The sequence below is a fragment of the Phasianus colchicus genome, chromosome 2 (genome assembly GCF_987193195.1).
Source record: "Phasianus colchicus chromosome 2, bPhaCol1.hap1.1, whole genome shotgun sequence".
Lineage (NCBI taxonomy): Eukaryota > Metazoa > Chordata > Aves > Galliformes > Phasianidae > Phasianus > Phasianus colchicus.
Window position 1 is genome coordinate 3,609,012 of NC_143437.1, and position 137,816 is coordinate 3,746,827.

A 137,816-nucleotide genomic window follows, 5' to 3' on the forward strand; every position below is an offset into this window, starting at 1 on the left:
GTGCAAACATATTTGGTAGGAAGCAACATTGTTATTGGTTGCCAAAATATTGTTCAAATAAATGTGATGTGCCTTAAAAGTTGTCCTAAAATCTAGAAGAGAGCTCCTCCAGGAGAGGTAAAAAGGGGTTTTGTACCTGGGGAATATTGGCAGATTGATTTTTCTGAATGACAGTGGTGTAATGGATTTAAATGTTTATTGATATTGGTTGACACCTTTTCTGGGTGGCCTGAGGCATCACCATGCCAAACCAACAGAGCAAGGGAAGTAGTCAGGTTTTTTTTTACTGTAAGAAATAATTCCAAGGTTTGATATTCAGAAGGACTGTCATCAGAGGAGCTCATTTTATTGCAAAAATAATGCAAGGAGTATCTGTTTTCCTGCAAATGATACTTACATGCTCTGTGGAGACCACAGTCAAGTGGTCAGGTAGAAAGAAAGAATCAAATATTAAAAAGACAATTTCAGTGGTTATGTCAAGAAAAACATGCCTGTTTATATGATGTATTACAGTGTATATCCAAGTGTTGCTGGAAGTCAGTGAACAAAACCTCAGTGAAAATGAGACTAAAGTGCACTGTTAGATATGTCTCAAAGGGGGGAGCTGTTGTGAGTCAAGAGGAAATTAATCTTTGTACAACTCTTGGTATGGGTACCCCTCAGATTCAGCAAAGACATCATGGAGTAATACACAGATTGGGTAACCAGTCATAGAGCTGGAGGCTGTATTGGAATAGTGGTCAAGTGATAAGAATATGTATTAAAAGCATCACGGAAAATCCCTGTGGGTGCTAGCTTTGTGGGAGACCTCCTAGCACCCAAATTAGTGCAGGTTTGTGATAAATCAATGTCTTGTGCCTGTGTGTGAGGTTGGCTCGCTGCATGCTGGGTAACAAACCCATCTTTCATCTTATGTGGAGCCAAGATTTTGACTTGATCCTTGTGGGTTCCTTCCAACTCAGGATGCTCCATGATTTTATCCAGTTCCTAGGCTGGGAAGGATGGTGTCATGGTCTGTGAGCACCTAGCATTTACACATGGCTGAAGTCCATTTTGTGTCCCAGCCCCAAGGATGAATATCCCTGTAGCCTACATGCCTGTGGCTGCCCAAGTTAGCTTTTTCTTTTCACAATATACACTATTTTAAGTGCTTTTCTGTTTTCCTCTCTGCCTTCAATAGGGCTTTTAGTTCTTTCCCTAGTAAGTGTGCATTTCACAGCTCTTCCATTTCCCTTGGCCTGGGAGAACAGCCAAGGGACTGCCCTCCAAGTTGTTGAGGCATGTGATAAAATCCACCCTTATAGCCAGACCCCTCTGGTTTTATTTTACTATGTTAACTAATGCACTGACAGTTGAGCATCTTTTTGCTTGCTCAGGTGGAACTCACAAGTTTCCAACCCACTGAGGTTTGTCCATCTAAGGAGCATCAGAGGCTTGCAACACTCACAGCTGCATTTCAGACTACCAGCACTAGGTGTCAGGCGATCAGAATGGCTATTCTGAGAAGACCGGACAGATTCTGACAAAGAAGTGATGCATTGATGTACTTCATTCTAGAATTGAGTGTCATCCATGTGTAACCATCTGCTTGGCTCCTAAGTGTCTGCTGTCCTCCCTTGGTTGTGTGGTGTCACAGCAGAACGTGCAGACATACTGCTTTGGGATGTGTTCAGCTGCCAAAATCTGGCAGGACAATGAGATTATTTTTATTCCTGTAAAGACGAGCTTCACTGATGAGGTCAGCACCGTGCTGTTCATCTGCCCATCTCGTGGGTGCTGTAGCACACACACAGCTGTCTGCACCGTGTGGATGTGTCTGCAGGGAGCCAGCTCCTCCCGTGGTATTTTCAGCCATTTGGACATTGCACTGTGGTTCCTCTCTTCACCTCTCACCCTAATAATTGCTCACCTAAACAACAGGGTGTTGCTGGCTGCAAATCATACTAGCTCTCCCCATATCACCATTACTGCAAAGGCATACTTTCTCCATTCCTGTCAAGGTAGCGTGTCAGAAAGCACTTTTTCTTTTCTTTCTTTTTCTTCAAAAGAGGGAGAAGCAGTGGAAGCCTTGAAAACACGTTTGAAATTGTGTCTCTAGCATGTGGTCTGGGGAATCCTTGCTTCAAGTCATGATTAGAGGCATTATCGTTTTCTCAGAAATAAGAAGCAGCCTGCTGGGGAAAGCCAGAATTAGGAGAAGTAAGAATTCACCAAGCTGCAGAGTGCTCGCAAAATGTATTGCAGTTTCTGGTAGAAAGGCAGTTAGGAGAAATATTGCCCTGGATCTGCAGAGCCAGGGGCCAAATATCTGTATGAAGACAAATGGGAGTACGAGATGGTGCAATGCAGGCAGCAATTTTGAGAACAAGAAAAAATGCCCAGAGCTCAGAAGTAAGGAAGTTTTAGCCACTGTCCAACCTTGGGAAATGGCTCTCTGCTTTTGTGAAATAATCTGCAGAACAGGAGAAATTGGCCTAGGAGAAATCAGCTGAGCCAAGGGACAGAACGGGCCAAGTGAGAGATGTAGCATGTACAGTGTGTCCAAAGAATGCAGCACAAGAAGAAAGATATTTTGGTAGCACCACAAAGGGCTCACTTTTCTCTGCAAATCATTTAAGAGCTGTATCCTGTGGCCAGGATGTAACGTTTAACACAGGAAAGCCATCTATCTGCCTGGGGCTAACAGCATGTTCCTGGAGGAGTCTGCTATTTAAAAGAATAGGAGACTCTACAACGGGAAGAAAAACACACACAAACAGAAAGCAGAAATAAAGAGATTTAACAAAATGGAAATGAAAATGGGAATACAGAAATTGTGAAGGGGAAAAAAATCGGAGCGGATAAGATCCCACAGCCTGATTGCACTGCCAGTTCTGCTAAATGCAGTCTTTCCTGCTTATTGCACTGACTCCGAAATCTCCAGAAAGTCTTGTGAAGAAACAATGCCACTGCTCTGAAGCAAAACTGAAAATAACGTGAGGGGTCAAGTTTGGGCTCCAGTCTGGCACTGCATCTCCGACAGCACCAAGAACGCTCGCTGAGATGCTGCTAAGACAAAGCTGAGAATACTGCAGAACTACTGATGCTATCAGAAGGGGATTAGAACTTCTTGTGAAGGCAGGAGAAATCTGTGATGGTAGAGATCTTAGATGTGATGATAGAAATCTGTGATGATAGAGTCAAACAGGACTCAGCACGCATGTGTGTGCATACGCAGGACTCCAAGGGCACCGGCCGTTCCTCAGCGTCAAGGTCTGAAGGGTGGGTGGGTAGAACAACCTTTGTGCTGGAAAGCCATTAAAGTGTGAGTCAGGAAGTGCTGCTACCTGTGCTGTGCTACCAGCACTCACTCTGCATCCTTCAGTCTGGGAGAGGTGGGTGCTCCCTGCAGTGTGGTCTGTGCTGAGCCATGAAGAGCTGAAAGCACAACTGGTTGGGCTGGTTTGGGATTCTGGTGCTTGGGCAGACAAGACAGACAGCCTTTGTTTCCCTCTCTTAAGGCCTGTCCCCCACAGGTTATCGTCTCATTTCAGTCCTCTTGATATCATTTTTTTGGGAGGAGGTTGGAAGATATTTTCTGCCAAATCCTGGATGATGCCTGGCCACTGGGCAGTGGGAACAGGCAATATCTTATGGCTCTGGCCAATCATGTACTTTGGGACTGTAATATACAGCCAGTTTGCAACTCAGTGTTGAGTTTCCCATTGAAAAGACAAGGGAGGAAATGAAACCATTGCTGACACCAAGCTCTCAGGAACAAGTAGATGTATGAACTTCTCCATGTATGGAGTCGGACAGGGATGTCAGGACCTGATAGCCAGGCTTCCCTTGGGAAGGAGAGAACTTGCTACATTTGCTGTACTGAACGCTGAAGAGTGGTGCTGTGGACTGAGAATGGTGGTAGACTGGGCGATGTGGAAGCTGTGTGTCACCAACCCGAGGGCAGACAAAGTGATCAGGCTCTGTGCCAAGCATAAAATCATAGAATCACAGAATGGCTGGGGTTGCATCACCTTCAAGAATACCTAACTCCAACTCCCTGCCCAGGGCAGGCTGCCACCCATGACATTAGGCACTGGAAGTGTATCTGGCTACTTCCAGAGCTTTCCTGTTACCACCTGGGGGTGAGCATTCCTCTGGTTTCTCCTCTCCCTATGTCTTCCTCCCCCTCTATGCTCCTGCCTCTTCTTCACGTTGTGCTGTGCCCAAAAGAACTGTGACAAACCCTGTTGAATTGGAGACTGATGTATACCAGTTCTGAGCAGAAACTCAGCCACCATAGCAAAATGACCCAAATTAAGGGATTATAAATAGCTACTCAAATCCTCTTTATCCACATTGTGGTTTTTTTTTTTTCTTCCTCTATCTTAAATAATAGAATTACAGAGCGGCCTGGGTTGAAAAGGACAACAAGGCTCATCCAGTTCCAACCCCCTGCTGTGTGCAGGGTCACCAACCAGCAGCCTAGGCTGCCCAGAGCCACATCCAGCCTGGCCTTGAATGCCTGCAGGGATGGGGCATCCACAGCCTCCTTGGGCAACCTGTTTCCTTGCCCCATGCTAGCAGGGTCAACTACATGCTGCCATCCTGATGGAAAAGGCTTTTTCCACTCCGCAGCCCATAAAGTCCAGAGCTCCTTCAAGCACTTTGTTCTCAAAACATTGCAAAGCCAGCAGCAATGGGGAATGGAGCCAGATGAAAATGCACCCGTGTGACAAAGGCTGACCCCGAATGATCGGCTTGTGCTGTGATTCCAGAGAGCAAAGAGAAGGCAAAATGCCTGCTCCTGAGCCCGTGGGTGATGGTGGGTGACAGTGGGTGCCGGAGCTGCACAGAAAGCAGGCACACTTAGGCACTGCATGAGATGCCAAGCCTTCCTGCAGCAGCTTCAGTGCGTTTTGCTTCTCCCCTTTAACCTGGGCCTCCAGCAACATGCGCCCTTCCGTAGCTGCTGATCACTTCAAGATGTCAGGAGCTGCTCTGGAGCACAAGAGGCGGCGAAGGGGGAATTCAATCCCTGTCACCAGGGCCTGGGAACGCACAGGGAATAAACAGCTTTGCAAGTCAAAGCGGTCTGGAAGTGATTTATTCTTTTTTGTTTTGTTTTGTTTTGTTTTCCACACTAAATTTCAGAGGTTTCAGACTGGATTTCATATGGTTCCTTTCCTTCTCACACTCCGAGAAAGGCACAGCCCATCCCAGCTCCTATCAGGACATGGAGAAATAAGTTGTTTTGCTGTTTCTCCTTGCTGCACATCCCGTAGGGTGCTGAGGTGTACCCAGAGCTCTGCACGGCTTTGGGAAGACCGCAGGCTACTGTGAGAAAGCTACACTTGTGTGAACGTTAGGCACGGGGAGCAGAAAGCAGAGAAACACAGACGGAGGTCAGGGAGGTGGCCCGTTCCCAAAGCCCAGCCTCTTGCGTTGGGCTGGTCTCAAAGCCCTGTTTGTGTTGGTGCACGCGTGTGTCCCCTCGTAACCCCGCCGACCACCCCCTACATCTCTTCGTTACACATCAACACCTCGTCCCTCGGGGTACCGCAGCCCGGTGTTGTCCCCGCCCCGTGCCGAGGCGGGAGGCGTGCCGTGCCGTGCCGTGCCGTGCCGCACAGCCACGAGCCGTGCGGTGCAGCGGAGCGGATCCGGTGCTCGGTGCGGGGCCGGGATGGGCGGCGTGCGCTGCGCGCTGCTCTGCGCTCCGCTCTGCGCTTTGCTCTGCGCGTTTCCCCCGCCGCGCTGCGGGGCCGCTGAATTCGGTGAGTCCGGGCCGGGGCTGTGGGCAGGGGTGGGCGACGGGACCCCGCTCTTTTTTTGGAGGAAGGAAGTGATTTGCCGTCCTGGATTTGCTGATGGGATGTGCCCCCGAGTTGTGCGGCCACGCCGCCCGAAATTGCTGGGTTCGTGGCACAGGCATGCTGTTTGTGGAGCTTTGTTACCTGGAAAAAGTAATGCAAAGAGCCAGATGTGGTCTAAAGGCTCAAAAGTAAAGCTGCCTCACGCGAGCTGTTGGGGGTCCGTGTCCATCTGGGAGGGTTGGATGGTTGTGAGGTCCGTGGGAAGATGTGCTGGGATGGTAGTCAGATCGGTTTGTTTTGGGCAGGGGAGAGTTCACAGCGTGGGCTGTAGCTGGGGGAGCCTGCAGTACCGCAAACCCACCGCTGTTTTCGGATTGAAACTGCAGTCCTGGAATGTCACACAAAAGGTGTGTGAAGCCCAGGGTGTCTTCAAAAGCCAGGTGTGGCCCCAGGGCACATCCATCTCGGACAGCTCTGGTGGGCAGAATGGAGGCAGCAGTCCCAAGAGGTGCTCCCCATCCTTCCTCAGGTCAGGCTCTGTGTTGCATAACTGCGAGGATTCACTTCAACAGGTGCCCAAGCAGAAAGCAGTTGTCAGCAGGTGTGTTATTTCTGCTAATACAGGAGTACTGACGTAAGGCATCTGGGGGCAGACCTGTGCATTTTCTAATACTTTCTTTTACCGGGATCACAGTAGGACAACTTACTGACTCCCTCATGGGGTGTGCAACTCCTCATTTATTGTTTTCATCTATAATAAAGCATCGTGCCTCTTTCAGCAGGCAGACTTGCTGCTTAGGCTCCCTTCTCCACGCTGGCAGCAGAGAAGGCACGCTGAGCATCATCACTGCTCTGCCACCTGCTTGCTTGCTTATCCTGGCCCTGGGGTCTGAGCTTTGCTAGTGCTGGTGTTTTGCTGCCAGTCCAGGTATGTTGAATGAGCAGCATCATGCTAGCACGTGGAATTTCTTCCATGCCAGCTTATGCTGCTACAGGGCAGTGGGCACCCTATGGGTACCTGGTGGTCACCCTTGCACACCCACTCCCAACTCTGGGGCTCTGGCTTTTGGGGCCAGCCTGAGTAAGCAGCCCTGACCACGCATGAGTCCTCGGGGACAGCCACACCCCAAACAGCTGGGGATGGAGGGGTGCTCGAAAGGGAACTCTTCATTCAACAAATTCCTGTTGTCAGCATGAGTCAAAGAGGAAAATATTTCATTCCTAGGCCAGCAAATACCTCTTTCCACTTCATCAGTGCAGAAATTGAGGCTGAGATCCCCTTTGCTTTCCGAAGTTTGCCTTGAAGGGGAACGCAGAGGGAGAGCTGGTGATGGCCAGAAACTGAGCCAGCCCTATGGGGACCCTGTGAGCAGTCCCAGTGCCACCAGGCTGGCTGTGCCCAGCCCCACAGTGAGGCAGGATCATGGCTGCTCCCATCAGCCGCCTGCCTTTCCTTCATTCAGCCATCCTGCTGGGGTCAGTCCTGCTGGGAAGGGAATGCCTCCAACCCGGCTAATCTCTGCCAGGAGAAGGGGAGGGGTTCTCTGTGTTGCTCGCTTGTTTGTTTTTGCTTTCCCCCGGGTCTTTTGGGGGTTATCTGGCCACTGCAAAGCCTCTCACCTGGCTGCTGTGAGTAAATCTCACTGCGTTTAGCTGCAGTCACATGGACTTTGTTTGTGTTGCGATGGTGGAGATTAGGAAGCCTGTTTAAAAAGCTTAGGGTCTTTTTTTTTTTTTTTTTTCTTTTTTCCCCTGAAAGGGAAACCCATTGTTTTGTGTGTCAGTCAGGGAGAGCCTTTCTCTTCTCCATGTCCAGCTTCAAAACTCCTCTCAAGTTCCTGTCTAGAAGCACCATTTCTCAGGGGTTAAAAATAGCAAGCAACTTAGCAAAGGAGTACATCCAGCCTCAAAATTAGGCTGTGTTTCTTGGCTCTGTGCACAGAACGCCAGGCTTGTGCTCCATTTCTTACGATAGTAATGACGTATCTTTAAAAACCTGGAGTTGTTTGATGTTTCAGGACTCAGACCTGCCCCAAAACAAACGCAGCTGAACTCGGGTTGACAAAAAGATCGTGTTTTTCTGCCCACGGCATTGCTTTTGCTTTTTTGTTTTTACACTGCAAATAGCTTTTTTGGAAGAGGGAAATTAATGGAGGTTGAACTCCTGTCTGGCGCAGTGCCCTCACTTGCAGCAAGGGAGATTTACTGATGTGCTCGAGATTTCTGTATGCCTCCAGAAGCTGAGAAATTAAAGCACCCATTTGCAGGGTATTCTCCAAATCTTCTCTCTTCAGAATATATGCTTTTCTTTTGGGGGAATGGCTGCCCACGGAGCTGCTCCTCGTCTTGTTTGTGGCTGTGTGGAATGCAGGAGGAAGGAGGCGGAGGGCACAGCTCAATGGCTCTGTGTGTTAAGTGGCATGTAGGTGGGGGAAAGAAACCCACAGAGAGAGCTGGCAAAGTGTCTTCTGTTGGAAAAAATGTCTGCAGAAGGGTAGTGTGGTGGGAGAATGAGGCTGCATAGCGGGCAGCTCCTACACGCTGTCTGAAGGCAAGTCTCCATCAGTGCAGTTATTTCCCCCCAGCAGCTGGGTGAGGGCAGCTCCCAGCAGCAGCAGCAGCCTGGCTGGCTCAGCCTGCCTTTTCCAGAGGGGCAGCCACAAAGCTGGGTGGTTTTGTACCCCAGAGCACTGTGCTTGCCCTGCGCTGCCCATCCCCTGCTGCCCAGTTCACCCCACGCTGGGGACAGAGCTGCTTCAGGAGCGGAAAGCCTAAAACCAGCCCATGCAAATCCTCTGCAGGGACTCCTTCCCAGCTGGGAACGCCTGAGATGAGGCCCCTGAAAGGGGTTTTCTGAGTCCCAAATTCCTCCTGCCCGACTCCAGTCCCCAGGGCGTGATCCAGCACAAACAGCTCCCGCCTCTCCTCTGCCATGAGAAAAGCACAGTCTGGGACTTTCTGCATTGCTTAAAGGTGCTTTTAGAGGTGCTGCTTGTACACGTTCAGTCCTGAGGCAGCCCCCAGCTCCCCGTTTCCTCCCTGAAGCTCCTACAAGAGGTGTCTCGGAGGCTTTGAATCTTTTGGGAAAGTTTCTGGGTGACAAGTGACAAACCCGAGGTCTCCTCTTGCAGGTGATGCTGGCGGACATGGAGGCCTGAGGTCCCTCTCTGCAGGAGCCCCGCTGGCAAGGCCTCTGTGGGCAAGGCATCACCGCCCCAAACGAGGCCTCCCCAGTGGCCACTGGCCTCCCCAGGGCTCAAAGCCTTCTGCCACCTCCCTGGGACAGCTGAAATTTAACCCCACGGTGGGACACGTTGTGATAAATGAGCTCAAGGATGTCACATTTAACTGCTCCATCAAAGTACCTCAGCTGCTGCTCCGGCCGGACTCCCCTGGCATTTCCCTATGGAAGGATGGCAGGGAGCTGCACACTCTGGACCGCATCGCCACCAGCCACTTTGAGATCCCTGATGAGGAGGAGGTAGCCATGACCTCCACATTCAGGTAACTGGTGCTGTCCTTCTGCAGGAGGGATGCCCCCACCATGGCTCTGGGGAGGGATGGCTGCCCTGCAGCCAGCAGGGGTCAGCTCCCTAGCCCTCAAAGGCAGGCTTTGCACACACAGCATCTGTTAGCCATGGGCTCTGGGCTTAATGATGCTGATTTCAACCCACCTCCCACCTGTCTATGTTCTGTGTGCAGGGCAGCTATCCCCAGCACAGCCCTCACAACCTCACCCTTCTCTCTTGTAGCATCCGGGCTGCTCAGCGCTCCGATAACGGCTCCTACGTCTGCAAACTCAACATCTCTGGCATTGAGATTGCATCCGATCCCATCTTGGTACAGCTGGAAGGTGAGCTGGAGACGTGCAAGGCCAGAGGTGCCTGACAAGCTGCCATGTTTGCCACAAACATCCAGGAAGGCCTGGATGGAAGGGTTCTGATTGGCAAAGCCAAGTCCGAGTGAGACCATGTGGGGTTGTTGTTGGAGCAGTGCTGCTGAGCTCTCTGAATCTTTTGTTTCTCTCCTTTGCGTATGTGCAGGGCTCCCACACTTCATTCAACAGCCTGAGAAGCTGAATGTCACCAAGAACAGCCCCTTCAACCTCACGTGCCAAGCTGTGGGCCCACCAGAGCCTGTGGAAATCTACTGGTTTCGTAACAATGTCCAACTCAACGTGAAGCCCTACATCTCCCCATCAGTTCTGACTGTGCCAGGTGAGCCCAGAGGGAACCTATTCCAGGGGAAGCAGACACGAGCATTTCTATGAGTGCTGGGTATCTTGGCTGCCCACAAGGCTTAGCTCTTAAGGACTTACAACCCTGAATTTAGATTTGAGCCCTGCAATACCTGCGGGGTGTGCTGCTAAGAGTAGCCCTACTACTGCTGTAGGTAACCTTGTTGGTGTTGGCCTCCAGCATGCTGCTGCTCTTGTGGGCTGATCCCCTCTTAATGTCTCTGGAGGACCTGGAAATTGCCCCTGCTAAACATCTCCCTGCCAACCTGGTGAAGCATAGGGAGAAAAGTCCTCTGTGATACAAAACCCAATGTGGTTATGCTGTAGAGGCAAAAGAGAGGAAGGATTTCTTGATTTGCTCACGCAAAGGAGGCCACTAGCTAATTAACAGCCAAGCTATAACTGACTTGACTTGGCATCCAAAGGCAGACTTTAAAAGGCAGTGAAAGCCGGAAGAAGTGACTCATTCCTCTTGGAATGAATCCGGTTGGCCCAAGTTAGGTTGGGATTTTTTTGGACAGTTCCCTCTGGGTCCAGAAGCCCTGTCACACTGCCCCAGGTGTCACTTGGTAAGGCCAGGACACTGCAGCGAGTCCTTTGTGTTGCAATAGCTGACAGGCATTTCACTAAAATCAGAGAGGCATTTCATTAAAATCATTCCCAGTAAGGACAGTTTTAAGCTTCCAAGTAACAGGTTTTAGGTACAGCACTGTGTGCTGGTGCTGCTAGATTTGGCATCCAAACGTCCACTATTCATCTGTAGGCTTGGGTTAGTTAGGTTCATTCTACTTGTACAACTACAGGAGGCTGTTTTCCTTCCCCTGAAGAGGAAAAGGCTGTAAAAGCAAGGCTTGGACAGTGCCCAAGAAGCAATGGGACGTGTTGATACAATAGAACAGGCTGGTACATCGTTCCCTGTCCTCATTTCCATCCAGGGATGGCCGCACCCTCCTCTCTTTGCAGCCAACCTCCCAACCAACTGCTGCACATCCAGGTGGATGAGCTGCAAAGGCAGATGACTTTCAGTGCAGTCTGCAGTCTGCTGAATTAAAAATGCTGGGAACACTGCAAACAGCTTGAACTGCTCTGGGAAGGCAGCAAGAAATGTGCTCCCAGGCACCTGTGTCACCACGTGCACAGCAGGGACAGCTCAGCACCTGTCTCAGGCAGACATCCTTTGCAAATGTCCTTTGCATGAGACAAAAGTTCTGAGTGCTTTTGCTTGCTGGCCAGCTTGCACAGGCCATGCTAACACCCAGGGGAAACCAGCGGCACTCTGCATTTGGGTATTTCCAGCAGACCCCGAAAGAAGTCTTTCTTCATTATCAGCTGGGAGATTTGAGCAGTTTTTGGAAAGTAGTCATCTGATTCAGGCCATGGTGGTGGGCTCTTCTGCTTTCTGTCTTTCCCTTTTTGAACGCAAAACAAGTGCTTACTCAAGAGGTTGTGCAACGATAGAAACACACAGTCCTGTCCTGTGCACTAGTGCTGGCTGCACGCACGTGCTCATGGTGTGCAAGGTGGGTGAGAAGGTCTGCACGGGTCACCTTCGGCCAGCCAGCTGCCGGCCAGAGGGACAAAAAGTGGTGGAAAAGAAGAGTTTTTTTGTGTTGCTGGAAAAAAATAAAGCGACATTAAAACAAAGGAAGCCACGATCTTTTTTTTTTTTTTTTTGGTGAGCAACAGGTGGAAAGTTGGTATGATTTGGGCATTTTGCACAGGTGCAGCAAACAGGTGCTTTGTTTTTCCCTTGCAGGTCTCAATGAAACAGCACTGTTCAGTTGTGAGGCTCACAACAGCAAAGGGCTGACCGCTTCCAGCCCTGGGCAGGTCAACGTGAAAGGTAAGTGGGACCATGGTGTTACCTTTACCTGTGGAGTGCATCTATCCATCAGGAGCTGCCTGAACCTCCACGCTTCCCAGCACTCGCTCTACACTAGCTGCTGGTGGTGTTTTTAGGACTTGCACATTTATTTTTCCCTGCTTGAAAACGATATTTAAAATCAAGCAGGTAGTAGCACAGTCACCTAGTGCTGTTTGGTCATTTGGAGCAAGCCTAGCTCCAGTGTTGCAGCCGTGGGAGGAAACACCAAAAAGCACATTTGAAAGCAGAACTGTCAGACCCGGAGTAGGTTTCGGAAGGGTTGTATCATTCTTTTCCTTCCTTCATAACCAGGGCAGCACTCACAGTTTTCCATAGGAAATGGTGTTAATTCTTGACATTCCTAATGGGAACCACTCCGGTGATGCAAGGAAGGTGTTCCCCAAAATATGGCATTGCCTCTAAGCAACGCAGAGCATTGTTTCAGCTCACAGATATAGAGTACTATCAAAACAGATTTTCTACTTCCCTGCCAGTGGTCTAAAATATCTACAATGCACCGATACAGGATACTGCTGCAGCTCTAACCAGGACAGTTCCTGTGCTTCTTGCACAGTTAAACTGAGCCCCAGGAGCTGCATGGGGGAAGCCAGCCAGGCCATGTCTGTGCTAAGGCATAAACTTATTAGCTTGTACTAGGCATGTGGGCTGTTGTGCCCCAACCAGTACATTCCCACTGCCTGTCCTGAGCGAGGCAGGGCTTCCCACAGCTCTCCAGCACAAGAGCTGACTGTGCTTGGCTTTGCCTTACAGGAATACCATCTGCACCAAAAACCGTGCATGTCCTGAAGAGAATGGCCCACAGCATTGTGATCTCCTGGGTGCCAGGCTTCGATGCGTTCTCTGCCTTGAACAGCTGCAGTGTGAAGGTAAGTGTGTGGCCCCTGCCTCTACAACCTGGATGCTCAAAGGCAGGGGGAAATCAATATTCTTTGGCATGAACCACATGGACTTGACCAAGTTATTGGTTTGGGCAAATTGAGCTAGATTTTCCCAGTAAAGGGGAAGCACAAAGTCAAGAAGTCAAAGCTGAGGAATAGAGTCCCCAGGTGCTGGTAATCTAGGCAGCTGGAGCACCACTAAAAGGAGCTGTGCTGGGCCTGGTGTGGTCTGCTCACAGAGTGTGGCTTTGCTCTGTCTGCTGCCAGGAGAAAGTTCTTTGAAAGGCTTCCTGCAGAGAAGTTGAATGGGAAAAGGGCTGTGCTGGGTGCCACCACCCAGACAGCTGTTTGGGTGGGCAGCGAAAACAGGATGCAAATGCTGGTCCTCAAATTGTGAGTCATGAGGGGAGAAGGTCATCTCATTTCACTTGAAATATATAGAATAGACAACTTAGGAGGGAAACAGGAACCTCTAAATTGAGGTTTAGATCTCAGTCGAGACAGTCAGGTTGTCAGGTCTCTTCGTAGAGAGATGCCCAGAGAGATGCTCTTTGGGAAGTTTCCTAACATCCTGAATTGCTACTAGCACATGCTTGTCCCCACTTTTACCTTCTGATCAAACACTTCCCAGATGTGGCCTTCCCACTGGAGTTTGGAGATGGAGGCTTCTCTCAGCTCTCCACTCCTCACACTTTGTGAGTACTGGGGAGGAGCTGACGGTAGTCAGTCTCCTGGACAAGCTAGTGAAGCCATCTTCATGGATTCATGAAGCCCTGCAAATAGCTTCTGCCTTTGTCATTGCAGAGTGTCACTGTCCAAGCCCATTGCTTGCTCTCTTCTGGATGCATTTTTTGCAATGGTTAATCTGTACTCCATTTCAGGCACTACATAGGCTGTTCTGGGGTGAGGAGCAGCCACTGCCAGGAGAAATCCTACACAGACTGAACTCAGCATATTGTGACACCCAAAACTTCTGCATTTACAAACCCTCTGCACTCATTAACCTTCATGTCAGTGCAATCCTTCGGCTCTTACACCGAAGGTCCTATCTCTCTCAGAGCATTAAAAATTACGTGGCTTTAAGTAGATCGTGTGAATTCTCACTGGTAGGAAGTGAAAACGCTCAGAAGCCTGAGTGGCAGCAGTGACAGCAGAGCTCCAGCTCCCAGCTTGCTCCAATGCCCTCCCATAACCCTCAGACAGCTCCCACGAGTCAGCGCTGTGCTTGCGCCCATGGCTGAGCGAAAGGCTGTGCGGTGTGAGGAGCCAGAGGACGGACTGTTCCCTCCCTTTTCCTCCCAGCCTATTTCTATGTGACATGTCCTCTGACCTCTCAGGAGATGGAGGATGTTGGAAGGCAGGTAAAAGTGAAAGGAGTTACGGAGGGGAAAGGTACCTGAGCTAATATTAGCGGCGTGTCCACCGCCGCATTCCGACTGGAGCTCAGGAAGTGGGGTGGAGAGCCAAGGAATTTCCTATGACTTCATGTTCATGGTCTGTCAGTAGGAAATAGCCTTTCAAATTGGAAAACAAGGCATGATTTCTGGCAAAAACACAGCCGTGACTAAGCCTTTTTTCTCCTGTCTCCTTTGATAATCCTCTTGCTTGGGTAGCATGGCCTATCAACCACATAGATCATTTTTGAGCATCCTGGTGCTTAAAGCAGGAGCTGTTCTTATCGTATCTGATGAGTTCAAGCTGTCAAAGTTTGTAAAAAGCACGTTTTTAAGATAAACACCTCAGTCTGATAGACTCTTTCCAGAAGAAAAGCATGGGTTGTCTTCTGAGTTATCTGCATTGCTCATGTCTCTCAATCTCGTTCTTCCCCTCTTCCGCCCACCGTCCCAATGAGGCTGCTCTTGTGGGGCTTGTTGTGCTCTGAGAACTTTGCTGACATGTGTGGAAAGCAAAACAGAAGAGGGGATGCTGAGCAAGCGCATGGCTCTCACGCCTGATCAGAGCAGAAGCTCAGTGTCCCAGCCCTGCATCTTGGGTCAGATCAACCAGTTAGCACCACCAGCTGCAGTGGAAACAGGTCCTGGAATATGTGGAGATGCTTTTCCCCAATATGAGCAGTCATTCCAGCCCTTTAGGGAGTTTTTTCAGCCCTGATACACTGGAAAAACAGTTTCTCTTTGTGCAAAAATCATGACTTGTTTCTAATGCATTGAATTCATTTATTTTGTTATATGATCATAGAATCACAGTATGGTTTGGGTTGAAAGGGATCCAAAAGGCCACTCAGTCCCAACCCCCTGCCATGGGCTGGCTGCCCCCCGCCAGCTCAGGCTGCCCAGAGTGCCATCCAACCTGGCCTTGGGCACCTCCAGGGATGGGGCACCCACAGCTCTCTGGGCAACCTTCTCTGGGTAATGATGGAGTGTAATGAGGTCTGTGATTGGTCCTTCTAGTGGGTTCATGAGAGGGAAGACTGTGCTCATACAGTGAGGTCCCTGATGGGGAGAGAGCCTCTAGAGCTTTTCCAAGGCACAGATTGCATCTAGACCTTCATCCTTAATGTCCTTGGCTGCCTGGTTTCCCATCAATTTGACTGATGCTCCCCTGGGACTGTGTACACTCTTGTCTCCCACAGAGTCTGATAAGTTCTGTGAATAATGTTGTGCTGAATGAAAACAGACTTCATTTTGTTTGTTTGAGACTCACTGCCTGGTAATTTCATTGGGTGCTCCTTTTGCTTCCAGTTGCAAGAAATAGAAAATCATCCATCCCTCCCTCTGCTTTCCACATTTTCACACATATCTGCCATTCCAAGCTGCGTCTCTTTCTTCTCCAGATGCATTTGAGACCCAGCACTGGGTTCTGAGAATGGCTTGCTGTCAGCTTTCTGCTCAGGAGGGATGAGGCAGCATTCAAGAACGAGGCCCTGGTGTTATTTTGATAGAGGACAGAAAGGGAGGCAGGGCTCTGGATCCTGTTTACAGATGTAAAATCCTGCTGTGCCTCTCACCCTGCAGGTTGTTGCTGACTAATCCCTGTTTCTGGACTGATTTTTCCATTAAGGTCAAGGAAGCCGTTCCACGAAGCAATGTCTCATTTCTGCTCTTTAACACGTCGGTGCCTCCCCACGTGTATCACATCCAGCAGCTGTGGCCCATGGCAGATTATAACATCAGTGTTTCTTGCAAGAATGAAGTCGGTTGGTCGGCATTTAGCCCCTGGATAACAGCCAGCACCACAGAAGGAGGTAGGAAATGAGTTGCTAGTGCTGAGAAGGGTTTCCCTGCTTAAGATGCACTGCTGTGCTCTGTGCAGGACTGCCTGGATGAGTTGCTGCTTCAGGGAGATGGTTGTTTAGGGTTGGGGTATCTTGACTAGATCGGAGAAGGGAAATGTACCCACGTGTGATCACCTGCTGGAAATATTAAAGGCAATTGGAAATAGTGGATGCTGTCTGCTTGAGCTACAGCTCATTTTCAGCCCACCTGCCACGTCCCTCAGGGATGCACACATCCACCTGCCTCCCCTCACCTTATTTCTCTTTGACTTCTGCAGCTCCAACTACCCAGCCGCTGAATGTCACAGTGTCACTCAACGAATCCAGCTCCTTCCTGGAAATCAGATGGGTGAAGCCACCCCTTGAGAGGACACACGGGGAGCTGCAGGGATATCACATCTGGCACACGTGGCAGGACTCCAAGGGGCTGGTAAGTCACCAGGGGGCTGGGGGAGAGTTTATGCATAGACAACCCATAGCACTGAGTTTTTATGCTCAAGGAGCATGTTAGGACAGAGGACCTGTCCACAGCATATGAAGTCATTTGGCACAGCCTTGCTTGCCTCCTCCAGGCTTTGGGACATCTTAGGTACTGGGCAAAACAGCATGAGAGATGGAGGATGGGATTCCATCCAAATTTTGCTTGTGGCCAGGGAGCCTTTGGATAATTGCATGGATGTATCCAGCCATCCCCTCTGTGCTGTGGTTTGGTCTTCCTCTGTCCCAGGCCAAAAGCACAGAGAGGCACTGACGACCTAAACTCTGTGTGGAAAAAGTGACTCATGCTCTTTTTTTGTAAGATGCTGCATTTTCTGTTCTCCTTTTATGCTTCTGAAAAAGAGCATGTATAGATCCAGGCTGAATGAAGTCAAGGAAACAATATTATGGTCTTGTGACTAGCATGGAAACAAAATGCTGACACATTTGTCATCTCTTATGCAGTAAGTGAAAAACAGGCTGTGCCCTTAAGCTCTGGGAAACTTATTATTTTTTTAAATAAAATTCCCAAGTTAAATGCTTCGGCAGTGAAATTTCTGCTCAGGACCCTGGTCCATTACTGTTCTCATTCATGCTGGCTTTCAGGAGGCTAAAAACCCCACTAGTGGGGAGTGAGTTCAGATGGGAAGTAGGAAGCTCTGCTAGGCAGTTATCTTCCAGACAACCTTGGCTTTGCAGATCAAAAGGTGCTCACTGCTGCTTTTTTTTATCAGCTAATGGGCTTTCTGAAAGGCAGAAATGCCTGTGAAGATGCCCAGAGGCAGAGAGCCAAGGGCAGGGGCCAGCACTTGTTATCCTAAGGGCTGTTGCAGAATTCAGAGGCATGGGGATGGCAGTTGGCTGTGCCACATCCCCTCACAGAGCATCCTTGGGCTGGCTGTGGAGCTGGGAGCCCTCGTGAGCTGCTTGCAGTCTGTCTGCTGGAGCTGACGGACAGACAGACCAAAGCACAGGAGCAATGTGATCGTTGCCATATGTCAAAAATAAGTAGAAAAGCTTTTGTTTTCCAGACATAAAGCCTCTGAATTTTGGCTCTGGAGAGGTTGGATATTAAATGCTAGATATCCCCAGCTTCTTTTCTCCTTCCTGTGCTAATGGCCCCAGGAATGCAAATGCTGCGAAGAATCCTGCCCTTCTCACATCAGACTTCCCCCCAAATAACAATCAGTTTGAAAGCCCTGGCATCAGAACTGCGGTGGGATTGTGGATTTCTGTGTCAGCAGGGCCACCTGCAGGCCTCTTTTTCTCCACGACCAGTTTAAAAAAACAATTTTTAAAACTTCAAAAAGTTCTGGTTTTATATTTAAACCAGGGATTCTTGTTTGACCCAGGGCTGCAGGAGCTGAGACACGAAGGAATTCCTCAGCTACCACAAGACTCATAAAAATCATTAAATTTGGCAATTCTGTCTTGACAGAAAGGCTGTCTGCTTTGAAAATGTGCTCATACTCTCCACGAACTGTTTGATATCTGTCCTCAAGTGACACAGCAGGGCTGTGATGTTAAAGGATCCCAGTGCAGTTTTAGGCTGGCGGTGGGAAAATGACCTCGTGTGCATTTCCACTGACGGATGCCATGAAAGCAAAGTGGTTGGAAAAGAGATGTTCCTCAGGGCAGTGCCTTCTGCTAGTGCCTGTGGAGCCCTGTCTGGTGCTCATGTGTGTTTCACATCAATTTTGGTGGCCTTTTTGTGAACAGAAATCAGTTCTGATTTCCTCCTTGCCCAGCCCGCTGCCATTTTCACTCGGCCATGTGAAGTTGAGCAGCAGCACAGAGCCAGGCTCTGCCTCTTCCAGCAGCCTGCCAGATGTTTTGCACATCACAGGGCAGTTGCTTTGCAGCTGGCAGGCAGCGAGCAGCAGCAGCAGGCACTTTCTCAGCTGCTTGGCTGAGTCACAAGAAGATCAGGAAACAACAGGGAATTCGCAAGAAAAGATCACTTGTGTTTTTATCAAGGAAAAAAAAAAAAAACTTTGCCATGAAACACGTTGACATCTCTAATGTCACTGGGCAAGGAAACTCACTTTTAAAGCTGGAAATGTGATTAACTTGACATAAAACCAGAAGATGTCTACCCTAAGACTTACTCTCTGTGGCCAGGCAATGGAAGGATGAAGCTGAAAGCACTGCAATAGAAAGCCATAGGGGCTGTGCCATGCGAGGGAGTGGTGGTGGCTCAGGGGCTCGTGGGACTGCCTGGCACAAGGCTCACAGAGCTCGGGTGCCACCGCGGGGCCATGGCCATCTGCCAGGCACAGAACAGAGCCTGTGCTGTCCCTGGGTGCGTCAGATCCCCACGCTGTGTGGGACAGAGCTGCAGTATTGAGGTGGCCCTTGTGCCAGCTCCTGGCAATCAGGAACACAGCCTCAGGCAGGGGTAGTGTTGCTCACACTGGAGAAGTGCAGGCTGATGTTTAGAACACCTTTATGGCCGTGGAATGGGGCTGATGGCTGTAGAAGTGAGAGGAGAAAGGTGTTTCAGAGCCTGGTGTGTGCAGTGCCTTTCCTCCTCCTTTGCAGGATGGCTTTCTTGCCTCTTTTCTGGCTCTGTCCTGCTGCTTCAGTTGATAAGCAAAGAGCAATAGAGGCATGAGACTGAAACAGGAAACAATGCTTAGCTCCTTTTCAGATCCCATCCGCTCCTCTCAGGGCTATTATTCTCCATAAATAGCTTGCTGCTCCTGCTGTATTTCCTCTGGGCTTCCAGAAGCAAAGCCATGCAATGGTATAATGAATTCAGCAAACCCCTGGCTTTCACTGTTGCCGTCAGCCCCATCCCATGCCTGTCTTCTCCTCTTGTCTCCAGCAGAACATCTCCTCGGAAGCCCAGCATAATGCCACCGTGGCCATCCTGCCTGTGGTGGCCACCAATGCCACCTGCTCAGTGCGTGTGGCTGCCGTCACCAAGGGAGGCGTGGGGCCCTTCAGCAGCCTGGTGGAGGTCTTTGTTCCTGCCAGTGGTAAGGAGATTCCTGTCTCTGTGGGTGGGAGATGCTGTGGAAATACACAGTGTATGCTTTCCTTGACTGGTGGTTTGCACAGATCTGGTCAGAGTTCCCTGCTACCATCACATTCTGTCAGTGTCAGATGCTGTCCTCATTGGCCAGGCTATCTGAATGCAGCACCAAGAAATTCATAGAATCATTAAGGTTGAAAAAGACCTCTAAAGATCATCTAGGCCATCCACCAAGCCACCCCCACTTTGCCCATTGTCCTACAGTGTCACAGTTCTTGAACACCTCCAGGGACGGTGACCCCAGCACTCCCTGGGCAGCTGTGTCAGTGCAGAATCACTTCTGGAGAAGGAATTGTTCCTAGCAGCCAACCTGAACCTCCCCTGGCACAGCTTAAAGCCATCCCCTCTCATCCTATGGCCGTTCCCTGGGAGCAGAGGCCGACCCCACCTCACACAGCCTCCTTTCAGGTCATTGCAGAGAGCCACGAGGTCTCCACTGAGCCTCCTCTTCTCCAGACTGAATAGGGATTGGTTTCTAAGCCACTGGGAGATCCTCCTCTGCTTCCCATGGGCTGACTCTCTTTCACTGGCTCTGCTAACATGATGTTTCCTTAGGGTTAATAACCTCAGCTCCCTCTTCAACACCAGCATCTGGGAACACGGACTCCTTTATAGTAGCACTGGGCTTCGTCTGTGGTACAGTTGCTGTCGGGCTGATCCTCTGCTTGTCTGTGGTCATCCAGAAAAGATGCATGGAAACAAAGTATGGGTAAGCCAAAGGGAGAGCAGCTGATGGTGGTGCTCTGAGCTGGGCAGGCGGCAGGCATGGGGGCAAGGACAGGCAGGGGAGCTTTGCCCGCTCTGGATCCAGGGAGAAGGCTTCTGCCTCTTTCAGCATTGTCATTTCCCATTTTTATGCCAGTGAGAGGCACAGGGGAACTAAGTGTGATTTTACCACAGCAACAGTACTTCCCCTTCCTTTCTTAGCTCAGCAGTGCACCTTTTACTTAATTATTCCTATTTTTAAAGGGAAGTAAACTTGGGCAACTCAGTATGGGAGGTGACCTTGGCATTTTGACACAGTGGAGAGAGAACAAAGATGTATGATATCCTGTGTCCCATGGCCTGGAGAAACCCCTCCTGCCCCATCACACACAAAACCTGTCTTGGTCCAATGGCTGAGTGCAGCATCAGTGTTGGCAGGGCAGAGACTGGACCACACTTAGTGACGTTTTTAGTAGCGTGGACAAAAGGCTGTTATCTACTACAGTAAGCCAGCGCTGCTCACTCACCCTTGTGACTTTCTGAGTGGCATTTAACTGCCCTGTCCTATTATCTGTGCTAAATAATTGTGGCGTTATCAGCTTTTCTTTCAAGCAATATCATTGGATGCCCGCTGCCAAATGGAAAAATGATATAATCCACTCCTTTGGAAATGCATCACTTCAGTGAGGGAGTTTATTGACCTGGTAGTGAATGACGTCTGCTTTGGTATCCCATGGCATCACCTCAATCCCAAGCTGAAAAATGATTGTCTATAAGAATCTCTAACTGATGTAACATTATGGGGATCTCCTTGTCCTTGCAGGTTTTGTTTCTCTGAGCTGGGCCTCTGGGCAGTCCTGCTCCACAGGGAAAGCAGAGCATCTCCCAGCAGCATGCCCACCATTGTTTTGGGGCTGTGGCATACACCTCCCATGGCTTCTTTTTGGCTAAAGGATTGTGGTGACTAAAGGAGCAACGTGCTAATGTGGAGCACTGATATGCTCAAGCTGCACATCGTGCAGAGGAGGTCACTGTAGGAAGTGGTAGATGTGGGTAGTATTGCTACCAGCCCAGACTGCTGCGAAACTAGGAAATGAGTATCCCATTTCCTCCCCAGAATACCTCTGTGACTCACTCCTTTGTAGATCAGCCTTGTTTATCAAGTAGATGTTTTGATCGGACGTTGTAGGCAATGGCAGTGATCCAGTGAGAGGGAAATGAAAAGGATCAGAGCAAAATGTGCATTTCCTCCTTTGCTGCTGATCTCATGGGTAGCTCTGTGATCACCCGTGCCTGCAGCTGTGGTTCTCTGAGCAGAGGGAAAACAGCTGAAGTGGCCTCACACACTTTCTATCCCACCAGGAATGCCTTCAGCAGAAATGATTCAGAGCTGGTGGTAAACTACACAGCCAAGAAGTCCTACTGTAGGAGAGCCATCGAACTGACACGTGAGTGTTCTTTTCATCCCTCTGCAACGAGGTGACAGGATAGCAGCAGGGCAAGCCATGGGCCTGATTCTTCCAGTTCTTCACATGTCTGCCAAGCTGGGTTTCCTCACCTGGTTGCCTGTGAAATTCTAAGGCTCTGTCTCCAGCTCTGTCCCATGGGCATTAAGGGAAGCTCAGCTACTACAAAACTATAAAACTTTGCCCCTCGGTCCGCTCTCTCTGTACCATGCCACACCCTGATGCTGTAAATGGTAGGCCTGCAACTGAAGTCTTCTGAGTCTGAATTCCTCTTCCCCTCTCTTGCAGTGGGTAGCCTGGGCATCAGCAGCGAGCTCCAGCAGAAGCTGCAGGATGTCGTCATTGACAGAAATGCCCTCAGCCTGGGGAAAGTCCTGGGAGAGGGTGAGTGATGGTGCTGCAGGGGCTGGGGGTGGGTATGTGGCTGGACTGATGGGGCAGGGATGCTGCTGATGTTCACATCACCGCCTGGCTCTTGGATGACAGAGCATCAGGCTGGGAATTTGGACCCCTAAATTCATGTCTTTGTCCTGCCACGAGGACACAGGCATCCCCCTCTGCCTTTTGGAGACAAAGTCTCTGTCTTAGAGCATTTCAGATGTTTGAAAAGACAGTGATGTCTCAACAGGCAGCATGTAGAGGTGTGGGTAAAGTGGTTGCTTCTTTCCCATGGCACAGGGGAGTTCGGGTCAGTGATGGAGGGGCGTCTCAGCCAGCCAGAAGGCACCCCACAGAAGGTGGCTGTCAAGACCATGAAGTGTAAGTAACCCTGGCCTTGCAGAACCTGCTGCTGTTTGGCACAGCAGGTACTGGTGCTCCTAAAACCCCTCTCTGGGGCTCTTTCTATATCCTGGAACCGTTCTGTAGGGATGCTGGTCTCTGCCACTGCTCCTGGTCCTAGCCAGAGAGACACAGCTGTGGCAGGAGATCTGCTGAGCAGATGCTGGGCAGTAGAAGGGAAAGCATGGTGGATATGGGGAAAGGTGTGTGGGTTGTCTCGTGCCCTTTTCCAAACGGTGACCAAAGCCCTGCTGGGAAGGGCACTCCTCTAACAGCCAGTTTTGTCTTGAGGAACTGGGAAATAGCAGGACTTGTCTCCAGCCAGATTAGAGACCCCAGGCTTTTTGGAAATGCTCATATCTAATCCTTCTTTGTGGTCTCTGTCCACCCTGACCCATTGCTTTCTGCATGAGTGAGATGGGGCTGTTCCCTGCTTCCATGTGCTGCATAACCCAATGCTGGTGCAAATCTCTGGTGTGATGTCTCTGTCATATCGGTGGTCCCTTACCCTTTGCCCACACAGGAACTCTGCTGTTAAGGGATGTGGCAACAGTGATTAAAGCGTTAATGCTCTCAAGGTCTTAAATTTCCTGTTTTTCCTTTGCTTCCCAGTGGATAACTTTTCCCATAGAGAGATAGAAGAGTTCCTCAGTGAAGCAGCGTGCATGAAGGACTTTGACCACCCCAATGTCATCAAGCTCCTAGGTATGGGGTCCCCAGGTTGGGCTGGGAGTGAGACCATGCTCAAGTCCCACGTGTGAGCTGTGTCTGTGTGTTCCAGGTGTGTGCATTGAGCTGAGCTCTCAGCAGATCCCCAAGCCCATGGTGGTTCTCCCCTTCATGAAATACGGTGACCTGCACAGCTTCCTGCTTCACTCCCGGCTGGAGATGGCCCCCCAGGTAATGAAGGCAGGTAGCAAAGGGTCCTATGCCTGAAAGAGCAAGGGGTGACTGTATCTCTTTTAGGGACACTGAGCAAAACCTGCCTTTGTTTTTGGGGAACTGCAGGAGGACTTGGTTGTAGTCCTGCCGCCTGCTTTGTTGGGTGCTGGCAGTGGGATCTGGCTCCACATAAGCCTGTGGGATTCGTGCTTTCCTGAGTCACGGTCAGCTTGCTCCACACCACGACCCAGGGTCCTTTCCTACAGAGCTACTTTCTAGCATGTAATACATGATGTTAAGGCAGCCAGTGGGAACAGCCACAAGGAAACAATATCTAGTTGAAGGCTGCATTCAGAAGTTGTGAAAGGAGGAAGCAGAGGTGCAGAGGGCATGCATGAGATGTCTGGTTTGCCAGGATGGGTTGTTCTGGCCTGCATTACAGCCTGGCAGACAGCGTTTGGTTTTGTTTCTGAAACAGCTGTCCCAGCATCTGCAGCTCCTGCAGGTTTCTGATTCAATAAATCTCATGGTCTGAGGCTGTCACCCTTGGTGGCCACTGCTGTGGGCTCCCTGTGCTCTCTGAATCTAACAGAATGGCTGTCACGCAGCTGGCCTGAGCAGGGTCAGACCAAACATGCTTCCCAAAGCACTCCGATCCTCTGACCCACGTCCTCCCTCCTCAGTTTGTGCCCCTGCAGACTCTGCTGAAGTTCATGGTGGATATTGCCCTGGGGATGGAGTACCTGAGCAGTCGGCAGTTTCTTCACAGGGATTTGGCGGCTCGGAATTGCATGTGAGTTTGCTTTCCTTCTGTTTTGGCCTGGCAAGGTGAAAAGTAGCAGAAGTCCCATGGCTTTATAGTGCTAGGAATGAGCATACAGAGTGGGTTTCCTTAAGTGGGTTTCCTTAAGTGAAACCTCCCTTGGAGTCTCCTGGAGAGACCAATCTCAGGACTAGCATCCAGAATTTAGCACGTCAAACTTTTCTTTCTTATCATTTCTTGAGCTGTAGAAAGAAGAGGCAGTCATACACAGTGTTTCAAGGGCCAGCCTGATGAAGGCTTGATCACCAGTCATTATGCATCTGTCAGGAAAGCAGACTTTGCCTCCCCGGGGCTCTCTGACCCTGTTTGTTCCTGGCAGGTTACGGGATGACATGACGGTGTGCGTGGCAGACTTTGGGTTGTCCAAGAAGATCTACAGCGGCGATTACTATCGTCAGGGCCGAATAGCAAAAATGCCAGTGAAGTGGATTGCGATAGAGTCCCTGGCTGACCGTGTCTACACCACCAAGAGTGATGTGGTAGGTACACATTGCTGGGCAGCCGGGAAGCAGGAGCCAAGAGCAAGAAAGTGATCTCTGAGTCGAGTCCTCTGCAGCTGTGGCACTTTGTAGTGGTTATTCTTGTACCTTGCAAGTGCAAAAGCCAGTCAGTAACAGGCCATGCTGACCTTTCGTTGCCTGCCCAGCATCCTGGAATAAGTTTATTGAGTGGGCTGCTTGCCTGTCGTATGGCATTTCTTATCATTTCCAATTTTGGGAAAGGCAGGACTGAAGATACAACTATTAGCATTGTGCGAGAGCCCAGTGGATGCTAGGAAGTGACCTTTCCCCATGAAAAGACTCATTCATTCCTCCTGGAAATGTCCTTGCAGCACGCTTTCCCTTTGTTATCACAGTGGGCATTTGGCGTTACCATGTGGGAGATAGCCACCAGAGGGATGACTCCGTACCCAGGGGTGCAGAACCACGAGATTTATGAGTATCTATTCCACGGGCAGCGGCTCAAAAAGCCTGAGAACTGCTTGGATGAACTGTGAGTATTACACCACTATGCCCAGGCTGCAAAAAGCCTCCCATGTCCCCTCTCCATCTGTCCCCAGACACTGAGTTCAAATAAAAACGTCAAAGACAGAACCTTTTTTCCTTGTAGGGTTTGACAGGCAGGGAGCTCACAAGAACACACAGATTAGCTGGCCAGAATAGTGATATGGGTCAAATTTTAAGTGAGTGTGTCTCATAAGAAAAAGAAAAAAGCTCAAAATCTTTAATGTTCTGTTAATCTCCTGAGTTTTAATATGAGCCAGATCCCATAGCAGAGTATGACCCAGGGATGGAAAAGCATCTTCTTAGCTCCAGGCAAGGTGTCACACAGAAATCTCCAAAAATATCCCCAAAGGAAAGCAATGTGTTGGTGGGGTTCACACCGAAGGCTGATGATGGGCTGCAGGTGGCGTGGGGTGGGTGAGAAGTGCCAGAGGCCACCTTGCTGGGTCGTGCAGAGGTAGCAGCAGTGCCCTCTGCAGTTTGTGGTGAAGGAGTCAAAGTTTTTGTTGTTATTTCATTTTTAAGACTGTATTGCCCTAAAGGTCTTGCCTAGGGGTGCCGTGCTCCTTTCTCAACAAAACAGCTAAAGTGGGGAGTGGGTTTTGCTTTGTTTTAATGCAAAATGACTCAGGACTCACCATTTTCCAAGAAGGGAATCAGACCACGTACATCTCGAAGCCCAACACTCAGCAACATCCTCCACGACAGCTGCATTTCCTCTCCTCATTCCCAGGTACGATATCATGTCCTCCTGCTGGAGGGCTGAACCTGCTGACCGACCGACGTTCTCACAGCTGAAAGTTCATCTGGAGAAGCTTTTGGAAAGCCTTCCTGCCCTGAGGGGGTCCGGGGACGTCATCTACGTCAACACCAGCCTGCCAGAGGAGAGCCCCAACTCCACCCAGGATTCAGGCTTCCCCCAAGCGGACTCTGACTTGGACACCAGGGACATTGCTGAGCCCTCCTGCTCCCACACAGAGGCAGCACTGGTGGCAGTGGATATCCACAATGGGGGCTCGAGGTACGTCCTTGAGAGTGAGGGCAGCCCCATGGAGGAGGCTTACATCCCACTGCTGCCCCACGAGGGCTCGGCATGGACCGAGGCCAGCACCTTGCCTGTTGGCAGCTCGCTTGCAGCTCAGCTGCCCTGTGCTGATGGCTGCCTGGAGGACTCTGAAGTGCTGCTGTGAATGGAGCCTGCGCAAAGCAGGGTGTGAATCGGGACAGAGAGATTTTATTTTAATAAACAGTCTTATTTCTTCTTGCATTATTTTCATACGGGAGTCTGGTCCTTCCTGGTGGAGACCACAAGGTGGTTAAATGCTCTAAGGATGTTTGATGTACTGGGAGGCTTTGGGTCCTGGCTCACAGCGCAGCCCATGTCCCCCTGGAGGGTGACAGCTATGGCAGGAGTGGACAGTGTGGAGATCTGGGGTAAACGGTGCTGCTCACATGGGGCTGCCTTCCTGCAGCCCAGGCTGTGCTGACACCAGAAAAGGTGGGATTTCTTTTTTTATTTTTTTACCTTTTTCAGCATTATCAGTTGCTATTTCAATGAGCAGTACTGTGGATGGTCAGGGCTGATACACAGCCCTCTGGGGGCATTTCATACAGTGATACATCCCTACTAAAAACCACCAAGCGGAACCCAAATGACAGCACCGAGACCTTTGAAATCTCCTGTCCAAACAGTGGGTTTTGGTTTATCCCCAGCACATCTCCACACACTGATCATCCTGGCCTACCTGTGTGCAGAGAAACGCATTGCTCCTGCTGATGGCATTATGGGAGGCTGGATGGGGGAGGCCCAGGAGCGATGGAGCCACCCTTGACCTATCTGAGAGCTGCTCTGGGGCTTGCATTCCTTCTCTGTTTTGAGGGGATTTCTGCTTTTTCCATCTCACAGGCTGATTTAGAGCACCCCACTGCAGGCTGGGAAGATGTCCCTTCAAAACTCTGCCCTAGGAGCCCTCCCCAGCCCTGCAAGTACCCAGACCCAGCTCTCATTACTGCGCCATGCCCAGCAGATGGTGCAGGGACCCCACGTACTGCACGGTGTTCACTGCACCCCACGGCGTGTGGCTGTGGGAAGGGGACACGGGCTTGGAGAAGAGGCTGCACATGCCCCAGGAGTGGTATTTTGGCAACCCACAAACATTTGCTCTGCATGGGAATCCTACGGGCTGGTAACGTGGGCTTCGTTGAAGGCGGGGTGCAGCGGTGGAGGTTGGCTGAAATCCAGGTAGCTAAAGAGATAAGGGGAAATAAGGTGAAATAGCGTGATGAACCAAAGGCAAGCCTTATAGGGCAAGCCTTGAGGTGGTTGCAGGCAGAAGGGGCTCCACGCAGCCAGCCCTCCAGACAGCATTTGGGATGACGGTGACCACAGCCGGGGCTCAGGAAGGAAGACGCAGGCTGCCCCCGGTCTGGCTGCCCCACGCGAGCCCCGAGCTCTGCTCCCTAGGGCGAGCTCCGTCATCCGCTGCCCTTGTCCCGCTTCACAGGGTGCGAGCGGCGCCCGGCATCCGCCGTGCCGTTCGCCAGGACTCGGCTTCCCCGGCCGCGGTGCGCAGTGCGGCGTGGGAGGGATAACTCATTCCAGCCAGGAGGCAGAGGTGCCGGGCGGAGGGAGCTCACCGCCTTCCTCCCGCCAAGAGCCCTGCTCGACCGCGGGACCATGGCTTCGGGGCTCCGCTGCAGCCTCCCTCTGCTGCTGCCGCTGCTGCTGCTGTGCCCGGCGGCACGGTTGGCCACGCCGGCGGCCCAGGTGAGCTCGTCCTCGCGTGGGTCTGGGCTATCCGCGTGTGCGTCCTTTCGTCCCTCTGCCTCCCCATGGCTGGGCGCTGCGGGGGTCTCGGGGATGCCTCCTGCAAGACCTCATCTGCTTTCCCCTCTCCCCGAAGCAGGAGGCTTAGAGCATGCTAAACGCACCCTCCCACCCCCCCAACTCTTCGAATCCCCCCTCGCATTTCGATGCAATTTGTGTTCCCCGCCCCAGCAGGTGAGCCAAGCGGGGAACGCTCGTCCCGCTGCAGCTCCGCTTCTCTCTCCGGCACCCGAGGCTGTGGGAGGGAGGTGTGAGTACGGAGGCTGTTAGTGCAAAGCAAAGCTTCGGTATTGGTTTTTTGTTGCTGTTTGTTTGTTTGTTTTTAAATTTCCCCGCACCTGAAATCACGACCAAGTACGCCCAGAGCAAAAAGTACCACTGTTTTTATGGGAGAGTGGGGGTTTGTTACGGCTCAGCACCCCGCAGGGAGCTCTGCTGGCTCCTGAAGTTAAAATCAGACCTAACAAAGAGCTGTTTATTGAAGTGCGCGGGATGCCAGGCATCTATTTGCTTTTTCCTCCCTCTTCCTGTGCTGTGCACCCCAGAGCTGCCGGCAGGGCTCAGCTCATCCCCGGCAACCCTGAAACAGCCACGAGCAGCGGCAGGGGATGATGCTGAGTGCCTGGAGCACGCTGTTTGGGGCTGGCTTTTCTTTTTTCCTTTGCAAACCCTCGGTAGCTTTTTGCAAAGCGGATCAACCCCTGTGCTGCAGCTCTGTTTGCTCTGTCGCAGCCTTGGACCCGTCTCCTTTTCTCATCACATCGGGGCACAACATAGGGTTGTGCACTCCCAATAGGGATTGTTCATCCCCTGCTCCACGTGCTCTGCAAATCTCCAGGCACTAAATTGACTCCGCTGTGCTCAGCTCTCTCTGTTTCCCTTCGGTTTTCTGTTAATTCCTCAGGAAACCTATAATAAAGATGCCCGTCGCCTGCATGAGTCAGTCCCTTGGTAACCATTAGCTTGCAGGCAGAAGTCCCACAAGTGTTTCTGGCCCCAGAAGAACTCACAAGACATCTGTTTTCCTATTATTTTGTAACATGGAAGTGGGACACGGCTCTAGATCCAGCAGGACGAGCTGTTGCATCTCTCCCAGGACTAACAAAGCTATCAGAGCGATACGTTGCCATGTTAGGATGTAGGAGGCCATACCACAGCTAGGGATTTCCCACACGATGTTTGTGTTCAGAACCCCCATGTTTGGCCAACGGGGGCAAATAAATGATGGGACGTGGAGGAGCCGGGCGGGTGCTGGGGTTGTGGGTGCTGAATGCTTGCCGTGCCCGCAGGGCTGCCCAGGCAGGCAGCAGCTCCTGGCAGCTGTGCGGCAGATGCAGCAGCTGCTGAAGGGGCAGGAGACGCGCTTCGCCGAGGGCCTGCGTCTGATGAAGAGCCGCCTCAGCACGCTGCATGCAACCCTGGCCAAGGCGGCCCCGGAGCCCACACCTGGTGAGTGCCAGGGAGTCATGGGGGCTTTGGGATGGGGTGAGCCCACCCCACCGTGCTCACTTCCCACGTCCCGCAGTGCCACATCCCCACGGCTCTGGGACACCTCCAGGTGACCCCAGCACTCCCCAGGAAGCTGTGTCAGTGCAGAATCACTTCTGGAGAAGGAATTGTTCCTAATATCCAACCTGAACCTCCCCTGGCACAGCTTAAAGCCATCCCCTCTCGTCCTATGGCCGTTCCCTGGAGCAGAGGCCGACCCCACCTCACACAGCCTCCTTTCGGGTCGTTGCAGAGAGCCACGAGGTCTCCCCTGAGCCTCCTCTTCTCCAGACCGAACAGCCCCGCTTCCCTCAGCCGCTGCCCATCACACTTGTGCTCCAGACCCCTCACAGCTCCGCTGCCCTTCTCTGCACACGCTGCAGCCCTCGGTGCCTTTCCTGCAGTGAGGGCCCAGCACTGAGCGCAGCACCGAGGTGCGGCCTCCCCAGTGCCAGTGCGGAGGGACGGTCACCTCCTGCTGTTGACACACGCCGGGGTGCCGTTGGCCTCCTTGGCCACCTGGGCACACTGCTGGCTCACGTTCAGCCGGCTGTCAGCTAACGGCCCCACAGCCTTTACCTTGCCAACCTTACCTTGCCAATCACTGCCCCAAGGTTGCAGCGCTGTGTGGGGCTGCCATGGCCAAAGCGCAGCATCCGGCGCTTGGGTTGGTGAGGTTCATCCCGGTGGGCTCAGCCCATCAATCCAGGCTGTCCGGATCCCTCCGTAAGGCCTTCTGTTCTCAGGCAGATCAACACTTCCCCCCCACTTGGTCTATTGCAGTGTCCTGCCCAGCCCCACAGGCCCCTGCTGGCGGGCGAATGTTTGGCACCAAGTACCTGGTGGAGCACGAGGTGCACTTTGCCTGCGAACCTGGCTTCGAGCTGCAGGGTTCCAGCACACGGATATGCCAGGCTGATGGCAGTTGGAGCGGAAAGGAGCCACGCTGCACAGGTACCACTTCCCTTCCTGAAGGGCTGGATGTGGCTACAGCTGTGGGAGCATTTCCTAGGGTCCAGGTCTGGCTGCAAGTACAGACGCAGCCTGGGCTTATTGGAACAAGAGGGATTCTCGTGGTCCAACTTTGGTGAAATATCAGGTTGTGATGCTGTTTCAAAATACATCAGACAAAACCTGGCTTTTTGCAGAGCTCAGCACATGCTCCAGCAGCCCCTGCCAGAACGGTGGCACCTGCGTGGAGGGACCAGGCCAGCACCGCTGCCTCTGCCCACTGCCATGGAGCGGGGCCACCTGCCAACACCGCACGCAGACAGGTGGGTGACACAGGGTGCTCGGGTTGGGTGCGTGCTGTGTCCTGGCCTCACCTTGCCCCTGGTGCCCTGCAGAGCCCCCAGCATGGAGTGCAACAGCTGATCCTGCCTTCAGCCGCAAGCCCCGCTGTGCCCAGGTGGAACACACCCAGCAATGCCGCTGCGAGCCTGGCTTTCACATGAGTGGCACAGCCACCGCCAGCCTCTGCCAGGGTAAGGGCTTAAGGGGCTGCAGGGTGAGGAGTAAGGGGTCGTGGCTGTGCAGCTCTGCTTGTTTCCCTGCAGATGTGGACGAGTGTGAGCTGTACCAGGCAGAAGGGGCCCCACGGCTGTGTGCCCACGCCTGCGTCAACCTGCCCGGCTCCTACCGCTGCGCCTGTCCCAGTGGGTACAGCCTGCTGGGCGATGGCAAGAGCTGTGAAGGTGAGGTGGCCTGGATAGCTTTCCTACTTTGTCCAACCTTGCATGATTGCCCCAAAAGTAGTTCATAGTGAAAAATCTCACGCTTTCCCATTTTCAATGTGATTTCTGCTGCCACGCTATGTTTTCATAACATCTTGGTAACACTCCCAACACATATCCGCAATAAAAGCCCTTGGTCTTACTGCTAGGTAAGCCACCCTTACCTTACTTGGTGTTCTGACGCATTCAGTGAGCTTAGCAGAAAGTTAGGAAAACAAGCCCATCCCGCTGCCCTAACCCCTGCTGGCCCTGGGCAGCAAGAGTAGGAAAAGAGTAGGAGCTGATGGAAAGTGAGATTTGGGGGAGAACTTAGTGATTATTTCCATCAGATCTGGGTTTGCAGCCTTACCCTGAAAGAGGCCAGTGCATATCAGGAGGGGTTGTAAGTGGCAGGGTGGGAAGCTTCCACGCTCTCCTTATTCCTATCAAAGGTTTGCTCCATTTCACCTGTTTTCTGCCAAAATGCACTTGGAAATAAGAGTTTCCAGGTTTCTGTTGCCTGCCTGTTTTGCAGACATCGATGAGTGCGCTCTGTCGCGGGACAACTGCACGCGGGGCACAACGTGCATCAACACAGGCGGGGGCTTCCAGTGCGTCAGCCCCGAGTGTCCCCAGCCCGGTGGCAACATCACCTACGTGAAAACATCACCCTTGTGAGTGTGGCATGTGAGACCCGACCCTGCTCTGTGCACAGGGCATCCCAACCTCTCAATTCCTCCTTGTAGGGAGGAGGACCACTGGGGGACCCCCCTGAACTTCCTCCTCCATTCCCTTTGCAGCCAGTGCGAGCGCAACCCCTGCCCGATGGATAGCAGATCGTGCCACCAGGCACCCAAAACCATCTCCTTCCACTATCTGCCCCTGCCCTCCAACCTGCTGACCCCAACCCCGCTCTTCCGCATGGCCACGGCGGCAGCACCCGGCCGGCCGGGACCCGACAGTCTCCGCTTTGGCATCGTGGGAGGCAACAACCGGGGCCACTTTGTGATGCAGCGCTCGGACCGGCAGACCGGGGAGCTCATCTTGGTGCAGAGCCTGAAGGGCCCCCAGACCATCCAGGTGGATGTGGACATGTCCGAGTACCTGGACCGCACCTTTCAGGCCAAGCATCTCTCCAAAATCACACTCTTCGTCTCTGCCTATGAGTTCTAGGGCAGACCAGGGGGTGGCTGCAGGGTTTGGATGTTCTCATGTGCATAGCGGCTGTGGTCCCTTTTCAGATGAAAGCACTACAGGTGCCAGCAAGCACTGAAACCAGCTGTCCCCTCTCTGCATTGAGGTGATTTTGTCTGAGTCTCCAGGTGCTTTTTACACCCACCTCCATGGAAAAAGCAGCATGTGATGTGTGACAAACTGCATACAGGTTATCTGCTTGCTGAGTGCAGGAGCAGGGCGTTATTTTTGCTCACAGCTCCAGGAGGACATCCTATAACCTCTGCACCTATGCAATGCAAACAAGCAGGTAGAAACCAAGGTGCTTACTTCCTTTTTGATTCCTTTTTTGTAGGAAAGAAGCTAAGCCGGTGCTGTCAGCCCTCCTCTGCACTGGGCTGGGCTTGCTTCCCTCTGAACACCAAGGCCCCCAGCTGGGATTTGTTGAGCAGAGCTCAAGCTCTTGGTGCTGCTTGGGATGGTGGCAGCTGTGCCCTGCAAGCCCTGAGGCTGTGTGGCACAACACATTGCACCACTCGGAGCATATGGAGAAGTTCTTCCCAACCTCAGCTCCCAGTCCACACCTGAAGCAGAAAGTTTGGGGTGGGACTGTCCGAAAGTGAGGTTGTTGCTCGGGTTGGGGTCAGCCATCCTGATGTCCCCAGAGATGCAGGAAAGACTCGGTGCCATCCTACATGATGAGCTGGAGATGAAGGATGGTTGGAAGGCTGTCCCATGCCTTAATCCTCTTGGATGGGGTTATGCACCTGCATCCACCCATGACCTGGCATGGATGTGCCATGGGTATTGCTTCAGCTGAGCATGGTGCTTGTCTTGCAAGAGCTCAGGGAATATCTCATTTTTTAACGCCCCTTGTCCTCTTGCAGGAATAGTTGTGGGGTTGGCTCTTGCCATGGTACTGCAACACGTGCCCTGGGCTGGCACTACTGTGGTGCTCACCTCTGCTCCCCAGTGCAGCGCTTGTGCATGTAAACCACAAAAACATTATGCATGTTTCTTTCTCATTTAGTACAATTAAAGGATGATATAGCCTCTGAGTAGGTGCAGAGCAGAATAAAGTATCCGCAGCGCGTGTAGGGTGTGTTCACCCACAGCCAAGAGGGGATGGGTTCTGGGTTTATAGGACTATAGCTTGTCCTTGTTGTTTCTGTTCTCCTGCTTTATGCTGCTGGGGAGGGCGGGGGGAGGAGAGGAAGGAAGTGTGGGGATGTGCCAATGAAGACAGGCACAGGGAGCTGCTGGGAAGCTGGGGAGCTGCGTGGTCAAAGTACCTCAAGCTTTGGGTGGAAAAGCTTCAGGGCCATGCAGGAGGAAAGAAAACACAGCAGAGCAGGGCTCTGCAGTGACACCTGGTAGCCCTTCAAAACGCAGCTTTCTTTTCTTGGGAACTTAGCCCAGATTTAAAGAAATCTTGCTCCTAGGATAAAGAAGTCCATATGCTAAGGGGAAAGGGATTGAAAAGTACAAGTGAAGAAACTGGTTTGAAGCAAACTGTACTCCCTGGGTTTTGCAAGGAGCATTCTGTGTGGAGACCTGGTCTCCTCCTTCCCCTCTCCTTGGTTTTCCAACACAAGGCACCTGCACCGCCTCATGTCCCATGTGAACCAGGGGGAACTGAACCATGCCTTGAAAAGGGACTGGCAGATTCAGGCTGGCACAGTCTGGGGGCTGAAGGGAACACCAACCACCTGCTGGATTTCTGCACATGGCAGAGCCCGAATCCTGCCCACAGCCAGGCGGGATGGAGGAAATGCACCTCGGCTGGGAAAAAGGAGAGGATGACTTTCTGAATAGTTTCTATCTGATGCTTTAGCTGGCTGATGAGGCTGGGGATGGGTGTTTGGACCTTTGTGTTGGAGGCTTTCATTGCAGAGTAATCCTTCACTGACAGCATTTTCCCAGTTCCCAAGGCCAGGGTGAACGGGTTTCCTCTCTTCAAGATGCACTGAGACACAGGGGACTCGCCCAGGGATGTGTAGGAGCATCTCTGATTTGCTTGCAAAGTGGTGCCCATCCTCCCAAGCGATTCTGGCCTGCCCCAAGGGCCCAAGGATCGGAGCTGGGAAGCTTATATGTCTCACAGCCTTAGCTGGATGCAGATCTCTCTTTCAGCCCCAGAAAAGTTTCAGGTTGGCTCTGCTGTGCCTGGACTGGGCTGGAAACCTCTGGCCAGCATTTGAGCTGACTCAAGGAGATTTTTCCCTCTCCCAGAGCAGCAACTGCAACATCTTGCAGCCTGGAATGTGCAGCATGAAGCTCTTCTGGCCCTGGTAAATACAACTTCTCCCTGGGATAATAACATTTTAGAGCCCAAGAAATAGCTAGGTTTGTCTCTGCTCCCCTGCTGGCACTGAAGGCAAGCAGTCCACGTGCATCTGGCTCTGCATGCCCTGGGAGAGCCCCAAAGCCACTGTTCCACCCCTCGAAGGGCTGATGAGAGTCCTCCCCTGCTCAGGAAGGACAGTAATCCCCAAATCTAAATGTATTGAGAGATTCCTGGAATATCTACCAGACCAAATATGTTTACAGAAGGAAAGAGGAACCCAAATGATTTTTTTCCCCTCCAGAAACAAAACATCAAGACTTAACCTATGGCCCTGGACCTCTTGAATGTTTTACGCAGTGACCTGTACCAATCTTCTTCCCCTTTTAGGGAGGGAATGATAGCAGCATTAAATGGAGGAGAATCCTTTTCAAAGCGCTGTCTCAGAGAGGATTCTCTCCAGGTTTCCTTACAAAGCTTCCTAGAGTCACTCTGTCTCCTCTTGGCCTCCCAGTTCAGAAGAGAAGAATTCTGTATTTCTCAAAAAGCAGAGAGTGACTTCGCATGCCTCGCTGCTTCAAATCCTAAGGGGCATGCTGGGATTTCAGTGCTGGGATTTCACCTCTAAGGCTCTCTCTGGAGTGACCTTGTCATGGTCTGCACTTCACTGAGGCCTAAAGAGATGACCTGATTCTTGTAGCACTGGCCTTCCTGAGTGATCCTCCCATCTGGCACGTAGCAGAGCCAGAAGAACAACCCGGAGCCCACACTGTCTGCCCGTGCACATTCAAGTCCATCCCAAAAACTGCTGGATGGAGAAGGAAATAGCATCTTGTTCAACTGCTTCCCACTTGGCAGCCTGTGGAAATCCAGAGCACATGGGGCATGTGCACAGCTGCAGACCATCCTGACAATCCATCAGCAGCAGCAGGCATGGTAGGTGTATCCCAGCAAGGAGGGATCAAGTAATTTCCTCCCAGGGCACATGAGAATAGAGTGCTAGAAAGCCACTGTGGGCATCGCTCCCACTCTCCCAAGTGTCTGTGTAGCCACACAGGACATCTCAATGTAAGGCTGCCCAGGAAAAGGGGTCTTAAGACAAACCTTGGCAACCCAATGAATGGCCTAACTTTGTAGGTGCCATCACCCATGCACCAAACAGACCCTCAGCCTAACAAGAGAGATCCCCACAAGCCAGAGGTGACAATTCTCTTGCTAAACACAGAAAAGGGTATTAACACAGTTATTTTAAATGGCAGGCTAAAATCTGGATTGTATTACAGCCGTGCCAAACCAGCACCTTCAAGAAGGACAGCCTGGTGCTCAGTGCATACATTAATGCTGCCCTGTCCCCTCCCACAGATTTATATCACGGTTTGAGTCCTCGCTAAAGCAAAAGCACAAGCACACATTCCACAACACTTATTAATCCTGTTACAGGCCTTAATGAAGAGCTGAACCGTGACATTTTTATTTGTTATGGTTGCTAGGTATGTTGCTAAGCCATACACACCATACCCCAGATCCCAGTATATCTGTGATATCTGAGAGACTGTACTGGGGAATTTGTTTATCTGATATTGCCAAATTTAGTTATACTTTGAAAATGCTGAAAAAAAAAAAAGAGCCATTCACAAGCTTCTCACAGACATACCTTTTTCCTTGACAACGCAAACACATGTAAAGATATTTAAATAAACAGCTTTACCTTGTTGGTACTGAAACATTTTTCTGTTTGCTTAAAATTAATGTTGTGGGTATAACTGTGCCCAAGGAGCACACACAGCTCTTATGCAAACCCCCAGCAGTGAAAGAGTTGGCTCCAAAAGCAGGGAGCAGACCCAATGTTGTATCCCCATAGAGAAACACCCCAGAAGGGGCCCAAATACCACCATACACCAGAGATCTCTCTCACTGCACAAACCCCAGAAACTCCATACACCCCCACACATGCTATATGAAAAGCAGGGCTTTTATTCTGAATTTGAAATGGTGGTTTTGGTTTTTTTTTTTTTTTCCTATTGCCTAGGGAGATGGTGCTGGCATCCAGCACAGGAGACGCTCGCATACTGAAGACACTAATTAGCCATAATAGCCCCAACCAGCAGCCCTACCCCTGCCCATGCTCCCTGGAGCTCCATTTCAGTCCCTGCTGGAGATGTGCTGTGGCAGTGCTAGCTTCACCTTACAGCTGCTTCATTTCCATGAATGTGCGTTGATCTGGATGTTTGGTTGAACCAGTCCATGCTCTCCCCACCCTGCTTGCTTAGCCAGGGTCTAGCCTGGCACATGGCATCAGATCAGCTCCTAGTGTCTGGGGGCATGGATGTGCAACCCCAGGGAGATGGTTCCTCAGTAGCCTCGTGCACAGCCAGGCTCCTTGACTGTGTGAAAGCCAGAGGCTGGATATGGGGAACTGCAGGGACAGAAGTTCTCCCACCCATGCTGTCCAAGGGATTAAGAAGAGCTACTTTCCCTGTGCTCTTCAGAGCTGACTCCATGTGGAACAGCATTACCTGTAGCCCCACACAGCAGCACCTTTCCTCTCTGCCTGGCAGACAGGAGAGGGAGAATGACCCAGAAGTAAGAAGCCACCTCAGGCTTCTGGATGCCAAATAGGTAGGAGAGAGAGATTCTCTGAGCAAAAAGCTGCAGCATGAGTCAGACTGTTGCACAAGTGGAGCTCTAGTGGGATAATGGGAATGCTTCTTCCATGGGAAATGCTTTGTTCCACAGACCACGCTTCAGCAAGCCCAGCCAGCAGTGCAGAGCAAAGCAGGCAGGCTTTGTTAGCTTCGCTCTGCACTCAACTGTTTCTTGTCTGACTTATAACGAGCCCCAGTTGTACAGCATTTTAGGCAGTTGGGCATAGGCAATGCTCAAAGACACGTTTTGTGTAAAGGGAAAAATGTCCTATGTTGGAACAGAGCAAATGCAGGAGCACCCCTCCCAAATGGGGACCGATGTGGGTGTTCTCATTTTTTATTTTTGTGTTAGGATTGTTGGCACTGGAAAAAGAGAGTCATATGTCCTGAAAAGCCCTGTAAGCCAGGGAGACTAGCCTGTAAAGGAAAATAAGTTGATGTAACTTACTTGAGGTTTTTCCAAAAAGTTATGACAAAGTCCCTCAAAAGACAATGTTAAACGAAATATCATTAAAATCATTAGAGAACAACAAACACTGCTCTCTCAGGGGCTGTGAACTGCTGAGAGTCAGCAGAGCCAGGGCAGCAACAAATGGCCAGCTCTCGGTGTGCAGCAGCCTGGCAGGTGGGATCGTCTGCATCTTGGTGCCAGTGTTGTTGTACATAAAGTTAATGGAAGAAACGATGAGCAATGGAATGACAACACTTGCAGCTGATGCTATTTATTTGAGTTGGACGAGGCTATCCTAAGGTTAAGGTACACGACTTAGAGATGCAGTACTGCAGAAGAGGATGAAATTCACTGAAAATGCAAAATGATACGCACAGAAAGAGGTGCTAAGAGTAACAAGAGCAGCATCAGGATGCAACTAGCTGAGTCACCTCTACCAGCAAGATAGAAAGGAGAAAGTGGAACCTGCCCCAAACAATGCCTGAGATAGAGTACAAAATGAGGTGCCCCTTGCTGCAGTTAAGGGTTTGGTTTGCTTTTGCTACACTATTGAGTTTGGTAGTGCTCTTCAGCATTTTCTCCAAGGCTTTTTTAAGGATTTCTTCACGCGTGTTAAATGTCCTCCATTTTATTAATTGAATAGTCACTGATGTGATGATAACGAAAGTACCTGTATTATCTTTTCAGTACAGATTTTAATCCTCCACTGGCCAAGAGTCACTCGTGTCAGTAACAATTTTATTATTAGGTTTGGTTAAGATGGAAATTTCTCTAGGCCCCAGTCCTGCTTGCTTTAAGTGCTCCTGCTTTGAGGAGGACCGCAGTGACAGCCTTTACTTGGAGGGGAGGGGAGGGGAGGGGAGGGGAGGGGAGGGGAGGGGAGGGGAGGGGAGGGGAGGGGAGGGGAGGGGAGGGGAGGGGAGGGAAGGGGAGGGGAGGGGAGGGAAGGGGAGGGGAGGGAAGGGAAGGGAAGGGAAGGGAAGGGAAGGGAAGGGAAGGGAAGGGAAGGGAAGGGAAGGGAAGGGAAGGGAAGGGAAGGGAAGGGAAGGGAAGGTCTATTTTGAAACCATTAGTCACATGATTGGAACTCCTGGACAAGCCAAATTTGAACTAAACTAAGGGACACTTGTTTTATTTTGAAGCAGAAAACGTAGAAATACTAGACCCAGTGAAGCTGAGTGCCTGGAGGCTCAGCTTGCTACTCAATCCAGTCAGATTAATGATCCTTCAGCTCTAGCATGGGAACTGGCCATGACCTCTGCACACAGGCTGTATAACATAGTTCGTACAGCCATGTAATCTATGTCACCAGGGTGGAAAGGGAGGCTGAACCAGGTACTTTTTGTCAATATTGTTTTATAGTAACCTGAGCAGCCTCGGTGCGGTGAGAAATCTCACCCTCACGTGCCTGTGCCTTAGGGAGGATTTCTTCATGGAGAAACTTAACACTACGTGAGCTTCCTGAGGTAAATTACCTCATGAATTACCCATAGGCTGACCTAACTGCTTACTGGCTTTGTCTTTTTTTTTTTTTTAATGGCAATAACGCTGTTTTTAATGGTAACAAAGATGGCTGCAAGCAAAGTGTGTGTTTCTGTTGGGATGAGCACCCAGAGCTTTGATTTCAAACATGGGATTTTTTTAAAAAACTTTTTTTTTTAATAAATGAGCAAAAATCCCTCAGAAATCTGGGACAGCCGAAGCACGGGACTTCTGCGAGATAAGACACAACGGAACGACCCGCAGTCCGCTCCACCTCTTTAAAAACAAACGCAGAACCCCCTCCTTTAAGCCCGGCCCGGGGGCGGGAGCGCCGTGAAGGGAGAGGCGCAGCTCAGTTCTCGCGAGAGGACGAGGGGGGGAAGTCGGCCGCGAGATGCGCGGCCCGGAAGCGCCGTGACGGGCGGCGGCCGCCATGACGGGCGGCGGGACGCGCACGTGACGCCAGCCCGCACGCGGCACGGCGGGGCCCCGCCCTCCCCCTGGCTGGCGCGCGCGCAGGACGGGCGGCGGCGGCCGGAGGCGGGGGGGGGAGGGGGCAGAGGGGAAGGAGCCCGCCCGCTCGCCGCCACGTCACGGCCGCGTGACGAGCGGCGCGGCCCCGCCAATGGGCTTTGCGCTCGGCGCGGTGACGCGCGACCCCGGCAGCCAATGGCGTGGCGCAGGGGGCGGGCCGACGGCGGCGGCGGAGGAGGAGCGCGTCGCGGGCGGCGGCGGCGGCCAGCGCCAGGCGACGCCATCGCGGCCCCGACGGGCGCGGAAGACGCAGTGGTGGCGGCGGCGCCCGCGGGCCGAGGCCGCTGAGCGAGCTGGGGGCGGCACCGGGCTCGCTGCCGCCGCTGCCGCCGCCGCCGCCCTCGCCGCTATCACCGCCGCCGCCGCCGCCGCCATTTTGTGAGAGTGCCTCGAGCGGGCGCCATGTTTGTAAGGAAGAAATAGGGCAGCCATCTCCGGCCACCAGCACTTCCCTTCCCCCGTGTGTGTGTCCTCTCGTTCTCCTGTGCCCCGGGCCTGCTCCTCGAGCCGCCGCCGCCGCCGCCTCCTCTCCTCCCGCCCGCGCGGGGCGGCCGGGCGCAGCTGTGCAGCCCTTCCTGCACTGAGTGCCCGTTAGTGTCCCACTAAGTAACCGTGAGTGCAACCTTCATCATCGCTCCGCACGGAGGGACCGGCCCTCCTCCTCCTCCTCACCGAGCCGCCCCCGGAGCGGCCGTGCGCGCCGCCGCCTCCTCCTCCCGCAGCGGCGGTGTCCTGCCTTCCTCCACCTCCCTCCTCCTCACCACACCACGGCCAGCAGCATGGCCTTTGAAAGCCTGTTCTCCAAACCCCCAAACCCAGTTCTTGACCCAAACATGCCCGACTCTGACAGGCAACATGCAGGGGACGAAAGGTCGAGTAACATTCTTCTCTCTCTCCGCTTCTCATGTGGTGGTGATACGAGTGGGGTGATGGTGGTGATGATGATGATGATGGTGATGATGATGATGATGATGATGATGATGATGATGCTGTGTTGATGTGCCGAGGGGGTTAACGCTGGCGGGAGCGGTCACCTTGGGGTGGGGGGCTCCGGGGGGGGCTCACCGCATCCGAGGTGCCTTTGATGCATTGGCGGTAGGGTTTTGTTTTTTGGAATGCATGCGTTTTACATCTTCATTTATTTGTTCTGGCTGGGAAGAGGGGGGGGCTGTTTTCCATTTTTTTCCATAAATTGCACTTTCCAGCCGGGTGTCTGTTGAATGTCACCATTGTTCTTTTTCTCCCTCGCTCTGGTGCTGCTAGTCAGGTAGGAAAGGGTGTTTGAGTTGTTTTTGTTCATTGCTTTTGTTTGTGCGAAATTCTCACCAGATCCATATTTAACGTCATTTTCTTGCCAGATTACACCTTCCACGTTTAACTGGATCTTTTTTTATGCAGATTATGGTCTGACTGACGTTATCTTTGCCACCTCTCAATCCCCATGCGCAGAACACCAGAGTCCTGTTCCTGGTGAAAGGACCTCTGTTCCTCCCTCCCTTTCTCTCCTGCAGCTGCTGGAAATTCAAACCCTTTCTCCGGGCAGCTCTGGCCTTCCAAACTAGTTCCAAAAATACCATTGCAGGGCGACAGCTACCAGTCCTTCGGCGTCCGTCTGCTAACACAAGGGCAGGAGTTAACATGCTGTTCTGCGACAGCTGCCTGTTGGTTCTGTCTGCCCCACACAGCTCCACAACCGTGCTCGGTCCTTGTTTCAAAGGGCTGAACAACACCTAAAAGCTCAGGAGTGAATGTAACGTTCCCTCACTGGATGAAGAGTCATAAGCTCACTGTTACAAATTGGGAAACAGAGGGCCGTACGAGCTGATAACTTGTTCAAAAATCACCCTGTGACATAGCGAGGGGTTCAGCGCAGACCCCAGAGATTCTCATTCCTGCTTTCCCCTTCCTACATTGAGTTTTGAAATAGTGTACGTTGTGCCTCACTGTGTGTTCCTAAAAGAGTGGTATGTAAAAAAGCAAAATAGCAGCACACTTGCTGAAGATGCAGCACATACTTGTTACGTCTTTGCAGCAGAAGTGTTTTGTTGAAAGTTCATGCATTCATAAGGCTCTGACTTTTACTGTGGATACTCTTTCAGGCATGGTGTTTTGAAGTTCTCATTGAGGATGAGCCCAAAAAAACTTTATCCACTGTTTTGCTGTAAGCATTGTTTTTCTAGTTACTAGTTCCTCATGTGATGTGATAAGCAGAGTTCCTCTTAGCAGCTGTTCTCACCAGTGAGCTTGTTGTTAGGCTGGGAGATTGTGAAATAGGATAAATAAGTACTCCTTAACAGCCTGATGTACTTCCAGGACATGATCATTTATAAACATTGCTCTATAACGCTTTCGTTTCAGGAGAGCAGAAGGCTAACTATAAAATATATCTTCTAAATAATGCTTTTGTAAAACTTCTGCTCCCCTCTGACCTATTTGTAATCAAGTGGATTCTTTGTACACCTAGCGTGTTATAAAACACCCCAAATAGAAGTCTTGGTGTTGTATGAGATACGTAAATGTAATCCTGTGAAAGCATAATACCTTGCCTAGCTGAAATGCAGAGTTTCCCTACCAGCTGGTAAACTTGCAAGGCCCAAACAAAAGCCAAGGCTTTCCCTGCTGCAGAAACGTGGCTGTGTGGAGGGGGACAGGAAGCTTGCAGAGGAATGCTTTTGAAGTGCTGAGTTGATTTTGTCCAGTCTCCTGGGCTGGGAGTTGAAAAACAAGGTGTAGTATTTTAGGTCCATTCTGTAGAAATGCTGTGAGTATGCTCATATTGTAAGCTTATGTGGACTTTTACTCTATAACTAAGTTGATGTTTTAAAGCTAATATGTGTGGTTTCAGTGTGTTCTGCCTTGCGTTCAGTGTTTTGCTGCATTTGTAGCTCAGACTGTGCAGCCTGCAATAGATACAGCCCATAATAGGAAGCTGGTGAGGTCATTAACGGATCAATTTTGGACAGCATAAGTTAATGGTGTTTCTGTAAGCATTTATGAGTTTGGTATTGAACTGATCTGTGGAGTTAGGAGAAAGTTGGTGAGTGTTTAGAGCAGCAGGAAATACTAAAAGCCTTTGTCTGTTCTGAGATGGAAGTGTTGTTCTAATCCAGAGGCTTTGTTTCCTTGTTTATGGACGGGGCATCTAATTACATAAGGAAAGCTTTTCATTCTTTATGTGTTTTTAGTTAACTCATGTGCTCTCTAATGTGTTTGTTCCATACACCCAGAAAACAAGTGTCTCTTTTTAAGTTTGTCTGTATGGTTTTGTTTTATGAAGGGTCACTTCTTCTGTAGGTCATGCTTAGAGGATAAGAAGGAAGTCAGAGGAAGGGTGTGGGCAGATATCAACGCAAGAGAATCTTATTTTATGGGCATGTCCTATACATAATGCTGTGGATGAATATACTGGCTGGTTTCCCTTTGTCTCTAAGATGGGATTAAATGCTTGCTACAGATATACAGGGATTCAGTCCTTGTGCAGACTTGGGTGGACTTTGATTTTCTGACTAATGTGGAGCTGTGACAGACATGAGAAGGACTGCTTTCTTTCAACTAGTCCTATATTTGAGAGTAGTGCCAGATTTAGTGTGAGAAACATTAGCAAATAACTGTGAATTTGAGTGGTTGGTTTTTTTTTTAATACCTAAAATATTAGGTTGGTACCTGGTTCCTTCTGTTGGCCGTCTGCTTTACTGTCATTTAATCTCCATTAACTGCAGTAAATATAGCAGTGACCCTGATGATGGGTCTGAGCATGGAGATACTAGCTCACAACAGTGCAGGTGATGCTTCTGTGCCCAGTGCCAATGTAGGTCTCAGGCCCCTTTTAACCAGCCCGCAGTGCAACAAAGCAATTCTGTGTTAAAGCCAGCTCTCTGCACACCCAAATGTCCTGTGTAAAGTTTCTGGAGAAAATTGTCCTGATTTTATTTTGCCCTTTTTTTTCTTTCTTTGTTTGCCAGTCAAGCTTTTGTGTGGTATTTCAGCTTTCTTTTCCAAGAGCCATGAAAATCATCCTTGTACACTTCTTCATCATATTGGAGACAGCTCTTATGTTTTAAGATTAAATGGATAGCTGCTCTCTTGTCCACAATAAACCAATTTGAGTTTTATGGTGTGGCTGAAGGGTTTGGTTACTCAAGTTTGCCAGCTTCCAGAGCCTGTTCTGCCAGCTCAGTGTTCCCTGCCTGTGCCCAGATAAACCAGGCAAATATGTGCTCTGCCCACCCTCCTCTCCTCTTTATATTTTTCTTTTCCCAGTTCCTTCTTCCAACTCTCATAGGAGGAGAGCGTACCAGTTTTCCACTCTTGTCCTTGGCAAACACCATTTTAAACTGCTGATAGAACAGGTTTGTCTGGTTCCCTGTAATGGAGAGCTGCTCTGGGAAATTACAGTCAGTGGGAAGCAAAGGGAAAAGCACAAGTGGCTGGTTGTAAACAATGTAGGTAACAGTAAATTGAAACCGTATTATACACCTCAGTCAGGCATTTTCTCAGTTACTGCTTAGCCAGCAATATTTTGCATGCTGCTCTGCCTGCATCTTGCCTTGATCCCTGTGGCTCACCAGCTCTGTGTTACACCGTAGCAGCACAGATCAAGGAAGCTTTTGTTGAGATCTCCTATAATCCATGCTCATGCTGTCCAGCCCCTCTTGCCATAACCACTCTCCCAGCCCCCCTTGCCATAACCATCTTCAGTGTTAAAATAGGTGATTTCAATGTGTCTTTTATTCTGCCCATGCTTTGATGCCCTCTGTCTGTATGTGCATTGTTTGACTTGAAAATATTTACTTACAGCTGTATTTAGGGAGATTTTCTGTTGTTGTTGCAATAGTTAATCACCAAAGAATGCATTCATAAGTTTTGTGATCCCAGCAGGCAGCCTTGTCGTGATTTATTGTCCATGAGCATGATTTCAAAACTCGTTTGGACATCAGGAAAATAGGAAATGAAGAGAGAATCGCTCCCTGATGTGCCCTATGGGTAAAAGAGGCTTAGTTACCATCCAGCAAACCCTTCAGGAGTGGCAGAAGTGCATTTGACTTGTGTGGCTGTTACTTCTCATCCCTCAGCTGGGGCAGAGGAGGTGGTCTGTGTATGTGTCTGTAACTCAGCACAGTGCCCAGCCCCTGTTAGCAGAGGCAGGTAGGTGGCAGGGTGAGAAAGCAGGCCTTATAGCCTGCTTATTGGCCTCTGCTGCAGGAAACTGGGTTTTGGCATATCTTATCCTTGCCTTTCTGGCTTCCTTCTCCTTTATATGGGAGCACAGTATCTGCTAGAGCAAGCCTGGGGATAAAAGCAGAAGGTGGGTTCAAAAGCCAAGCAGTCTGCCTGTAACTTCTCTGCCAGGCTGTAGGTTAATATTGCTGTGCATTTGCAGAGCAGTCAAAACTAAAGGAAAGCTGAAATCTATGCCCTAAGTAACCTGTGAAATGCTGGGAAAGGCCAGTGCTCATTAAACACTGGCTTGTTGCTAACTGCAAGCACATCTACTTTTTGTAGTTCTTTTTCATTCATAAAAGCTGTAGTGTAGTGGATTGCAAGGATTTGGTCAATTTTAGCCCTCTAGCATCCTATTTTAGGTGTGTGACTTTTGTGATGTAGTTGTGAGGAGTGATGAAGTAAAGGGCTGCGCAGTCACTACTGCTGCATAGGGTGGTGTGGAGCAGCAGGAGAGCACAAAGAGCTGGAATAGAGGGGTTGAAGGAGAAACCTAGTTTGAGGTACTAAATAAAATGTCCCCATAAAGGAGTTAAGGAGAAGAAATAGCCAGGGTGGCCTTTTTGCTTCTTGCCAGTGCCAGAAACACTTGGATTTTTCCTTTTCCTGTGTTATATGGCATTATTACAGATGGTAGCAGGATAGGTGTGTGGGGCTGTTATCAGCCTGTGTAAGTTGAGGGCTTTTAGTTTGATGCTTCTGTATAGGATTGAGTTTTTGGACATCCTGCATGTTTTATGATAACACGTCTTTAGAACTAATTGCAGGAAAAAGAGGTGGATGTTTAACAACGTGCTCATTTTAGGAGGAGATAAATGTTACAGTATTTTATTTTTGGACTATAAAATTCGGTTATCACCAGAAATTAATAGTTAGTTAAAATTAATTTATTACTTGATACATTAGAGTTCTGCTCATTTATAACGTTTGCAGTCTTGTTCCTGCATCCTTTCTCTGCAGTAGTTCTCTGTGCACCAGAAGGAAAAGAGAGAGGTTTACATCCCGTAATTGACTTCATCTAGTTGGGATAATTCTTTTGCAATCTGTTGGTCGTTAGTATTCTCCTTAGGGCTTATCTAATAGATACAGTCAGATGCATCACACTGTAAAACAGTGTAATTATTTTTAAATAATAGAATCATAAAACAGCCTGGGTTGAAAAGGACCAGGACCACAATGCTGATCCAGTTCCAACCCCCTGCTGTGTGCAGGTCCCCAACCAGCAGCCCAGGCTGCCCAGAGCCACATCCAGCCTGGCCTTGAATGCCTCCAGGGATGGGGCATCCACAGCCTCCTTGGGCAACCTGTTCCAGTGCATCACCACCCTCTGGGTGAAAAACTTCCTCCTAATATCCAACCTAAACCTCCCCTGTCTTAGTTTAAAACCATTTCCCCTTGTCCTATCACTATCCACCCTTGTAACCAGCCATTCCCCCTCCTGTTTACATGCTACCTTCAAGTATTGGAAGGCCAAATGAGACCTTTCCTCAGCTGTCAATGAAACCTACCAAAGAGGAACTTAAAATAGTATTTAATAGAGATTTACATCTTGGTCGTGTGATTTCATTCATGTAGTAAGTTCTTAGTGTATGCAGCAGTATGAGTCTTATATAGCACCTGCTGTGTTTGCATGTGTTCTGAGTAACTGTGTTAGGGGAATTAAAGCAGTCCCAAAGGGAAAACCCTTCTGATTTCCTCAGTCAGTGGTGTGCTGAGTAGCTGCATTTACTTTTTGTGTCTTGGGCTTTGGGAGCTTGAGTTGTACATCTTTGAACATAAAGGATGCGGTGGTTTTTAAAAATGACTCGGGCTGAGGGCAAGAAAGGTGTTTGAAAGCTGAGTCCGAATGGTAGAAATTAAGCTGGAAACGTTAGAGTAATGGTGGGTAGGGTAATGAGTTACTTCTCATGTTGTATAATTGGTTTTACAATGATTTTACCAGACTGACTCTCCCGCCCAAATAATTTGGCTGTTGTACCTTTCTAATCCATTTTGGAGATGCACTAAAATAGAGTTGGGGCAGTGGAAATGCTTTATGGTTTTATTCCACATATCCATCGAGTTCCAAGTATCTGGAAATTGTGGATTAGGGAGCGATCCATCAGCAGTGTTGGTTCTTTCTCCTGCCTGGTTCCTGGAGGAACCTCTTCCTGGAGAGGAACCAAAGCTTTTTTTTAGTCTTTGGTACGTTGTCCTTGTACAGGGATCATAGGAAAGGATCAGTGCCAGTGTGCTGCCTTGGCTTAGGCTTTACCTCATGGTGTTTGGGTGATGTTTTTTAGTTTTGCATTGCCTGTGTTTTGGATATCAAGATTGCCTTTGCTCTCTCATGGGTTATGAGGAAATAGTAGTACCGATTGCCAACTTTAATTATTAATTATTAAACTTCTCCAGAACTTCTCATGAAGAAGTTCCAACAGGTCAGGCTGCAGTAGCCAAACAACTGACTTAAACTGGTTATTTAATGAGCATGCTGTGGTTTCTCTTCCAAAAGGGCTTAAAATGCAGTAGGAGATGTCTCATCTGTGCAACAGGGCTGCTGTGTGAAGCCAGCACATGACCTGTGGAGTTGCTGCCTAATCTTTGGGATAGATCACCCATGGATAGGCTGGGTGCTGCAGAGAGGAATGTGCTTTTTCCTAAGAGACTGCTGCTGGGGCTGCTTGACAATGTAAGGAATAAGAAGATGATTGGTATGTCCTTACAGCTTGAGTATTGTCTTCCAGCTGTCACTTTGTGGAAATGGATGAGGAGAAAGTGCAGTCTCAAAGCTTGTCTTTTCAGCTTCTGATCGTGGTTCGGGCAGTCCCTGCCAGCCTGAGGAGCTCGCTGCTTTTAATGGCAGTCTGTGTTCTCAGAAATGCATATGACACTGCCCATGCACTTCAGTGCAGCGTGTGTGGAATCCACTGAAGTGTGCCTTTCTTCTAGCAGTGGTTATTGCCCTTTCCCTATGATTTCTTTGCTCTGATTCTTTTTTCTCTTTGGAAACGCAGAAGAACACGTATCAAATACAGAGACAGCAGATGCACTGGGTTTAGTTCAGCCTTCACAAATGCAAGTATAGAATTCAGGAAAGTAACACATGGCAAAAGGTAAGAACAATTGGCCAGTGTTTGTTCCTTCAAAGCAAAGGCCATCTTTTGACTCTTGAGGTGTGGGTTGTGTAGGAAACACATCACAAATTGATCTCAGTGAAGATCTCTGTGCTGAGATCAGCACGCTGATTGTAGGATAGTTGAAAGATAGCTGAAGCCTTGTAGAAAATAAATTGATGGTTTCTTGTTTTTATAGATTAAGAAAATGCTGTTTTTGTCAGACACTTCCAGCAATAATATCAGCATACTGAGTTACTGTGTAACTTCAGAATCCTCCCTGTGCTGTGCTGTGCAAAACAGAAGTTCCTCTCGTCTCTTGTTACATCAGCAGCGTGACTGCAGGGATGTGCCAGAGGGGAAGCAGCATGAAATTAGGACCCGTTTCCTAGAAAATCAGCCACTAGCTCTGTTTTTTCCAGACCACAGCTATTTGTTGACTTCCATTACTCATAGTGGGAAAGGAGGTAGTCCTGGTTCGCAGCACCGAAAGCCCAGCCCGGAGCTGCTTGCTCACAGCCAGCTCTGTGCAATAAGTGCTGGAAAGGGATTGGCTCTGTGCTCATTCAGTAGTGTTCCACTCCTGTTCTCACTTCTAAGTGGAAAAAAGGCCCGAACTGAAGGTGCTTCCTGCCCTGTCACTTCCTTCAAACTTCCTTTGAATTAAATTATTTCCAAGAAATGGTACATTTTAGACCATTATATTTTCAAATTATATTTATGCACCGATTTTTATTTTTTTAAGCATTCTTTAAGTTTGGCACTTAGAAAATTCTAGGTTTTTGTGGAAATAATTTAAGTGTTTGGAGAGTAGAGAACTTTGGTAACCGTACCTTTGAAATGCAATCCAGAGGATAGTGTTACTGTGATTCTGCACAGTGGTTCTACCTGGAAAGTTTCTTGTGCCCTGCACACATCCCAGAACAATAAATACTCAACAGCAGCTCCCAAGGAAGCTGGTAACTGGCAAATGCCTATTTCCCAAAGAGCATTTACAGCCTGTATTTTACTGAAGAAAGTATTTTAATTGGGTAGATGTCTTTGGTGGAGTGAGCTTTGCTTTCTCTGCATCTCTTTGGTCCTTTCTGGAGTCTTCTCCAGTTGTCAAAGTTTGCTGCCTGCCATGACTTAGCAAACAGAGCTGTCTTCAGTACATATCTAGAAGATGATTTTCTATGGAGATGATTTTCCCAGGAGTATTTGTTTTCAGTTCTTTCTTTTTTCTTCCATTTTCTGGTAGTTGGTGATCCTCAATCCTATGTGTTGTTTGTGCACTGTGGTTGTTAACAGTATTGGGTTCTAGCAGGTTCCAGGAGATGCAGCAGGACTAAACACAGGAGTCATGTTTGTCTTTTCCCCTTTTCTTCTCCTTGGCACATGCCTTTATTCTTCTTACAGCAGGTCAGAACTGTGGCTTGCTTCTTTGTGAGTATAGGACAGAGGTGGACAAATTGCACAGTGATTTAATCTAGCCTAATTACTACTTCTGCCCTAATACCTGCTACTGCCCTCGGCGCTCATTTAAGAGTCATTGTGTGCTTAAGGGCTTCAGCAGTCCAAGATTGTAAACTGTTCTAACTGGAATTAACTATATTGTGTTCTGGTTCCCTCTTCTATCATTTAAGTATGGTCTGCTAATTTTAATATTTTCAATTTGTATTGCTTTATTATGATCCAGGAGGCAAGAGAGAGTTGGATACTTCTCTTCAGAGGAGGAAATACATTCTGGCTCCCCTCACTTACAAATATTAAAACCAAATCCAAAACAAACAAAATAACTGACAAAACTCTGGACAGAAATTAAGCACTTTGTTCATAAAGCTTAAAACCTGATATTACAGAGACAAATAGCCTTAAAAATTAAGAGGTGCCTTCCAAATCTTCTAAACCTTTTAAAGCTTCGAGGCAGTGAGAACTTCGTGTTCCTTCTGGCTCTTTTGGGGGGATTTTTGCTGTCCTTCTCTTGCATTCTCTTAAACCTGTCACAGATCTGGTGGTGCTGCATGAAGAATTGGAGGGCAGTTGGTGGAAGCAGTCAGACAGAAAGGCTGGATGCTGGCTGCAGTGCTGGAAGAGAGGAGTCTGAACTTGAGACATGAGCTCAACAGAGAGTGAGCTCTGCCCTCTCAGAACATTTTTCCTATTGTTTCTATCTTGTATTATTGTAGTTATATAATGTAAGGAATTTTTTTTAATTCTTGGTTATTATTTAGTGTTACTATGACTGCTCTATTGTGGTCCTGTTACTGCTGCTCAAACATTATTAAAACCAGTCTAGCTTATATGCAGATATTTAGTATTTGCATCATACTGATGGACCACCAGCAGTTCATAATTTCTTTAAAAAGCATCATGGATCATCTCTGGAAGAACTCCTGTTGCCTTCAGAATCAGCACACTGGAGAGCTTGCATTCTGGTTTCACATAGTTTGGGTTTGCACATTTCTTAGTGAAGGGTACATACATGTTTTACATGTGTAAGTACCACTACCAATTAATTTTTTTCTCAAATAATAGATACAAAGTTATCTTAAAGTACTGTTGTTGGAAGGTTACCAGCATTATCTCCAGGTCCCAGGTTCATTTCATTTCTGCTGCTGTTTTCTTTTACACCAGGAACAATTGTTGAATGGAAGTGGCTTGTTTAAATCAGGATCCCTCGGGATCATACCGGAGCAAAGGAGCATCAGATGTGGTGGATCATAAATCCTGTTAGCTAGTTATCCCAGGCAGACTGCAGGCAAAGTGGGTTTAGTTCAGGCATCTTTTGATTTGCATGCTGTAGTGGAAATGCTAAGTCACAGCCTGAACCATTGAGCACCTGGTGGGTAAGCAGGGCCAACTCAGGGGATCCACCCCTTCCCAGACCTCATTGAAGGGTTGGAGATCCCTTCCTGCCTGAGGCCTTCCAAAGGTGAGCAGCTCTTTTCCTTCATTTCTTCCTCTGCAACTGCTGCATTTGGGCTCATTCTCATTTGCTGTAGCCAAAGACTTTGCTACCCCACTGTTATTGCTGTACTTTCCATCTCACCGTGGCATTACACATACCAAATCATTTTACTTTTTTTCATCTAGCTCTGTTGCAAGTGAGATCAAGACCTGCCACCTGCCTTTTCCTTTCTCAGCAGCAAGGCACAGGCATATAACAATGTCACCTCTTGGCAATGACAGGAGTATTCCTATATTGGCTTTAGATCCCTGCATTTCAGGAAGACAAATCATCTCTAAATATATGAATGTCACAGGGCTTGATAAGTTATAGCTTTCCTGGGCTTTGCAGTCTGTCCTAAGGTTCTTATAGCTGTTTGTCACTTCTTCCTTCTCTGACAGGAAAAAAAAAAATATGTCAGCAGTTTTGAGGGTTTTTTTGTTACCAAATTGTTTCTGTTAAAATACTAGCAGTTTTCCCAGGCTTTGGACACGGATGTCAAACAGTTTTCTGCTTAAACAATTGTACATTAAAAAAAAAAAATCTGTGCAGTTCTAATGGTGTAATTGTTCTCAGCTGTTCCATAGCATAGATCTGAGCGGATCAAACATCTTCATTATTTCATGTGTAGAAAAGGCTTTGAAAGCCTCTGTTGCCCAGTTTTTCAATTGTTTGAAGTACATAGAAGCATAGATCACAATTTACTGTGACTCCTGGACTTGTCTTCCTGTCTCCCACTCCTTCATTCCCGTGGACATCAGAATGTATCCTGCAGGGAACTCAGCACTCACTGACTGTGCACAAACCCTTCATTAGCACGTAGTTGCAGTCCTGTTTCATACAGCACTGACACTTGCTGGTAACACCTTTGAATCTTTTGGACTGACAGTGCTGTTTTAACACACTATCCATCACATGGATCAAGTTCTATGATGTTTGTTTACTGGTTAATGAGGATTCTGGCTTTTAACAGTTTGTAGAGGTTTCTAAAGAAAACCTCCGTTTCCTATTGTGATCTTGTATATGATTTTCTGCTATCTGCAGGCTTCTCCCCTTGCTTCAGCTGGCAGCATTTCTTGAGTTTTTGCTAAATCCACTGCACTGAGGGTGATGGTTTCCAGCACTGGGTCACCCGTGGTGTTTTCTGGCAATCTCTAAAAATTGAGGATTGAGTTCCTGTAAGGTTCTGAATTCCAGAAGCAGTAGAAAGTAACATAGAGGTAGTTATATAGAGCTCAGTTATTGAAGTTTGAAAGTAGCATATTCTGTGTATTCACTGCTAAAAGCAGCAAATGCCAATTAATAGAAGAGGAATTGAGATTGCTTCAGCAATGTGCAAGGAGTAGGGGTTGGAAAGACATTGGTTTGTGTTGTGTTGGATAGATTTCTTCCCAGGTGAAATATTTTTGGAGTTGTTAATTGAGTCAGATTGTAAAATGCAAAGGCTTAGTAACCATGATTTTTTTTTTTCCTGTACAGGTAGAGATCAGGACAAACTTTCCTATTATACCTGAAGTATCGCACTTTGTATTGTCTATTTATTTTGAATCATCCTTTGGTGTTACTCCACAAAAAAAAAGACTTTTCAGACAGTCCCATATGCAGAAGTTGTGGTCTCATGTATGTCGCTCCTTCTGCAGTGGTGATTGTGTCAGTTACTGCTGTGACATGGGGAGCAAACTCCTACGAAAGTCAGTGCTAGATACTTTGGACAAAAACCCACAACAACCCCCACAAAGCCAACAAACAGGTGTCTTAGCACAACAGCAGAATCAGACATCTGTGTGTCATGAATATTAAATTTTAGCAAATGGACTTTAAATGTCAACTACGCCTTTTCTCTCCTCTGCTACTAATAATTTCTTTTAAAGAATCAACGTAACCATGACTATAATTCTCCTTTTTGGAACTGCTCAGGATGTTGGCCATTATTCTGAGGTGCTACAGATGCAGCTGTAGTTGCAGGAGCTGGTTGGTGTGCTGAAGGAAATGCATTCGTATTACGGTGCATTCTTTTCCCTGCAGTTCCCAACCGTTGGTTTGTGTTATTGCTACTCCTGAATGTGTGATTTCCATAGAGCTTTAATTGCCTTTGAATTTGACTGCATCTGTTCTGCAAGTAGAGCATGATGAAGACATGTTTAAAGTGTTGTAGTTGAAGCATTTCTAGAAATGGTTAAAGTGCCTTTTCAGTTTGAAGTGGATTTAGGTGCAGCAATGGGTGATAGGTTGAAGCTACACTTTTAGCTAGCTTGGACAAAACTGTAGAAGAAGCCTTTGTTCTGAGAAGTTTGGGCTTTTTTTGGCAGTACAATTAAAGGACATTTAATGACTTAATTCCATTTTTCTTCACAAGAAAATCTGAATATTTTTGGGGTGTTGCATGTGTTATAATGTGTATTTGTATGCATGTGACAGTGCAACTGGTGGAAAGAAATACTCTGTGCTTTTCTTTTTACTCTGCTGTTATACAGTTGAGATGGGTAATAAGACAATTTTATTGTATTGATATTTTTCCCCCTACAGAGAAGATGGAGAGCTTGAGGATGGTGAAATAGATGATGCAGCTTATGAAGATGTGAAAGAACATGGTTCAAAAGATGATAAACAGAAAAATGAAAAAGGACATAGAAAATCACGGAAGAAACGCAAAAAAGAAAAAGAAAAGAAAAAGTCCAAAAGGAGAAGACGGGATAAGCATAAGGTTAGAAACTGCAAACCAAAATAATGGAAGTGCTTATTTTAATAGCAGCTTTCCAGGTTAAGACAAAAATCCAAGGAATTAGAGAAGTCGTCTGAAAACAGTATTACTATTTAGACAGTCTTTGGGCTCTGCTTTTTTTGAGTTTCCTATCTTAATGGTGCATTTCAGCTTTGAAGAATTTGTTTAAGTAGACTTTTGACACATGGCAGTGCATATTCACATGTTTCAGTGGTAGTTTGTGTGGGGTGAGAGATCATAAATCATTAAATAATCAAGCTATAGCACATTCCAGATGATAGGAGAAGCTAACAAGTTTCTGAACCAAATGCATGTTAAGAAACTTGTGTTTCACTGACTTTTTTTGAAAGAAAACTCTAACAGTTGTTTTGTGATACACATCTTCATTGGATGTGTTTACTATCAGCAAGGGTGATGGTAGCTGAACAGCAGGGAATGAGCTTTCTTGCTCAATTCTGTTTGTTCAGTTAATTACTGTATTTATGGAAATGGAAGATCTCATGCTTGGTGAGTGAATTCTTCAGTAAACTTCATTAAGATGATGTGCATAATGTACATTTTAATTGATTCTGAAATAGATGTGGGAGATTTTTCACCTAAAAAATTAAACTCGATTGACTAAAAATCACAGCACTGTAGTATTCTGGTATGGTTTTGAGGAGAGTGGTAGAAGAATTACAATTGATTTGTGTACAGCTAGTTGTTGTCCCTCTAAATCTTCTGTGAAATTGTACATCTAAATGCACCCTGTATGAACTAATGCTCTTTTCTCTCAGCAAAAAATGAGAGGGTGCTAATCTGTTCTTTGGTCATATGCAAGTTTTTAGCCCTCTCCAAGATTTTTATTTAGCCTTCCAGCAGCATCTCAACTATGTTGCAAAGAAGTAGGGCTTGGAGGCAGACCCATGGGAAACTGATGTAACCCAGTGTAACCACATAACCCTCAGTGTTTTCATGCAAAAGCCTCATAGGATCAGATCTCTTTCTCTGATAAAGAGAGTGGGTCATCAAAGAGTGTGTTTTCTTTGGTCTCCCCCAGAGGCAGAAGTTCGGGACAGTTAAGAAAATGTTTTTATATACTGGTTTAGTGCTCCCTTTAAGTTAATATGCAGCAGACCAGTTGCATAATAAATTATATAACAGCATTTTAGACAGCTGTTTTTTTCTGTTTGTTTTTTTTTTCAGCATAACTCCCCTTCCAGTGATGACAGTTCAGACTACAGCCATGACTCTGATATTGAACGTACAGAAAGATCACATAAAAAAAGTAGCAGTTCTTCATACAGAGATTATGATTCTTCGTTCAGTCAGGTAGTACTGCTTTAAGCTGATTTCTCGTGTGTTTATTTGGGTATACATATAAAAATGCAGATGTCAAAGATGCAATTTTTGAAAGCTGATTTGATCACAGTGCCCCTTCTCACAGTTTCAGAAAATACATATAGTTCTCATGTCCTCTGAGTGGAAAATGTAAAGCATCATCTGTAACTTAAATATAGGTGATATAAACAAACTTGATACAAGTTCTCTGCTGTGGGGAAGTAATTAAAGCTGCGTTGGATTTAGACCGTACTAGGAGGAAACAGGTTCTTGAAAAGTCACCTTTAAATATCTAGAGTTGATGCTGCTTTCTGATAGCTCAATTTGTCCTGGTTTTTCTCGGTCTGCACAGCTCAATAGCTCTCCTGAGACCACTGGGTGAAATAAAATGCCATTCTCGACAAGTGAGATAGAGTAGCTGGAGGCTTGATGGAACTGCATTATTTCAGAGGAAGGGATGCTTTCCTTTTAGCCTGAAACCACTCCAGAAAACTCCAAATGAGCTTGATTTATTAGTGAACTGAAAATGCTGTCTGCTGAAACTGGAGAAGGGACAGTACTGGCTTGGGAGTGGCCTTAAGGAGTATTTCATCCTGACTGATGGAGACAGGACAGATTGTATCATGTGTGTCCAAGATTATCAGGATATGCAGATCACGAAGGGAAAGATTTAATTTTAATCATGGTTCTAATGAACCATTTGTATATTGGTTTTAACAAGTTAAATTCTGCCTGCTGTTACTAAGAGAGAGCTTTGTTATTAATGTAAACACAGGATTTTTGTTTCAGTCCTGCTGACTTTCCCTGAGTGGATACTCATCAAATTGTTCTACTCTGTACACCAAAGTAGCCTGAGTTCCAAGAAGCAGCTCACTTGCAGTCTCCACCACTTAATCAGCTTTGCTTCTTGACAAATGTCCAATAACTTCTCAAATTCCAGCAAAGCAAGCATTAAAGAATCTTGTTGACATATACTATCAGTACAAAGCCTCCTAACTAAGTGTGAAAGCCTTGAAATTGTTTGCATATTATATTGCCTATAGTAACATAGTTAAAGTAATTCTTGAAACACAAGTATCACTGTATATTCTTACATATGTAAGATCAGCTGTGAGGGATCTGAATGTACAATGTTTTTTTGAGCATGTTTTAAGCAATAATGTATTTTTTTTTTTCATGCTGTACTACCTTCTGTTTGTTTTTAGAAGAACCTTTTTATAAAGTACCACTTAGAATGCAAAGAATTGTGTACATGAAAATTCTTTGTCAGTCCCTCTGAGAAACATTCTGGAGTATAAATGCTGATGCTGTTCTGTTGTTTGGTTTCTTTTTAAAACAAAAAACTTTTCCCTATATGCATTCAGAGTCAAAAGTACTAATTTTTACCGGATAACTGATTTTCATTGTTATTAATGCTTGTTTGTGCAGATGTGTAGTCAGAATGACAGTATAACAGCATATTGGTTTTGTAGAGGAGTTTGGAGGGGTGGTGTTTGAAATATTGAGCTGGTTCTAAACATTACAATCCCTTTCATACAGCATGGACACGTATCTGGAAATTACATGAGTTCGCAGAAAATGCAACATAAAAAAAATGTAAAAAGTAAGGAGTATGATGACTATAGTCATTACAGTGATGAAAACTTTGGTAATTATAATGAGGAAGAAAAAGATGAAGATTTTGCCGATCAGCTTAAACAGTACAGGCAAGCTAAAGAGACCTCCAGTAGTGATTTAGGACCTCCATTTATGAAAGAACCAGTGAAAAAACAGGGGATGAAAGGGATCCAAAAAGGTAAGATGATTTGAATTGTTAGCTGTAGTATTGATGATGGTAGCAGTTGTGTCCTGTGTCATTTCACAATGTTTGTGTTGAGAGGTGCATGCATGAGGATTGCTGCCAGTAGTAGCTCTCCTTTGGGCTTGCAGTCTCTCATCAGGATGTGGCATGCTGTTTATTAGGAAGGAATAATATTGTATGGATGCACTTCTGCCTTTACGGAGGAAAAAGATTAAGCATTGGGTAATGTGTAAATAGTAAGTAAATAACCTGTTTAAAGACAAACAGACAAGATCTTGATTGTGTGACTGCCAGACGAAGAAATCATACAGCTGTAAAGTGACTTTCTGATGGAGTTCATGAAAGGGTGAAGGAAAGAGTATGTGACCTGTGAATTCCAAAATATGACTTAGGCCAAAAATATATACGTCTGTTTAAGGTACCTCAAAATTTTGATGAGTGCCTAAATTTATCAGTATGCCCCATAAGTGTTCTATGATCCTTTTCAGTTTTCTTTTCTCAACTTTTTTTCCTTTTCAAAGCTAGACTGATCCAAAGGCCAATGAGACAGTATTTCTCTGAAGAAACATACTTCAGAAAGAGTCTTGCTGCTTTTACTTTCATGTCACACAAACATAATTATGCAGTCATTTTTACTTGCACCTTTCAGTTGGTGTCTGGTCATCTCCTTAGCATTGTAGTGCAGTTCATTGAACCAGCTTACATCTATGCCTCTGCTACGAAGAGACCTTGAACTCCCTCATCTTCTGGACTCCCTCATCTTCTTGTTACTATTTGTTGTCTTGGGGTGTGGAAGGCTAGGAGAGGGAGACATTGCATGCCACTTACACTTATTACAGAGGTATCCTGACCTACCATCTGAAAAAATGGCACTTCTTTGATTTTTCTGTGAAATAAAAGTTGGCACCAATAGCATTAATGGAAACCATTGACTCAGTTTGAATAATTTTCTCCCTTTATTTATCTGTCAAACAAAATCTAAGCAGGGTTTCATATGAGTGTGTATATATCTTACTAATTTGCAGGGAAGATGCCATTTTGAGGAAAGGTAGTAAGCTTTTCTTTCCTTACTTTTATGACGATCTTTTGTCTTCTGTTTTGGTTCAGAACTAAGTAAACTCACAAAAGTTTGGCAGAATCTACTTAACTGAGACAAAAAAATGTTTGTTTCGCATACTGTTTGGTGGTACTGCTTCAAGATCTCTGTCTTTGCAAGTTGCAGCCTTGCTGTGGTAGGTGGCTTCCACCTGAAGCAGGTGTGACGTCTACAGAACTTGTTTTCTTTGGTTTTAAATTGATTACAAAAGTAGATAGAAACTCTGTCTCAGTGTTTTTAGTTAAGACCATGACTCATGATGTGCTGATAGCTGGAAAATTACCACCTTGAAGCTTCCAGACAATTGAGTATTATTATATTCAAAGATATTCTGTCTTATTAGGTTATGGTCTTTGGTTTCTTTCATGTTTTCAGGTCTACGTGCACACATGGGTGCCAGTTGTACTGATTAGTTCTGTGTTCAGAAAGTGCCCAAATGGCACAAAATGTTTCAAGTGTTTGGGCTTGTTTGAAATCATCTCTGCACTTCCAATTGTGAGAAGCTGCTTTGAATGGGATTAATTGTGTGTGCACTTTGTCAGTCTGCTATTGATTTGAAGAGCTTTTCAAAGAGCAGGCAGTTGCACAGAATTATAATTGATGTAGTTCTACCTGCCAGCTCATGATTCAAGATAGCATTTAGGAATTCAGATTGCAAAACGATATTTAGTTTTATGTTTGTCTATATTTGATGTCTGTAGATAACTGTTCTTTTGGAGGACGTTTTAAAAGGTTACTGCTGTGTTTCAGGTATTTCTCAGCGAGGTAATAATTATGGTGTTGGTCGAGGACGTGGAATGCAAAAGAAATTGAAGCGTAAGGATCGTGGAAGAGGAAGAGGGGGCAATAAAGGATCTGATGGCTTTCATGAGGTATGTGGAATTAAAGTGAAATTTCTTATACAGTTATTTCAAATGACTGGATGACTTGCTTTAACAGAAGTGTGTTGATAGCTACTTGTTTTTTCGCTTGTTCTCTTCTCTAGAAAAGTTAAATCCCTTTACTTGAATTTTCCTGCACTAGATGTAAAAAGTACAGTTGAGAACTTAAGCTAATAGATCATTTTCTTGGAAATAATAAAAAAAATAGAATATCATTTATGAGCTTTGGTTATGAATGGCATATTGACTTAACTTTCTGAAAGGTGACATTTTGCTACTACTGATTCAGCAAAAAAAAAAAAAAAAAAGGCTACCTTCACAGCTTTTGCCAGTTTTTATTCTGATTCATGAAGGATTCTTCTTCCTTCCATAGCTAATTGTGGAAAAGGAGAAATACATACCTTGGTTTTCATTTAGATGAGACTCCTCTGATGGAGAACCAAATCCCTGGAACTCTCAGCTGGAGGATTTCAGCCTTTCTTGAGCTGCTTCAAGTGTTTTGAGGTGTTACATGGTCACTGGTTTTCAGTGCCCCCAGAAAGACTTGGGACATTGTTTTCATGTAATATCTGAGTTCATCTTGAAGGGGATCGGGTATTAGATTCAAAACTTTGATTGAAAGAAACAGCTGAGATTTCTTCAAATTTAATGCATTCGGAATAGAGAGCGGATCTTAACTGATCTAACTTGAAGATGTCTGCTTCTGAATGTCACTAAATCCATGAATCATTCTTAGTGTTAATGTTTTGTGACTGTGTAATTTGCCACTGCGAACTGATGTTCACATTTGCAGTCCAGTTACAGTGGAGAAGCATATCTGTTCCATTCACTGGTCAGATCCCTGCCCATTTTTGTGGAAGTCTGCCATTGGAAGGGTCTGATTCCCCTCCATCCCCTCCAGGTCAATAGATGACTACCTTGTGTTGCAAAAAAGGCATAAAAATCACATGAGAAGGGAGCAGAGGGGATGGATTGGCTAAATACAGTGTTATGGCTAAGGAGGTAGACTAGAGATCTGATTGTTCAGCTTCTGCCTGGTACAGGCAATACTTCATATTCAGTTAAAAATTTGTTAAACTACTAAAAATAGTAAATTAACTCGTTTGAATGTAACACCATGGTAACCTGGTTAATAAGGATTTGATAACGATGGACTTGTGAAGAAACTGTGAAGGTAAACAGGTTGACAATTCAGAATCTCCTCAGCAACAAGAGGAATGCTAGCAGGTCATGCAGCACCTGAGCTGCTCTTCCATCCTCTTTGCTTGCTCTCTTCCCAGAAGTGCTGGTGAGTTGTCAGTAGCACTTACATGCCCAAAGTCTTCCCACTCATCACATGGGGGAGCAACTCTGTTGCAAAGTGTCATGCAGTTTGGATCCAGAAGGGCAGAGGAAGGTGAAAACTGAGGGCACACAGTGCTGGAACAGGATGTCTGGAACAAGGTGTCATCTTTCTGGTATCTGTCTGTAGGATAGAAATGCCAGCTATTAATCAATGTGCTTACCAAATGGACTAATGAAGATTAAAGGCTGACTTGTGGTGTGCCAACAGGCAGCAAACACTGCATGATTTGAGGAAAAAAAATGGGAAATATTGCATTTGGGCTGTTGTGCAACTGAAAGTTACTTATTTGACATAAGTATCACCATGGTGATAGGTCACAGAAGTGGTCCCCAAAGCCTATGTGCAGAGGTGCTTTGAGTCAGGAGACACTTAATTGGTAGCCATGAGTCAGCCCTGCTTTTTAGCACTTCCAAATGAAGTATGAGATGTTCTGTCCATTCACTGAACTTCCTTACATCTGTTGTATTGTAAGAAATTTCTGATCTGATTATATTTGCAAAAGAGTGTAAAACTCAGTATTAAAGCAGCTAGGAAAAGGTATGTGTGTGTTTACCTTTACTTTCAGCTGTAGGTGTAGTATTAAGAACGTAATCTTGGTGTAGTCAGTCACATTTTTGAGTAACTGCTGCACCAAATATGCTCTTAACTTTTTTTGCAGCTTCACTAAATAAGTAAACATCAGCAGAATGTTCATTTTTCTTACAGGATGGCAAACCAGTGAAGAAATGGGTTAATATGAGTCAGGAATTCATAAATCAGCACACAGTGGAACACAAAGGCAAACAAATTTGTAAATATTTCCTTGAAGGGAGATGTATTAAGGTAAATGTGCACCGTGTCTTGTCACACTTTTTTGGTGTGAGGGAGGGGAGAAGATGCACTGTTCTTTTTTTTACTTCAGCTGATGCAAGGAAAACTCGTAGGTTGAAGCTGTGTTTTGACTTCTTCTGTTTTACATATTTATAGATAAATGCTAACAGAAGTGCTTGTGAAAAAATATCCCCTCTGTTACACGCTTAGAATTATGACTGATTCTAACAATGATTGTGTTTGTTTGCTAATATATGCAGCAAAAATGTCTGTGATAGTATTATAAATTTACACTGACAGTGTCCAATATGTCCAATTATATAACAAGTTTAGCAAGTATGGAATCTGTAGATAGTCAATGATTGATTTCTGAATGTATTAGATTATTTCTGTGTTCTGTGCTACCAGTAATTTTGAATCAGTGAAGAAATTGCTTAATTGTGCTGAATTATTTCTCTCTGTAAAAAGTGAGATTGTAGTAATAGTTCCCTTACCAAAGAACTGAAGTCATCTTCCTTCAGCCAGCAAGTGGAAGGCAACAGAAAGAAGAGAATCCTATTCAGAGCAGTCAGCTGTCAAGCAAAATCCCTAGCAAGACAGTCTGTTATTGCATTAGAACTTTGCTATTGCTTCATTTTGAAGCTAATGCTGCTGTGAAGTTGAATCCTGTGCTGTCAGAATAGTTCAGTCAGTTACAAATCACACTCCGTGCTTCTCAAATAAGTGAGTGTGCCATTTATATCTAATTTTTCTGTGCATTTCACGATGGAACATTTTCTGTTGCTTATTTGCATTGTGAAATTAAGGATGAAAATCAGTATGCTTTTCTCCCCTACTGAAGGGCCAAATGAAATGAACACGTTTTGCTGGCATTATGTATTTTAGTATGTTGTGCTCAGTGAGATGAGTATTTGCTGCCACCTTCAGTTCTAAGACAAGTAGTTGAAATAACTTTGTGTATTTTTCTTGAAAATAATTAAAAGAATGTACAAAAAAAAAACTTCTCCAGCAGATTAACCCTAATGTGCCAGGGTTGGCAGCTTGATGTCCTACATGGAAGAGTAAAATACTTTGCTTACTGGACTTCATAATTATCTCTATTTGTTGTTAAAACAGAGTCAGATTTACTGATTAAGTGCACTGTTGTTTATATGTGAAATAACTTTGAGGTATTGGTTTAAATGTCTTTCCTGTTCCCATCTTGTAATTAGCATTAAAAAGACAACTGTTATAGTCAGATCAGCTTTTTTTTCTGTAACCATCAAATGTGTTCTTCAGAACCCAGATTCAGCAATTGTTTCTCTGTGTCATACTTCTCCTGATCAGATTTTTTTTTAGGTGCATACTTACAATATAATCCTGTGCTAGCAATTATAAAAAGTTTAAATTCAGCAAAGGAGAAAGCTTTCCTTGAGATGTGAAATTGAACTACTCAGCATTTTGGACTGATAACGTGTTTCTCTTCTTATTTATAGGGAGAGCAGTGTAAATTTGATCATGATGCAGAGATAGAGAAGAAAAAGGAAATCTGCAAGTTTTACATACAGGGTTATTGCACCAAAGGAGAGAACTGCATTTATTTGCACAATATCCTTTAAAAAAATACTTGAACTCAACCAACTGTTCATATTTACTCCTAATTCACATAAATGATTTTAGAGAGTGGCTGTTTCTCTTCTTAAAAGTCTATACCAATTTCTATGTAGATTTACTAGGGAAAAATAATTTCTTTGCTCAAATGGGATGTGTTTATCCATATATTTTATATACCCTTATAGCTGTGTATTTTTTAATCTCTGCTGTGTTCTAGCTTTATTTATTCTTTTTAATCATAGTCAAGTCAAAAACAATGTTAAGGTGACAGTAAGCTATTAGTAGAATGACAAATGACACTAAAAGGTAAGTTGGTTGTTAGCTTTCAAAATTATTAAGACACTGTTTTGAAAGGATTAAGTATTCCTGTAGAACTGAAGAATTGACAGCTGAGTTTCATACATGTGTCACAGTGCAAACTGATGCCTTTGTTGTGAGTCCTTAACATATTGCTTACATGAATTCCCTTGCAAGTTTTACCATACAGGAGCAAAATGTTATCAAGGAGATAAGTGCAAATTTTCTCATGCACCCCTGACTGCAGAAACAAAAGAGCTGCTGGATAAGGTGAGCAGTTTGCAGTCTGTAAACATGAGCTTTGTTCCCAAAAAGAATGGGGGATAGTCCTGGAAATTTCCAGGGGGTTCTGGGGAAATGCTGTACAAAAACAATGTTAAAACTTCCCTGTTGCTGTTTAGCACTGCAAGTCTGTCGCATACAACAAATTCCCCCTTGCCACCAGTTATTTTTCTGTTGTGTTAGACTTGTTTAATTTCACAGCTTTTTTTTTTGTAATCATAATTTTTTTTTACTCCCTTTCTGCACTCTGTAACAAGGAGTGTGACTTTTATGTTGCCTATCTTTACCTACCCAGAGGTTAGATCTCATCTGGGTGGAGAAAGGAATGAGATGCCTCTTTTGCATGATTCAAGAAATACTGACCTTTGTGCTAAGTTGTTACTTAAACAGTTACTATATAATGGTCTTATCAGAAAGGTGATGCAAATTTAACACTAAAAAGTATGATGAGTTCTAAAATAAGTCATTTATGTCACTTAAAGTGACCCTAAGAGAGAAATGGACTTCCGTACAGTTGTCCACTGGTGACTGTAAACTTACAAACTGCCGTATTACTTTGTTGTAGGTTTTGAATAATGAGGAGGAACCACAAAATGAAGATGAGAAGGAACTGGAGGAGCTCAGAAAGCGTGGCATAGTTCCTCTCCCTAAGCCACCACCGGGTGTTGGACTGCTGCCCACCCCAGCTGAGCAATATCCATTTTCTGAGTCCGATATAGAGAATTATCAAGATCCATCAGGAGATTATAAGAAAATACCATCTCTCTTTGAAATTGTTGTGAAGCCCACTGTGGATTTAGCACACAAAATTGGAAAAAAGTAGGTTTTTGCATTTTCTGTAGAATTCTCCTTAGGATGTGGCTACATAAATGCATGAAGTACTCTTTATTTCCATCAGAACTGTATACTCGTGAGTGCATTGCTAAGTTAATTATCTGTTAAACACAGGCTATCAGTTATTTACTTAATGCTCTCCTTGAAAGGATTACTTACTGAGCCTTGACCTGTCAGAAAGCTACTCCTTTGGCTCTTGTTTTGACTCTGTGCCTGCCTTGTCTGTCTCAGTCTGCAAGCTGAGCAAAGTTCAGTCTCCCAGTTCAGTCTCCTCCTAAAATCTTTATATGTTTAGGTCTTGACCAAAGACTTACTGAGATCCAGTGAGTGTGCACAGACATCTGTAAGAGTGGAGAGAGGAGATATCTAGTAGACTGTTGATCATTATAGGTGCAGAATTTGATTCATTTTTTTTTTTTTTTGCTTACAGGCCACCAACCTTCTATAACAGCTCATCACCACCTAGACCACCATTTCAGGGAAATGATCCGCATTCCCAGCATATGTATAACCCAGGTTCAAGCCCAGGGCCAGGACCTGGCATGCCACAAGGACATAATGGACCACCAATGCACCCAGGTTCTCCTGGACATCATCCATGTGGAGGGCCTCAAGGAATGCCACAGAGTCCTCCTATGCAGGGTGTCCCACCAGGCTTTCTAGGACCGCAGAACCAGAGCGGCATGCCTATGCAAGGACAGCAAGGTGGTCCTCCTCTGACACCACCAGGTCTTGGTGGATCTTACAATGCCCCTGGAGTTCAAGGACATATGGTGAATATGCCAAGAGATAATCATTGTCCTCCGGGGCCGCAGTACCAGCAGATGCCTGGTGAACGACAGCCGAATATGAATTATGAGCCTATTCAGAACCCAGCTGATTTTTATGACAATTACTATTCTCATCAAGCTGTACATAACTTCCAGCCAGCTAATAACTCTGGTGGTAAGGACATTTAAGAATTGTTCTTCTTTGATGTGGTGGTTTGTAGCAGTATAGCTTTGAATCATCATGGCTTCAATGCTGAGCAGTGGAAAGAATTGTAGAGAGCCACACCTCCTTTAAAATCTTCACCATATATTTATTTTCAGCTGATGCCTTCCAGTCATGCAATACATCCCATTAATTTTGCTTTATTGTGTTTTAACTGCTCTGCTGTGAAAGCCTGCGCAGAGTAGTTGCTGACTGCTTTGTTTTTTATACTGCAGATGGAACGTGGCATGGAGAATTTACAGATCACCAGGCTCACCTTATGGCTCAAGAATCTCATCAAGGTGGAAGCGAGTCAGACTGCATGGGTGGTCATATGGGCCATAAACCAGCCATTAATGTACCAGACTTTCTTCCAGCAATGCAGAAAGCCTTGTATGTAAGGCTTAGTCAGAAGCATCAGAGAGATGGAGACTCTGTCAGCAGCCAGGGTCAAAGGACAATGAGCAAAGAAGAAGGTAGAGTTAATTTTGTTCATGTTCAAAATTTATTTACTGACTATGTTATTCTGGAACAAATCTCTTGATTTGAATTTTCATCATGTTACCATTTGTTGTTACTGTGAGTGGACAAGTACCAAGTCAGTATTTTCGAGTCGATTTGCTTTTCTTACCAGCTCATTCTAGACTGCATTCTGAACTAGTTCTAGACTGGTTCTGAACTGAATGCTTCTCAGTAACTAGTCCTTCCATTTAGAGGTCTTTCAGAAGGGAAATGGTCCTCCTAGCTGCCTCCTTGTGGTTATGTCGTGTTACTACCTGGTAGTGAGTATTTTGTGATGCAGCTAGCACTGATCAAACTCTGCATTAGGCTGTGCATTAGGTAATGCATTCCTGTGCATTAGGAATTGCTGATGTTGGTGGGTTTCGTCTTCATTTCTCATTTTACTGAGCCAGAATAGACCACTCATCTTCTGTGAGTATGCAGGTTTAGATTACAGATGAGAGCATGCAGCTGTGTGTTTAGCTATATTACTCTCCAGTAAATTTGAGAAGATGATGGTTGAGAATTTATTTAACCTTTAAATATTCATATTTCCCCCCATTCTGAATCTTGACCTCTCCCCTAAATCTTCTAATTTGGATTGTAACGAAGCAGCAAATTCCACATTTGTAATGTATCTGTTTTTAAGATGACTGTAAGGCACTGTTGTACTTTTTTGTTTTTTTCACATCCCATTTTCATCTAGACTCTTACTGTTAGAAATAATTGTTTGGAGGTAGGCTATTGTCTTAGTTTCAACTGGGATGGAATTATTTACTTCAAAGTGTCTGGCATGATGCTGTATTTTGATTGTAGGAGAAAAACAATGTTGATAACACACTGTTGTTTGTAGCTGCTGCTAAGCAGTGTTGCACAGAGCCAAGGCCATTTGCAGCAAAGAGCCCAAGGAGCTGGAAGGGGGCAGAAATAGGACAGCTGACTTAAACTGGCCAAAGGGATGTTCTGTACTGTGTGGCATCATGCAGAAGGAGTTTTGAAGGGGGAAGGAATAAGTGAAGGACTGGGTGGTGCTTGGCCACCTGCTGGGTTAAACCACAGCAGTTATTTAGCCAGATTAACATGGAGAGAGAAATGTGGAGAGAATGCAGCAGAGTTTGGGAGAATCTGAGCTAACTTGATTTTTTTTGTTATTTCAGTTCTTCATTTAAATTATTTTTTGTCATATTGCAGTTGTTTTAATACAGTGAATGAGAACTTGATACCGGATATTATTACTCCATTCCTTTTCACTGAGAAGTTATCCCTTTATGTGAGTAAGCATGTTGTTTTATTCCCTCGTGACCATTTGTTTCCGTAATCTTTTTTTCTCAGATGACAATGTCAACTGGTACTCCAGCAGTGAAGAGGAAGAGGGGAACAGTGTTAAATCAATACTGAAAACACTGAAGAAACAGAGTGAAAACTTTAGGAATCAGCAACAGCATTCCACAGAGCAGCACATGCTTGGTATTCCTACTGATCCCAGGCTGGCAAAAGATAAAGGTGCAGGGCCTCAGGCTGCTGACCCAAGGCTTAGGGCCTCGCCAAGATCAAACCCCAGAAAGCCATCGGAATCCGCAGCCTTGGACCCCAGGCTGAGAGATCCCAGGATGCATAAAGTCAGCGATGGTGGGCATGCCAGCTCGTCTCTTGTGGGAGCAAAGTTAGATTTACACCACCCTCACACGGGTGTGAAAGTCAAGCAAAAAGGGATGGATGATGATGAAGAGGATTCAGAAAGAGAACTGAGAGAACGGGCTTTTCTGATTCCGTTGGAACCTTTGCCTGGTGTAACATTAAGGGATCCCCGATCTCAGCTTAGGCAGTTCAGCCACATTAAAATGGATGTTACCCTGATGAAACCAAACTTTGCTAAGCATATTGTATGGGCGCCCGAAGACTTGCTCCCGATACCTTTGCCTAAGCCTGACCCCGTCTCTTCAATTAATTTACCTCTTCCTCCACTCATAGCTGACCAGAGGCTTAATAAACTGAGGAATCTGAAAAACGATCCCCATCCAAATGCAATGCCAGCTGACCCGAGACTAGCCGCAAAAGCAAAAAATAACTTAGTGGGCAGGAGTGGCTACTTGGATCAGTCTGTGGATTCTCATGCCAGTAGCTCCAGCAAGTTAGGAGATCCTCGATTACAAAAGAACGTTGACCCCAGGCTCCACAGACTGTCTAACACAGATACGTATCATGGAGTCGCAAAGGAGTCGCACCCTTCAAAGTTTGACCCCCGCCTCGCCAGATCCGCTGCCAGTTCATCACAGCCCTCAGAAGCTGCCACTGCTAAGCCTGACCCAGATGCTCTGCCTCCGTACGCGCCCAAGCTGTCGGCGAGCGGCGTCAGGCTGGGGACTTCGGGCTCCTTACTGAGCGGTATTAGTTTGTATGATCCCCGAGATCACAGCTCGTCGTCGGACGCAGCTCCAGCCAGCTCCGGGGAGAACGGAGAGAACCAGAAAAAAAGTATTTTGAAAAATTCTGCTAAAAACGAACCCAGCCTCTCAGAAGACGTGTCGCTGCCCAAGCCTGCCTCCAACGTAGAAAAAAATCCCGAAGCGTCAGCAGAAGCTACTTCAGATAAAGCAAACAGCAACAGTAAATCTCAGGCTAAACACTCCAGCGCTGCACCTGCAGTGCATAATCTTCCTATCCAGGCTTTATCGGGGCTGATCAGACCGCAGTACAGTGATCCGAGGCAGGTGAGACAGCCTGGACAGGTCGCTCAGACACAGGATAATGATCCGAACGGGGAGTCAGATGATAAGTCCTTAAAAGATGTTTTCAAGACTTTCGATCCGACCGCTTCACCATTTTGTTAGCAGTTGATTTTAAGTCTTTTTACTGTTGTGAATATTGCAGTTTTCTGCTGTTTTGTAACTGGTTTACCTCTTTGCTTTATTTATTTTTAAATTATAATTATCAACACTTTTCAGCTGCTAATCTCAGAACCACATGCAGTTATACAGTACGCTATAGTGTTTGCAAAGCTGTGGTATTTTCTATATAATACTTTTCCAATTTCAGGGAGACTAATAATTGACATGTAGGAAACAAACAAACAAACAACATGTATCGTGTTAGAGCTGATAAAAGCACTTTCATTGTAAATAAGTCATTAAGAAAGTCTGAAGACCTGTATATGTGTGAGCTGTCTCTTTCATAAACAACATTTAGATATGATTGCCACATTTGTATGATTGTATAGATACAAGCAATATTATGTACATTACTGTGAGAGACACTGTTTGACAAGGATTGTCCGACGCATCAAGCCAAACCGACTAACTTAAGTATACAGAAATGATTTAAAAGGAAAATGTTGATCCTCCTTTTCCGATCAGTCAACGTCAGACATTGGTTTTTATTCACGCAGTCAATATTCTTAGTGTAAAAGAGACCTATATCGCATATTGAGGAGTAAAAATGTCATATCTTTTAAAAGTATTTTATTCTATGCTGTATATAGAAGAAATTGTGAAGTACTTAACTAGAAGAAAGTTACTGTTAAAAGTGGAGAATACCTAAGTTGTCTAATACAAAAAAGGTTTTTATTTAATTTTTTCACACATACACAATTCTGATTAGTGCTATAAGTTACATTGTGGTGTTCATGTATTTCAATGTATTTTTGTATTCAGCCGCTTAATTTGTATTGCTTTTTTTGTATTGATGTAACTGCAGTACTTGTATTCATTGTGTCTTTACAACATTTTTAACAAAAAAATTAAAAAGGGTACAGTTAAAGTCTGGTAATGACTGTGGTGTTGACGTGCTGCCAGCTAGCTCAGGCTTGGAGGAACAGCAGAGAGGGTGTGTGAAGGACACAAGTGATGAAGCCTGGCTTTGCACCACTCACCAGTCGGATGGTGGTGGGTTTTTAAGCTGACCTCGTGTTGAATCCGAATGGAGTTTGCTGGCTGAGTGGTCCTGAGATCAGACTTCTGCGTTGTCCTCTGACTACGATTATCATCACTGCTATGAGAAATGTCATGCATGTTCTTTAATTTTCAAAGATGTTGCATGCTGAGAGCACAACTGTCCTCAAAGCCTCTCTCGTTTTGCCTTTTGGGTTGCTTTTTATATAGAGGAAATGTAGTTATTCCTAGCTAGCTACATTTAAAATAAAATTTTGCAGTCTGCTCAATTGCTATCTGGTTCCCGCCCACTTGGAATGTTTCTTTGCATTAAGCCTCTTCCTTGCTGGACCTTGTCCTCTCTGCGTGTTGGCTGGGTAGTGCTGGTGGCTGGGATGTGATGTGTTGCAAATTTAGTATTGTTGAAGGCAACAGTGGTTTCAGAGCAGTGAAGATACCATCATCAAATTGAACTCTGACTTGTTTTCAGTGTATGGGAAAAATGAGGGTTGAAGGAAAAATGCTGATACCAGGGGCAGAATGTTATGCCTTGCAGTTGAGATAGTTGGAGGATCTCAGGTGGTTTGCTGTTGGTCCAGGTATGGATCCATTTTGGAGTTGCAGATGAAAATGGGTTGTGTTTTGGTAAGGGGACCCAGAATGCTAGTTTCAAACCCAGGAGATCGACTGCCGTGTTAATACCTTTAATATAATGTGGGGCTTCTTTGGGACAAGAAGGGAGGACAAGGTAAGGAGAAAATGTAATCTGGAAGGGGCTGGCTTGTCCTTGCAACTTACTGTCTCCATGTGAAACCTTTCTCCTTCCATCCATCCACGATCCATCTGGGCCTGGCTGCAGCTCTGCGAGGGCGTCCCCAGCTGCAGTGCAAGCATCTGTGGGCTGCTTCCTCTCCTCTGCCTGTGCTTGTTTGTTCATTGCAGATTTCTTCCTTGAGCTCGAGGTTGCTCTGGTGTGCCTGCTGCTGCTGCTCCCTCTTGAAACGTGGTAAGGATTCATTGCTACAGTGCAAGTACTGACCTACCCTGTAAGCCAAGGGGAAGGTGCTGGGGGGTGTCTGAGCCCAGCAGAGGGGCAGGAAGGTGTGTGGGGACAGTCCTGCCAGACTGAGCTCAGGTCTGCTGTGAGAAATGATTGTGTCTTTTGCAGGGAAAGCACTTGCTTCCATCCCTTCCTCCAGCACAGAGCAGCGTTTCCCTCGGACGCTTTCAACTCATTTCTGAGGCTGTGAAGAGCAGTAACAGGAGCAGCCAGTACTGGTGGTCCTGGATGTCCTAGATGCCAATAGTTGCAAGGTGGGTGAGCATCAGCACTGAATGTTTTACTGTGATGGTTTGCCCTGGAATTCTGGAGAAAAGGCTCATTTCAGGCTGTAGGATCTGCTGAGTCAGGGACAGCAGGTGTGACAAAATGCTCCTGCTGGCCCTGGACTACTGAAAGAGTAAAATAATCTCTGCAATTTAGAAAGGCTGAGCATTCCTAGATCAGTGATAAAAAGACTATTAATGAGGTTTCTAGCTTCCATATGTAGCCTTTTAAAATATTTTTCTGCCACAAAGGAAAGAATATGCATCCTTCACAATAAAAAGTTAATTTATTACTGCAAAGTGCAGAATGTTTAATTGCGTGCCTCCTTTGCATTTCAGAAATCAGTCACCCCATTCCTTAGCCCTCCTCATTCAGTTCTTCCTTCAGGGTTTTGTAGTACCGTGGGTCGTGTTACTGTAGAAGAAAAGGTGATGGTTGCTGAAAGTGCCCTTCAACTCTCCTTGGTGGGGTGGTGTCTGTTAGCATCGTGCAATGCTGCTGGATGAAGAGGAGTGTGATAGGGCCCTGAGAAAGACTTCCCAGCTCTGAGGATTTCTGGTGCAGATGAGCAATGCCCTCTGATCCTACCGACCACATCTGCTGCTTCTGCAAGTGTGTTCCTGCATCCTTCTGTTTGCATCTGCAGAGCACAAAAACTGGCACTTCTTGATGCAGTGAAGGTACCTCATGAGAAGGTGTCTTCCATTCATCAGCATTTCAGAAGCCTCACTGCCGCAGAGCCTCAGCTGTCTCACATCTGGAAGGTTGGGCAGCTCATCAGCAACAGAAATCCCTTCCTGTTTCTAGAGGTGGCTGCCCATAATTGCATGTCCTTTAATAGATTTGGGACACTTGGGAGTACCGCCGATGGGAGGTGGACTGTCCTTGCACCATGGCTGTGAGTGTGGGCTCAGCCCTCGCCTGAGTCTTGCGGAGGCCTAATTCATCCCTATCTGAGTTTAAGCATTGCTTGGCTCTGTGCCACAACAGGTTTTTCCTCCACTCGGTGCAAAAAGCAGCTGCTGCTGCTTCTTCAGAGTCAAGAGCAGGCTGTCGCAAGCCCTATTGGAAGGAGACAAATATTTACATGCTTGAATACATTAAAACAAATTATATATGTCAGAACGTAATGATTCTGTACGAGTGATGTGATGTTCCTACTAGTTAATGCTTAAAAAAATTCTTCAAATGCTTAAAAACCTGCTTACAGAGAGAGAAAAATAAGGCTGTCTCGTCAGCTTATTGATAGGTGGGCCCATACATTTTGAAAGGGGAGCAGCTGGGCCATAAAGGACTGTGTAGTCTGGACAGTCAAGATAAAAGAATGGCTCGTTACATCATGCTGCCAGCAGATAACCCAGACAGTACACTTTAAACAGCATAGGTAATGATGTACAGGAGGAGCTTTCCCGTGCTTTTTGCTGATTGTCCATCAACCAAGATTCTAATCAAAACTCTGTCAAAAAGACACGGGGCTCAGCAGAGGTTGTAGGGCTATGTAGGAGATTAAGGCACACAATGAAAAACTGCACCGACGCAGAGTGCAGTTGTATTTGTGCTTGTTTTTGAAGTGCTTTCACATCAAGTCTGCTCTCACAAACTATTTACAATTGGATCAGTCAGCCGTTGCTGGCAGCTGCAAGGCAAGCTCTTGGGAGTTCTGATCAAAGCCCATCTAGAGACAACACGAAGGCTAAGACTGACATGGACTATTTCCAAATAAAGGCCTCCAATGAGGTGCTGCCACTCTCCAAATATGAAATGGGAAATGGACCAGCTAAAGATGACTTAAAAGTTGGTAGCAGTGATAGAGCAGATTCAATGCCTGGAAAAAGTGCGGAGGAGGCTTTGGAAACAAAGCAGAGAGGCATAAAACAGAAACATAGCAGTAGGAATCATGACCCCTAGCTATTGCTGACAGAGGTCCTGCAGCAATAAGAATAAGAGGTCTGCATCTCCATCACCAGATGTGGCTGGAGGAGCTCCCCATAGCACAAGCTCACCTTGCAAAACCTATGCAGTGTTATCAGCATTAACTTACTTTGATGCATGCTGCCTCGGTTGCCTTCAGAACATGTAAAACTGCTTGAATTAGGTTCTGCGCGTTGCTCACGAGCAGCTCAGAAGAGGACTTGCTCTCAGCAGTGACTGCTTTTACCCTTAAAGACACGTTGAAATATTTTACTGGAAGAGCATGGAAGCGTGCAGCTCTCTGCCACCAGGTAGTCCAAAGCCAGAGGCAGTGTCCCCTGCACTGCTGTAGTTTTCCAGGGGAAATGAGGCAGGCAAATGGGAGAAAAGTGCTGCTGGCAGCAGCAAAAAGAGAAGAGCCTGCTGAACCATAACTGAGCTCTAAGCGCTGCACCCAGACCCAACACAGACCTCTGGAGACCACTGTGCACGTCTCTTTGAGACGCAGGGAGACTCCTTGTTACCAGCAACTCACCTGGCCACGATGGTGAGCTGGCTGCTGATGGTGTGGGTCTGCTCTGCAGCACACAGCAGCTCTGCAGAACATCTCTTGTCCAGGCACATCTTTGCAACGATGCGGCCGAACGTAACAAATGCCTGCCCATCAGAAGCTATTTGTCTAGCACAGGCAACGAGCTGCTCCTTGCTCTAAAACAAAATGGAAATGTGATGGGGAGGAGGAAAATAAACATCTTTCCTGTAAGATGGAACATCCAGAAAGGCCAGGTGTATTTTGAAATGAGGAATGGACTAGTCATGAGACTTGCATCTCCTTTCAGGAAAGTAATTCCTGAAATTACTGGGGCAAATGCACCCAGTGCCACCTTTAGTAGGATGGGATAACATGGGTTTTTCAGCAGGCACTGGGCATTTGGGTATCTTCTCTAGAAGGCATCTTTATACTTAGGAAAGTGATGGGGTGGAGGGGGTGAGAAACTCCATACCGTGATGGGACCCTTCTTCTTCAGGAACTGAGTCATGTGAAGCATCCTTGCTGCCATGTCCTTGGTCATCTGAGACATCCTGCTGGCACCTCCCTGCATTCTCTCACTGTCTTTTCTCTCTTGCTTCCCAGGGCTGCTTGCAAAGAAGGTACTGAGAGGACCGTTCCCTTGCTGTCAAGACAACAACTGAACAGTTAAAAGTCTAGAGTATGCAGATGGTATCAATGTTGAGAAGTTCCTGCCTGCATGTTTCTGAAGCAGTTTTTGGTGAGTAAAAGGTGGGATGGCTGTCTGCAACCTTGCTGAGTCTACTCTGCCTTCCTGAACAGTTTTTTTCTCTTCTGTCTTCCCCCACAATGGGATTATTAAGTCCAAATGCCCCATGTCTGGAGCTATCTCCAAACAGGTGGTAACGTTAGTGTAAGTTGGCAGTGCCCATAGTTGAGAAGTGCAATGAAATACTCTTCAACTGCTCTGCAGAGTGATTTGAATCGGGGTCCTGAAGCCTTTCCCAGCTCCTGGCAACTGGCAGCAATTGTGGGAGCAGGGTGGCTGCTACTCCTGAGGAAAGCTCACTGAGAGGTGAGGAGTTGAGCAGAAAGAGTATTTTAGGGAAAGGAAGGGCAGTACAGTTCCCTGCTCCTTAGGAGCAGTGTTTTGGAGATGGATTTATTTGTGCAAAGGTCTCTATCAGGTCAGATATCCAGAGCTCAGTTGCATGGGGCACCCAGCAGCTTGATCTAACAAAGAAATTGGCTCTGCTGTGGGCTGTTGGACTGTTGATTTCCAGGAAATCCCTGCTAACTTCAGTTATTCTCATACTGAACAGCGTTCATCATACTGCACTAAAAGATAATGGGGGAAAAAATTACCGTACCATTTCACGTGCCTCTCTGACAGCTCTGCTTGCTTGTCTACTCCTGCTCAGGCAAGTTTCTGCTGTCTTGGTGGGCCTCAGAGCATCAAGCTCTCGGGCTGGAGAGAGCTTGGCTGTGCTGCTGCACTCTTTTGGAGAGCACTGGTCCCCCACATTTCGCAGGTGTTGTCTCATGAGTTGCAGAACGTGTCCATTGATGCCATGGACAGCCTGAAGCTGCGTGGCAAGGTAGTGTGCTTTAGCTGACCAGTACCAGACAATGCTGTCTAGGTGGAGGTACCTTTTGTCCTGGTGGCTTTGGAAGAGCTGGCTGGCACTGTCCACTGCATCAGATGTGAGGACCAGGAGGTGGTCTGCAACAGAGAGCAGGTCTGCCCATGATTGCAGTTGAGCGGTGGTCTCCAAGACATCTTGGAGGGTGGCTTTGACCCACTGAATGTTGGCAATTAGCTGACCTGCTTTCTCTTTAAAAGCTTTTTGGCTCGTCTCCCTGCACTCTTTGGGGAAGAAAGACAGGGCTGGTCCAACCACATCTCGGATGACTTGTAGGTGTTCGGTGTTGGTCTTCTCCAGGTGGAGCAGTAATGCCTTGGCCTTGAGGGCCAAGTCTCTCTGCAGGAGCTCAAAGCGAATGTACAAGCTGGCAGAGGGCAGCGGAGAGACCAAGAGGATATTGGAAGCATCCAGCAGTGCTTCCATTAGCACCTTTATCTCTTCCCCGAGGGTGAGGATTTCACTGCGGCCGCAGTCTTCAGGGCAAGTGAAGTAAGAGAGCCGGGCAGCTTCCTGCAGCCTCAGGGAGATCTCAGACACAGCAGCCAAGAGGCTCTGCGAACAAAGCTTGTTCTCCATGGTGCTTCTTAGCTCCTTCAGGAACAGGATGTCTCTGCCTATGAACTGATCCACAGCAATCAGGAGCACATGCATGCTGATAGCCCAGTGGACACAACGCAGCTCCAGGCTGGCCTCTCCCAGCTTGCAGGAGTCCTTGAAGGACACTGCTTTCTCAAGTAACGCTTTGGTGTTCATCTGAGCATGTGAAAATTTGGCTTGGACCTGTAGAAAGTTTTCCCAGACATCAGGACAAATGGGATTCTGCTTATTACAGGCCATGCTTGCAATGTCCTCTGCTGTCTGAACTGTTCCTGCTAAACCCATCATGGTTTCATTCAAGGCCCGTTTGCTGCTCATAAAGTCAGCAGCCAAGATAAAACCAAGTACTTGCTGAGACAGACTGTACCAAGAGCCTGCCATGGCTGCCAGGCACTCTTTGGTCTCACAGATGGATTCTGAGAGGGAAAGTGCAGTTTGGAGAAGTCTGCCTTGATGCTGGAGCTGCCCTGGGGCTGTTTCCCTGGCCAAGCTAATAACACATGGTGTCAGTAAGATAATCTTCTGGTACTGCCCCAGCCTCTCCATCTGGGGAGAGGCAGCAACAGGCAGTGCTTCCTTTGCTGCATTGATACAGCAGTTAGAGACTACGAGCAAGGCGGAGCAGGCAGCATTCACAGCTGCTGTATCATGGGCTCTTGTAGCTGCTAGGAGTGCTGTAATGACAGGATGCATTTCTCCTTCCCTTGGAACAATATCTGGGTGTGAGTTACCTGCTTGCGGAGATGGATAACTTAAGACATCTTCTTGCAATTTAGCTTGACTGGTAACGTTTTTTAACCTGGCATAGGATGAGCTGAGTTCAAGCTCCTTTGCAACGTCAGCTCTCCGTATTTGTTCCCGGAGAGGGCTGAGGATATCTGGGTGGTTGGACCCATCCAGCCCATCCTGAATGCAGTGAGCAGTATCCATCAGGCAGCTCACCGTCTTTGAAAAGACATCCCTCATTTGGAGGCAGGAGCATCTCTCCATGCAAAGGGCTGTGGCTGCTTTCAGCTTAAGAATGGACTTGGCCAGCTGCTCAATCCAAACCAGCAAGCCGTTCCTGAAAATGGGGTCTGTTGCTCTATCCACATACCTGGCAACAGCTTCAGTGACCCACTGAGCCCAACTGGTGAGGCTGGTAGCATGCCTAGAGAGCCTTTCGGGGTCCTGACTTTGCAGGGCCTTGTCACACCATTCCTTGTGCTTGGCCATCTCCTGGATGGACAGCTTCAGGAATTCATGCATGCTGACTGTCTCTTCGAAACACTGCAAGAGGCTTTCTGTTGTCCCAGCCCATGCGTGGTACAAGGATTGCAGCTGCTGAGCAGTGCTCGTATGGGCTGGATTTCTGCTCAGTTCTGTGAGCGCTGGAGGGAGACTGGCAAGGAGGCTCTTTAAGTACTCTAAACAGTCTTGGATTTCTCTGGCAGTTTGGGTTTTGGTGCACCTGGCCAGGACAAAGTCTGCTACTCTGAGCATCTGCTGGGCGTGTGCGAAAAAGGTGGCAGTGAGGGGCTGCAGCTTCTTCAGTAATCCTCCCTGCCCCACTGGAAAACACCCTGTACCTGCAAGGATAAAAGCTTCCTCTACTAACTGCCTCAAGGGCTCCTTGGCCTCAGAGAAGGTGTTGAGGATTTGGTGCAGAGTAGCTTTGAGCACAGCCTTGTCGAGGTCCTCCACCTCCTTTCCCATGCTGTGACACTTCTGCAGGCTGCTTTCTCCCCAGCTTGGCCTTGTCTGTCCCTCCTGCTGACTTATGTGGCAGCAAATGTTCTTTCTGAGCCGTAGGAGGACACAGCAACGTTTTACCAGATCCTGCTTCAGATCTGCCCTGCACATCTCTGCTAGAAGCATGCAGTAGAAAACTACTGCTTCCACGTGAGTGCTGAACTCGCTGTCAGAGAGATGCACTGGGTCTGGGTGGTAGAGGAGAGCCAGCAGCCTATGCACATGATGGGAGAAGATCCCGTGTCTGTCCTGAAGCTCCTTGCTGCCCGTGCTGTCAACAAGCAAGGAAACAAGCTCTTGGATGGTCCTCTCCATCAGCTGGAAAGCATCATTTTTGGAGAAGTTGACTTGTTGAGCCCAGGAGCATTTAAGATGGCTGTGCTTGGATTCATGGAGCAAAGGAACGCACTTCTGAAGGAGCTGCAAAGTCTGGGCCAAGCTGGTCCGTCGAGGAGAATCTTGGAGTTCCTCGAGGTGCTGTGCTGTCAGATTGCTCAGCAGAAGCAAAGCCTTGGAAAAGTCTTGGAAAGCAGCCAGCAGTCCTGGCATATCCCCTGTATCCCGCAGCGTGCCCAGGCACTCCAACAGCCAGCTGGCAGCCTGCATTATCCTCCTTGCCCCGGCAGCACCTTCGATCTGAAGGATCTAGCACAGCAGAAAGTACAGTCAGTGTGGCTAAGGTTACGCATCACTGTTGCATCCCTCTGGAAACGATACTGTATCTGCTGCTGGAAAGAAAAGAGGTGTGTTTTGCCCACCAGGTCTGTCCTAGTGAGCACACAGGCAATCCTAGCATTATCAAGGTCGGAAGAGATCAGTAGGATCATCCAGTCCAACCCCAGCTCACCGTGCCCACTGCCCACGTCCCTCAGTGCCACATCCCTGTGGCTCTGGACACCTCCAGGTGACCCCACCACTCCCTGGACAGCTGTGCCACTGCCTCACTGCTCTTTAGGAGAAGAAATTGTTCCTAACAGCCTGAACCTCCCCTGGCACAACGTGAGGCCATCCCCTCTCATTCTATTGAACAAACAACTGTTACTCCAACTCCCCAGCCCGTCCCAGCAGAGGGGCCATCTCTTCCCTCCTCCAGCTGCATCCTCCCCACCACTCCCTTCAGCACCATCCCCTCTGTTACCTTCACAGTCTCTGTTAGGATGCCCTTTGCTGCTGCAGCCAGCACCTCCCTGTGGCTAGGGCTGTCCGGCTGTCCCTGCAGCTGATGGGCTGCCTGCAACATGTGCCTCCCTGCCAGCACAAGGGACTCGGCTGCGAGATGTGTCTCCTCCTGGTACGCCTTGTCACTAGACTGCTTGGCCAATCTGGAAGAAAAGCCACGAGGCTCAGCTCATCCCCATCCCATAAGTACCACCCACCACCCAGCAAAATTACCTTCTTGCAGCAGAAGCGAGTTCATCAGTGGCTTTGGCTAATTTTTCTGCATTCTCCTCTATATTGGGTAAGGTCTGACACATTCCGTCTTCGTGTTCCAGGGCAAGCATTAGATGACAGAGCTCTGCGGCCATGGGGCAAAGGATCCTCTGGATAGCTTTGTTTTCTATCTGTATTCCAAGATCATAGAGATAAAAAGGCTCCATTGTGTCCTGCCTGGAGGAAAGGAAATAAAACCTGGGATGGTTTGGGATCCTTCGCAACGTGTGATGGTGATCGGTTTCAGCAGCAACCTTGGGCTGGAGGAAACCCCCAAAGCAATTGGAGCATTGAGTGCAGCACCAACCTGCAGGAGGGAAGTCGTTGTGCTGCTCAGGCTGTGTGAGTAACCCAGAGCATTCCAGTCTCTTTGTAAGTGGAGCCTGTCTGTGTGCATCCCACTGGTACCCGAGGTGCTGCAGTGCTGACGGCTCAGCTCTTAGCAGCTCCCATTGCAGCTGGTGTTATGTGAGCCTGGGTGGCACAGTGATCACCTGGCCTGGCCCCTTCCCCTCCCTGGCATTGAATTCTGCACCTGCAGAGAGCTCTGGGCGATCCAAAGCCACGTGGGCAAATTAATTATTGAGTGATTAATTCCCGCTGCGGATGCTTTGAAAAACACAGGTCTGAAGGGCAGGTTTTGGAACTGCTGGTCAAAAAAAAGGGGTGTGCTTTTAGCTGGGGAGCTAAAAGCGTGATTTTGTGGCCTTGCAGATCCACTGCCATGTCATCACCCTTAGCACCATGCAGGGCTGTGCTTTGGGCAGGAGGCTGTGTAATCCATGTGTCCCCATGGAACAGCGGTTACAGTGTGATGTGACACCTGGAGCCGGGCACACCAGGAGCTGCCAGTCTGGACACACACAGCCTGGTTCCCCTTGGGGCTTTGGAAGCAGCAGCTGTGGCTCCTGGGCCTTTTGGCAATGGGTGAGCCCCCCCATTGGGGCAGCTCTAACCCCCACTGCATCCCCCAGACCAATAAGCCTGTGTTGCTGTGTTTGCATGCGGCCCAGCGCATCTTGGACAAGCACTGCAGTGATGGTGCTGGCATCCAGCACACCATGAGGATGCTGGTGTGCCAAGCTGCCTTGCCAAGAAGGAGAAATACATCTCTAGTTTGAAGAGGGAGACAGAAAATGGGCAAGCTCGCTGCCTCTTCTGGCTTTTCCTGTATTCGTTCATTGATGGAGGGCAGCTGCAGGGAGACCCTTCTGCTGGGAATCCTTTGGCCCTGCGGGGAAAACCCTACAAAAGGCTCCTCCCTCGTCTTTAGGGTGGGCATCGTGGCCCGGCTGCACCCCGTGCGTCCTGCGAGGAGCATCCACCGCGTGCCTTCTGCGAGGGTGGTTTTGGGACGCATCACCTGCAGCTTGCGGCCGTGCGCTGCGTGCGCGCATCGTGCAGTACGCGCCGTGCCCCGCCTCTGTGCGCGCTCCCGGAGGAGGAAGAGGAGGAGGAGGAGGAGGAAGAGGAGGCGGCTCCAGGCCTGGCCGAGCGCTGCCGCGATGGACAGCTCGGGGAAGGAGCGGGAGGCCGTGCAGCTGATGGCCGAAGCCGAGAAGAGGGTGAAAGGCTCGCATTCCTTCCTGCGGGGGCTCTTCGGGTGAGCGAATTGATGGGGGAGGGGAGAAGGTGTTGCAAAAAGAAAAAAAGAAAAAGGGGCTTCAAAATAACGGGATGGTGCGTGCGCGGGGGGGGGGTTGCAAAAGGGAGATGCGATGGGGAGGGGTTGCAAAAAGGGGAAAATTGCACAAGTGGGGTGCGCGCGACGTGCAGTGGGGTTGCATAAAGGGGATTGCGCGGCCCGGATGACACCCCCACCCCATAGGCAGAGGAGGGGGTGGCGATTCGGTGGGAGAGGGCACGCTGGGGGGCTGTGGATGTGGCCGCATGGCAAAGCCCGTCTGTGTTTTGCTGAATAATTGCTGGCACGGCGCGGGGAGCGGAGCCCTGGGAGCCGCGGTGCCCGCAGGCTGCTGTGAGCAGTGCTGTTCGGGCACTGAAAAGGCAAAAGTGGCTTCATGCACTCTCCTGCTCTCGTCCAGGGGTAACACCAGAGTGGAGGAGGCCTGTGAGATGTACACCAGGGCTGCAAACATGTTCAAGATTGCCAAAAATTGGAGCGGTGAGTGCGGCTGAGTATTTGTGCTGTTAAATGGGCCCGTCTGGGGACAGCTTACCACACTAAACTGGAGCTATAGCAGCCCGCAGGGTGCTGAATTTATGGGAGGAGGTTTGCATTGAGCCCAGCATCGCTGTGCTGACCTGGGTCAGAAATACCTTTGGGGCTGCTGCACCTCTGGTGCTGGGGAGCGCCGGGTGGTTGGCTATTTCCCTGCAATTCTGCTCTCTCTGTGGGGTACACTCGGTGCTGTGCTTCTGTTCCAGCTGCAGGGAACGCCTTCTGCCAGGCGGCCAAACTGCACATGCAACTGCAGAGCAAGCACGACTCGGCCACCAGCTTTGTGGATGCTGGAAATGCCTACAAAAAAGCAGACCCGCAAGGTATGGGGGACAAAATCCGGGATTGTTTTGTGCAAATCTTCTTAGCGCTGTAGGAGCGCAGCGCCGGGGCTTTCGGAGTCAGCTGGTCTGTGTGCCTGGAGAGACTCTGTGCAGCCTGCTGGGGATTACTGGCATTTCTTCCTCGTGCCACTTCTCGACACGAGAGAGATGCTTTCCTTTGCTTGGACGTGGCTTGTCCTGATGGCTGTGTCACCTCTTGGCGCTGGGGCTTTGTGGGATGGTAGAGGTGGGCTCAGTGGGTGAGATTTTCCAGAAGCTAGGGGCCTGGGGTCTTCAGCCCCATGGACATCCAGACGTGCCCTCAGCTGTTCCACGTCTGTCAGTTTTTTTTTTGGGGGGGGGGGAGGTCTTGAAACGGGCGCTCCTGCGTGCCAGCTGACTTTGTGTTGTTTTTCTGAACACACATGCTGCAGAGGCCATCAACTGCTTAAATGCAGCTATCGATATCTACACCGACATGGTAAGAGGCTGCGCTGTTGGCTGGGGATGGGGCTGAGCTGTGTGTCCAAGGCACGGCCACTGTGCCCTCATTATGACTGTGCCCCAGGCGGGGAGACCTCCCCTCACACACCTCTGTCCTCCCCAGGGGCGGTTCACCATCGCGGCCAAGCACCACATCACCATCGCGGAGATCTACGAGGCCGAGCTGGTTGACATCGAGAAGGTGAGGGTGCTGGGCCCTGTGTTTGCTGCTGTGGGGCACTGAGATCCCACAGCAACAGCGTCACCCTTATGAAACATGCTCTGGAGTTTGGGACCGTTAACGAGCATGCGAGCAAATGTTTAAGGGCAGCACTGCGTTTGGAGTTTGCTGGGTGCCCCTCTTGACCCACAGCCCCGCAGCGTGCCGTCATCTCACTGTTTTCATCTGCAGAGCAGAAAAGCTTTTCTGAACGTGGTCGCTGTGCAGTGATCTAACCCAAAACCCCGCTTCAGAAGCAGTGTTCAAGTGTAACATTTCTGTCCCCAGGCGATCGCGCACTACGAGCAGGCTGCAGATTATTACAAAGGAGAAGAGTCCAACAGGCAAGTGGGCTTTGGGATGTGGTCCCTTCCAACAGGGAGGGGTTGGAAATGGGGACTTGCCCTAGATTGCATACGTGCTCACACTCCTCGCCCAGCAGGCTCTTCTAAAACATCCTTTGGTAGGATGCCCAAATCCTACGTGATTATTTTAAGCTTAGCAGGTGCCCGTGCGTCATGCCAGTTGGGTTTCTAAAGAATGCTCAGATTTCTGTGCAGGGTTCTTATGCTGCAAGCAGACTTGTCTGGGTTGGGATGCCTGTTGTTGGTGCACAGAAAGCACAAAGAGATGAGCGGTGTCTGATACCTGGTCAGGCTGGAGGTCTTCGTGCTTTTCCCTGGGTGTTTGCTAGTTGCCTACTTTGTAGCTTTGGATCCCACCGTTCTGCAGCAAGTGGGGGAGGGGATCCTTGCAGGTGCTTGCAGGTGGCATGGATGTTCTCCCCCATCATTCACTTCCTGGTATGGATTGCAGCTCAGCCAACAAATGTCTGCTGAAGGTGGCTGCCTACGCCGCACAGCTGGAGCAGTACCAGAAGGCAATAGAAATCTACGAGCAGGTGAGGCAGGGGCAACCTGTCCTTCTGTGCCTGCAGGCACCACTGCCAGGGCTGGCACTGGGATGGCTGCTGGGTTGCCCTGGTGGGCCTCACTTACAGAAATCTGAGGATGGGGTGGGTTTTCCTCTTTGGTTTCTCTCCAAAAAGCTGTCTGGCTGCCACATAACTGTTTGCACAGACACTGGCATTTGTCACAGCACCATGGGTGGTGCTGTGTGTAGTTTTAATCAGGTGTCGTGCTTTTAATTCATTCCTAATGATGCAGATTTCTTTCCCAACTCCAATAATTCCTTTTTATGCCTAGGTTGGAACAAACACGATGGATAATCCTTTGCTGAAGTACAGTGCAAAGGAATATTTCTTCAAAGCTGCTCTGTGTCACTTCATTGTGGATGAGCTGAACGCTAAGGTCAGTGGTCTCGGAGTGGTTGCCTCAACTTCCTGCAGCCATGCTGACCAACCCTTGCCAGCAGGGAGATGTTTTTGCAGGCATAGGGCTCTGGTGGCTGTTATAGGGGCTTATAGCTGGTGCTGTCAGCTGCTGATGGCTGAATCACCTCTAGACTCCAGCGTAAGCAGAACGAAGGGTGAACTGCAGCACATCCAGAGGGATGCTCAGGGGTAAATCAGGGCACGTGGTACTGCAGTGTCCAGTGCAGAGTTTTCTGCTTCCTGCCCTGCTTGTGTTCTGGCTGTGTCTGCTTGGTTCTTGCTGGGTGATACCTCAAGCCATGGCTGGCTCTGAGCAGATTGAGGCCAGATCTGGCCCTGCCTATTCATTTCCCTGGGCTTATGCGTTTGCTGTGAATGTTTTCTTAACTTTTCTGTGTGGTTTTAGGACTAGAAGAGAAAAAAATGAAATAAAAAGTGAGGAATTTTGTGTGAAAAGAGCTTGAGGGTGTGCTTCTCTCTTTCAGCTTGCTCTTGAGAAATACGAAGAAATGTTCCCAGCGTTCACAGATTCACGGGAATGCAAGCTATTGAAAGTAAGTAAAGCCAGTATTAAAATAACACGCTCACATTTAGAAATGCAAACTGCCCTTTGCTTTGTGCTTTTTCGCCTTGCCACGGGTTTGGCCTTCTTCTCAAAACGCCTTAGGGGACATCAGATTCGCTCTGCATTGGATTCAGACCAAGCGGGTGGGAGTAGCAGCAGCAGAAAGATGATTATTGTGGTTAACTCGAACAAATCTGGGGTTGTGTTTGTGGTGGGGGGTTGTTGGTACGTGGCAAAGGTCCCCCCTTATGGAGGGACTTGCAGTATTGTCTGACTTGTAATGGTGTTCTCCTAGAAACTGCTGGAAGCCCACGAGGAGCAGAACTCCGAGGCGTACACCGAGGCAGTAAGTACCACCAGTCTGTGCATTTCTGCCTGGGGCTCTTTGAGGCAGCCTCCCTTTTTCTCTCTCTAACAGAGGCCTTTTCTGCCTTGGGAAGAGCTGAAGGTTTATAAAATTACACTTCAAGAGATGCACGGTGCTTGTTTTGCAGCTGCTTTCTGACTGCTTTTTTTTTTCTTCCCTTTAATAGGTGAAAGAATTCGATTCGATCTCGCGGTTGGATCAGTGGCTCACAACCATGTTGCTTCGCATCAAGAAGTCAATTCAAGGAGAAGGGGACGGGGACCTGAAGTGAATTGTTCGTGGTGTTTGTGGCATGCAGCCTAAGTCATTTGTTCTCGTGTTACAGCCAAGGACCACTCCAGGATACGTGATAAAATATCTAGCTTAATTTTGTTGCTTCTAAGTCCAAATGACTGTGTGTTTCTTTAGTACCCTGCTCTTTGTTGTGGCAACGTGGGTAGATGAGAAGCGATGCTCTGGGTATCACTGGCAGATTTTTCTAAGGTGAAAGGAACACTTCTGGCAGAAATCTTTGTGTTTTTTGTTATTGATGAGTCTGAAGTTTGCACTTGGAACTTCTTTTTTCTCTTCCTGTTCCGTCTTAAGGTTCAGTACCATTGAGTTGAGCATGTAAATATTTGTCTGTGCCAGTGCAGTACAAATAATAGATGCTGATCTGCTGCTGTATCATTATTGTTTCCTGTTTTTTAAATGAACCTCTGCCAGATGCACTTGGATCTTGTTTGTTTTCTTTTTAATGATTGAGCTTTTTAAATGGTGCTAGTGAAAGGCTTTGTGACTTAGACACAGGAAGCACAAGTGTGTGTACATCTTTACAGACACGTATATCTACACAGATATACATGTGTGCATGTATACACGCAGACTGCACAGTGCTGGAAGCATTGCACATCAGAGGACAGGAGAGCAGACCTAGTTAACCGTGTATTTTGTATTTAAGATCTAAATATAAAATGTAAGGCTCTTCTCTATTTTCTTGGATCTATTTTTCCACTTTATTTTGTGGCACAGTCCCCAACCCCGCTGCCCTAAGATGACTATACCCACGTAATAATATATTTTTCTAACTTCTCATTTAAATCAGCTCCTGTTGCTGTCTCCTGCAGGTCTTTTGTGCGTGCCAGGCACTACCTGTTAGCTTCTGGCCCTTTTGCTGTTGGCTCAGCTGCCTCGTTGTTGCGACATGCAGAGATGTTGGCAGAGGCTTGGCACTGAGCAGGACCCTTAGGTGTCTGGGTGACAGATGGATGGAGCTTGCTTTGAAGAGATGTAGGCGCTTTAGAAATTCTCCTTGTCGTTTGAGAGACGTGTTTTAAAATGTCTGCAACCAAAGCTCCTCTGTGCAACGTGTTGTTTGACTAGCGATGAGATGAAGCTACCTACAGCCCAGCTTCATACTGACAGACCTGTGAGCCTATGCAGTCTGTCAGCAGTTGTCACTTGGCTTTCCTCTGCAGTGGAGTGAGATGCTAAGAATGGAAACGTAGCTGCTTTGTTTGGCAGCAGTGGTGGTTGTGGCAGCTCTGGTGGGCACTGCTGCAGTTTGGACTCTGTCTTTTGTTTCTCTTGCTGTAAGGATTGTGTCTGCTCCTGTCCTGGCAGCCCACGTGTTGGCTTTCACTGCTCTTTGTTTTTAATCTAGATGTTTATTGGAGTAGAAAACCATTGGATTGACAGACTGACCTAAAAGGGTTCAGGAGTTGTAAAGCAGTACTATTATTTTCCGTTTGCTCAAGCGTCAAAAAACCAAAAATCACTGCTGGTACACATTTGTTTTTTTCTGTCTTTTCTCTACAGTCACTTATTCTTCATAGACTGTTCTATGCATCAGAACATGAAAGGTGAGACCCAGGAGCTGTTCAGGTTTAGGGTGAGTCCATTAAGCTGGGAAGATGCTCGGTCTCCCACACAACTTCAGTTTCCTTACTTCTCAGATGTCTTTTTATTAAGGCCAGTATTTGGCTGCAACAAATCCATCACTGCAGCTTAGCCCACCTCATTTCACATCTGTCTGGCTGTTGCATGGCCTTACCAAAGAAAGTCTTTGAATTGCACTTGTGGGCCTGGTCTGTCTTCACCAGAGATGCTCAGCCCATCAGAAACACGAACTACTGGGTGTTTTTCCAGCCTGGCCTGGGGCTGTACCAGCATCCTCCAAGTGTTCTGTGCCCAAAAATACTGGGCATGGGCATAGGACACAGCTAGCATGGTAGGCAGGTAGACAGTCTCAGAGCAAAAGTTGGACTGTTGCAGGTATGGCCTCATTTTGTACGAAAGGGCCCAAAGATGAACTGCTGCTGAACTTAGCCAGGTTTGGAACCACTCTGGTTTAATTTGTCTTTTTGCTAAGCACAGGCATAGCCTGCAGAGGGATTTGTCTTGACTTGGCTCTGGCACCTTAGCTGCCCCACTGAGGGGAGGTTTTACTTCTGTTAATGTCACACAGAACCGAGGTGAGTGTTTTATGCCTTTTTTGTTGGTTTGTTTTTCCCAATTGTCAGTATTGTGCACAGCTGTGATAAGATGCTTCTGTTGCTGGTGGACCAGAAGACCGTACCCCTGGGGTTATGTGGTCTGTTACTGTGCTCTGGAGTAAATATCATTAAAATACAAATGTTAGTTCTGTATAAATAGGCTACAGCATGACCTCCAGTGTATCGGTCGTAAATTGTTAACAGTTTTAAAATGACAATCTGCCACTCTGCTGTCTTTTTCCCCTCAGTACACATACTATGAAAACTTATTAATGAAATGGCCTTAGCAAGAATATGATGTCTTGTGTGAATCTGTACATTAATAAAGTGAAAATCATGAACGTACAGAGCAAACAATGTTCTTTATGGGAAAATACACAAGGCAGGGGAGGGTCCATCTTAATATTTCAGTCTTTTAATAAGAATGGTTCATACACATAACTCACATCTGTCCATTCATGGAGTACAAAAGCTTCCCTGGCTACAGGTATTTACTAATGCTCAGATTTACTTAGATATATCTACAAACTCTTTACATTGGTCACTGGGAATACTGAGTTTCAACAGGACATCGTGCTTGAATAAATATTTCAAATATAAGCTCTTGGAATGTTCTCTTTAAAAAAAAAAAATCCCTTTCTCTAGATTAAGTTATGATTCTATGGAAACATATCAGACATCCCTTTAAGGTTCAAAAATAGCTCTGTGCCACAGTTTGGATATCTTTATTGCTTTGCCAACCCCTAAGCCTTAGAATAAGCCCTAACCAGGCTTGATTGTGCTTACCTTTGCACTAATGCAATCTTTCAGTTTTTCCTCACAGCTTCAGATGAGAAAGCTTCTGTGGAAATACTATATTAATATTAAAATAAAGAGAAACAGAAAAGCAAAACAGAGAAGTAAATTAGATGAGCTCTAGGTTTTTTAACACGCTGACACTGGGAATCTGGTCCTAAGGTGGAAGAGTTAATGGTACAGGCAAATTGCTTTTGATTCACTGCTGCTTCCAAAAACCAGGGTCATCCCAGTCAGAGTTGTCACTTGGTACTTTCTCAGTGGCACCTATTTCGAAGCTTCTGTCCCTGCACAAGTACAGTATCCTACTCTTCCCAGTACTCCAGGGAGCTTAATCTGATGCCAAAGTAACATTTTCATTTCAGTTCAGCTTCTGTGTTAGCAAAGATGCCCAAGTGCAGGAAACACAGAGTGTGCTTACCCTGGGCAATCCCTCTCAGACTTTCCCAGCTACTGGCCATGATGGAAGAGAACAAGGGGATTCAGTCCCTGTAAGACTGACTGAATTTAAAAGGAGGCCTGTGGAACAGCAATGCTGATGTGATGGTGGAGAAAAGAACACTGCTGACCTATCTGGACCAGCAGAAAAGTGCTTGGCTACAATTCAGCAGGGAAGTGTCAGTAAGCTGCCTGTTCCATTCATTGACAAGTTTTATCCTCCAACTGCTCCAGCTTGAAGGCTGGCTGAGTACAAGCATCCAAACTGCACCAAGATTTACTGGAAAGCAACAACACCACCACCACCTGCACAGACACAGCACTCGGCTTCCTATGCAGCAACCAGAGAAATCACAATTCATGGAATGAAACTTCAGCTCTTTCCAGAGCTTGCTCCTCCCTCCCCTATTCCCAGGGAACAAGCTGGCTTACTGCTTGGCTATCTGGCCAAAGCAGAGACTAACCAACATTTCCTGAAATGCAAATTAGTGAAACTTAACTTATATAAAGGATTTCCACTTGAGAAAATACAGATTTGTTTAACTAAACTAGTGGGTTGAGAAACACAACATGGTTTCTCTCGATTGTACAGGTGTCATCAAATCAAACGTGCACCTTCTTTGTAGCCTAGCTGAACACAGGTACTTCTGCTCAACTGCACCCACCTCCAGCCTTCTATCTGCAGGGAACAACCTTTCTTCAGCTGATGAAATCAAACTGGATTTGGTATTACTCTCCCCTTCCTTCAGGAGATAGAGCTGTATGCACTGGATGTGGATAATTACATTTTGGAAGAAATTCTGGTAATCCAGGCAGGTCATTCACGTCTACCTCTGCTTCCTTTTCATAGCTTCTCCTAGTTCCCTCAGCAGGTTATTGGCAAAGTCAAGTGATTATACAAAGTGTGCAGCTTGAACTGGATTCGTAACACCAAATTACTCCATATTCACCAAAGCATGAAGCTGCGGCTGAATAGATTCTGTCTGTGTATGCAGTACTGTCAGCTCACTGAGGGTGGTAGCTATAAGGGCTCCCTGGGGTCCTGGAGTCCCATCTGACTTACAGTCAGTCCCTGTTGTAGAACTGCTGTCATGCAGTGCAGTCACACCCCCTGGGACAGCAGTGAAGCTCTGATAGTGGCCGTTTTCAGAGAAAGACAGCAGCTTCTCTGGCATTTTAGGTGACACATCATATTCTTCATCCGGGAGCTCTGTTTTGTGAGCCTCATCATTCTTAGATGCTCCTTCAACAATGACAAGGAAGGACTTCCATGGTGTGTTTTTATCATGGATCTGGAAAAACAAACCAACCAATCAACTCAGAAGGCTGAATGCGTGGAGGAGAAGCCCCCTCCAAGCATGGCAAAACTGACACATCACCACGTGGCCTCAAAGGGAGGCAGTATGGCTACAGGAGGACAGGGTCTCACCGAGGTGTGCCGTCGCAGGGTGGACTTGTCAGTAAAGGTTCGTCCACAGGCATTGCACATGAATGGTTTCTCCCCAGTGTGTATGCGATGGTGACGCTGCAGTGCATTCAGCTGTGTGAACTGCTTCCCACACTGGTCACAGCAATAGGGCCGTTCACCTGAAAGCACAGCACACAGTGTGTTACTCACTGGGTAACCTCGTTAGCCCCTCTCCTTCATCAGAGAAAAGAGATGATATTCCAGAAGAGGAAAACGTCAGCACTGCCCAGCTTGTGTCCATTGCTCCCCCTAAGGTGACACCAGACTGGACACACAGTGCAGGAAGAAAGGAAAGAGCAAGGCATAGCAGCCAAGCAGCAGTTTTGTTAGCTGGGGAATGTTGGTAAGGCTGTTTGCTGTAGAGTGGCACTGGGTGAGAAATACTGGGTGTATTTACTACAGGATCAGAGTAACACAAGCAAATTGCAACTTGTGGTATCACCACAATCCAAGCAGAAAAACTGTAAATGTGAAAGGTGGGCAAGCAGACAAAAATGGAGTGGCTCTCTGCAGTGCCTTGTTAAAAACTAAAACAGACATAGTACTTTGGTCTCTAATAAGGTTCATCATAACACAGCTGCATTACTAGCAGCACCTGCACAGCTGTCAGAAATACTTTAGAGATTTGCTGTAAGGGTCAGTAAGAAAGGGTCAGTACTAGGAGAAAGTGAGTGAAAGAAAACAGACTGCATCAAGAATCAAAACTTGTTTGCAGTGTAGAAATTCAAGTAATGGGAAATCCAAGAAATGAGAAACATCTTGTCTGAACTAAGCAACCAGGAGAACAAAGACTTCAAATTGTGATGGTTTGTTTCAAGCAGCAACAAAAAAGAGCACCTCCTACCTGTGTGAACTTTTATATGCTGGTAAAGTGAATTCCTCTGTGCAAATGTTCTGAAGCAAACTTCACATTTAAAAGGCTTGGATCCCGTATGGATTCTGTTGTGGTGCTTCAGGTACTCTTTAGAAGCAAAGCTCTTCCCACATGTTTCACACATAAAAGGTCTTTCCCCTGCAGCAAGGATGAAGAGAATTAAGTCAATGTAGCATCTGAGCATCTACTAAACAGAAAGAAGGCTATTGCATGCACGTTAACCACCTCACAGCAGGATCTGTGCAGACTAAGGTGACAGCAGGGATCTCTGCATAAAGCACTGAGCTTTACCCAAGAGAAAGCTGCATGGACTCACTAAGAGTGAGGCCAACCACAGCCATTTAGAAGTAAACCAAAGTGCCAAGACAACTTCATAAAATATTCCTTGGGCTAACAGTTCTGAGAAAGCTCTTTTTTAAAAAGAGTTAGCCAAACCTTTCATGGATGACTGACAGATCTCTGGACATTGCTAAACACCTAAAGCCACAACCCATGCTTTAGGTGCCAAATCTTGACTGGGTGGGAGCACCTTAATAAGCTCCTTCCACTGACAGCCTTTCCACCTGTAAGAACCTTTCTCACAGAAATTCTATCTTGGGATGAGAAAATCTAATTTTATATCAAAAACTGCAAAAAGGCAATTGGCTTCTGAGTGATGGTAACATCTCCTGGTTTCACAGCAGGCTGCCTCCTAGGTGTAGCACGCAGCAGAAGCAAGCCTTACCTGTGTGACATCTTTTGTGATATATAAGCATGTGATTCTGAGTGAACCTGGCACCACATTCATCACAGACAAAAGGCTTTTCACCAGTATGGATTCTGAAATGAGAAAGCAATATTAAAATACCAAGGTCTGTTACTTTCTTTCGAAGCACACCGCAGTTGTCTTCACTGTGAAAAGAGTGACTGTATGCCTGCACAAGTCTTCACTGTCTTTTGCAAACACCTTCAGCTGGGCCCAACTGTGCTTTCTGCAGTGCTGCTCTCATTTTATCGTGCTGCACGATCAAGGCTCAGATCCAGCACTTTTTTTTTTTTTTAAAGGGTAAAACACAAAACGTTAAAGTTAGAAATTGAATCAGATGTAGAAACCTTATATGCAGATTAAGAGACTGAAAGAAAAATGTCACGAGGCTGTGACCTAAAGTGAAGTGATTATCTTCCCATCACTGGGGCTACCAACACAATATCCCACACAGAACATGAGCGATGCCTTCCCTGGCTGTCATGGTTTTATGTTTTTTTGGTTTTCAGTATTCCACATCAAAACATCATGTACTAGAATTCTGTGGGGCCAGGGGGTGTGGGGAGGCATAGATTGATCTAGTTAACTCCATGACAGATTTTGGTGGAGAATGTGGGCATAGCTGCTTTTTAGCTTTTAGAACGAATCTCTCTCTCTGCTCTTAGAGAGCTTCGTTAGGGAGCATTATCAGTAGTTCAGGTTTTTGCACTGGAAAACTTGACCTTCAAAGACGGCTTGAAGCCTGTGATGAAAAGGTGGGATACAGTTGAAAAGGGTATCCAGTATTTGAGGGAAACAGCCGTGGTGGAAATGTTGTATGACCCTAACTTTGCTCCTAATGACCCACGCCAAGACCACGACCTTGAGAGAGTGAGGACAACGCCTGAAATATAGCAGAAACACACAACAACAGCACCAGACAGATATGCCAGTACACTAATGGCAATGTTTGACAGATACCAGGACCAACAGAGAAGACCCTTAGTTTTTGAACTGATTCTTATGCTCCAAAGCTATGAACAACAGCTACCCCCAACTTACGCTTCCACTTCCGCCATCTCACAAATGATGGACCAACTGATTGAAATGCAAGAAGTATCAGAAACGCTTGATGAAGATCAGAATAATCAAAAGAGTCTAATGAAGGAGCTGATCAAACTAATGCAGATCCAACTAATTAAAGACGATAAACCCTCCTTCTCACTTGCACCATCAAAAATCTCAGCTGTTAGAGGCAAATGCTTTCCAGCTCCAGGAAGGAATCCTACATCGCGACTTGCCTTGTGGCATTACTTACATGACCATGGAGAAGACATGAAGAAGTGGCACGACCAAGCTACTCATGTACTACGAGCACGGGTGAGAGAATTACAAAGCAGAATTACAAACCAGTGCAGTTGCTCCGGTTACCACAGGTAACCAGAGCATCATAGGTAATGATAGAGGGGCCCTGCCCTCAGTCAGGGGCATGGAAGGGATAATAGAGTTTATTGGACTGTGTGGATCTGATGGCCTGGCAGATCAGAACCACTGAAATATAAGGCATTGGTGGATACCGGTGCACAGTGCACTCTGATGCCCTCGACTTATGAAGGGACAGAATGAATCCATATTTCTGGAGTGACTGCGGGCTCTCAAGAATTGACTGTGTTGGAGGCCAAGATAAGCCTCACTGGTAGGGACTGGCAAAAGCACCCTATTGTGACTGGTCCAGGGGCTCCATGTATACTTGGTATTGATTACCTCAGAAGGGGGCATTCCAAGGATCCTAAGGGGTATCGATGGGCCTTTGGAATAGCTGCTGTAGACACAAACAACATTAAGCAGCTGTCTGTTCTGCCTGGCCTGTCAGAAGATCCGTCTGTTGTGGGGTTGCTACAAGTAAAAGAGCAACAGGTACCAATTGCTACAAAAACGGTGCACAGACAGCAGTACCGCACCAACAGGGATTCCTTGCTCCCCATTCAGAAGTTGATTCGTCAACTAGAGAGTCAGGGAGTGATGAGCACTACTCACTCACCTTTTAACAGCCCCATATGGCCAGTGCGTAAAGCCAGCGGAGAATGGAGGCTGACGGTGGACTATCGTGGCCTGAATGAGGTCACACCCCCACTGAGTGCTCCTGAGCACTTGCAGTACATTGATGATATCGTTGTGTGGGGCGATACAGCAGAAGAAGTCTTCACGAAAGGAGAGCAAATAATCCAAATTCTTCTATGTGCTGGTTTTGCTATTAAGCAAAGCAAAGTGAAAGGACCTGCTCAGGAGATTCAGTTCCTAGGTATAAAGTGGCAAGATGGCCGTCGTCACATCCCGACAGATGTGATCAACAAAATCACCGCTATGTCTCCACCCACTAGTAAGAAAGAGACACAATCTTTTCTGGGTGTACTACACCCAGAGAATGCATGTTCCAAACTATAGCTTCATTGTAAGCCCCCTTTATCATGTGACGCGAATGAAGAATGAGTTTACATGGCGCCCTGGGCAGCAGCAGGCTTTTGAACAGATTAAACAGGAGATAGCCCGTGCCGTGGCCTTAGGGCCAGTACGGACAGGACAGGGTATAAAGAACATCCTCTACACTGCTGCTGGAGAGAAAGGTCCCACTTGGAGTTTGTGGCAAAGAGCCTCAGGAGAGACCCGAGGCCGACCCCTGGGATTTTGGAGTCAAGCATACAGGGGGGTCGGAAGAGGGCTACACTCCAGCTGAAAAGGAGATCTTAGCTGCTTATGAGGGGGTTCGGGCTGCTTCTGAAGTAGTCAGTACTGAAACACAGCTCCTTCTGGCACCTTGACTGCCAGTGCTGAACTGGATGTTTAAAGGAAAGGTTCCCCCCACCCATCACGCAACTGATGCCACTTGGACTAAGTGGATTGCGTTGATTACGCAATGAGTGCAGATGGGGAACCTCAGCCGTCCAGGAATCCTAGAGGTCATCATGGACTGGCCTGAAGGTAAAAAGTCTGGAACACCAGCAGAAGAAGTATCACGAGCTAAAGAGGCCCTCAGTGCCTCACTCAACTCCAGACACTGACATACCTGAGCGAACTTCAGCTGTTTGCTATGCTTAGCACCCATAATATGTGGCATTCTTCAATTTAATACACAGCTGTGTCTTTTTAGATTATTTTCATACTTACTGCATAACATTTTGCTATTGAATATAAAGAGGCATCAAATTAGCTGAAGTAATGATAGCCCTAATCGCACAAATAACTCATCACGGGGTTGCTTTTCTCATGTACTCCTATGTTCAAAGTTAACAGTGCACTTCAGCAGCAGGCAGCCTGAGCCCACACACCTCTCCTTTGGCTGAAAGGAAATTACAGAACTCCCTTAACCTGAAAAGCAGGAGAAAAGCCACGAAACAAAGAAATACTGAAGTTTTCCAGTCAGTCACGTTTTACACCCCCACTTCACTGGAAGGCTCAAGGTGTGATCCAGGGGATTCCGCTTCTCCCCCCAGAATCTAACAAGGCCAGTTAAGTCTGTTCATACCTCATGTGTGTTTTAAGTGCAGAAGGCTGAGAAAATTTAGCCTCACACTCTGTGCACCCATAAGGCTTGTCGCCTGTATGCGTCCTTTCATGGAGCCTCAAGGCAGTTTTGGAGCTCAACCCCTTTCCACACTGCTGGCACTGATGACGCTCCCCACCACCCTCATGAACCTGGAGAATGTGCCTCTTGACGTCCTTCTTCCTCTTGAACTTCTTACCGCAGAGCTCACAAGGGAAGTGGCGCTCGCTGCTGTGGACGTGGCGCTGATGGCTTTTTAGGTTGCACCGGTTGGCAAAGGTCTGACTGCAGGTTTCACACCGATAAACGATTTCGGCTGCGATGCCGTGGCTGTGTTTTATGTGCTTGAGAAAACTTTTCTCATACAGGAATTCCTTCTCACACGTGCTGCACTTGAAGTTACTGCCTCGTTTCTTTTTGTCCTCTTCGGATTTTTTCACGTTTTCTTCCGTTTCAAAGTTGCCGTCGCATTCTTCGCTTTCAGGTTTGATGTTGTCTTCCACTTGCTCCTCCTCCCTCTCTGCATCACACGCATCCTGATCCTGTGGGTAACTTTCCTCTTCAACAGCAACCTCCGCATTCTTTTGCTGCTCTCTCAACCGCCTCGTGTATTTCTTCTTTGGGATTTCCACAAAAACTTTCCTCCCAGCCAGTCTCCCACTCGCCCTTCTGATTTTGGCATAAGGAGACTTCATCATTTCCTTTTTTTTGTCTGCTTTCTCTTTTGGTTTGGCAGCTGGCACCTCAAGTGACAGTCCAATTCTGGGCCTGTCACCTGGGGAACCTGCAGGATCTGGAGGACAGCCAGCCTGCTCGGGCTCTGCCACAGCAGCTGCTTTACACTCGAGCAAACTGCTTGGCTGGGCTGCACTCTCTTCCTCAGAGTTCTGTGATTCAGAGAAATTTTGCAGCTCCAGCAGCACTGATTCAAGCATCTGCTTCTTTAACTGAAAGCAGGTTTCTGAGAGGTCCAAGCACTTCAGCTTTTCGGCTATTTCTAGCATGCGCTGCACTCTGTCCTCTTCCACTTCTACCTTTGCAGTATAGACAAACTCAAGAAACGAAGCAAAATCAGCAACCTGGACCTCATTCAGGAACACGTTGGTTCTCGGGCCATCCATGCTCTTCTCGTTAAGGAAAACCTCCTTGAAAAACTTGCTCGTTGCTGCCAACACAGCCTTGTGTGCCACGAACTCTGCCCTGACACCCTGGTACTCCACGCTGACCGTCACGTCACAGAGGTGGCCCAGGAGACGCAGCTGGTGCATTTCATTCAGCAGGTTGATGGGAGAGGACTTGGATTCCAGTAAAACCGCATTACTTTCCATCTTTCTTCTCTCTGCAAAAAGCTGTTAACAACACTGCATGTTAAAAAAAAAAACAAAAAACAACCCTTAAAGATACCAGCAGCCAAAAATCACGTCCAGATTTCTGAAAGTGCTTCACGTCAGATTTAAGCACCACAGGTGCTGCAGCTTAAGTGAGCACACTTTCAAAGGAGCATTGTGAAAAGTCTGGCTAGGAGCACAGACAGGACTCCAAAAGTGTCACCCTAAGTGGCAATATCTAAAAGCATGCTGTCAGTCACACACATTTCTCTGAAGTTAATTTGCTTTTAAATCTCAACCGCAGTTTCACCTGAAACAGTAGAGGCTATGACAAAGTGTAACAGGGGCAGAACAAACAGAGGGAGATCAAAAGAAAAGCTTCCATTAAGGCATGTGGAATTAAACAGTTCTTCTCCCCCCTAGTCAGGCAGTAAGAGGAAGGTAAGTTTAAGTAAACTGCAGTCCTTGGTAACAACTGCTTTAAACAGGCTTTTCAGTTAAGGCATTCAAACAACATTTGGATAAACTTCCAAATGCTCATTAACTGACAGAAGCATAGGAAACTGCATAAGCACGTTCTCCAACTGTAAATTCAAGAAACCAGAAAACTTCCCCAATGCTGTTTTTCTTATAAAGCAATTCACCACTCAAATCAGGTTTAGGTTGGATATTAGGAGGAAGTTTTTCACTTAGAGAGTGGTGATGCACTGGAACAGGTTGCCCAAGGAGGCTGTGGATGCCCCATCCCTGCAGGCATTCAAGGCCAGGCTGGATGTGGCTCTGGGCAGCCTGGGCTGCTGGTTGGCGACCCTGCACATAGCAGGGGGTTGGAACTGGATGAGCATTGTGCTCCTTTTCAACCCAGGCCATTCCATGATTCTATGAAGCTTAGAGCCTCTAAGTTTTGAGCACCCACATGTTGCCCTACACCATTTCCAGAATCATTCAGGTAAGGTTTTATTTCCAACTAATGTTTTATGTTGCTCTGAAGTTCTCAAAACAAACAAAGGAAAAAGCCTTCAGGTTTTGAGGCGTTTTCAGCAATGCCTTCCCCTGCAATGCACTGACTTTCACTGTGCCCTTACTAACTGTCAATGCACACAGTTTGTATCTAAAAATGTTCTCTGCTCTTGCAAGCAGTACACTGAAGTTTCTGTGATCAACTCCAGACACAGCAGACTTGCTGTATTTTATACGTGGGACACTACAAACCTTTTTTGGAAAAATAAAATCAGAAAATAAGTGTTTAAATGGAACAAAGTTTGTATTAATGTAACTGCAATAAATCTGTTTTGATGAATAAAGAAACATAAGAACAATACCCACAGCACCAGAAGATGACACTTTTCTCTGCTGTATGCTAGAAACTCAAATTTTGGTGCATACAAAACAAAAAACAGACTCACAGCTCAATACAGTATCCTGCTAAAACAGTTTGGAGACAGTATTTTCAAGAAGGCCTAATGCTGTAAAATAGAGCTAAGAACACACAGGAGATTATTAACAGCCAGTAAAATGGCAAAAATAAAAAAGAATAATAGTAGAATATGAAAAGGTTTCCTACTATCATACAACAGGTAAGTGGCAGATGAGGGAACATGTGCACAACTGGCACCCAAACCTCCATCCTTGCTCCAACAGTCTCCTCAGAAGCAAAGCCTTCACATTTCCTAGCCTTCGAACCTGTAGCTTGATGCGTTTAAGATTTAAATAGTCACATTAACTATTTGAAAAACTTTGTTACCACCTTACATTAATTACACTCAGACCCTGTTATACTAAGAAGGAAAGCAGAGTCCTCTCATCTGCCCGTGCCAGCCATGAGGATAACAGTCACCCCAAAAGCCCGCTCTTACAAACCACCCCCAACACCGTGCTTCAGGCATTGTTTTTAACGAAAGGCTGACTTCTTAATAACCACGAACGGTGGAGTTTAAAAACGTTTCCTCTTCTTTCTATTTACCCAGGCATTTCCTCCTTCCACGGGCACTCCGCATTGCAGAGCCGTTAAACAAAGCCTCATTCAGCCATTTATCTGAAACCACCAACGCTATCGGAACTTAACTTTCTAACCCCGATACGACGTACACGGTTTTTTTTCAAGCTGCTTATCTCGCCACTTCCCAAGGCCCCACGCCATTACCGGAGTGCACACCACGGGCCCCGCACGGACACAGGACACTGCAGGGAGCGAGCCCTGCCCGCGGGGCGACGGCTCCGCCGCCTCCCAGGCCTGCCCAGCTCACGGGCCGCCCGCGCCCATGAGGAGCGGGGAAGCAGCACCGCGGCGGCTGCGGAGCCGTCCTCAAGCGCGGAGCCCCTTCCGAAGGCCCGGCACTCACCTGAGCCGCGGGGCGGGGCAGCGCTTGGGGCTCGGGCCCGGCCCGGCCGCGCCGCTCCTCACGGCCCGGGCTGCGGGCGGCGGCCGGAAGCGCTGCCGAGCTGGCTCCGCCCCTCAGCGGCGTCGCAGCGGAAATGACGTCACAACACGCGACGGCGTCGCTAGGCAACCGCGCGCCTGCGCCGGCGTACAGCCATTAACGCGCCCGTCCTTTATTTATCTGTTCACATCACTGCTGACAGAGCGCATCTTTATTAACAAACCCGCAGTGACAGCACGGCACCTGCGCGAACGTACATCCGCATACACTTTCCTAAAGAGATACCGTGTGATGCGGTCACAACTTGGTAAAAAATAAAATAATAAATGAATGAATGAAGCTGTACGCAGAGCTAAAACCTACCCGGCCCAAATCCCTGCAGCACGCCTCGTGAAGCCTTCCTGCCCGCACGGCTTCCTGGTGACACGGGCGTTACAGGCACAGCACGGAGCGGTCGGTGCCTTCTGTGCTGCTAACGCTAGGTGGCACATGCTGTACTTGTTTAAGAACGACGCTGTCTGGTTTATAAAGTTTACCTCGGTCAAATGACCAAATTTCTGGTACCGAGTCTTCGCCCATACAGGCTCCCGAAAATGTCTCTATTTTGGACCAGTTGTGGTTTTTTTTGGTCGTAAGGTCTATTAAGAAGCTTCTCCAGTGAGCGTTTCGGTCATGAATCTAGAGAAAAAAGAGGGAGGACAACGACACGTGAGATCTTCCAGCAGCCACTGCCAAACATTGAATTCAGTGCGACATCGCACAGTGGTGAGGTTTGCTCACTGTGCTAAACGTGCACCAGCAAAAGCTGGATTTGAAGCACGAGAACAGAGCTGTTTTTGCCAACTCTGCACTGATTTTCTGCCAGAGAACGCTTCCAAAGGAAACTAGATGTTTAGCACGTAGGCAAACATTACACTTATAATCTTGCAATTGGAAAAATAACACCTTATGTTCTCCCTTAGCAGTCACTCTGAGGGTACAGAGGTCTCTGAACACAGCCAATTTTGGCAGTCAATTTTTTCAGTGCATCACAACTCCAGAAATGTGTAAAACCATATTCATGGAGACGTTATAAACCATCATGCTAGAGGCTTAAAACACTGTGAGGTGTAGTAGTACAACATAGAATACTTCCCCCTTTAAAAACTTAGTTATTTAAATAATTAAGATATTTAATATAAGTATATTAAATAACACTGTCCCTCCCCACCCCTCTTAAGATCACATTTTCCTTTTGAAGACAGTACAGCTATTTGGAAGATGACTGATTTGGCAGCCAGCAGTGGGAGCTGCTGTGCTGGTAGACAGGAGAAAATTCTGACGCTGCAGTAATACATTTTTAAAAGCCATGTACATGCTATGTCCATCTCCTAACCCTAACCTTCATTCTTCCACAGTTTTTAAAAATAAAGACCAGAATTCAAGCAACAGTGTGAACCTCCAGTAAGCCATCAAACTTCTCTCAGTAGCTAAGAGTCACCACCACAGCCTGACTCCCACAAGGGTTTGAGGAGTCTGGAATTACTGGAATTACTCACATTGGACAGAACCTCAAAGCCCATCTAGTTCCAATGCCCCTGACATGGGCTGGTTGCCCTCCACTAGATCAGGTTGCCCGTGGCCTCATCAAACGTGGCTAGGACGGAGCATCCACAGTTTCTCTGGGCAGCCTGTGCCACCAGGGCCTCACCACCCCAAGTAAAAAAAATTCCTCCTAATATCTAAATCTCCCCTCTTTTAGTTTAAAACCATTCCCTCTTGTGTCTCATCTGCCCTCATAAAAAAAGTCAGTCTTCCTCCTGTGTGTAAGCTACAAGAGGTTGGCGTACCGACACGTGTCTCCGCAGGGTGGACATGTCTGTGAAAGTTCTCTCACATGCTCTGCACTTGTAGGGCTTCTCCCCAGTGTGAATACGTTGATGGCGCCGGAGAGCGCCCTGCTGGGTGAATGTTTTTCCACACTGTTCACAGAAATACGGACGGGTCTCTAAATGGCAAAGAACAGCAATCAGTGGCTTTGAAGGCAGTTTCTTTTGGCTCCAATTTCAGCAGACAAAAAGCGTAGGGAAATTTGAAAAGGCGAACGTCGGGATAAAGCTGTGTATCTAGGAGGAATGTGCTTGGGGCCCTGGCTTCTAAGGTTAGGTGATAAATGTTCTCAAGTCTTCCCTGGCTGTGATGGAAAGCCCAAGAACAGCACCCTGATCTTGCAAGGGGAATAGCAGCACTAATAACAGTCACTCCGACGTCCTCCAGCAGCACACAATACACCTCACTCTTCTGGACAAGTGTCACTTGATATAAGGTGGTACCTTGCCCCATTTAACAAGTCAGGATCAGTAGCAGCCCTGCGTCTCCTCACCACCTAACTCAAGGAGCTTATAAAAGTGGTTTTGGAATAACATGTCACCATCCAAACTGTAAAATATTTCAGATCTCAACTTCCAGTGCAGTTTATTTTCTCAGCCCCAATTTGTTTGTTTCATTACCTGCGTGGACATTACTGTGCTGAGCTAGTGAGGCTCTCAATCCAAACGTCTTCCCACAAACCTCGCACTTGTACGGCTTAGCACCCATGTGGCATCGTTTATGGCACTTTAAATATTCATTGGTGGCAAAATGTTTTCCACACACATCACACTTAAAGAGACGCTCACCTGAGTAAGAAGGAAAAGGCACTCTGAATTCTTGCAGAAGCTTTCATCTACCCACAACTCCTTTCTGGCTCTGAGTTGGGAAAAATTCCCTTCTCCGTGTTTATCTTCATAGAATCACAAAATGGCTTGGGTTGGAAGGGACCTCAAAGATCACCAACTTCCAAATCCTCTGCCACAGGCAGAGTTGCCAACCATTACATCAAGTACTAGGTTAGACTGCCCAGGGCACCATCTTCCTGATGCCTTTCACTCGTTCAAATGTTTTTTTTTTTTCCCCTGGAACTACCATGCTTCATAATTTTTATCTTTGGTTATCTGATTTCCATCTGTCTTCATCCCTCTGTACATTCTGTGTACGTGTGACCTTACTTGCTCACTTAACTCTCCATCATAATTCCATTCCACAAGACTCCAGTCCCACCCCCACACATCCAGTTTTGTCCTGCAAAGTTACTTTTCAAGTATCTCTCTATCCCTGGTAATTCCCTCCTGGAACCCTTTTGTGAGTTAGAAAACCAAGTGTTCACTTCTAAATTCCCACTAATCCTTATCAGGCAGCAATGGGAGGTGACGGAAGGAACAGAAGTATTTAATGCTTACCTGTGTGTGTCCTTTTGTGGCCAGTGAGTTTCCCTTTATCAGCAAAGCAAGCACCACAGTCCTCACAAACATACGGTTTTTCCCCTGTATGGGATCTAAATGAAGCAAAACACAAAAGGCTATTAATAACATAGCTCTTGTACTTTAAAAAGTATATATCTCTATTTTGAAGTATTTTCTATACATTATATTAAACACACTTCTCTGTTTTCTGATGATTATAACTGGAAAAAAGTATATTCTGTTCAGTCAGGAAACAGAGCATTTACCCCTCTTTGTGCTACATTGAAGTGTTCCCATTTAAGGGTTTACTTTTTTCTCACTCTAAGGCCCTAGAAAATCTCCCCCCCACTTTTTTTTTTTTTTTTTTACAGGTTATGTTTACAATGTAGCACTGGAAGGGAGAAAGCAGGAAAGATGACGACTGCCTCCAGCACAATGCCAGCAGCAGATCTTGAGACACTGTAGGCCACATTTTCAGCTTCCATAACCCCTCAGCCCTACATCCTCTGGCCTGCAAAAGTCAAAAGGTGCTAAAGAAAGTCAGGCAAGCAGTGTTTCCAAACACGTGCCAGACACCTGACTTTAAACTAGCTCAAATCAAAGAAGTCTGAGGCAGGAATCCTGATGTTTGATCTTAACATTTGATCCTTCCTTATTCCAACCCAAACAGCATGATTTGAAAAATCACACCTAATTCTGAGTTGTCAGGAAAAATGCTGCACATATGAGACAGCCAGTTACCCAACACAAATCCCACAAGTCACTGTGACAAAACAGTGCTGGCTCTGCTGGCTCAGCTGACACAGATATTCAGACATTTCAGACATTTTACTGCTCCAGAATCAGCATACCTCACAATTTTTAAAATCATTGTAAGAACACTCAGGAGACAAAAAAGACCTACTGACCCCATCATCTGGGTCTACAGCCTAGAAGAATGGAATTTCTCTCTCCTAGTTTAGCCCTCTAGAACTACAAACTATCTGCTAGGCTCACTGTTAAGAAAGATGGGACATTCCATGGTGTGATTCACTGTCTCTTGGGGAGGAAGCATTTAACACGGATACCACTAGAGAGCCATTCATCCATCTAGCTCTGCTGACTACAGAGGGAGCCCAAATGAGGAGTCCAGCTTTCGTATTGTGTAGAAGAAATGGAATCCCACGCTAAATGATTTGCTCAGAGTCACACAGGAAGGTCTTTTCATCTTGATCTCTGGAGTCCTTTGCTCATTTTTCAGCCTATTTCTCATCAGTGAGGGCCATCATCTTATTCTGAAGTCTGTTTCAAATGACTAGCTTTTGCTTGTAAGTTTGGACAGAGCACCTGTTTCAAAATCCCAACCAAAATTTATGCAATGACCAGCTGCAGACACAGTCTTTACACAAAAGAATTCATCACAGATATCACGTATCACATCATATCCCAGCACTCCTGTCATAAAGACACCAAGGGAGAATGACTCAGAACTGGGAGATGAGAGGAAAAAAAAGTGCTGAAATACATGGGGCATGCGGGAAACGATAATGGGAGAAGCAATATCATAGGCTGACCTGGTATGGATTTTAAGCTGTGATGGCTGAGCAAATTTTGAATGACAAATGCCACATTCATAAGGTTTTTCTCCTGTATGTGTCCGCATGTGAAACACTAGTGCTGTTCGGGAGCTGAGGATCTTCCCACACACAGAGCAGAGAGGGCGTTTGACTCTGCCTTCATGCTTCCGCACATAATGTGTCCTCACATCTCTCTTTCTTTTAAAAGTAGCATTGCAAAGGCTGCAGGCAAACTGCCTTTCATCAGTATGGACGCATGCTCGATGCTCCTTCCAGCTGTTGTAACTAGCAAACGACTTGCTGCAGATGTCACACTGATAGACTTTACCAGGCAAGCACTGATGGATATCTCTGCAGTGATCCACATACTTTTTCCGGGAAACAAACTGCTCGTTGCACTTATTGCATCTTATTACATAGGTGGATTTCTTATTCACTCCACTTTTATTTACCTTCTTTATTTTAAATTCTTCAGCTGATTCATGTTCTTCAGCACCTTTTTCATTGGAGCATTCATCATCCTCATCATCTTCCTCTGTAAAGGCTTCATCATTATCTCTAGTATCTTCAACATCTGAATACTCCGCTTCATAACCTCCCTCTTCCTCTCCCTTCACACTCTTCCCACCTTCAGCTTCATTCCCTTCTTCAGCCAGTGTTTCCATTCCTCTTTGAGATTCTGTACATTTCTGCTTCTGTTCTTCTTGCAGTTCACTACAGTCTGCTTGTGTAACAGCTGGCCTTGCAGGCTCTCCCTCACAACTTGCAGACTCTTTGTGCATTGCACCCTTTTCTAGTACAACCTCTGGCATCCCATCCCATATCTCCCTATCACTATCTTTGTCACAGCTTGCTGCATTTGGTCTGCAAGTAGGTGGAACTACCATCCAGTAGACTGGCATACGTTTCCTCTCTTGCCCAGATTCATGGATTTTTCTGTTAAAACAAAAAAACATGGGGAACAACTTTAATAGGTTCAATTGTTTCAATTCAGGCATGTTTATCTTAGGGGAGCTGTTTCCTTTTAGCTGTTCCTCACACCATTTAAAGAACATACAGCATAATTAGAAGTGCCAAACAGGGAAATTTTGCATGGAGCTAGACCAGGCAGTTAAAGAAAACTAAAATATCTGAGCCCATCAAGGACAGAGTCTCTGAGGTATACATATTTGTTACCTGGCTATAACCAAAAGATGGACTGTATATTTTCCTCCAAGACAACAGTGGACAGTGTAAGAAATGAAGGACTTAAACCAAGGGAAATACAGATTAAATATATGAAAAACAAAACAGAGCCCCTTGCAAAGTTGTCAATTGCAACTGTTAATTCTCCTTATCGCTAGTCAGGGTGTGGAAAATGAACTGCAAAGGTTTTAAAAGCATATCAGACACACATCTGCCAGAAATAACATCAGTACAGCAGAGAGAAACTTAGAACACATGAATGCACTGAATAGCTTTTACAGGCCCCTTATGGACTTGCCTTACAAACACAGAAACGTGAGAATTAACAGATGCATTTTCTTACTCAAATGCAGCTCAACGTCCTCCTGATGGACCTTTGATTATTAAAAATCAATAAATAACAAGGCCAGGTTCTAGCCTTCTGCCTTGGAGAAGAACAGGCCCTATGGTCAGTTTCCCTGAAATCAAGATTCAACACGAGTTAGCAGAAAGCATGCCCACAATGAAAGAGTCTACATATCCTAGCCTATGACTAAAATGCTAATATGTTTAAACACAACATTTTTTTCTCAGAGATTAATGCACACAATCTGTATTACCCTCAGTATTAAACATAATCCAAAATATAAAGCACAGTGCCAACTTGGATGTCCTCTGAAAAGCACAGAGCAGAAGTGCAGAAGAACAACATAGAACAACTTCCAATATTTTACATGTCTACAGTTACCTGGTGTAGCTACTGCCCTTTCCCTGCTTTCTCCATTTCACCACATTTTTAATTGATTTGATGGTATTTTTATATAATTTAGCACTCTAAATCTTCCTTTTGGAGTGAATTATTAGTATTAGCATTTATTGGGTATATTATTAAGAATCAAAAAAGCAGTGATGTATATTTCAAGAAAGAGAAAAGATATTTTCACATGCGTTTTAAACAGATGCCGATTCTTTTGGGATTCCAATTTTAATATCAAAATCTGAGGCTTCTGCACAAGACCTCTTTGATTCAACAGGAAATGCTTGCCTGAATTCCCAGTTTGGGAAACCTCAATCCAAACGTGATGAAGTAAACTGAAAAAAATCTGTACAGATTTCAACACCCATCAGATCAAGTCCAAGGAATTCTCCAAGTGAAGCTTTTAGGATTTCAGAAATGCTTCTACCCTGCTGCTCACAAACAAGTGAGAACTCATACAGACAAACCCAGAATGCTGTACCTTATATGAGTCTTGTAAGCAGACCTCTGAGCAAAGCTGGCAGGGCAGCGCTCACATTTATAAGGTTTCTCTCCTGTGTGTGTTCGGATGTGGACTGTCAGCCCACACTTGGAGCTGATGACCTTGTCGCAGTACGGGCATACCTGTGGATCCCTCTGCTTCTCATGCACCTTCTGGATATGATCATTTCTGTCCTTCTGATGCTTAAACCTCTTGTCACAAAACATGCAAGAGAAGCCCCGTTCAGCACTATGAACAGTGAGGCAATGCTGCTTCAGGTTCTGGTGGCTGGAGAAGAGCTGCTCGCACATGTTGCAGCTGTACTTGACAGACAGATTAATGCCATGCTTGAGCTCCATATGCAACTGGTACTGCTTGATAACGTGGAATGATTCATTGCATTTCTCACATGCAATCTCTGGCAAGACTTTTGCCACACGCCGCAGTGATCTCCTACGTTTGGTTTTACTGCTAAGATCAGAAATTAAACTGTTTCCACCTTCCCACTGCTCAGACAGTATATCCCTAACTACTACACAGGCTTCCTTTGACCCAGTCTGGCTCACAGGAGAATGAGTATTCCTCTGCTCCAGACTAATGACATCCATGCCAAGCCTGCCTCTGTTATCTGTTCTGTCACATTTGGGTAGCTTTGCTGTCCTAGATTTTTCTCGTGGAAAAGCAATGCCCTCTTGCTCCAGATTTGCTGGTTGGCCTTCAATGAGTTCATAACCAGCCAGCAACTTGTTATGCTTTTGCCTCTCCCAGAGTTTCCTCTGCATGGGTACTGCCACCACTTGGGAACAGCTACTCAGTTTGCAGTCCTCCTCTTGCTGTATGCAAGGCCACTGTGGCACACCACTTTCACACAGCTGACCTTTCAGATGGAGACTCAAATCTAAACCCTTCTTTCCCTCTGCTCTCACTTCCTCACAAATGTCAAGCAAGTCCTTGCACTCAAGCCTTTCTGCTATTTCTTTCATTCGTTGCAGTTTTCCTGCTTCAATCTCCACTTCTGCAGTATAGACGAATTCCAGAAAGGAGGTGAACTCTTCTGTGTAAATGTCTTGCAGAGTCACTGTGCAATTCTTGGTGTCCAGCATCTCATCATGTAGGAAAAGCCCCTTAAAATAGTTGCTGGAAGCTGCCAAGACAGCTTTGTGAACCAGAAACTCCTCTTGAATTCCTAGATGTTGCGTGTGCACTGTCACATCACAGAGATGACCGAATTGATACAGAGAATGTAGTGCCCTCAGGAGATTAGGAGCTGCAACCTTGGATTTCATTAGAATTTTCTTCTCCTCCATCCTGCCAGAAAAACAGACAGATGTTTGAATGCTTGTTCTTCCACGAATTACCTCTTCATTCACATACAATATTAGTCACTTACATAAAAAGCTCAGTGGAGTGCTGTGTCCCAATTCCCAATTTACAAGATGTACTAAAGGCTTCAAGGTTACTTCTGTCAATGCAACTGTCATCAGCAAACATAGATTACAGTTTATTGCGGTCACAGATTTAGATTTACTCTCTAGGATAATCCTTCAGAGCCAATATTCTGGAGTACAGATGGTAACAGTAACAAAATGTGAGTAACATAATAACATGACACTTCATATAAGCACCTTTCAACATCAGAGGTCACAGCAATTCACAGTAAAATTAAGCAACCTTCCCCATGTCTGTTGTATCAATGGGAGAACCAAAGTATAGCAGGTCACTTCCAGTTGTTTCCAGGCTGTGTTAAAGCAAAGACTGTGTTTTGGCAATCCCACACCAGGCTCTACTCACTGTGACAGGCAGCCCCTCATCCAAAGCAGGGCAGAAATCTCTGGACCTCAATTTTGTTTCTGTTTCGCTCCCCTTCACATAAGCAATCAGGCCTGGTGGTTAGAAATGAGAATTAGTAAGCTTATATTGTATTCAGGCACTTAAAGAAATGCAGAAAATGTACAGGGACAAATTATGAATCTGGAAATACATACTTTTCTTATTCCTCTGAGGAGGCAGTAGTATTTTATTTGGAAAATATTTCCAAACAGCTTGCTCCTTCTCTGTCATCAAACAGCAAGGTCAGAAGTTTTCTGACATCTTGATGATTTCACAAAGAACAATTTGCACTTTCCCATCAGCTCTAGGGACAGATGCTACGCATCATTACAGTAAACCACATGCCTGAGAGCACTGTGGCTTTCCTATCTCAACCCATATACGACACCTATAACTCTGGAACAAGAAGTCTCATTTACCCTCGCCCATAAAGCACAGCAACATCGCTGGCACCCGTACTGAAACCTTTAGATGCTCCTATAATGTGATCTGATACAATCCGATATTCTAAGCTTATACTCCTGATACAACATAGTTTCTAAATGCCTGTTATTTAGCACATTTGCAACAGATCTGTCACCAAGGGAGGAACGTTAGGCCAAAATAAACAGACAAAGTAGCTTGCTATTGCTGAAAGACTCTGCTTAGGGTTGCTGTGCTTGCTTTCTCTCCTCATCTGAATTATGTTTGACTTTACATTAAATACATCCCTGGCAGATATAAGCTGTCTGATTAAGAAGACAAATGTGTCTTCAACATACAGCACTAGGAAGCTGAATACAATACAAAGCCTAGAGAGAACAGCTTTGAATAGCAAGCTTAAGAGATAGCTTTGAGAATACTCTTCCTATTACAAGCTACTGCAGCAAGCACCGCAGAGGATAATCATCTTCTAATCTGTAAGGTGTGATTCGTAACTTGTGACATCCCAAACAACATTTTAAAAACTGCATTTACAGGTTTCAGGTGCCATTAAGAGTCACGGGAACATGTATTGTAACGTTCTTAGGAAACAAGGGAGATTTCTACTAGACACTAAACGTCTGGAAGTGTGAATTATGCAAAACCTCAATATCTGTCTCAGTGAGGAGTTTGATCCTGAGTCTTCTTTCCTATGAGCTCTTGTTGAGAAATCCCACCAAATAAGTGGGATCTCAGCCTTCCTGCTCAGCTGTGCAGAACTTCCCACTTCCCCTGTCTGCCAGTTCAAAGATGTTTACTCAAAGAAAACAAACAAACATTATTAAAAGACAAATACTTTGGAGAAGTAGCCAAAAGACTGAGTAAAGACAAAACAGGTGCTGAGAGAGACCACTGAAACTGAAAATTGCGGAGGGGTGTGCAAAATAGCATCAACTAAATTGTATCAGAAAAGGACTACTTATATCCAGATTCCTCCAAACATCTAATTAAACTTTCTCTGCCTTACAAATTCTGAACAGCAAGGACAGTCTTAGTGAATGCATTCAGCAGTTTTGCACTTTGTGTTGACCGTGATTTTTGCAACCTGCTGAAATACTACTACTGCTACTAAATATTTACCCTGCAAAAGGAACAGGAGTGCTTGCAAGCTGCAGAAATGCAGATCCAGAGGCTAATGCCTATACTTAGTCCACAAACTCACAAAAGCTACCACCTAATCTGTTCCCAGACTTGCCCTTCTCAGTGTTTTCCAGCACAGCATCATTCCTCGTGTCCAAGCAGAGCTGACAGTACTGAGAAGCTCAGTGATCAGTAAAGCTTAAGGAAATCAATGAGCAGAGCATGTGCTAATTTTCTCCTCCTCCTTTTTAAGATCCCCATCTGAGATAAATTCTCAGTACACGCTCACATGTGAACTCAGCTAACACTTATATCTGATAGAGAGCCAAACAGAGAGGTTTGTTCCAACATGATCTCGTCAGTTCATCTGGTTCTAGATTAAATCAGCCTGGGAACTGTTTACTGAAATGTCTTTCTAATGAAAAAATACCACAAATAAATCAATTCTCACCTTTTTGCTTCTTCAAAGGAAAATGAGACTGCTTTTTGTTACTACTTGGACAGGAAACTTAACTTGAGTTTTCTCAAGTAGTGCTGAATAATTTATTTTCTCACATTTTACTTTCACGAGGTGGAGATTAGAATGCGACATTGCAATTGTATTGAAACAGTGTCTAAGTTGCTTTCTTACTATTTTTCCTTTTCCTGAAAACTTGTCAGTAGAGAGTTTTTAAATATGTTGCTTTCCTTTGTGGAGTAAGGGAACAGCTTCTCATCCCTGCTGGATTAAGAAAACTGTTTCTCCTCTACTCTTTATTTGTCATTAAAGCTTACTGACGAGAGAAAATTTATGAGGAATTCCCACCCAAAGCAATAAGAACAAGGGTGACAGATTAAATAAGAATCACTTATTTAATCAAAGAGAAGGATGCATTCTATGCACTATGAGTTAATGTTGGAAAGAAATAACAGCCAGCAATCAAATAGAAAAAATAATGGTAACATAATTATAATTATAAGGCTTAATCTGGTCCCTCCACATATGAACACGAGACACCTCGGTGTTCATACTCCTAACTTTGGCTCCCAGGCACATCATTAAAGCAAGCTTCCCCAATCCCTTTTGCTTTAGCTAGCCCAAATCTCGGAACAATTGGCACTTCTCTTTCCTGCAGAACTTATATATGCCTTATATACGTAATCTTAACCCTGCAGAGTGGCAGAACACAAAACTGCTCATGGCTCACAAAACCAGTAGCAAAAATAAGGAGGCAAAAGAAGCTAACAGCCCTAATGAATATCATTCTGCTTTACATTGGAGCTATTTCTGAGATCAGGCAGCAAGTTGCTAGCTTCAGACACTGATTTCGGGGAACTCAAAGAATTTGGATGGATGCAAGACTTCCAGAAAATTAGACAAAAGGAAACCACTGCAAAAGCCAAAGCATATTTCTATTCAATCACAGTATCTAATAATGCCACTGGAATAAGTCCAGCTGTTTTCAAAACCAAAGCCTAGTAGTGGCTTCTAATCCACAAGAAGAGATTAATATTTTGTTCTGTGCTCCTCTTCTTTTTAATGCTACAATGATGTATTCAACAGTATCTCTCTAGTTAAATGAAAACAGGAAAACTGCATTGGTAAGAGCAACAGTAAATATTTCTAAAACAGAATTGTTTCTTGGCTTTCACTGTTTACCTCTATTTGGAGATTTTTATGGGCCAGGGCCTTAACTGCTGTGATACTGTACAGCTCCTCTGAAGTGAAGACAGTAACAGTATCCCCATCTGTCTGGGAAAAAAAAAAAAAACAAGAAAGGTCTAAAGCCACAATTTTTGATAAGCACACCACTCTATTCATTTCATGCTCTGTTTTTTGCAAAATACACATAGTCTTTGGTTGCTTGAGTCTCCCCAAGTCTTTTAAATGGAATTCTAGATTTCTAATTAGAGAAGTGAAGAGGAACTTATTCCCTAACTTATCTTCCCAGGGAGGGATCCTTTACGATCTTGACAGCTGCTTGCATATAGGAACCCCTTTACCTACTGACAGAAGAAAATGAGACCTCCTTTGACCAGCTGCTCTCTGCAGAAGCTGCCTGAATACCTCTGTGAAGTGCTGGTACAGCATGAGAGCACGGTTTTACTTCTGGATGCCTTGGCTAAAACTTTCCCAAGTAAGATGAAGGCGGGTAGGCTTTTGTCTTTTTTTATTTTTTTTCCCCCTGTCAAGTCAGATAGCATTTTGAGAGCGACTGTGATGATAAAACGTGAATGACAGGAAGATAATTAACTACCATCAGTGAAAAAGAAGACGAAGAGGGCATAAATAAGTGCTGGAATTACTCACCTGCATTAATCACCTGAAAAAATCAAGTTTATTCACACAAATTCCCACACCGGCTGTCAGAGCAGCGAGAAACACCCACAGCCGCACCTGTCACAGCCAGAAATGAATTCCAATCGCTCTTTCTGTGAGAAAATCGAGGCCAACCGCCCAGGCCGTGGGGCTGGGACACCTCGGGACACCCCAAGCTTCGCCTCAGCGCCCAGGCCTCGCCTCCACCACGCTCCCTCACGAGGCGTCGAGCGCGGCCCAGCCAGCTCTCGGCCCTCCCTCGCGGCTGCGCGCCCAGCTGCCCTCACCGACCCCTCGGTCCCGGCCGGGCTCGCCGCCGCCCTCACCCTACCGTACCCCACGCGTGGGTCGCGGCTGCCGCGCTCCTCTCGCACCGCCTCTGGGTGAAACCACCTTTCCCCCGCCGCTTCACCGCAGTGGTCCTGCCCCGCGTGCCCGAAAGCAACATGGCCGCCCTCGGCTTCGTCCCCGTAGCCGCTCAGCCTTTCCGCCATCTTGAGTGAGGGAAGCGGCATGTCAGGAGTGGGCGGCCATCTTGGGCGCGCGGGGGTTTGCCCGCTGCTGCTCGCTTTCGAGGCCCGTTTTCGGCCTCTGTTCTTACAGTGAGCGAAAGGGCTGCTGGGCAGGGAGAGGAAAGCTTCGAAAAATAAGAGAAACAAAACCAAGCCGGGCTTTCTGAGTGAAGAACCCGCGCTGCAGGCTCACCTGCCCGCTGAGGCGGCCCTCCTGCATGCCCACAGCCCCCAGGGCAGCCCTGTCCTGTGCCACAGAGCTGCTCGGCTGCGGCAGTGCAGCCTTGATGTTACCCAGAAAGGGGTTTTGTTGGTGTGGAGCCAGGCTGCTTCACGAGAGGCATATAGATGGTTTCTCTTGCTAGGGGGAGACGACAGGGAGGTGAGGAAATACACAGCTGTAAGATGTTTTCTGACCCTCAAAAAGAAAATCTCAGATCTCAGAGCAGTGCGTTTGTGCGAGTTGTGTGAAAACACTTTTTTTTTTTTTTTTTTTCCCATGAGAAAGCGAGCTGGATTTGCTGATATCTTCCAGAAGATCGGATTGCAGGGCCTCAGTTCTGCAAACAGATCCAAGCTGGAAGCCGGGACTTTGTTTGCCTGTGTCTGGGGCTTTTACTGTCTCTCTGCATTGCCAGGCTGGATGACAATAAAATTAACAGCTTCTGTGGGGACTTTGTTTTTTTAACGATTCATATATGTCTTCTCTAGGAAGAGCTGGTTGAAAAAATGCATAAACGTAAGAAGCTTTTGCTCAACTACTTTCAAAACACGGAAAAAAACATCCAATCGACTTTAAACCAATCTGTTTTCTCATCTGCAAAATGAAGTATTTCACGGTTCTTGCTCAAAATACATCCCAAAGACTTGCATCTGCCATTGAAATCTATTAGTGCCAGAGCCATCAAACAGAGAAACAACCTGAAACGAAAAACCAGTGTCTAAGAGAATGGTCTTTGTGGTTGATTTTGAAATGGCCCATGGGCTTGCAAAGGGCACTGAGTTGCCTGATGCTGTCTGGGCACCAGCAAGGCTGGAGGACCCATCCATGCATCTCACTGAGTTATAGAGAACACAGTCTTAGACAGGCTGCAGAAGATGTCAAGTTAATGTGTCTTTGTCAAGTAGTTCTGTGCCTTAAGAGTTTCTGTTTTTACTCAGAAATCTCAAATAGGGTGTAGTTAAATTACTCGTGTTGCCAATGGCTCCTCACGTTGTTGTTTCCCAGCATCAATAAATGTCTTACCTCACAACGTAGCTTTCTCCAACAGCTAGATCCAGCCCTCCACATCTCCCAGTATGGATACTGATTGATTACTTCTAGTGATTAGATTTATAGTGACTGTATGTCTAATTCAAGGGCATAAGCTTTTGTGGGGTAAACCTGGTCTTCGGAGTAGTGTGGTCAGGGGCTTACATCTCCTGCAGCCATTGTTCCTGCAGGACAAGACTGCTTCTTGTCTGTAACCCGACAGCTGGAAAGGCACACCACAAGCTGTCCTTTATCATGTGAATTGATTTTAAACAGCTGATGGATGTGACAGGTTCACTCTGTGGGCTGCCAACCACTTAAAACACACAAGTCTTGTTTCCAATACAAATCACAGATAAATTCCTCGTGGAAACTATTATGTTAGCTCAAGTGGAAGTTTTAATCTTTAGCTTGCAAGAATGTTGGATGATGATTGTAATTCCTTGAAGTAAAACAAATTCTGCAATTTACGATCTCGCCATGAGGCCAGCATCACTGGGACTTATCATGCTGTTTAACCTTTCTTTTCTGTACTTCTATTACACAAGTTTGAACCTGGATCCTGTAATTAGCAGGCTACTAGCCAAATATTAGAAAACATTCACACAGTTATGTGGCAACAAGACTACTGTCGGAAAGAAAGAATAAAAATATTTAGAATAAAAATAACCGGTGGAAATTCAACTGACTTAGGCTTGTATAGGCCAAGAGGCAAATCTTGTCTAATGGATTTCCCACTGAGGAGTGTGTGCTTCCACTGTGAATTTGGTTTTCATCACTGATTATTTTGTTTGTATTCGGAAAATGTTTCTATTGTCAAGATACAGCTCTAGGAGCAGAAAGAATGAGCAGCAATATGAGTGATCCATGCTAAAATGTCAGGATAATATTCCTATATCTTAGCACAGGGGAATGGTGTTTGCTTTTACTTTATCTGAAACCTGGTCTGTTCAACAGTTCTCACCCAGAGGAGTTGGGAGGGAAGATGAAGTGCCAGACTCCTGTCCAATTTAGTCTTGCTTTCACAAGACTTGAGTGAATTACTGCAAAAAGTTGGCAGCGCTGTTGTACGGGGTCATGCTGCATGTCAATCCTTGTGGGTCCCCTTTGGAGGAATTCTCTGAACATTGCTTTTGCATGCTGAAGGCCTTCAGGGAGCAGGGTAGGCTGGATTTCCTGCTGCTGGTAGTGTATTTCTGAGGTCAGAGAAGAAGAACTTGGCTCTCCACGTGTCCTGGGTGCTCAAATGTACCTTGAGTGTTGTTCATGAGTTACTCCATGGCTTCTTAGGACAGAATCTCAAGCCCTGTCTCCCTCATCTCTAAGAAGTATCCTAATTTCTGGAAGGAAAGAAAGAGGGCAAGTGGCTTATTTGCTCTCTCTAAATCAGGAACTCTTTTCTGAGCATTTCAACGGGAGGGATGAAACCAGCTGAGTGTTGGGAGGGAGGTGTCTGAATCCTCTCAGGCTGAGGAAGATGCTGAACCTGAGTGCCCTGTGCATGGGATGACTGATCTCAACGCAGGGGTGCTGTAATACAGCAGGACACAACAACTCATTTCATCCTCCCAGCCAGAATACTGCAAAGTCCAGAAGAGAGCCGCAGCCTGGGAAGCCAGATTTTATCTTGTTCCTTTGCCTGGGAGTGAATGCCTTGGGCTTTGATGATGGTGAATAAGACCAGGAAAAAAGGAAACATTGGGAACCAGATCTGAGCCAAGTTTTTCGGCCAGCCAGGTCATTCCGCTGTGAATGCCAGTCCTGCTTTTGGGCACCAAGGTCTTTGATAAGAAAAGTGAGGAATGGAAATGCAGTGCTGCAAATCCCAGGCTAATTGCTGACCTGTTCCTTCCTCTCTGAAGCCCACAGGAAAGCTGTACCCAAGACTAAGTGCACAAAGGGAAAAAGGCTCCTGACAGAGGGAGAACTGCTGGAGTGGTCATGCAAAGTGATTCCTGAAATCTAGGGCTTGTGTGAAGCCTCCCAGAAAACATCTGTTATTACAGCTCTTCCAAAGAAGACCTGCTCTAAAAGCTGTGCTTGCAGATGACTTAAGCTAGGACACATTTTGAGAAGCCCTACACCCTGCCCTGGCAATGCAAGACAAAACCTCACTCCACCTCTCCTCTGGGCAGCAATCCTTTCCTTGTGGCTCCGCCAGAGGATGCTGCAGACTTTGGGAAGAGCCCTGCAGCTCAGCTTGTCATTCGCAGCATTCTGAAATGCACAACTGGTCTCTCACTGATACAATCCCAGCCTCCTGGAATGCAAGATGGAAGGACTGCAATGCCCAGGCCATCTGAAGTTAACCCTGTGTCTTGCTGGGGCTCAACACCAGCCCCTTTGCAAGCAGGGAGCGGGGATGGAGCAGGTCCATGAAGGGTGTCCTTAAGGGACAAGCTGTCAGCAGATCAGTGCTGGGCTGCCCCTTTGCCAGAGAGAGAGGAAAAAGAGGAGTTAAGTTGTTAAGGAGCCAGAAATCAGATTATACTGGAAAGGACATAAAAAGTCCAATTTGAACAGTTTCCTTGGGAGAAAGTTCATCCCATGCTGTTCAGATGACTGTGACATTGAGAGGAATCCAAGCACGTGTCTGCCAGAGCCTTTGAGGAGGAGAGGGCTTCAAAATGCATTTTTCCCAAGTTTGGAGCCGATGAAGCTGAAGCTCTCCTGAACGGGAGCCAAGCCACCACTCAGCAAACCTTAGTGTTGTCCCCAAAATGGAGACAGAGCTTTCAGCATAGTCTACAAACGCAAATTCCAGACAAAGTCCTAATGAGAAACAAACAGCAGACTTTTGGTCTCTGTGTCAGTGGTACATACTGGTTAGCCTCAAATGCAATTCTCCGTAATACATTCTGACATATGATTTTGCTACAAATCAAAGATGCCGTATATACTCCCTCTTACACTGCTTTTGCTTTAAGTCAAAAGAAACTGGAGTTAGGTATGTTCTGAAAAAAGATTCCAAGGTCTTGGTGTCACTTGATAAGCATATGGATTGACAAAAATTCTTTGTCTGATTTTTTTTTTTTTCTTCCTTGAAAACGAGGTATTACAACACTAAAGGGAAACAGAATGCACTGCTCAGCGAGGCAGGGTCTTGCTGGAGAGAGGTTGTGTGCTAGAGCAAACCAAGAGGAAATAATAGCTTCTTTACCTCTGGCTGATTGTTAATGCCCTTCTAGCAGAGAGGCTGCAGATAGCCACAAGGAACCTCACTCAGGGTGACACAGCACGGTCAGTGATAAACAGGACAGCAGGTGAGACGGACTAACAGCTCCTCCTGGCTTTGGAAATCGGTGAATGTGTGAATTATGGGAAGCAGTGCTTTTTCCATCTACTTTTACTTTGCAGCTCACCCCTGCGTTCAGGCCCCTGCGACACGATATATTCCCATGGCTTTAGAGGGGCTGCTTTTGGGTTAATTCACTGCAATCCTGACACCACGCTCTTGACAAGTGGTGTGCTAGGCGGATGGGAAACAAGATGTAAGAGGTGCCTCAGCAAATGGTTTGCTATGTTACCAAATAAATCCCCCACGCAGTTCATCCCTTATGTGCTCTTGTTTATTACACATATTTAAGCTGTTGGCACATTGTGACCTTTTGCTTCGCCCTGTAACTTTGAGAGAAGCAAGATATTTTAACCCGTAATAAACTACAGGCATCTCCCCCAGCAATTGCCTTTGCGAGCCCATGATTTCCTATCCTGCTCTAGGAAGCACTGAAGGTCTGATGCAGCTCTGGAGACCTCAGCCAAGTTTTCCTTCTGTATGTGAACCTTTTTTTAACTCCATAACTCTTCCTGTTTCCAGTCAAACCTATATTTAAATAGGTTGCTGAGTCTGGGGCTCAGTGAAAGAGGTCTGTCAAGACTACAAAGCAGGTGGATGATGTTTAGTCTCTGGCCAGCAGACACTGCTGATAGCTACAGGATGCATATCAGGATGTTGATGCTTTCTCCTGTTGGAAACTGCCTCCTGTTTAGTTACAGGCACTTACATATTAATAAAAGATGTAATCAGCAAAGGGGGAGAAAACAGTTTATTTTTTTCCTTTCCTCTCCTGTATAGGGCCAAATGGATTTTAGAGTAAATTAATATTAGCACCTTGCTCCAAGCCAAAAGAAATAAAGCAGAAAATCAAAGTTATTCTTAACGCCAAGAAAATTGCAATTTCTGGCCAGATTTGCAGTCCCAGCCTCATGCTGCTAATGTTATCCTTTATTTTGACCAAGACATCATTAACATAGCTGCTGACTTGACAAAGGTGATGCCAGACAAACTTCACCTGATCCTAACAGTCAACTGATGGGATTTTTCAAGAAAGAAACACAAAAAGCCAAACAAAAGGGCCCCATGAGAGGCTTCTGCAGAGTCAGAGCTGGTGGGACAGAGGGAAATCTGCTTGGTCTCCAAATAGGATGGGCAAGGGCTCTTTTGCAGTGACAGCTGAATTTTCAGTTGATCCCTTTATGTTGCCTTGCTTGATTCCAAACTCACCTGGTGCCTGCTGGTTGGCTCTGGCACCGCAGTTCCTGCTCTGCACCATTGTGGATCCCCAGAAGCTGTGCTGCTGACCTTAATTCAAGTGGGAAAGCAGGCCCAGAAGAATGGTCTCACCATGGGAAAGGTCTATCAATCCAAATTCTTTGACAATAGCGGAGAATTTAGGTTTGCATCTGATTTCTCTGAAGGGCCAGAACTGATGTCTGGACCCAGTGATGTTCAAGGAGCTGAACTTTTTGCCTTGAGCGTTCCCATACCTCCAGCAACCGATAGCTCGCTCCCTACTTGGGCTGAGAAATGTCCTTTCAATCACCAGATTGGGCGTGGTGGTTTTGCACGATGAGTAAACACCAAATGCAGCTGCCTGGAGAAATAAACACCTGGCAAAATATTTTTGGAGGATTAGTCATTGTCTGTGTGTTTGGGAAGGTTGCATCCCCAGCTGCACAGCGCGTGTCATGGGGAGCCTTCCTGAGCCCATTTCTTTGGATGCCTTCCTGATTCTGTTGTCGAGTGGCTTCACACACAGCCTGCCCGTGGTTTTTCAGCATAGATGCTGCCTTTCTTGTATTGCAGGTGTAGCTGTGGGACAACAAAATGTCCCAAGAATTGGTTAGAGCCAATGGTCAAAGCATGCTGGCATGAATTTACGTGTGGGTGCGCAGAAGGAGGACAATCCCTGCTTATAGCTGCTGGGATCCCACAGCACAGACTTCTTGCAGTGGGCTTGTTCCTTTGGCCAGAAATCTGGGTTAACGTCAGCACAAGGAGCCACATGCAGAGCTCTGGGATTTCATCCAAGAAACCTGATCCACGTGATTTGAATTACAGATAAACAAGCAAAAACACTGCAGAAGGAGAAGGGAGAGAGAACATTGGGAAGGCACGATGATGGGAGAAAGCTGCTTGAAGAGGGCAGGCTGTACATTGCCCACACATTGGTGACAGTAGGTGACAGCAGCCACCTGCAGCCCATGCTCAGGGAATTTATACCCCAATATCACCTCTACATTTGCTGCTTTGGGAAAGCTGCATCAGGTAGCCTTCAGCTGCCTACACACCGTTACAGTGCAGTCCCAAAATGCCAATTTTTGGTGATGTGAGATGCAGCTGGATCAGATAAATCAGCCATCGTCTTGCGGTGGCAACTGGAGGTCAGCAGCATTTTCTGTCAGGCTCAGAGAAGGCTCTTCGCAGTTGTAAAGCTCTGGATAAATGCATTCTCATCTTGCTTCTCGCTGCAGAGGGATGGTTTGGAAGCAAATTACAGCAGCAGCACGGAGAAGGGCATGGAAACGCTTGGCAGCAAATTGCTGCTCCCTGCAGTGGCAGCTGGTGAAGCACCTCACGTTTGCCAGCAATGGTCAGGGATGGAGCCTGCCTCCCAAATACGTGGTTCACATGGATACCAAACTGCAGAGCCTTCCCAGCCTCTATTTTTTTTTGCAACAGTTTATCACGTTATCTGTTGACACTAACTTCAGAAGGTCTGTAATTTGCAGCATCACCTCTGTTCCTACCAGGAACCCTCACGATTAATTATCACCTATCAAAAAGAACAAGGGTCACAAAAGCTTTGGACTGTTTAAATAATACTGACTTTATGCTTCCCATTAGGTTATTAGATAGCAGATTGATTGGAGGCATGTGATGCATCTAGTCTAGCTACAATACCTCCCTAACTCGGCTTTGCTGGGCACAGAACCAGCCCAATGCAGTTTTCTTTCCCACCTTTCCCTTTTATTCCACCTCCCCTAGTTCCCTTGAACTGCATCCTGCAGGATGATGCTGGAGAAACATGGGACATTTTCATCTCCACGTGGTCCGCAGCAAACATTGCTCTTTGCAAGTGGAATGTTGAGCTCATTAAAAACACTCATTAATCCCTTTTTATCTATCAGTGTTTGTTCCCAGCTCGGTCATTAAACGAAGAACAGAAGTTTTGTCCTGCTAGCAAACTGGTTATTTTTGGAATCCTACCAAGGAGTTTTTCTTTCCACCAAGCCGCCCTTGCCCTCTCCCAGTCCCAAAGGCTCCATATGCAAGTGGGAAATACTGAATTATTTACCTTAGACAGTCATAGTGAAGGTCAGCAAAGGAAAAGAACTGGAACTCATTCTGCTCGTAGGTCTGACGGTGCCATGGGGCTGGTGCCCAGCAGATCTGGCCTTGCCGTGCTTCTTGGGCACCTTTGGTTCCATTACGTCCAGGCAAAGAAATAAGACAAGGCCTATACAGGTTTACCCCAAGGTCACGGCTGTTTGCCAGCTCTGTGCCCATATCCAACAGCTGTGTGGCACTGTCTGGCAGCCAATTTTCCTTGCTGGCAGCACCAAGCAGGACTTCCTGTTCTACGAATGTGCAAATGAAATAGATAGATGTGTTTCCAGGCAAATAACTGATATGTATATATATATATATATACATATATATATATAAAGAGAAAAAAGTCTCCCTACTTCTCACACTTTTGAACAAAGCAGTGGTGACTTCTGCTCAGGCCACGAGCGCATTGTTAAAAGCATCTGCTTTCACTTAAGGATCTTGAAGGATTACAGAACTCCAGGAACATGCAAATTCAAGAGCTATAGAAGAGCCAGAGTGGAGAAAGTTAAGTGTTCCCTTGAGGGCATTCGAGTTTACAGAGTTTTACTTCACTTTAATTAGAATCCCAGAACATCATCTGCTGAAGGGCTTTTTCAGTTGTATTTTATTATTCTACATAATAAATGTGCATATCCCTTTCTTGACCCCTCAGAGCTGTACATCACAAGGTGAACTCAACTCAGATCACACTGGCTGGGTAGCAAGAGCCCACGTCACACGAGTGTGCAAGTAATGCTGCCTTGCATAGGTATCAAAATGCATAGGGAGACAAGTGTGACTTGAATTCCCCTGCAGTGAAGACCTTTAAATGCATCTTTAGTGTCCATGTGTGTGTGAGTGCCCAGGCTGCCTTAAATGCACCCTGACCCTGCTGCTGGGGAATGCCTGCCTGTTCTGATGCTGCAAGGAAAGCACAGCTAAATTCCAGCATCACTGGGGCTGAACACAACAGTGCTGGCTGATATCCAGCTGAGGCTTCTGCTTTGATTTTCTTTTTTTTCTTTTCTCAGATTGTGCATTGCAACTTAGCACCAAAATTGCTTCTTTTCTCTATTGCTGCTTGTTAGATAATGTTGCCAAAGTTGATAACGTGATGCAGGACCCTATCTTGACTGCACCCTTTGGCTTTGGCTCAGGGACTTCATGCAAGCACCTCAGCATCATCCTTGGGCTCTATTTGCTTCCCACAGGCTGTGGTTTTGGAGAAATATATTTGAGAGCAGAGTGGCAGGCTTTGTATGCAATTGTATTGCTTTCAGAGGGTCAGGAGAGGAAGGGCATACTGAGCACTCATGCTGGCTGTTTGTGCCCATGTCCCTGCTGGGTTTTCCCAGTCAGGCTCTGTGCTTCCCATTGTATCATTTTCCTTAGCTCATTTTGGGAAAGAGGTCAAGGAATTTTGCTGAAATTTTCCCAAAAGGTTTGCCTACGGGGCTGCCAATATGAAGGAAAATCAGTGGCACTGGGAAATCTCAGGGATCCTCACTGTCACAGATTTTAATTTGTGCAAACATTGTGTCTGCAGACGGCAGTAAAGAATGCCTTTCATTCCTGGGAATGTGAGCAATAATTGCGCTTTGGCCACAGCACCTGCTTGCTTGCACCAAAATGTCTCTGCGGCAGCATGAGCTGCCAGGACCCACAGGGAGAAGGGACCTTTGGGAGAAGGAGAGCTTTGCAGAAGCACAGCAGGTGTTGCCCCTGCTCTGTTCAAGGCTTTGTAACCTTGGGGAAGTCAATTTGGCTCCTTTCATTTCTGGGCTGGTAGCACAGGTGGGGACATGCTGCCCCATACTGCAGTTGGCACCAGCAGATCCCAACCCTGCCTGATGTACATCACCGTAGACGGCTCTGCCTTCTCATGATTTCTCATTTTGCTTCCTCTGTCTCAGTAAGAAAATATCATCCAGCTCATGACATTTCCTTGAAGTTGCTTGTGAGCTGTTCCCGGTGCTCACCAGGGCAGTGCTGCACACAGCCGGCAGGATTTGAGCCAGCTTCTCCACCCAGTGCCGGGGCTGATGAACTCCCCGGAGATGTGTTTGCCATCACCATGGCCTTTAAGGAGTCCTGGAACACGGTCTAATTTCATGATTTTTTCCATCTGGCTTGCCAGTTTAAAGCCGTTTTCACACATGGACAAAAATAACTTCATTTTTCTCACATGAGCTCTGGAAGCAGGGGCTTGTGTTGGTGAAAGGACACCAGGCATCCACGGGAGCAGCTGGGACACAGCAGGTGCCTCTTATCCCCTGTAGACAGTGGGCAGGGGGCACACAGGGACAACCCTCAGGCAAAGAGGGGATGAATGCCAGCACTGGAATGCTGTCACAGCTCTGACATCCCAGGGTCAACCCCATGCTGCCCTCTCGTCCACCACATGTCATTGTCCCCGAGCCCCTTCTCACGGGACAGCTTTTAGCCCTGCTGAAAGCAGCACCAAAGGGAGGAGGCGAGATGCCGATGACCTCGCTGCTGATGTCAGAGCAAAGCTCTGCACTTCGTTGCCATGGCAATGGAGCGAGGACCACAACACACATTTTCTGGCACTACGTCAGCTGCTCCCACTGCATCCCGGGGAATGTTCTCACGGGACCGTGGGCTTCACATGCTGCAGTCTCATTCTTGGCTTCCTCACCTTGCAGGTATCTCCTGGTGAAGCAAAACCATCTGTTTTCTGCTGCTCCTTCCCCCGTAGGATGCTGTGCAGGAGTGGAGCTGATGATTAGAGGTGCACCATGGATGTGCCAGGAGATGCCAAGAAATACCGTGGCCCTGTGCCTGTGTGTAGCTTTTCTATGGCCTTGTTGTGATCTGGGGTCTTGCTTGAATTTTTCTTTTTTTTTTTTTTTATGTTTGGAAACAGCTTCTCTCAGTCAGTATTTTCAGCATCTCACAGTAATTTTCTGAAAATGACACCAAACCACTCGGGAGGTGTTTAACAAAGATGAATCAGCTTTACAAGGATGGTCACATGGGAACTCAGAGCCTCAGCGCAAAGGACAATCTTAAGTGAAAATAAGGCCATAAGGCTGTCACTGGGGGGAGCTGATCCCCAGGCATCCCATAGCTGCAGGCAAGCCTTTGGGCGCAGGCTCAGCACATTGTGAGGCAGCTGAGGGCACGCATTTTTCCCTAAAGCCTTCTGTGCGTCCCATCCTTAATTCTCCACTCCTTTCCTTCCTGCGAAAACAGGGGGAAGGAATGTTTGGGGAGTGAGGTCAGTGGGAAGGCTGTACTTGCCTCCATCTGGGCTTGGCTGGGGCTGGGGCATGCAGGTGGCCAGAAGGATGGGTGAGGGGATGCGGCTGTGAGCATCTCCTTCGCACCTGAATAACTTCTGGTGTTATTATTTGATCCTGTGCGAACTGAATGATTTAAGGCTGTGGAATTTTGCTCCTCCCAGAAAGAGGAACAAAGTGTCCAGCTCAGCGCCGTGGCTGCTGAGGTCCGCCGCTGGCTCCCCACCTCTCTCCTCCTGCTGCTCCTTTTGGGATAACAATGGCAGGATCCAGATGCTTATCTGAGGCTCCCACCGCCGCCCTCAGCTGAAGCGCAGCGGCTGTGCAGGGGCACCGAGCCCAGTCCAGTTAGGATCAGGCTATTGAGTGAGAATTCACTGGGATTAGGTGTTATTGAGCAGAAGGCACCCCAGTGAAATAGCAAAGATTTCGCATGTGAATGGTACTAATGCAATCCCACAGCTCCAGCACACATGGATTTGTCACCTGTTGGTAAATCACTAAAATACAGGCTAAAACTAAGCTGTGCAAAGGACACAGAAATAGAATAAGAAAAGTCTGGCTGCTGAGCTGCACCTCCTGCTTGAGATTTCCTTTCCCTGTACCCATGCCCTGAGGACTGGCATTTCCAACACCCACATATTGTGATGATGCATTGCAGACAGACAGTATTTCCCCAAAGATAACCAGAAAATATGTAATTATCAACCTCATATTGAACTGAGAGCCACAACAGCCCTAAGGGTCCTTATCAAATGAACAAGCGAGTTTTTGGAACCAGATTATCAGAACAGCACAGCCCCAAATTGCTGGTTTGGGATAAACTCAGCTCACACAACATGGACAAAGCTCCAGTGTGGCACAGATGGGCTGTATGGGATATGTGCACAGTTATATGAATAGATTTATGGGAGATAATGCTGGAAAAATCTCTGGATTTTGAATTTTCTTTGACGTGTCAATGCTCAGCAGTGAGGTTTTGGAGCAGCAGTGCCAGGCACTTATCCTACAGCTCTGGGGAATAGCATGCTAGGTTCTCTACGCCAGTATTCTTCCCTCTGAGCCCTGCTGGCTTTCCACAGAGGAGATTTATGTTTGCTTCTTATTTTTATTTAATGTGATATTTTGCTATGTGGGGCCATAAGGGGGCACACAGTGGATACAGCAGCAGGGCTGCCCTGAGTGTGCGATAGCAAGTAGAAAACTGCTGATGCTTTCCTGTATTGCAGGGTGCCTCCCTGCAGGAAACAGTGCTTTGTGGTGCGGAGCGTTTTGCCTTCCTGCGTGGCTCCTCTGCTGAGCACTGGGAAAATTGGGGTGTACCCCATGGCTGGAGAAAGGCAGCGTAATGCTGAGGGCCTGCAAGAGCCCCATTTCCCAAAAAGCTCTCCAAGGTCCACTGTGCTGCCCCGTTATATAAAGATGAATTAAAGGGTTCAATCTGCAGTCGGCTCACAGCATGACGAGCTGTGATTTAACCATAGCAGCAGAGATGCAGCTGACTGCTGATTGCTTTGCCACTCTCACTGGTGCCACAGAGGTGAGGCTGAGGAGCTGGGAGAATGGGGCATTGGGCACTGAGGCATGGCAGCCCCAGGAAGGGGACACTTCTGCCCCTGTGACCTTTGGTTGGGACACATGTCTTCATATGAGTCACCGTGTGCAAGGAGGGTGTGTTCAGCTTTTCCTGTGCCACCTCCCTCCAGGGACCATGATGCTCCCCTTCCAAGCATGTTTCTCAGAGACAAAGCCTGAAGAAATGGTGCCAGAGCAATGAAAATGCCCTGCAAACCCAAGCACTGCCTGTACACGTGGTTCTTAATGTGCGGCACGCCTTTCCATCAAGCTAAACAATGCTGACCATCATTTCCAGGACAGACTGCCTTCGGTAACGCCTTAATAAACTTTTCCCTTTGTTTGAGATTTTGGTTTCCTTTTTCTCGGACATTAAGCTGCTTCCTCCAGTTCTCTGGAGTTCTTCAGATCGAGGTGGAGACACATTTCAGATAAAGACATGCTATTGTTCTGACAGGGAGGTGCTGAGCAAGATCCCCATCCGACCTCATGTGCTCACCTATGGGATATGCGCTGCCTCTCTGGGCAACCTTAGTTTTACACTTTCCTTAGTGTAAAAGGCTTCTTCCTTATGTCCAATCTAAATCTCTCCTCCTTTAATTAGAAACCATTTTCCCTTGTCTTATCACAGCAGACCCTGCTGAAGAGTCTGTCCCCTTCCTTCTTACAGCCCCTTCAGATACAGAAGACCACTCTCAGGTCTCCCAGAACCTTCCCTTCTCCAGGCTGCACAGACCAGCTCTCTCAGCCCTGAGCTCATTTTTGCAGCCCTCCTCTGCACATCTCCAGCAGCTCCATGTCTCTCCTGTACTGAGCACTGCCCATCTGGACGCAGTGCTCCAGGTGAGGTCTCACAGCCCAGAGCAGAGGGGCAGATCCCCTCCCTCACCCTGCTGGCCACGCTTCTTTTGATGCAGCCCAGGATGCGGTTGGCTCTCTGGGCTGTGAGGGCACAGTGCTGGCTCATGTCCAGCTGCCATCCATCAGTACCCCAGGTCCTTTTTGGCAGGTCTGTGCTCCATCCTTACATCCCCAGCTTGTACTGATAGTGGGGGTTGCTGCAACCCAGGGGTTGACCTTGCGCTCAGCTTTGTTGAACCTGAAGAGGTTCTCCTGGGCTCACTGCTCAGCCTGTCTAGGTCTCTCTGATGGCATCCCATCCCTTGGGCTTGTCGACAGTACCACACAGCATGGTGTCATCCATAGACTGCTGAGTGCACACTCAATCCCACTACTGATGTCATTGATAAAGATGTTGAAGAGCAGTACTGACCCTGAGAGACACCACTCATCACTGATATCCATTGGCCACCACTCTCACTCATGTTCCATGAATATTCGCATGTCAATGGTCCTGGTCACTGCCAATTTCTTCCAAAATCATCCCTCAAAGCCATAGTGCTTATACTTCTTGTCATTCTTTAAGAAGACATGGTGTGGAGCAAAGCCTTCCCCACTGGTTTGGGGCTGAGACCCATCATCTCCATATGTGAAGAGAAGACTTGCTTGGCATCACCTCCTTGGTCAAGGGACTCCTGAATCACAACAAGCTCACGCCTTTTTTTTTTTGTTGTTTTTTTTGTTTTTTGTTTTTTGTTAAAACTCTCTCTTAATTGCTTTATTTTAAGTGCAATACTTCACATCAAAACCTCAGCATCCAGGCTTAGGAGCTCTGCTTCTTCCAGCCTGACCCCAAACTCAACTCGGTGCAAACAGTCCATCCAAAGAAGTGGCCACATAGCACGGATGGTGCTTGTCTTTGCCTTCGCCTTGACTTTCTGTTTACAGATGATTACAATATGAGGCTTATATTGAATAATGCTAGCTGAAGATAACCCGCTTGTTTACGTTGGCTTTGATGACACCAGAAATGAAGCTCCAGCAGCACGCAGCAGCTGGCTCCTGACACATCCTCCATGTGAAAGCTGTGCAAAGGAGATCATTCTGGCTTTGTAATAAATGCAGTCTCCTTTTCCTTTGCAAGCATCGGGGTGAGCTGAGTTGCATGTAGTCGAATGTTGTTATGCATTAACTGAGTGAGATTCAGCAGATACAACCCCTCAGAGGATTCTAGCCTCCTTTTCCTTCCAGTACCTGCCACTCAGACCCTGCCTGTTCCTCAGGACCATCTTGCACGTGTGTGAGGCCAGCAGCTGTGGGGCGTGGGATGCTGCTGCACAGCCACGTTTGTTCAATTTAAGCCATTTTGGGCCACCTTTGATTTTTTCCTCATTTCTGTGTTTCCTGCTTGGAGGTCCCCAGGCTGCAAACCTTAGGCAGGAAATTTAGGGGAAGATCACAGATATACAAACTCTTGCAGGAGGATGAATGAAAGCAGGCAGAAAATTGTGCATTGGGAATAAACATTCCATAAGAGGAGGAAATTCATGTTTAATACAAACCCCACCACTCCCATGGCTTTGCTCCAGTAAGGAAACCACAGAAATTTGGAGGCACCTTCACTCGTGCATGCATGTGGGTGTCCTAGATGTAAGTGAGAGCCTCTCAGAGTCAGTAAGGGGCCCCAAAATCTTCACCTTGGATGCCACTGTCTATGTCCTGACATCCTCACCTAACAGGGATGAGTTACCCGTGGGAAAGAATCCTTCTGATCAGTAAACACCAAGAGAAACAAGTCCTTGCCTATCCCCCAAAACACTGCAATTGCCTCTCATCATGCCAACACAGCCTTCCTGCAGGCAGCAACTTGAGCAACTAAAAAAATAGGCAGTGTTGCCTCATCTCTGGGATGGAAGGAAAAAAGGAAGTGCTAATGGATGGTGGTTTTCCTCCCAGTCCATTGCAAATTCAGCAGCTGGAATGGTTCTCCAAGGTTTCAGGGCTTGGTTGTGCACCTTGAAGGTGGAGAGGAACGAGCAGCTGGAGGAATGGGTGAGAAGCTGTGGAACATGCTGGTCTGGATGACTGCTGATGTCCTTGGAGCGACAGAAGTGCTAAAGTCTGCACTGGAGAAGAGGTATTTGAAAGCTCTGAAAGAAGGTTCAGTTTAGCAAGAGAAAGCTCAGCTTTGGAGATGTTACTGGGAACTGAAGTTTCAAATTTCAAGAGGAACAAAAAAAGTGCAAAAGCTTCAGAAAAAAAAAAACACCATGAATGAAAGAATTTCTCCCCAGTTCTGGGGCAGTTTGAGATGAAAGCTAACACACAGGCATTCAGTGTTTTGTAAGCCAAGGTTCACCTGCTGCTATTTTGAAATGCAACATAAAATTTTGGAAACACTGCTCCTATCAAGAAGCATTCCTCTGTGGCCACTCCCCAGGCATGAGAGACCACAGGGTGATGCTTACTACTGACAGGGGAAACTCCCAAGCTATGCCAACAAAAGGAAAAGAAGGCATGAAAGTGTGTTAAAGATGTTTTCTCATCTGTTTTTTTTCCCCCAACTTCATAGCCAGCTTGGCTGTTTGCTCAGGTCCTTCCTGAACACGCTGCAGACATTGCTTTTGGAGGCTGGGAACTCTTAGCAACACTTTCTTTTTTATTATTATTATTTTTTTAATGATTCCTATTTTTCCAGCTGTTGTCACTGTCGTTGTGTGACATGATTTATTCTCCATCCCAAGCTTACCAGCAGCTGCCCAATAAGAAAGGATGGCCAAATCCACCAGCCTGCATTCAGACCAGGGGGAGAACAGCCTTGGGAGCCAGGCATGGGGCAGATCTCCCCTCCTCCTTTATAGGCAATGAAAGGGAGGAAGGGAGGCATGCAGCGCCAGTGCTCAGAAGTGAGGCGGTACTCGGGTGGGAACTCACCACTCATTTCCTTTCATCCAGATAACTATTTGCTTACTTCATCAAAAAGAAAACATCATCAATTGCCTCTCCTCTGCCCTACAGTTACACCGGGATTGTGCTGTGGTTTTCCTAGAAAAGGATGAAAATGCCAAAGGATGAAACTCTCAGCATGAGCGACAAGTGGAGAGTGACCCCAAGCCTTCCCACTGCTCCCACCTCTCCAAATAAAGCTTTTTTCTCCCCCTTCCATTTTTTCCTTCCTTCTTCCTTTTTCTTTTCCCTGTGCTGATGGAGAGCCAAGGAAATGGGGAAGGGAAGGGAATGGGGAAGCCATTGGCTCTACATCACAAGAGCTGTTGTGCATCGCACCTTTGTCGTGGTGGTCTTGCTATGAGTTGCTGAGCATAGAAACTGGACCTTTATGCCCTTCTTTGAACAGCCCCCTTCCTGTTAAACTAATTGCAAAACAAGCAGAAGCCTTCAGAAGGTGAATGTCTGTCCAGTGAGAGTCATTACATCCACCCCCTCTAATGATGTCCATGCTTCCCAGCGGCGCTGCAGCCACGAGGCTCACGGGTGGTCTCACTGCTGGATGCTTTCTGAGGCTGCAGCAGATCCAGCCTTCCAAAAACCATCTGCATGAAAACAGGATAGAAGCATTTCTGCATTTATTGTGGGTGGATTATTATTTTTTTAATACATTTTGTTTCATTTTTCCCCCAAGTGGAGTCCCAGCTGATAAAGAGTTAATTAAGTTTTTTTTCAGGGCAAATTGCTCAGGATCAGCACTTTGTGCTGCAAGATCTCTGCCCTACCCTGCTGGGCAGGGTCTGGCCCATTGCCCACAGCCATTCCCCAGAGTTACCTGAATTTTAGGCTGGAGCAGTGCTGATGGAGGGTGGTGAAATGCCCTGGGGTCAGCGAGGTATCGAGCTCTGGCAGATCCTGGTGCTGCCTTGGAGCAGGGAGATGTTTTCTTTCTCCTCCGTTAATCCCAAACACATGGCAGGAAGTGTGCAAGCTCGGAGTGTGCATTGCAAACAGATGCAGAGAGCTAACCTCTGCTCTGAGCTGATGTCAAAGCGTCCCCCTGACTTCTTGGGTCTTTCTTTAAATGTGCAGCAACGGGACGATGGAAGGGCTGGGGAGGCAAATGAAAAACTGCTGCCCATTAATACAGAGAAGTGCACAATGTTGTGGCTATAGAGTCACACGGGAGCATGTCAAAAGGGACAGAGCAGTAAGGAACCCAGCTCCAGGAATGATTTGCCTCCTGAGCGACCTGAATTGGGGAACAAACCCATAAAAACATCATTTCAGAGCAATTCGCCGTTCCACAATAAAAGCAGATACACGATTTACATAGGAAACACCCCCAGGAAAACAAATGAGTGTAATGAGTGGAAAGGGGACAGTTTGCAAGTTTGGATCTTCCCTGCACCGTGTCCTCACTGCGTGTGTTTTGATTTTCTTCCCACTCCACTCCTTGTTATTCCCAGGGAGACAACAAACAGCTCCTCACTCGGACTGCCGGTGGGAGGAGAACTTTCTGCTTGGCAGGACTGGAGGTGTCTCGAGCTGTTAGGAAAAACATAATTTCCACTGGTTTTATTAGTGAGAAGGGCATGGCTGGCCAGCGGAGGGCTCCTTGCTGGGAAACCCAAATTGTGAAGGCACTGCATGTAGGAAGTAAGCCCAGAATGGAAAACCCACAAAACTCACCACTTTTGGAATCAAAAATTAAAAGATGTGCTCGCAGGAGTAACTCAAACACCCTCTGCATCACATAAACTAACAACTTGGGTGGTTTTTCTGTTTGTTTGAAACTCCAAAGGTTTGTTAGCACTGCCTTGGGAAGAAGGAAGACTATTTATGTAGGTATGCACATGGTATGAGTGTTATCTGAGTATGGGATTCACATAGCTGGGCTGTTTTGCAGAGGTAAAAATGTTGGAGAGCACTGGTCCAAAGACAGACCCCTGGGGGGTTCCACCCATGACCAGCATCCACCTGGATGTAGAGACATTGACCACAACGCTCTGGCTGTGACCATCCCACTCTTTATCCACTGGGTAGTCCAGCCTTCAGATCCATCTCTCGCCAGCTTAGAGATAAGGTGTGGGACCGTGTCAAAGGCCTTGCACAAGTCCAGGTAGATGACTTCAGTTACCCTTTCTTTGTTTACCAAAACAGGAAGAGGACCCTTCTTTTTGGCACAGCAGTCCTCAGTCAGAGAACAGGCTGCAAGACATCTGCATTTTCCTCACCTCTATAGTCGTCTTGGCCCATGAGCAGCTTCATTCCCAAGCCAGCAGGCTGTGGAAAATCCCATGAGCTCTGCAGGACATGGGAGCCAGTCCCATTGCTCTCCATCCACTGAAATGTTGCCAAGCCATTTTCCTGCCAACACGTGTGTTTAGGTTTGGAGCATCCCCACCCCAGCTCAAATGCTCCTTGTCTCAGCACTAGATGGAAAGCACTGCCTGTAGCACAAAAGCAAACGGAGGACAAAGGGAAGCTCAGAGCAAGGTGTGATGCCATGCTCTGTTTCTTCTTGTCTGCGCAGATGAAGGCTGGTGGCAGCATGAAGCACTCCTCTTATAGGGCTGCCTTTCATGTGGACTGCTGATAGCGGTGTGTTCACAGCCTTTACTAGCTGGGGGCATCCTGATCCTGCAGCTGTTGTGTCTGCATCACCAGATATGCACCTATCTAGGTGCATCAGGCTCCCTCTGAGGGTGGCCACGGCCCTGGGGCTCTGCTGTATCACAGTACTGGAAGAAGGGTTTAGGAAAATAACTCAGTTACCACCAAAGATTATGATATGTTTTCCTTAGCTTTTCTTAAAAACTTCCTAACAAGCACTTGTTGATAAAAATAGAAAAATGAGCAAACACTTTCCTCAAAATGAAAAAATAATAATATTCATAAATACGTATACAAATAGGCATGCTTGTGCATGTAATATCGTAACGTGTGCGCTCACGCCTGTTTGCAAAGCCTTGCTGGGCAGTCACTGATCTGTTCTGCTACACTCTGAGTTTTGGAAGTGTTTTTTATTTGTTGTTATGTTTTTTTCCCCCTTGTATTCAAAGTTGCTTGCTTCTCTACTTCCTTCCAGGCTTTTTTAAATAACCCCAGGGCTGTTGGCAGCCTGGCTGATGCTTTGCATTGCGTGTGCCGGCTCCCGGTGCTGCTGACTGGGAGGAGCTGGAAGAGGGAGGGCAGGGAGAGGGGCCCACAGCTCCATGGGATGGGGTCTGAAATTACCGGATGCTAACATTTCAGCAGAAAAATGATGTACAACTGACAGATGGAGACAGATAGACCACAGAAACAATCATAGAATGGAATCATAGAGTCATAGAATGGCCTCGGTTGAAAAGGAGCACAATGCTCATCCAGTTCCAACCCCCTGCTGTGTGCAGGGTCACCAACCAGCAGACCAGGCTGCCCAGAGCCACATCCAGCCTGGCCTTGAATGCCCGCAGGGATGGGGCATCCACAGCCTCCTTGGGCAACCTGTTCCAGTGCATCACCACCCTCTGTGTGAAAAACTTCCTCCTAATATCCAACCTAAACCTCCCCTGTCTCAGTTTAAGACCATTCCCCCTTGTCCTATCACTGTCCACCCTCATAAACAGCTGTTAATCAAGCAGAAGACAACTGGTTTTGGGAGCTGTCCCTTCTATGAGAACCTTATAAAAAATCACTGCTCTTTTTCACCTGGCTGCCAGGCATGCGAGCCAGCATACTCATTGTTGCCATAAATGTAATTCAGATGACAGCTAGAAACTAAATGAAGCAGTATCCTTTTTCCTGTTGGCCGTTCCAGCCACTAGGCATCACCCTCAGAAACGTTCAACTGGAAAACATTCCAGTTAGTAAGATTTTCTGACTTTAAAAGCAGATGATAAAGATCTGACGTGGAGGTTCCTGTCCTTACAGCACGCTAATCCAATCAGGTCTTATTGCAAGCCGCAGAGGAGGCTATATAAATGGTGTTCTAAACCATCAACGGGAGCCGGCCCAGCTGCACCTCACCATGTCTCACCCCAGCCTCCTGCACTGACTTACAGTGTCCATCCCCATGGCATCAGGGTGGTGAGGCCCCGCTCTTGCTTGTCCTTGGTGTCCCAGAGGAAACCCAGTTCCTCCTATTCTTCTCAGCAGCTATTTGTGCAGGTGTCCCCCCACCCCCAGGGCCATTGTCCCTTTCCTAGCCTTGAGCCTTCTGCACAAACACTTGGGGATGATGTCAGGCAGACCATATACATTTCCTTCTTTGGCCTCTGAGAAATGTTTTTTAACCAAGTCCTTCATTATTTTTGTTTGCAGCGTGCCTTTGGGCAGGATTTCTGGTCTCGAGAAGATAATTTGGTTTTGATTAGCAGCCCAGACAGGGGTTTATAGACTTGTTCAACTGTGGGGGGTTGAGAAACCAAACCCCTTTAATTTAGAACCAGGACTTTTCTTGCTTTTCAAATAGGAGCATCAACCCAACCGAGAACAAACTTAATAAGTGTGATGTATTTAATAAAAGCAATAGAAGCATGATGTGTTTTTAAGTTACCAAAGCCTACTCTCTTGCCAAACCTGTGGGCAAAAATACTAACATAAACTTTGTAGATGAAGATCTCACTAAAAAGTGCAGGGAAGGGGGGGGGGGGGGCTTCCTGTTGGAATTGCAACCAGCCTGTAAACAGCTCTAGCAGGAACAGCCAAACATTTATTTAAAAATAAAAAGCCAGTGGAAAAAATTATTACCTGTATTCTTGCAAATGGAGGGAAAGGATCTGATGCTACAGCCTTGATCTTATCCATTGCACAGGGACACTGACTGCCACATCTTAGACCCCATCAGATCTCGTGCACAACATAAGGAAAAATATCACCAGCAACTGATCAAGCAGCCGGGGCAACTTCTTACACATCACTTCTCATTGCACATCTAACTACTGTTGGTTTTGTCCATAACACCCACTGGAAAGGGTTGAAAGGAGCTGGGGCTGAGAACAGGCCATTTTTGGCCATGGAACTTTGACAAAAATGCTTGTATGGATTGACTGAAATACATGGTAGACTGAGTGCTCAGTTTGTTGGGCTGCGTCAGCTGGAAAGAGAAAACACTGGCAGTGTTTTTACAAAAGGAAAGATATGTTCTGGGGTAACAGAAAGGAAATGCTTTTGTGTTGAGCACTGTTATTTTGTAACATATAAAAGGGAATTCTTCCCATTTCTTCCAGTAGGAAATTTTGAATAAAAATAATTTTAGACGGCATCAAAGTATTTTCTCCTTCCAAGCCAGTGCTGGAGTTTGGCTGCTGAACCAGAATTCTCCATGGCTTGCAAGTGCTAGCTGTGCTTTCCATAAGCAACAGTTCTCCTTTGCTCAGAGCAGACAGGTAACACCATCACATAGCTGGGGTTTCATCCCCATAGTGGATTTCATGGGATGTGGCAATAGGATTGCATCTCCTGTCCTCTCTGTTGGGCCGAAGGTCATGGCAGCTTTAGGTGTGCTAAGGTCTGGAAGGTACCCAGCACCCAGGTCTCCTGCAGGGATGTGGTACATGAACAAGTCTGGGGAAAGAGAAGAAAAATCTGTAGTTTTTAGGTTTTGGAGACTTTCATATTTAGGGTGTAAATAGAGATGGAGCCCAGGTAGCTCAGACCCCACAGCTCTTTAGACCCAGCAGAGGCAGATGCCCCAGCCTCTGGCAGGCATGAGGACATCCACAACTGCAGCTGTTCCTCATCCCAGCTCTGCTTATCGCACCGCTTTCCTCGCATCCCATGGCAGCCGCATGGTGTGCCAAGATGCTGTGCTCCACATTAGCACTTGACTCTTTTGTTCTTCCACCCTCTGGCATACCAGACATTTATACGATTGGGCAGATGAGCAGTCCCATGTTGCTTGGTGTCATCGAGCCTCTCCAGCCCATTCATCTCCATCCAGAGACCTCCAAACAGCGAATGGCAAGCAAAAGGAGCATTGTATCAGGAGAGGCTTTTGTGCAGCTCTGCGGGACGGGCTATTACTCAGCCTGTAATGCTGTCACCAACTTGACCTCTCCGCAAACACTGCTCTAACTGTCAGGAATCAGCTTTAGAAGGACAGTTTGCAAAAAAATAAAAAAAAGAAATAAGTAGCTGCTATGTGTTTGTTTAAACATCACAGAGCACTGAGTTCACATCTTTGCCCTGGAACTAACGGCCTGCTGTGGAGCCACTGACACCAATGTAACCCAGCGGACTGCCCTGCACCGGGTTTGGGGTCAGGTGAGGGGATATTGGGATGGGGCTGAGGCTGCAGCGGTGCTCCAATGGGCTCGGCTCCGTTCTGGCAGCATGGAGGTTCTCACGACCCAGCTCCTATTCCAGGGCTATTTAAAGCGCACCAAGAGGGGAAAAGTGCTCTGAAAATGCAATTTCTGTGCACTAGACACCGTGCCAAATATTCTGTCTCTTTCATAGGCGGATGGCGAGGGATCCCATGGCTTGTCGTGTTTGTTTTTTTGCCCGCTTTCAGCAATACATGCTTGAAAGCTACAAGGCCCTTTTAGGGATTCAAAAAGTCATCTAGCGGGTGAGTGAGCAGAGCTAGCCCACGGAACCAAAAAAAAGCAGGATGCAGGCTGCTTTCTCATCCAGAAAAACAGCGCCGGCCAAAATAAAGAAAGCACTTCTGCGACGAAACGACTGAAATGGGAAGCAGCAGCCAGCCTTGCCTGGGGAGAAGGGAAGAAACAGAGGCAAACATCCCGCCCGTGATCAACACGCAACCACACTACAGGAAGCAGTAGCCTCCGCTGATAAATAGGAGCCCCGGCAGCACAGGATGCGCGTGGGGTGAGCTCGGCGGGCCGAGGGGATGTGAGGCAGTGTCCGTCCATCCGTCCAACCAGCGGGATGGCCGCGGCCCTGCTGCTGCTGCTGCTGCTGTTGGCGACGGCGGTGGCACGGGGTGAGGACGCCGAGGTGCTCTGCGCCGACACCGCCTGCTACACGCTGCACCGGGCCGAGCTGGGCTGGAGCACTGCACAGGAACGTTGCCAGCACGACGGCGGCAACCTGGCTCCTGCAAGCAGCCGGGCTGAGGCCGAGCGACTGGAGCGGCTGCTGGCAGCCAGCACGGCCACCTCGGCGTGGATCGGGCTGCGGCTGGAGCGCGGCCACTGCGTGCAGACCCAGGAGCCGCTGCGGGGCTTCGCCTGGGCGGCCAGCGGGGAGCCCGGCAACTACTCAGCCTGGCTGGCCGAGCCCCACGTCACCTGCCTCAGCACCCGCTGCGTCGCCCTGCGGCCTGCCGGCCCCCATGGGTCTCCAGGATGGGTTGACCGGCCGTGCCGGGCCATGCTGCCCGCCTTCCTCTGCAAGTTCAGCTTCCGGGGGATGTGCGGGCCCCTGCGGCTCGGGGGGCCCGGCCGGGTCAGCTACGAGACGCCCTTCAGGGTGAGCAGCCCAGCACTGGCTGCCGCTCCCTTTGGCACGCTGGCAGAGGTGGTCTGCGAGGGGGCTGCAAGCCAGGCCTTCTCTGTATGCAAGGGGCAGCTGGAGGGGGACAGCTTTGCCTGGCATCCTCCCGGGCCCTTCTGCCCCAACACCTGCGCCTACAACAACGGGGGCTGCCAGCAGAATTGCGTGGAGACACCTGGGCAGCCGTCATACTGCACTTGCCATCGCGGCTATGTGCTGGGCCCAGACATGGCCTCCTGTCTGCCTGAGGATGCCTGCCACCCCAACCCCTGCCAGGGGACCTGCCAGCCCCGGCCCGGAGGCTTTGAGTGCATCTGTGAGGCTGGCTACGTCCTGGCGCCTGATGGCCTCCACTGCGTGGATGTGGATGAGTGCCTGGAGGGGCCCTGCAGGCACGAGTGCCACAACACGGCCGGCAGCTTCTACTGCTCCTGCCGGCCTGGCTACCAGACAGCAGGGCCTGATGGCCACGACTGCCGTGATGAGGATGAATGCGCCCGGCCCAATGCCTGCCCCCAGCTCTGCCTCAACATCCCTGGCTCCTTCCGCTGCACCTGCAACACCGGCTACCAGCAGCAGCCTGGCAGTGATGCCTGCCTGGACGTGGACGAGTGCCTGCGAGACCCCTGTTCTGGGTCCTGCCACAACTTTCCCGGCAGCTTCAAGTGCACCTGCCCACCTGGCTTCCTCCTGCAGGACGATGGACACGGCTGCCTCGCTGCACCCACCACTGGAGAGCAGCTGGCAGGCACCATAGGGACCACCGCCATCCTCCGGACCACCAGCACCGCGTGGACCCTGGGCACCCCCAGCCCTGCAGCCGTTCCCGGTGGGTTGACACCACCAGCCCCCACGGTGGTGGGATCAGAGCACAGCCCTGAGCACGGCGCTGATGGCCCCCGGCTGCTCCTCTACTACATCCTGGGCAGCCTGGTGGCCATCCTGCTGCTGCTGGCCTTCGCCCTGGCCCTGGTGGCCTGCAGAAAGAGGGCGGCCAGGCAGGAGAAGCCAAAAGCCAAAAGCGCAGCGGACAACTACTGCTGGGTGCCCGAGCAGCCCGAGAGCCGCAGCAGGGCAGGCAGTGAGCGCAGGTAACGGTGCCCAAACTGCGGGGCTGCAAGCAAAGGAAATCCAAAGTGAAGTGGGGTGGGCGATGTTCTTTCCGAGATGATTTTGCATGCCTTCATGTCTGTTAGCCTGTCTTGGGGCTTTGGGCAAAACAGGATCCGATCCCAACCCCAAGGCAGGTGCAAGTGTTGGGTGTGTGGATATGAAGGCAGCCCAAATCATGCTGGGAGTGTTAGCTGAAATGTATAAACCTCTGCTTCCCGAAGTGAAGGGTTAATGGGGAAGGAGCGGAGAGGCTGAGATGGAATGGTGTAGGGGTTCCCTGCCTGCATTGCTCCTCGGCTCTGCAAAACCTCACCGGACTCGGAAATTGCAGCAAAGGAGAATAGTGATTTGGCTTCCTAAGAGAAAACTATTAATCTCATCTGTCATTCGGTCTCCCCTTCTCAGATTTAAATTGTGGAGTTTCCAAAGCGGCCATTTCCCTGCTCCCCCACCACCAATCCCTTGTCATTCAAAAAATATATATATATATATGACTGTGCCCCTCTCCTTACCTACATTGCATTCTGCAGTCTGCCGTTCAACCCCCATGTTCCCCTTGTTCTCAGTGAAACAGGGTTCACATTTCGAAGTGTTTCACTGTGGCAAGAACCATTAGCTGCAGCCACAAGCAGCTGGTTTTCATTGTTGATATTTTTGTTGTTGTTGCTTTTTAGAAGATGTCATTAGAGAAGCCATAGAAAAAACATTTTAGAAGTCGAGCAGCAGAAAGACCCTCCAGCAAAGCAGGAGCTGTAGGGGTGGTGGGGCTTCAGGACTGTTTGAGTTAAGCATGTGTGGGGTCTGGGCTGAATGTTTTTTCCATCCATCCCTGTAAGCAATGCACTGGATGTTGTGTGTTCGCTAACTACTGTATAGAACCTCTAAACCCCCTTCAAAGCAAATGCTCTCTCAGGGCAAAGTTTCTCCCCCATCTCAGGCTCAGTGCTCCAAAAAAGAGAGAAGACACATCTCCCTCTGGATTTGTATTGCTGGGAAGCAGCAAGAGATGGAGACAGAGAAATGGGAGCACCCCCAGCAGTGCTGCATCCTGATTGTCCCAATGCAGGCAAGCACCTTTCACCCTAGCAGCAAGGAGGCAGCTCACAGCCTGCATTCATTTTAAGGGTACATTGGTTTCCTGAAGATTCTGCTGTTTTTATTGTATACTTGAGGCTTAATTGCAACAGAAATGGGAACTGAACACAAAGGATTTTGCTGCGGGCATTGACCTGCATCCTGTTCTTCCGCATGTGGAAGAAACCCCTTTCCTGCTGTTCTTTCTTCTTCATTCCTCCATTGTAAAAGAAAACAAAACAGGAAAGTGTAGCTCCTAGCTGATAGAAATGTTTTTTTTAATGTTCTGCTCGT

The 137,816-nt window shown here is 47.2% G+C and overlaps 8 protein-coding genes and 2 long non-coding RNA genes across 19 annotated transcripts in view; 7 read left to right on the top strand and 3 right to left on the bottom strand.

Annotated features, from left to right (window-relative positions):
- The first annotated feature begins 5,468 nt into the window (after positions 1-5,468).
- On the top strand, positions 5,469-26,471 carry MERTK (MER proto-oncogene, tyrosine kinase). 2 transcript variants are annotated; one of them, XM_031597829.2, is made up of 19 exons: positions 5,469-5,756; positions 8,927-9,299; positions 9,548-9,648; positions 9,839-10,012; positions 11,789-11,875; positions 12,668-12,783; positions 15,817-16,000; positions 16,309-16,460; positions 19,338-19,488; positions 20,100-20,253; positions 21,612-21,697; positions 22,004-22,099; positions 22,394-22,474; positions 23,108-23,200; positions 23,277-23,395; positions 24,061-24,170; positions 24,520-24,679; positions 25,057-25,193; positions 25,938-26,471. In XM_031597829.2, the coding sequence occupies exons 1-19, from the start codon at positions 5,666-5,668 to the stop codon at positions 26,392-26,394; spliced, it is 2,922 nt and encodes a 973-aa protein (XP_031453689.2). In that variant the 5' UTR covers positions 5,469-5,665; the 3' UTR covers positions 26,395-26,471. The 2 variants fall into 2 exon arrangements, with proteins under 2 accessions (XP_031453689.2, XP_031453688.2); XM_031597828.2 differs by having other exon boundaries at positions 5,470-5,756; positions 19,335-19,488.
- Positions 26,472-26,590: 119 nt separating this feature from the next.
- FBLN7 (fibulin 7) lies at positions 26,591-34,417 on the top strand. 2 transcript variants are annotated; one of them, XM_031597830.2, is made up of 8 exons: positions 26,591-27,971; positions 29,321-29,480; positions 30,303-30,473; positions 30,668-30,793; positions 30,866-31,003; positions 31,076-31,213; positions 31,767-31,905; positions 32,032-34,416. In XM_031597830.2, the coding sequence occupies exons 1-8, from the start codon at positions 27,882-27,884 to the stop codon at positions 32,402-32,404; spliced, it is 1,335 nt and encodes a 444-aa protein (XP_031453690.2). In that variant the 5' UTR covers positions 26,591-27,881; the 3' UTR covers positions 32,405-34,416. The 2 variants fall into 2 exon arrangements, with proteins under 2 accessions (XP_031453690.2, XP_089990704.1); XM_090134578.1 differs by having other exon boundaries at positions 27,895-29,480; positions 32,032-34,417.
- A 5,659-nt stretch (positions 34,418-40,076) lies between these two features.
- ZC3H6 (zinc finger CCCH-type containing 6) lies at positions 40,077-69,664 on the top strand. The gene is made up of 12 exons (XM_031597824.2): positions 40,077-40,671; positions 53,571-53,748; positions 54,952-55,077; positions 56,626-56,881; positions 58,734-58,855; positions 60,915-61,031; positions 62,495-62,606; positions 63,070-63,179; positions 63,757-64,010; positions 64,456-64,970; positions 65,234-65,473; positions 66,831-69,664. Exons 1-12 carry the CDS (start codon positions 40,580-40,582, stop codon positions 68,327-68,329), a joined length of 3,621 nt encoding a protein of 1,206 aa, XP_031453684.1. The 5' UTR covers positions 40,077-40,579; the 3' UTR covers positions 68,330-69,664.
- An 88-nt stretch (positions 69,665-69,752) lies between these two features.
- Positions 69,753-79,872, top strand: LOC149918821 (uncharacterized). Of its 2 annotated transcripts, none has more exons than XR_016463825.1 (3): positions 69,753-70,678; positions 73,738-73,873; positions 79,792-79,872. It is a non-coding gene; the product is annotated as an uncharacterized LOC149918821 (long non-coding RNA). The 2 variants fall into 2 exon arrangements; XR_016463826.1 differs by lacking the exon at positions 79,792-79,872 and adding an exon at positions 78,581-78,762.
- LOC149918822 (uncharacterized) lies at positions 70,790-78,947 on the bottom strand. Its single transcript, XM_090134579.1, has 7 exons — positions 78,480-78,947; positions 78,226-78,409; positions 74,484-77,732; positions 73,607-73,777; positions 73,138-73,310; positions 72,733-72,850; positions 70,790-71,753 (listed from the first exon to the last, which is right to left on the bottom strand). Exons 1-7 carry the CDS (start codon positions 78,683-78,685, stop codon positions 71,526-71,528), a joined length of 4,329 nt encoding a protein of 1,442 aa, XP_089990705.1. The 5' UTR covers positions 78,686-78,947; the 3' UTR covers positions 70,790-71,525.
- Positions 79,873-79,914: 42 nt separating the features above from the next.
- Positions 79,915-86,765, top strand: NAPB (NSF attachment protein beta). Its single transcript, XM_031597827.2, has 11 exons — positions 79,915-80,121; positions 80,564-80,643; positions 80,907-81,023; positions 81,458-81,504; positions 81,631-81,708; positions 82,015-82,070; positions 82,543-82,627; positions 82,932-83,036; positions 83,545-83,613; positions 83,920-83,970; positions 84,158-86,765. The coding sequence occupies exons 1-11, from the start codon at positions 80,024-80,026 to the stop codon at positions 84,260-84,262; spliced, it is 891 nt and encodes a 296-aa protein (XP_031453687.2). The 5' UTR covers positions 79,915-80,023; the 3' UTR covers positions 84,263-86,765.
- Positions 86,559-95,633, bottom strand: GZF1 (GDNF inducible zinc finger protein 1). 2 transcript variants are annotated; one of them, XR_016463824.1, is made up of 6 exons: positions 94,288-95,633; positions 90,765-90,859; positions 90,011-90,178; positions 89,128-89,285; positions 87,252-88,990; positions 86,559-86,578 (listed from the first exon to the last, which is right to left on the bottom strand). XR_016463824.1 is itself a non-coding variant. In XM_031597826.2 (5 exons), exons 1-5 carry the CDS (start codon positions 95,631-95,633, stop codon positions 88,634-88,636), a joined length of 2,124 nt encoding a protein of 707 aa, XP_031453686.2. In that variant the 3' UTR covers positions 86,865-88,633. The 2 variants fall into 2 exon arrangements, 1 of the variants encoding a protein (XP_031453686.2); XM_031597826.2 differs by lacking the exon at positions 86,559-86,578 and having other exon boundaries at positions 86,865-88,990.
- A 2,813-nt stretch (positions 95,634-98,446) lies between these two features.
- LOC116231839 (uncharacterized) lies at positions 98,447-111,907 on the bottom strand. 6 transcript variants are annotated; one of them, XM_031597825.2, is made up of 9 exons: positions 111,240-111,905; positions 110,244-110,332; positions 107,024-107,115; positions 105,233-106,540; positions 102,828-103,766; positions 101,272-101,366; positions 100,504-100,671; positions 99,844-100,001; positions 98,447-98,692 (listed from the first exon to the last, which is right to left on the bottom strand). In XM_031597825.2, the coding sequence occupies exons 3-9, from the start codon at positions 107,041-107,043 to the stop codon at positions 98,447-98,449; spliced, it is 2,934 nt and encodes a 977-aa protein (XP_031453685.2). In that variant the 5' UTR covers positions 107,044-107,115; positions 110,244-110,332; positions 111,240-111,905. The 6 variants fall into 6 exon arrangements, with proteins under 6 accessions (XP_031453685.2, XP_089990706.1, XP_089990707.1 ...); XM_090134580.1 differs by having other exon boundaries at positions 110,244-110,336; XM_090134581.1 differs by having other exon boundaries at positions 110,244-110,336; positions 110,895-111,905.
- Positions 111,908-120,360: 8,453 nt separating this feature from the next.
- Positions 120,361-124,446, top strand: LOC116231837 (uncharacterized). The gene is made up of 2 exons (XR_004167539.2): positions 120,361-121,928; positions 124,232-124,446. It is a non-coding gene; the product is annotated as an uncharacterized LOC116231837 (long non-coding RNA).
- Positions 124,447-134,418: 9,972 nt separating this feature from the next.
- The window catches only part of CD93 (CD93 molecule), a 4,517-nt gene continuing 1,119 nt past the window's right edge, over positions 134,419-137,816 (top strand). The window contains exon 1 of the mRNA XM_031597821.2: positions 134,419-137,816. This exon is cut by the window's right edge and continues 1,119 nt beyond it. Coding sequence (XP_031453681.2) covers positions 134,769-136,430 — 1,662 coding nt within the window. The 5' untranslated portion in view covers positions 134,419-134,768 and the 3' untranslated portion in view covers positions 136,431-137,816.

What these genes read in the sequence shown, in the direction of transcription:
- ZC3H6 (XM_031597824.2), top strand. Translation starts at nt 40,580, where the DNA reads ATGGCCTTTGAAAGCCTGTTCTCCAAACCCCCAAACCCAGTTCTTGAC. An exon ending in CAACATGCAGGGGACGAAAG is followed by an intron (nt 40,672 to 53,570) that starts GTCGAGTAACAT and finishes TTCCCCCTACAG; the next exon opens with AGAAGATGGAGAGCTTGAGG. An exon ending in GACAATGAGCAAAGAAGAAG is followed by an intron (nt 65,474 to 66,830) that starts GTAGAGTTAATT and finishes TTTTTTTCTCAG; the next exon opens with ATGACAATGTCAACTGGTAC.
- GZF1 (XM_031597826.2), bottom strand. Translation starts at nt 95,633, where the DNA reads ATGGAAAGTAATGCGGTTTTACTGGAATCCAAGTCCTCTCCCATCAAC. An exon ending in GCATATAAAAGTTCACACAG is followed by an intron (nt 89,286 to 90,010) that starts GTAGGAGGTGCT and finishes CTGTGCTTTCAG; the next exon opens with GTGAACGGCCCTATTGCTGT. An exon ending in CCCTGCGACGGCACACCTCG is followed by an intron (nt 88,991 to 89,127) that starts GTGAGACCCTGT and finishes TTGTTTTTCCAG; the next exon opens with ATCCATGATAAAAACACACC.
- MERTK (XM_031597828.2), top strand. Translation starts at nt 5,666, where the DNA reads ATGGGCGGCGTGCGCTGCGCGCTGCTCTGCGCTCCGCTCTGCGCTTTG. An exon ending in GCCATGACCTCCACATTCAG is followed by an intron (nt 9,300 to 9,547) that starts GTAACTGGTGCT and finishes TCTCTCTTGTAG; the next exon opens with CATCCGGGCTGCTCAGCGCT. An exon ending in GGCAGGACTCCAAGGGGCTG is followed by an intron (nt 16,461 to 19,334) that starts GTAAGTCACCAG and finishes TCTTGTCTCCAG; the next exon opens with CAGAACATCTCCTCGGAAGC.
- NAPB (XM_031597827.2), top strand. Translation starts at nt 80,024, where the DNA reads ATGGACAGCTCGGGGAAGGAGCGGGAGGCCGTGCAGCTGATGGCCGAA. An exon ending in AGCTGGTTGACATCGAGAAG is followed by an intron (nt 81,709 to 82,014) that starts GTGAGGGTGCTG and finishes TTCTGTCCCCAG; the next exon opens with GCGATCGCGCACTACGAGCA. An exon ending in CCGAGGCGTACACCGAGGCA is followed by an intron (nt 83,971 to 84,157) that starts GTAAGTACCACC and finishes TCCCTTTAATAG; the next exon opens with GTGAAAGAATTCGATTCGAT.
- FBLN7 (XM_090134578.1), top strand. Translation starts at nt 29,207, where the DNA reads ATGTTTGTGTTCAGAACCCCCATGTTTGGCCAACGGGGGCAAATAAAT. An exon ending in GGCCCCGGAGCCCACACCTG is followed by an intron (nt 29,481 to 30,302) that starts GTGAGTGCCAGG and finishes GGTCTATTGCAG; the next exon opens with TGTCCTGCCCAGCCCCACAG. An exon ending in CCAACACCGCACGCAGACAG is followed by an intron (nt 30,794 to 30,865) that starts GTGGGTGACACA and finishes GGTGCCCTGCAG; the next exon opens with AGCCCCCAGCATGGAGTGCA.
- LOC116231839 (XM_090134583.1), bottom strand. Translation starts at nt 107,043, where the DNA reads ATGAGGGGCTGCCTGTCACA. An exon ending in GCACAGTAATGTCCACGCAG is followed by an intron (nt 100,002 to 100,503) that starts GTAATGAAACAA and finishes TTTGCCATTTAG; the next exon opens with AGACCCGTCCGTATTTCTGT. An exon ending in CCCTGCGGAGACACGTGTCG is followed by an intron (nt 98,693 to 99,843) that starts GTACGCCAACCT and finishes TTTTTTCTCTAG; the next exon opens with ATTCATGACCGAAACGCTCA.
- LOC149918822 (XM_090134579.1), bottom strand. Translation starts at nt 78,685, where the DNA reads ATGGAGCCTTTTTATCTCTATGATCTTGGAATACAGATAGAAAACAAA. An exon ending in AGAAGAAGGGTCCCATCACG is followed by an intron (nt 73,311 to 73,606) that starts GTATGGAGTTTC and finishes ATTTTGTTTTAG; the next exon opens with AGCAAGGAGCAGCTCGTTGC. An exon ending in CCGAGGCAGCATGCATCAAA is followed by an intron (nt 71,754 to 72,732) that starts GTAAGTTAATGC and finishes TCCTTCCAATAG; the next exon opens with GGCTTGCGACAGCCTGCTCT.